This window comes from Rhynchophorus ferrugineus, unplaced genomic scaffold, assembly GCF_030347505.1.
Source record: "Rhynchophorus ferrugineus isolate W39M unplaced genomic scaffold, kcgeb_rfMv2 rfM9, whole genome shotgun sequence".
NCBI lineage: Eukaryota > Metazoa > Arthropoda > Insecta > Coleoptera > Curculionidae > Rhynchophorus > Rhynchophorus ferrugineus.
The window spans coordinates 33,480,727-33,623,529 of NW_027472588.1; the positions used below are offsets into that span (position 1 = coordinate 33,480,727).

General features: G+C 33.3%; 14 protein-coding genes and 1 long non-coding RNA gene across 30 annotated transcripts; 8 read left to right on the forward strand and 7 right to left on the reverse strand.

Annotated features, from left to right (window-relative positions):
• Positions 1-6,050: 6,050 nt before the first annotated feature.
• LOC143202771 (gem-associated protein 5) lies at positions 6,051-15,233 on the reverse strand. Its single transcript, XM_076414563.1, has 17 exons — positions 14,796-15,233; positions 14,577-14,706; positions 14,278-14,512; positions 13,536-14,220; positions 13,292-13,486; positions 12,417-12,659; positions 12,188-12,359; positions 11,076-11,250; positions 10,922-11,014; positions 10,683-10,864; positions 9,472-9,766; positions 9,133-9,420; positions 8,930-9,077; positions 8,612-8,875; positions 8,389-8,561; positions 8,247-8,332; positions 6,051-6,383 (listed from the first exon to the last, which is right to left on the reverse strand). Exons 1-17 carry the CDS (start codon positions 14,966-14,968, stop codon positions 6,261-6,263), a joined length of 3,660 nt encoding a protein of 1,219 aa, XP_076270678.1. The 5' UTR covers positions 14,969-15,233; the 3' UTR covers positions 6,051-6,260.
• On the forward strand, positions 15,231-16,416 carry mRpL15 (mitochondrial ribosomal protein L15). Its single transcript, XM_076414585.1, has 4 exons — positions 15,231-15,419; positions 15,484-15,641; positions 15,691-16,016; positions 16,071-16,416. The coding sequence occupies exons 1-4, from the start codon at positions 15,327-15,329 to the stop codon at positions 16,370-16,372; spliced, it is 879 nt and encodes a 292-aa protein (XP_076270700.1). The 5' UTR covers positions 15,231-15,326; the 3' UTR covers positions 16,373-16,416.
• Positions 16,417-16,489: 73 nt separating this feature from the next.
• Dlish (Dachs ligand with SH3s) lies at positions 16,490-18,435 on the reverse strand. Its single transcript, XM_076414581.1, has 5 exons — positions 18,123-18,435; positions 17,710-17,918; positions 17,463-17,653; positions 17,196-17,401; positions 16,490-17,145 (listed from the first exon to the last, which is right to left on the reverse strand). Exons 1-5 carry the CDS (start codon positions 18,169-18,171, stop codon positions 16,742-16,744), a joined length of 1,059 nt encoding a protein of 352 aa, XP_076270696.1. The 5' UTR covers positions 18,172-18,435; the 3' UTR covers positions 16,490-16,741.
• A 1,392-nt stretch (positions 18,436-19,827) lies between these two features.
• LOC143202789 (uncharacterized) lies at positions 19,828-23,212 on the forward strand. The gene is made up of 3 exons (XR_013007232.1): positions 19,828-20,024; positions 22,344-22,463; positions 22,980-23,212. It is a non-coding gene; the product is annotated as an uncharacterized LOC143202789 (long non-coding RNA).
• A 348-nt stretch (positions 23,213-23,560) lies between these two features.
• LOC143202775 (FMR1-interacting protein NUFIP1) lies at positions 23,561-29,219 on the reverse strand. The gene is made up of 5 exons (XM_076414569.1): positions 28,838-29,219; positions 27,954-28,332; positions 24,731-24,986; positions 24,488-24,673; positions 23,561-24,426 (listed from the first exon to the last, which is right to left on the reverse strand). Exons 1-5 carry the CDS (start codon positions 29,083-29,085, stop codon positions 23,669-23,671), a joined length of 1,827 nt encoding a protein of 608 aa, XP_076270684.1. The 5' UTR covers positions 29,086-29,219; the 3' UTR covers positions 23,561-23,668.
• Positions 29,220-30,086: 867 nt separating this feature from the next.
• On the forward strand, positions 30,087-32,862 carry Urod (Uroporphyrinogen decarboxylase). 2 transcript variants are annotated; one of them, XM_076414578.1, is made up of 5 exons: positions 30,087-30,225; positions 30,281-30,459; positions 30,512-30,667; positions 30,723-31,022; positions 31,076-32,862. In XM_076414578.1, exons 1-5 carry the CDS (start codon positions 30,102-30,104, stop codon positions 31,391-31,393), a joined length of 1,077 nt encoding a protein of 358 aa, XP_076270693.1. In that variant the 5' UTR covers positions 30,087-30,101; the 3' UTR covers positions 31,394-32,862. The 2 variants fall into 2 exon arrangements, with proteins under 2 accessions (XP_076270693.1, XP_076270695.1); XM_076414580.1 differs by lacking the exon at positions 30,512-30,667.
• On the reverse strand, positions 30,104-33,457 carry LOC143202777 (putative GTP-binding protein 6). Of its 2 annotated transcripts, none has more exons than XM_076414573.1 (4): positions 33,167-33,430; positions 32,274-33,117; positions 32,011-32,218; positions 30,104-30,241 (listed from the first exon to the last, which is right to left on the reverse strand). In XM_076414573.1, the coding sequence occupies exons 1-4, from the start codon at positions 33,286-33,288 to the stop codon at positions 30,219-30,221; spliced, it is 1,197 nt and encodes a 398-aa protein (XP_076270688.1). In that variant the 5' UTR covers positions 33,289-33,430; the 3' UTR covers positions 30,104-30,218. The 2 variants fall into 2 exon arrangements, with proteins under 2 accessions (XP_076270688.1, XP_076270689.1); XM_076414574.1 differs by lacking the exon at positions 30,104-30,241 and adding an exon at positions 31,664-31,950 and having other exon boundaries at positions 33,167-33,457.
• A 1,350-nt stretch (positions 33,458-34,807) lies between these two features.
• LOC143202769 (uncharacterized) lies at positions 34,808-48,731 on the reverse strand. 9 transcript variants are annotated; one of them, XM_076414562.1, is made up of 23 exons: positions 48,596-48,731; positions 47,940-48,186; positions 47,635-47,877; positions 47,407-47,574; positions 47,165-47,350; positions 46,944-47,102; positions 46,718-46,892; positions 46,492-46,663; positions 46,137-46,304; positions 45,972-46,084; positions 45,715-45,918; positions 45,400-45,658; positions 44,853-45,025; positions 41,492-42,064; positions 40,598-41,431; positions 40,390-40,492; positions 39,016-39,444; positions 38,252-38,950; positions 36,956-37,192; positions 36,702-36,895; positions 36,521-36,649; positions 36,305-36,459; positions 34,808-35,658 (listed from the first exon to the last, which is right to left on the reverse strand). In XM_076414562.1, the coding sequence occupies exons 2-23, from the start codon at positions 48,123-48,125 to the stop codon at positions 35,482-35,484; spliced, it is 5,736 nt and encodes a 1,911-aa protein (XP_076270677.1). In that variant the 5' UTR covers positions 48,126-48,186; positions 48,596-48,731; the 3' UTR covers positions 34,808-35,481. The 9 variants fall into 9 exon arrangements, with proteins under 9 accessions (XP_076270677.1, XP_076270676.1, XP_076270673.1 ...); XM_076414561.1 differs by having other exon boundaries at positions 39,016-39,453; XM_076414558.1 differs by having other exon boundaries at positions 44,853-45,067.
• Positions 48,695-50,430, forward strand: Spf45 (splicing factor 45). Of its 3 annotated transcripts, none has more exons than XM_076414570.1 (6): positions 48,737-48,827; positions 48,888-48,930; positions 48,988-49,535; positions 49,604-49,784; positions 49,838-50,033; positions 50,089-50,430. In XM_076414570.1, exons 3-6 carry the CDS (start codon positions 48,995-48,997, stop codon positions 50,374-50,376), a joined length of 1,206 nt encoding a protein of 401 aa, XP_076270685.1. In that variant the 5' UTR covers positions 48,737-48,827; positions 48,888-48,930; positions 48,988-48,994; the 3' UTR covers positions 50,377-50,430. The 3 variants fall into 3 exon arrangements, with proteins under 3 accessions (XP_076270686.1, XP_076270685.1, XP_076270687.1); XM_076414572.1 differs by having other exon boundaries at positions 48,888-48,914; XM_076414571.1 differs by lacking the exon at positions 48,888-48,930 and having other exon boundaries at positions 48,695-48,827.
• A 210-nt stretch (positions 50,431-50,640) lies between these two features.
• beta'COP (coatomer subunit beta') lies at positions 50,641-54,420 on the forward strand. Its single transcript, XM_076414564.1, has 15 exons — positions 50,641-50,769; positions 50,826-51,177; positions 51,233-51,394; positions 51,445-51,666; positions 51,721-51,858; positions 51,919-52,041; positions 52,096-52,519; positions 52,573-52,708; positions 52,803-53,015; positions 53,068-53,353; positions 53,409-53,628; positions 53,706-53,827; positions 53,880-54,060; positions 54,110-54,203; positions 54,257-54,420. The coding sequence occupies exons 1-15, from the start codon at positions 50,767-50,769 to the stop codon at positions 54,290-54,292; spliced, it is 2,712 nt and encodes a 903-aa protein (XP_076270679.1). The 5' UTR covers positions 50,641-50,766; the 3' UTR covers positions 54,293-54,420.
• A 394-nt stretch (positions 54,421-54,814) lies between these two features.
• LOC143202773 (uncharacterized) lies at positions 54,815-58,140 on the reverse strand. The gene is made up of 4 exons (XM_076414565.1): positions 57,820-58,140; positions 56,709-57,718; positions 56,470-56,655; positions 54,815-56,141 (listed from the first exon to the last, which is right to left on the reverse strand). The coding sequence occupies exons 1-4, from the start codon at positions 58,012-58,014 to the stop codon at positions 54,881-54,883; spliced, it is 2,652 nt and encodes an 883-aa protein (XP_076270680.1). The 5' UTR covers positions 58,015-58,140; the 3' UTR covers positions 54,815-54,880.
• A 232-nt stretch (positions 58,141-58,372) lies between these two features.
• Positions 58,373-62,666, reverse strand: LOC143202782 (mitochondrial coenzyme A transporter SLC25A42). Of its 3 annotated transcripts, none has more exons than XM_076414582.1 (7): positions 62,502-62,666; positions 60,243-60,445; positions 59,992-60,174; positions 59,634-59,763; positions 59,451-59,583; positions 59,221-59,395; positions 58,373-59,072 (listed from the first exon to the last, which is right to left on the reverse strand). In XM_076414582.1, exons 2-7 carry the CDS (start codon positions 60,395-60,397, stop codon positions 58,919-58,921), a joined length of 930 nt encoding a protein of 309 aa, XP_076270697.1. In that variant the 5' UTR covers positions 60,398-60,445; positions 62,502-62,666; the 3' UTR covers positions 58,373-58,918. The 3 variants fall into 3 exon arrangements, with proteins under 3 accessions (XP_076270697.1, XP_076270699.1, XP_076270698.1); XM_076414584.1 differs by lacking the exon at positions 62,502-62,666 and adding an exon at positions 60,891-60,990; XM_076414583.1 differs by lacking the exon at positions 62,502-62,666 and adding an exon at positions 60,800-60,928.
• On the forward strand, positions 61,232-62,633 carry LOC143202784 (uncharacterized). 2 transcript variants are annotated; one of them, XM_076414586.1, is made up of 4 exons: positions 61,232-61,372; positions 61,435-61,465; positions 61,927-62,057; positions 62,108-62,633. In XM_076414586.1, the coding sequence occupies exons 1-4, from the start codon at positions 61,370-61,372 to the stop codon at positions 62,390-62,392; spliced, it is 450 nt and encodes a 149-aa protein (XP_076270701.1). In that variant the 5' UTR covers positions 61,232-61,369; the 3' UTR covers positions 62,393-62,633. The 2 variants fall into 2 exon arrangements, with proteins under 2 accessions (XP_076270701.1, XP_076270702.1); XM_076414587.1 differs by lacking the exons at positions 61,232-61,372; positions 61,435-61,465 and adding an exon at positions 61,751-61,873.
• A 410-nt stretch (positions 62,667-63,076) lies between the features above and the next one.
• On the forward strand, positions 63,077-63,614 carry SmF (Small ribonucleoprotein particle protein SmF). The gene is made up of 2 exons (XM_076414589.1): positions 63,077-63,355; positions 63,410-63,614. Exons 1-2 carry the CDS (start codon positions 63,181-63,183, stop codon positions 63,499-63,501), a joined length of 267 nt encoding a protein of 88 aa, XP_076270704.1. The 5' UTR covers positions 63,077-63,180; the 3' UTR covers positions 63,502-63,614.
• A 24,268-nt stretch (positions 63,615-87,882) lies between these two features.
• Positions 87,883-89,539, forward strand: tj (Maf family bZIP transcription factor traffic jam). The gene has a single exon (XM_076413311.1). The coding sequence runs from the start codon at positions 87,995-87,997 to the stop codon at positions 88,964-88,966; it is 972 nt and encodes a 323-aa protein (XP_076269426.1). The 5' UTR covers positions 87,883-87,994; the 3' UTR covers positions 88,967-89,539.
• The last annotated feature ends 53,264 nt before the right edge of the window (positions 89,540-142,803 follow it).

The window sequence follows — 142,803 nt, forward strand, 5'->3', positions numbered from 1 at the left end:
TGCTGTGACTGGATCTTCATGGGATGCTAAGATTGCTGTATCGTCTGCATATGTTGCCACAGTAGTTATTTTTGTGGTGGGCAGATCAGCCGTATACAGAAGATACAGTACTGGACCCAGTACACTACCTTGCGAAACTCCTGAATATATGGGATTTAATTCGGTATGTTCATCGCCTTGATTTACAATAAAATGTCTGTCAGTGAGATACGATTTTAGTAGCTGATAGTCCGGATGAGGGAGAAGTTTCTTTAGTTTAACCTGCAAGCCCGTATGCCATACTTTGTCAAAAGCCTGAGATATGTCTAGGAAAGCAGCCGAACAATATCTTTTGGCATTTAGGTCAGCGTTTATTTGGTTTACAAGTCTATGCACTTGTTCTATAGTCCCATGCTTATTGCGAAAGCCAAACTGATGTTCTGGAATAATTTTTCTTTTTTCTATTATATAGTTTAGTTTTTTTATGTATAACTTCTCGAAAACTTTCGAGATTATTGGTAATAAACTTATAGGTCGGTAGAAGGTCACATCTTCTGGTATTTTTCCTGGTTTAAGTATCATTAATATTTTAGCTACTTTCCAGATACTAGGGAAGTAATTAATTCGTAGCATAGCATTAAATATATATGTTAATAGTTTTATAGCCTTTTCTGATAGTTCTTTTAAAATTTTGCCAGTAATTAAGTCATAACCAGGAGCTTTTTAATATTAATCTCTCTCATTATTGTATGTTTAACTTTTTTGACCGTTAATTTCTCGTGCGGTAAATCCATTTGAAATTGCGAATCTAGAAAGCTAGTAATTTTATTTTCGTCATCTTTATGTAGCTGAGACTGGAAAGGTTTAAAAACATTTTTTAAGTGTTTTGAGAAAATGTCGGCCTTCTCTTTATTGCTTCTCGCCCAATTATTTTCGCTTGTTTTAATAGGTGGGTTATGCTGCTGGGATCTCCTAAGCTTTTTTGTTGCTTTCCACAACGAATAGTCTGTAGCCTCAGTTGATGTCAAGTTTTCTAGGTATTCTTGAATGCCTTGGTTCTGTTCGATTTGGATTAGATCTCTCAGCTCTTTTATGGCCCTATTAAATTTTCTTTTATACTCTTCAGTCCTTTGCTGTTGCCAATTTCGTCGTAACTTTCTTTTTTCTGCTATCTTTTTCTGTATTGTACATGATATATGTGTATTTTTTCTTGGAAATATTTCAATGTTGGGAGTCGCGGAATATGCTGCCTCCTGTATATTTTTTGTAAGATTTATTGCTGCTATTTCTATATCCATTTCAGTTTGTAACGGTAAGTTTAGAGAGATATTTTGGTCTAAGTTTTCTCTAAATGAGGGCCAGTTAGTTCTATTATTGCACAGAGAAGGGGGTTTATCTTTGATGGTAATTTTTGAAGAAATTGTTACTATTATTGGTGAATGATCAGAAGACAGGTCGAAACATGATTCTGCCTGACACTTTTTTGGATCAATATTTTTTGTAATACAGAAATCTATCGTATCTGGTTTTTTATTTCTGTCTGAAGGCCAATATGTTGGTTCACCAGTAGAGATATGTTGTAAGTTATCTATCCTTATGGCTTTGAGCAGTTCTCTACCTTTTGAGGTTATTATTCTTGAACCCCACATTAAATGTTTTGCATTATAATCTCCTCCTGCTATAAATCTATTACCTAGCGTACGGAAGAATTCTTGAAATTGTTCTGCCTTGTTGTTATGTTTGGGTGGGCAATAAATCGCAGAAATTGTTAATGGTCCATGGGCTTCCTCTATGGTTATACTGGTGGCTTGCAGGTAGTCTTTGCGGAATTTTTCTTTTTCGAAATGCTTTATATCATCTCGAATTATTATGGCTGTACCTCCATGTGCTTTATCATCAGGGTGATTTGTATGATAAAGCTTATATTTAGGAACTTTCAAATAATTTTTGTCCGTAAAGTGTGTTTCGGAAACCATCATAACGTCAATATTTTGTTCAATTACGAACATTTTTAGTTCCCTGGCATGTTGTTGGAGCCCATTGGCATTCCAGACGGCGATTTTGTAGCTATTGGTTTCAGGCATTAGGCAAGTTTGCTTACGACGGTTGTGAGTAGACCAAGCATCGTACTCATTTGATCCATTAGTTTGGCCATCATATTTTCTAATCTTGAGATGTTGCTAGTTTCAGTAGGTTGAGATATTGTCTCTCGTTTTTGTGCTGAACCATTTTCAACTATTTGGGCATAAGTTATGTCTGGTTGACTTGTTCTGGTGGGTAGTGGTAGATTGGTAGTAGTGGATTGTTTTTGTTGATGCCTTTTTTCCCTTAAGGCAGGATAGAGTTTCTGCTGTAGTTGCTTGTGAACTGCGCAACCCTTGTAGTTCGCTGGATGATTTCCGTTACAGTTGACACATTTCACTTTTTCATCGCGAACTTTACGAGTACAATCTCCTGTCTTATGTTCTCCTGCACATTTTACGCATCTATATGATTTGCGACAGTAAGTCTTTGTGTGCCCGTGCGCTTGACACCTTGTGCATTGTGGTATAATTCTTTTTATATGTGGTGGTTCGCATTTAATAATATTATTTTCCAATTTGGTGATTTCATACACCGCCTTATTGTTTCCATTAGGTTTTATGTCTATATAAAACATAGGCAGAGGTTTTTTTGTCGTGTGATGTCGTATATTGTGAATATTTACGACCTCGTGGCCTTTTTCAGCTAGTGCTACCTTGATGGTGTTAAAGTCCGTCCCGTGATGTAATCCTTTTAATACGAATTTAAATGTTCTCTCGGATTTTGGCCTGAATGTATGGTATTGGGTGTTTCTTTCATCTAATTCTTTTATAAGAACTTTAAAGTGATCCGCTTCGAACAATTGGATTTTAATTGTTTCATAGCTCACTGTTTTAATTGTGTAGTTCGTAGTAATGGTTTTTAATAAATCATGGATGTTTTTTATTATTCCTACCTTATAGACTGTTATTGGTGGTGGTTTGGGAACAACTTTTTCAGGGCTTGGTTGTATGTTCTCTTCAATTTCTTCCGACAGGTTGCTAAAAACTGTTTTTTGTCTCTATCGGTTTCTGCAACCAATAGTCACTGATTCTTGTTTGTTTCCTCGCGATTTCTTCTTCTGGACTTCTCAATCGTTTTTTGTTAACGACTGTAGTCCATTCTGATGGTGGAGTTTGCGTTATTGCTGTTTGTTCTAATCTTATATCAAAGTGTGCAGGTGATTTGGTTGAATCGCTATTGTTTGCCATTTTTTAATTTTTAATATTTTATTTAATTTACTTCCAGAGGATAAAAAAAAATAAAATAAATACATTGTTTATTTCACGCACTTCATTTTTCACTTACGTTATTTTAGCACTAGTTTTTTACTATAAATACTATAAATGAATTTCAAAAGGACTGTTGTAAAATAAGATGAAATTATTTTAAACACTAATAAAAATGAGATGCAGTCCTTTTGTCTGGTCACGTAAACACGTATTCACTACACTTTAGGTCCACTGAGAGACGGATAGCCGCATCTGTTATGCGTTTTTAACACTCAATTAAATAACCGTAATAAAATACTGGGTTTTTTTAAAGAAAGGTATCTTTTTATAGCTTGGACCGTATTGAAAATACGTCTTCACCCTACGAAGGTTGGAACTGAACTAACCATTTCATAAGGCTATTTAAGAGAAAACATCGAGAGGGTTACTTAACGGGGGTTTTCATAAATACACACATCAAAATAATATCAAGGAAGACTATAAGACTACAAGACTACCAGCATACCATCCTCACGGTTTTTAAATTATTCGACTAACCATGAAAAGTACGTATCGGCAGATCAATCAGCTGTAGCATGCAGTTGTTATGATTGCGAAACGTTGACTATCTTAAGTCAATAAACACCCTTCCGAATGGGAAGCCAATAATTCAAATATCCTACCTGTGAGCATCAACAAATTATGTAAGGTACATAATGACATGTACATGAATAATCTTTGTACGCATAGAGAAACATATTGATTTAGTACTAAGAGTAACTACATAATACATATACACATTCAATAAATGTAAACAACTTATAAAACAAAACCACAATGTCATGTTTAAAACTCTTACGTTGAACTATAAAGCACTGCCAGCATACCAATACCTCCGATGATTCGAGAATCATACTTTTTAAAGTATTCAATTCAGTTTTTCAATCTAAAATCATATTTTTTTGTACAGTCAAATAAAGTTTGCAATATTGTTCAGGTGAACTGCTGCAATCACATCAATTGTAATAATCTTCAAATTCTAGGACACAGTTTCCATAATTCAATAAGTCTAAATGAACCACTAAGTAAACAATCCTGCCAAACCGACAGAAAAAGTTGGATCTTACAGGTCTAATGTGTTGCTTCCTGTGATACCAAAATTATTTGAGCAAGGTAAAGCATATTAACCATTTACAGAAATACTAGATTTCCAGTTTGGATTTCTAAATCACCACTCGACAATCGACCAAGTGTGTGACAGTGTAACAGCGGTTGTTGAAAAGGCATTCCAAGAAAGAAAAAGAAGAAATACTGCCCTGCAATATTCCTAAACGTCATACAAGCTTTTGACCGAGTATTGGCATTTGGTATTTTGGACACAAAATAAGCAAATTGTTAAAATTTCTGAAGAAAATTCACATGATGGAGCATACTCAATGCTCAAACCCATTTCGGCTGGAGTTTCACAGGGTACTGCCTTGGGACAACCCCTGTATCTGCTCTATACTGCTGATATCCTAACAACCAAAGAAACTACAAGTGGACTAGAGAATGGAAAATACAGCTTAATAGCTCCAAATCTGTCAATGCTAATTTTGCGTCGTTGCGAAATGGCAAAACCTAATTAACTTATCACTTAACGGATGCCCGATTCCTCAACCAGAATCAGCTAAATACTTCGGCATACATCGCGATGGTGGTTAAATTGGAAGCATGTTAGACAAAAAACAGAGCAGATTAGACTCAAAGTCAAGCAATTGTACTGGTTAGTACACTTACAACTTGATCTAAAATCAAAGAGATTGGTTTATCAATCAATCATAAAACCAATTTCAACCTATGGGGTTGCACTAAAACATCAAACCAACTAGTAACCCAACGCACCCAAAAGTTCTACGATTATCAACGCTTATCGTCAAGTAACCAACGAAGAGCCGCACGAAGACCTCGAAATCAAATGGATATACGAAGTGATCCAAGATTTCGCCTTAAAATATTAAATAAGGTTGCTAAATCGTTGCAACGTCGAAGCGATACAGCTACTAGACAACACGCAAGAAGTCTTTATCTTAAGTAGTTTAGTTTTATTTTAATTTGAGAAATACATACTGATGTATTAAACCCGTACTCGCCTTGCTTGTGTATAAATGCAAGTACAACAGAACAGTAATAATAAATTAATATTGTACTAAGCATACCTAATGTAAGATGTAATTAACAAAAAAAACATTTAAAAGGAATTGCCGACATCCTAACAAAGATTACTGCAAAAACCTTAGAAGTTATTTACTAATTCTTAAAGGTCTAAAAAAATTAATTGAAAAATCAATTTTAAAGAAATTAAGTGGGCATTAATATAAAATAATGTTTAAAATAACCAGTGAGTTGAATAAACACAAATATAAATCAACTATTTTAAGGGCCGGCTTGGTGGTGCAGTGATAGGGCGGTATTACTGTTGCGATAACCACGGATTCGAATCCTGCTGGGGCATGGTCGTACATTTATGTTTGTGATTGTTTAAAATTTGTGAAAATGATCCCAGTCATGCCAGTAACCAGGCTGGGTAAGACCGGATGTGTTCTGGGATGATTTCTAAAGTTGGTCACTCGCCAGTCGGCAGGCTTAATGCTGAGGAGCCCACGTTAAACTGTAGGTCCAGTCCAGATAAACCGTAGTTGGTAAAAGGAGACTTTAAAGTATAAAAAAAACTATTTTAACTACTGAACAAAAGCGTTGATACAAATGGGTTATATCCAAGGGGTATTAGTTTAAAGGGGGCAAAATAAATTAAATAAGTGAACCACTTGTATTTTATTTCACAATATTATCAGTCACGGTAATAGGTACTAGGATATACATTGCAGTAATGTATATTTACAATTTATGCATCTTAATTAACTAAATCTGGTTAATACTCGCAATTAACATAATTAAGGTACATAAAATATAAAATCTTACTCCAATAATTCAACACACTTCAAGTTAAGCTACAGGACCTTCCAGGTTTCATTTTCTTCGGCAAATGGGACATTCGGTTCTTGAAAACTTATCAGCGCATATCTCACATAGTCCATGACGGCACGAAAAAATCATTTGTTTCAGTCCATCTTGGCATATCGAACACATATCCTATTAAAGAATTTTTTAAATTACCAATCAAGCAGAAATATATTATGATTTAAGCATGTAAAATAAAGCCACCATTCTTACATTAAGTAGGCTTATCTGAATATATCTATATAACGTAAATATATTAGTATTTGGATCGTATTTATAGATATTGTTATTACACCATTTTTAATTAATAATGAGAAACGAAAAAACATACATGGCAGTACACAGATTTAGATTCTGATAAATTCAATAAAACACATATATGAAAAAACTATATGTTTTAATAGCAAAAATAATTTCATAAATAAACAAAACAAAAACAAGACAAAAAATAACAATGACATTTAAAAATAATTAATTTAAAATCGGCTATTTAAAAAAATAAATTTTGAAAGTTTAAGTTTATAAATTAAAAAAAAGCTTTTTACAAAAGTATTGACGTGCTCTACCAAATGGAAAAGGATCCAATAAAGCTTTTAGATCTTTATAGTAATTTTTATTTGATTGAATCTAGAAATGATGATGATGAAAGTTCATATCTTCATTAACAGCTTCAAATATTTGGTGTTCTATAATTTCTAATTTTGCACTACAATTTTCTCTATCGACTAATTCCTCATTAGCTGCTTCGTATAAATGCCTCTCAATATCATCTACAAGCACAGTTCGCACTGGCATGTCTTTATCCTCTATTTCTCTGTCTTTATCCTCTATTTCTTTGTCTTTATCCTCTATTTCTTTGTCTTTATGCTCTATTTTTTTGTCTTTATCCTCTATAAAATCTTTGTACTCTGTAATATATTTATCAAGGTCAATTACCTCAAATTGCGATTCATTTATATCTTTACTCTTTTTAGACAATTCATCCTTTTTAACGGTTAAATTAGAGAGATCTTCACCTTCAATATTTTTCAGTTGAAATATGTCCTCTTCGATAGGTAATTTGACAGACTCTCTATTACATGCTTTTCTATAGGTTTCTTCTTTAATACTCTTGATAACAGAATCTACAATATCTAATGTGCGCTGTGTTAACACATCTTTGTTGGCAGACATATCACTTGTTGGCTTATTTAACTCATCTCCTTCACTTTTCAATAAGGTTTGCTCTATACCTTCAACACCTTTATCTTTGAACTGATAACCATGCAACTTTTCTTCGGATGGTTCTTTATCGCCTGTCAATTTTTCATCAAATGGTAATGTATATTTGAAATTATCACTTTTCTCACAATCTTCGTTCAACTCGAAAGCCATACATTTTATTTCTTTTGTAAAATTATCATTAGCTTCATCTAACTTATTTGTATTATCTACATATGTTTTTTCTGTTGAAACAATATCTTTATCGTCAGAAGTAATCGAAATATTAGAAGTAGAATCAGGATCTACATTGATCAAAATATCTGTCTCTTTTTTATCATGTGACTGCTTTCTAACTTCATCAGCCTTTAATCGTTTTTTAGCATCCAAAATATTCAATATACTATCTATTTTTTCCTTAACATTGCTTAAGGGTGGAGTCTTTAGTTCGGCCGATATAGTCATTTCATTCTTGGTAAGATCGGGAGACTCTGATATAACTTCGATAGATTCAGTTGTGCTATCAGCATATTCATGAACATCTTCCACAGATACATCAGATGTACCTTTTTCCCTCTCAGGTGGTAGAAGAGGCATTTGTATTTCGTCCTTTGGACAGTTGAAATTATCTGCAAGGTCACTGATATTTTCCCTTTGCCTGCTTTCAAGTTGAACTGGTTTCTCCTCCTCAATATCCCCTAATTCGTTTTGTTTACTAATTTCAACGTTACTTTCACCAGATACCAACGCTGATATCTCTATACCATCGTTTGTACGTTTAATGACACTACTTACATCTGCCTTAACGTCAGGTAATTCATTGTTCTCAGAATCAGCTGCTAGTTCCTCTTCGATAACTGATACTTTTCGATTTTCAGCCACTTAAATATCAACCAATTATTGACAATAATTAACTAGCATTATTAAAGATACTGACCTTGACGCGCATCTAATTGAGGTTTAAAAGTCTGACATCGGAATTTTACTGATTTCACAAGTTCCTCATTACCAGATACTTCTGCAATTTCCAAAGCAATTTCCAATAGTTTAACATCAGATCTTCTGAATAACACTGACGCTGCATCTTTAAATTTATCCATACTTAGATAGCTATAAGAATAACTAATTAGCTCGGAAAGGAAGAGCAAACAAAGATTTACCATAACGCGGCTAATTCAAAATTTCCATTATGAACTAAACGCGTAGCCCATTTTTGTGAAACAGTTTTGAGCATTGGTGAATTTTCTCCAAAACGTGTCTTTGCTAACACAAAGGCTTCCTTGAACATTTCCTGATCACACAGGTAATAAATTGATTCTTCCACCTGATGGCAAGCCAATAAATAAGTAACTACTTCCAAAGGATTACTGTTAGAATCCTCTTGCAACTGAAGAGCATACGTTGCACATGCTTGTTTCCAAACCCTAAAAGTGCAAATGTTAATATGGTACTTTGTAAAGAATACTGAAAGGAATCACCTATCAGAAACCATAGGGCAAAGTGTAATAATCCATGGAGTAACCCTCTTCTGATCAATAGCCTCCATAATAGTGGCTTGAATATCGCCATTCAAAAGTGATAACATATCGCTATTAGGATATTGTCCGGATTGTTTAAGATTTGAAACTATAGTAAAATGATAATAACAAAAACAAGGTATTAATAGTTTTATAGCACTTACTATTTCTTTCTAAAACTTGTTGAAATCTACTTTGAGCGCCTAACGCATCTAGTAAATCAGCGTTTCCAGAAACATCTGTAGTTAACTCTTCAGCATTATTCATCGTCTTGTAATACAAGAACTTTTTCAAGTCTTCAGCAATTTTATTATGGTTCTTGATATTCAAAAATGGCAGAGAGAGTGCCAGTTTTATATCAGGCTGCCTGATTCTATTGGGTTCGATGTTTCTCGGCTTAGACGATACATTTTGCAACTGTTTTTTAACGTTTTTTTTGTAAGCAGTTACCTCTGAAATATTATTATATATTAACTATGTAGAGCAGAAATATTTACATTTACGTTCATCTGGAACTGGGGGGTGTTCCGATATTTTCCAAATAATGAGTTTTCCTTTCTGAGTACCCACCATTACCAAATCATCATCGACCGGGCTCCAGCAAGCATGTAAGAGCCATTCTAAACCAGAGTTTATATAAGTAGATATTATTGTTCCAGATTCCACATCATATATCTGAGCCACAGCACGTTCATCCAATATGACCAACCGTTTGCCCGTATGAGGATCCCATGATACTGATGTAATTGTCTTGGGGTTCTCATAATGAACCACTGCGCACTCTTGAATATTTCCAAACTAGAAAAAATAGTGTATCTTTATATAGCTATAATAAGCTGGATAAAGTAGTAGGGGGTAACATGGGATTGCATTTATTGAACCTTGAACAGCACACGACGACACTAAGCGTTTACTTTAAATAGGACATTTAATTTCTGATAACTTCTTCCGAAAATGTTATCCTAATGTTATATAGTTATACTAATGTTAAATAGTTAAGAATATGTAAGAAGTTACCTCCTACAAATTATCGGAAAAATATTTATGAAAATTATACAAATGGGACTTGAAAGAACTCGGGAAGAAACAAGGCCAGTAATTTTCCAGCAATGTGTTGCGTTAGGGTTAGTGAGAAAATTTAAAATCAACAAACATTCAAGCTGATGCTGTGTTGAGTTAGCAGATTATGCGTTTTCTAATTGTTTTTACCAAATTGTAACTTGTTATTTGTATATTTGTTTATTAGATGTTATGAGTACACTTAAATTAACTATCATTATACATAATAAACTAATAAAGTTCATTATCCTTTCTAACACGTTTCATTTGAATGCCAAGGAAGTTTTCAGGTCCAAAACTCCAAGAACATAATCAATAGAAGTCAAATGATATTGTTTGGATATAAACGCTAAAGAAAACAAATATATACTTGAAGAGCAATTAGTATTGAAAGTGTACAGTAAAGGTAAAACAATTGGCTATGTATATATAGTTATTACGTTTTAATACTCAAAAATAATGATAAACTCATGTACAATGAAACCTTAAAAATTGTCTTGAAACTAAAAATTTACCAAATATTATTTAAATTCTTGGCCTTTTACTATTCAAAACTCTTGTAACAACATTTAACCACTATATGAATAATGAAAAATAGAAGTGGAACATATAAAATATAACACAAATGGAAAAGGTACTTTTGCTTCATACTCACATTCTTAGTTAGTATATAAATAGTTACATTAACGCCCTTGGAGATGGATACAAACGTTGAAGAGTATTTTGAAGTTGAATCGCCCATTACAGCATAAGGATGCCAATTTATACTCTGTAATTTGGTTGGAAGATAAGAAACATTTATCACCTCCATATCTCGATTATATATAACAACAGCACCTAAAAAAGCAGAGTCACCGACAAGGTCTAAACTCTGGAAGCACTATTAATACTTACCTTCTTTTGTGGCTACCAAAAACCTAGAGAAATCTGGTTTCCAAGACATCGTATATGAACTCATATTATCGGGTACCTTTACAATTAATGGTTCTATATAAAATTGAAAAAATGATCTAATATTGTATAAAAAACGTATGTACAAATAAAATACCTCTATGAATCTCCCTTGGATTATATATAGCAACTTTGCAATCACACTGGACATAGAGACCCAGCTGATCGTCTCCAATAAGGGGTCCCCATTCGATTTTTAAAATGTCCATTGTAAAATAAGGACGCAAAAATTTGGGTGTTTTTGATCTATCAGAATTTAAGAATACCCCTACCTAAATAAATTTTAATATAAGGGGATACTCTATTACAATTAGAAATATTTTCATTATCTTTGTCTAAACGACAGGAAGTTTTTTAAGTAAAAGCTTTAACAAAGCCATACTATATCGTCAGTAAAAGGTAACAGACTAGAGAAACATTCTAAATATCAAGGAATCGTTGTTTACTTGGTAAAAAAATATTACAGTTTAAGAATGAAAATTCTAGATCATTTTTATCATATTTTGCCATTTTAACTCTGAAACGGAAACAATTAAACATATTAACAAGGTAGTCCTACATGTTTCATGTTGCGATATCGCTAAAACAGTTTTAAATATTATTTGGACTGGATACCAAAAGACGCTCAATCGCGATCAAGACGCGATTCCATATGAATTACCATTGAAAAAACCAAGATTCCATTTGGAAACTGAAAGGAAAAGAAACGATGTATTTGAGATAAATGTGCAAAAAAAATTGTGACTGAAACCTGAAGATGCACAAACATCATTTGCAATGTTTACAAAGCTCATATTGACGCTGTGGAAGGTATTTGATGGGACTGATAAAGAACTCTTCAATATGAGTTGCTCAAACCTGGACAACGCAATAATGCAACTATCTACTCTTAACTGATGTATATAACTGACAAAAGGTCATTCGCAATCGCAATTTCTGGAATCTTCATATGAAGTTTGAGGACGGAACATATACTATAGATGCAAACAAGTGTCGGAGAGAAGTTTTATAATGTTAAAATAGTAAAGTGAAGCTTTACACAAGAACACTTTATCTGGAACAAAATTCGACATATTTGCCAAAAAAAAAAAATAAAGAAAATATACCGAAACAATACAATTTTCCATGCCACTTTTTATAAAATATTGCCAATTAATTTCAACACCTAATACACAATGCATATTTACTATTTATAATAAAACATCTTACTCTTCCTTCTGACGTTCCAAAAGCCAATATTTTTTCATCAATAGGACTCCAGGCAGCTGCAGTTACCCCACTTGACGTTTTACTATGTATACACGGTGCATCAACATGTTTTTTACCAAATTTATCAGCTTCTAGTATATGCAGCCCTCCTGACCCAGTACCAATCAATACTCTAAAATATATAAAAATAAATAGAATCTCCAGCAAAATTAAAAAGTTAATTTTTTACCTGTTTGGATCAAGTGAAGACGCAACTAAGCAATTTATACCGCTTCCAAATGTCTGTGTAGAGCTTAGAATATATCCAGTCACCAAGTCTGTATTTAAAATGAGTCTTTCCATACCAGTGGTCCAAACCTTTGTACATATTGGAAATGATTTATCATATACATTACTGTATATCACAGGCGCTTTTATAGTAAATAAAACTTGATTATGTCGCTTAGTAACAACACGATAAGACTTGGAACTACTGTAAATATCCAAAAATTAGTAATAAATAATAAAGGGTTTTTCAAAAAATTTGGGTCGATGTTAAAGTCGAATGAAATAAACTATGTCGTAACGAAATTATTTTTTATTTCAGACTCATATTAGACTCATTCTTTTTTCTACATAACGATATGACAGAGCAGCATCCCTCGTATTAAGTAACTTTCAACATAACATGAAAAAAAGACATATAATGTGATTTGAACACGACAAAATAATTATAAATTCGCAGAAAATGCAGAAAATCAAATTGTATGAACTTGGCGCTCAATTCAAGTCCTCTCTGCGAGAAATAATCAATTGTTTCAGTCATTCGTGTTGAATGTAGTGTGGCATATGTATTTCTACTTCCATATCGTTCAATTTGTGCAAAATCAAATAGATTACCATCGTTCTGTAGCGTTCTCCTCATATTGGCTGGTGTCACTCTATTACAGAGTCGAATTTAAATTTTGTGTTATAAATTAGGCGCAATGTACACAATATTTGTACTAAGGAACACTCATTTTAAGAAATAAAGTCTTATCGATGTACCGTGAGTTATATAGGTAACAGATTACCAACATCGACCTGCACTTAATAAAAAACCCTATACGCCTATTATTTACTTACTCTGTTGGTTTAGGTAATGTCCAAGCTAACAAGTCGGCGGATCTTGATGACGAAAGTAATATGTTTGGCGAAACCCAACAAATTGTGATCCAAAATTTCTCTTGAATGTTACCACCCCTTTGTCCTTGTGATTGTGGGATGGAAAAAAATGTTTCAACTTTACCATCAGTACCAGCTCGCCAAATATAAATATCCCTATAAAATAGAAATTAAAAAAAAATTATAATATTGTAAAATTAATTACCACTCCCTAGCTGCAGATGCTAATAGGAACTCTTTCCCAGATTGTATTCCATTTCTCCAATAACTAGTATTATCTTTTTCATCATTTAAATGTAGTGCTTGTGCATCTAAATTATCTGAGGCTGAACTAATACCTTGTAACTTTGGCTCCAAACTTAAATTCTGTTTACAACTGCTAGTAGAAGAAAACTCAATACTTTGATTACCTGAGGTTGGAGTGCCATAATTGAAACGGTTTCCTTCTTTTGGTGATGAAGAATTTGTAATATTTAACATAGAATTATTTGTATTCGACAATTCCTTAAGAACTTCAGATGCATTGCCAGGTGACCTCAAATAAATCTCTGTTGGCATTCTTTCAACTGAATGAGATATATCCATTGAAGTAATTCTTCTATCAGTAGGAGATTCTATTTCAGAAGTAACATTTTCTGCTAAATCTTTACATGTTGCAATATTAGATGATAAATTTATTGAATCTTTGTTAGAATTTCTTTTCTTTTTATCTTTATTCTTTTTAGAATACCCTTGTTGTTTGTTTCTATTATCATTTGAAGTAACTTCACTGACTGATTCATTTTTATCAGGAACTTTGGCTGGGAAAATATTTACAGACACAGGACACCAAGACAGTGACAGTACAGGTCTTTGATGACCAGTTAATTTATATAAGATTTTACCATCTTCTAAAAAGTAATTGATATAATGTTTACTGAAAGTTAAAGAAACATTTTTTAAGTTACTTCTTAAATCTCCTATAAAAATTTGACCATTTTTTAAACCAAAAGCTACCATCCATCTAGCATGAGGGCATATAGAAAAAACTGTAATCTTACTCCCATGTAAAAACTTTAGAATATGAGTTTCGTTTCTCAATATATTCCATTTAATTACATCACCATTTTCTAGTACACTTACAACTACATCATCTTCAGCAAAAGAAGCACCAACAACTGAACCTGGAGATTTTTCATTAATCTTTAAATTTAAAAAAAAAATCAGATATCAGATAAAAAATAAATAAATGCAGCAAAAAACTTACATGTCTATTATGTTGATTAATTTTTTTCAATGATTCTGCATCCCATAAATTTACTATTTTATCTTCTCCTAATGACACTATATATTTATGTGGACTACCCCAATTTGGATTTATATTAACACATTTAATTCTAAAATAAAAAGTAGAGTTAGTAGTTTTAATATTTTGTTATGTTCATATATGTTTTATATATATATAAAACTATAGATAAAACCTTACTTCAGACAGTGTGCTCTTGTAATTATAACGACATCATTTGATTTGTCTTCTGGAGTCGGTTTAACAATCACTATATCATGTAAAGATGCATAAATTACTGTATTATCTGGGGCACAAGTTAAAATATCAACTTCAAACCAACTGGGGGAAGGTGGTATTACTAATTCGTTCATTTTACACCTTACGATATAAAACTTAGTTTAAATTTGCTTATAAAACACTATAAAACTTCTGTACTATTCAGTTAAAATAAAAGAATAGTCTTAGTTGACCACTGTTATTTTTTAGGCAATAATTCCGCCATAGAATTTCAAAAAACCCATTAAAAATTTAACAAACAGCTCTGCAAATATTCGAATAATTCAAATAAAAGATATTTTAAACCGGCCTATAACAAAAACTACTTGTAAAAATATGAACCCTATTCTTTTAACCTTAAGAAGATTAATCAATACATAACCTATATGTGGCCACGCAAATTAATAATAAGTGATATAATTTGTTATAGTTTACATAAAAATAAATAACATAATGTCTAAAAGTTCAGACAAAGCTTTAAATATATTAAGAGCCTTGCCGCGAGTTTGCCTTGCCAATATTAGGGATAACCCAGGAAGTAAACAAGTATTTTAATGTACAGATGGGTTTTAACACAAAATGTAATCAAACTTTTGTTATTCTTTTTTAGCGATGTCGGAGAGGCAGAGGTCAACACGGTGGTGACAAGCACGGTGATGGTAATAAAGGTTCTGGCCAAAGACAAAATTTTATGCGATTAGGATATGAAACTGGAAATAATCCATTCTACTTAAGATTTCCCCAGGAAAAATACTACAAAGGACATCAGTTAGTATTGTCCCTTCTTTATTATAATATACATAAGGCATAATTTTAGTTTAAGAAGGCAATATCCACCATTATCAATGCTTACTTTGCAAACTTTGATAGACACTAATAGAATTGACACATCTAAACCTATAGATTTAGTGTCTATTTTAAACACAGGATTGTATAAGTTATATCCAGATCAACATCAATTTGGTGTTCATTTAACTGATGAGGGAGCTGACATTTTCAATGCCAAAATTAATTTGGAAGTTCAATGGGCAAATGAACTTGTAATAGCTGCTATTGAAAGGGCTGGTGGTGTTATAACTACCTCTTATTATGATCCTCATAGTTTGCAAGCAATGATTAATACTGTAAAATTCTTCCAAAAAGGTATAGTTGAGGTTTTAATTTATAGGTAATTCCTTTTAAAATTGTATATTTTAGGTGTTCCAATACCAAGAAGAATGATGCCCCCACCTGATGCTATAGAATATTATAGTGATCCATCAAATAGAGGTTATCTAGCAGATCCAGATAAAATTTCTGAGGAAAGATTAGCTTTAGCTCAAAAATATGGCTATAACTTACCTAAAATTGAAGAAGATAATAATTATGATATGCTGATGGAGAGAAAAGATCCAAGACAGATATTTTATGGCTTACATCCAGGCTGGGTTGTAAATTTAAAAGATAAAGTTATATTAAAACCAAAGGAAGAAGAATTGTTACAATATTATGCTTCATAAAGTAAGATATATTAATAGTAAATGAAATATAGGCATATTAATGACCTTTTTGTTTCAATTTACTACATCTAGTGAATTTAAATTACACAAAATTGGTTTAAAAAAAGAGGAAGACAATTATTTCTTTGATTTTTATTTATACATAAATTATAAAATTGAGTATGACATTAAAGTATCTTAAAATACTGCAACTTAATTCTAGGAATGAGATTTTCTTGGGCATGGCAAAGTAAATGCATTTTAAATTATTATACAATTTATATATTGCTTTTTCTCCCAAAATATACATATTTATTTTTTAAGGACCTTAGTCCGAAGAATACCCTGACATTAAAGGAATTTTGATGTAATTTAAATTACATTAATAATTTATAAACTTGTCATAGCGGGCGGCCTAGCATATGCCTTAGGAATAAAGCCGTACTTGCGTGTTTTGGGTGCATAAGCCCACAACCACCCATCAACAGTTTGATTATTTAAATCTGCATATATCCAGTCACCCCGTCTAACTGTTAAGTCATCAGGGGCTTGAGCCTTATAATCATACAACATTACTAATTCTGTGCCATGATACCTTAGATCATCAGCACTGGAAGAAGTTAAAGTGTGTGTATTGTTCTGATTGGGAAAGCTACCAATTCCTTGTTGGTTTTGCCCATTTAAATGGCCTTGTATCACATTATCAGCCGGATAAACAAAACCTGAAGGTATAAAGCCTTCTTGTCCATCACTTCTTACAATCCAGTACCAGTCTGGATCCTCACGATTCAACACTAAATTAGAATAGTCAAAAAACCAGTTAGTAATTCAGTCTATTATTTACCTGTAACAAACTCTCCTCTTTCAACAGACACATCATTTTCATCACGTGCTATAAAAGTATATAGAACTATGTATCTCCCAGATGGATCTTTTGAAAAAGGTATCATGTCTGGTTCTGAATGAATACTAACAGGACTTATTGCTCCAGTGTCTAACTTTGCCTTTCCTAAAGAATCACAATCACTTGTATCTAGGCCAGCCCCATCACTAGAAACAAAATATATGTATATACATACATAATGCAAGTTAGGAAAATCGGTTTAATTACCAGTCATGATTTGTATCAGAACTATCACCTGATTGTAAATGTGCATCTCTAGGCAACTTCTTTTTTATGGCCATTTCTGCTAAGTGATTGTTATATGGAGTGCAATAAGAAAATGGTATAAAACCTTCTTGTCTTGTATCAGGAGCTATCACATAAACCCAGTCATTTTCACGATATAATATATTAACAATCTGTAAACAAATAATGTTTTTATTGATGTAAGGCCAAAAGATAAAATTCAAACAACCTGTCCTCTTTTAACTTCAAGTTCATCATCTACACAAGGTGTAAAATCATGAAGAACTACCATTTTTGAATCAGGTGATAATCCATGTTCTTTTTCAATTCCAACTCTAACTAAGGTCTCAATACTTGCAGAACCTGTAATACGTCCCATTCCGGGCGTAACCCCATTATTGGTTCGCCCTAAATCCTTTTCCAGATCTACACTTGAAGCTACAATGTTATTCACTTTTAAATGACTTTTTATCATGTTAAAACAATCACTTCAAATAAATGTGTCCACAATTTCAGGATATGAATAAAAAATCTCTTTGTTAATTAAATTAAATGCGTAAAAAAGTTGTAAGGGCACTTTAAATTTGGGTCAATTTTTAATGCAGTGTCCAGCTCTGATCAATAACGTTTAAATATACTCACACTTTTTCTTTTTACCACGTCTGATTCGCACAGGGCATAAGAATGCCATGTTTTAAATACTCTTCACATACTTTTCCGTGGTTTTTCGTTAAATTAGATTGCGTTCAATTGTGCATTGACCTCATGTTTAAAATTTTTCACAAATTCGGTACACCGTGCGACCTGCCCCGACGAGTCACCTCTTGTAAATAAAAACTTGACAAAACACGATTGCGACAGGTCTAAGTTAAATCCTTAAAAGAGACAAACATATGTGTGTTCATTGACACAAAAAGGGACAAAAGCAATCTCAACTAAGTTACCGAAGAGCAACAAGTGCTCTTTGAGAAGAGTTCGTTGACAGGTGACATTATTCTTCGGCTCATGTCATTGGATAGAATATATTTATATATTGTCTTTACTTTTTTTATATAAATAAACTATATTTAATTAATACTAAGTAACTGAATATTGATTAGATATATATAACGCATTCATTATTATTTTAAATTTAGATAGATAAATTGTACCCAGATGTTTTAAAAAATACATTTTTATTTTGTGATCTTATTTTCAATGTTTGACTGGCTGCCTGTTAACTTTACCGTGAGTACTAAATATACCCAAGAAAACAGGTAAACAATAAAAGTTGGCAAGTGACTGGCGATAGCGAACTGGATGTTTACTTGCATGTAGACATGTAAATTTCGGAAATTTGTTATTTTTAGATAAAAATGTATACTACTAACATATCATTAAACCTGTAGGCGTAAATTGTAAGGAATTATTTTAACAAACTTATTACATTAAGAAGTATAGTTAATACATATAAAACTACAAGTTATATTATATTTTGAAATATGTTTACACATTCTTTTTACATACATCCATATATTCTTGCAAGAGTTTAAACTAATAAATATTAATCAGGTGAAAGTAATGAAAACAGTTAATTTCATAAAAATATTTGACTCTAGACCGGTTGGGTTTCATTTGTTCAATTTTACTTTTGTTGCATGGCTTGTTTATGTTTCTAAAACAACTTTGACAGATGGACTGTTAATATATTACAGATTTAGTATAAAAACGAAATAAATTGAATATACTGATTTTTGGCCATTAAGTGTCATAGGAGGATAGGAAATGTATATTCTAAATTTTTATAGTGTACTATTTTTGTTTGTGTTAATTAATATAAAAATATAAATATTAATTTAACAATAGGTAACAATGACGACAATATCCTCATTGAGTATTGTTAATTATGACCAACTGCGCTTGGGAAACCAAATACAGAAAATAACTATCTGTTTGCCCCCATGTCTCAACTTTTCCAGCAACTTTCCCCAAGGCTCATAGATAATCTACAAGGTAAGTTGTACGACTAGCTCGATTATTATTAGAAGTTTTATAAATATTTCAATATATAATGCACTTTCATAAATGTCCGAATAAACAAGACATAGGATAACCTGTAAAAAATTAAAATCTAGGTTATATCTAAAGATTTTTATTAGACATAACCTATAAATTATTAACATTAGCTCTTTTCATTTGTTTAAAATTTTAAATATATTAAAAACTGCTTGTGTTATAAATATGTTTTGCTGTTATAAGCCTATGGGAAAATATATTTTTGAACAAAAATAATATATGTCAAACATCAATTTCATATTGAAATAATAATCAAACTAAATCATTTTATTGTGTCAGATATTGACTAGTCCTGTCTAGCGCGGGCAAAAAGCTTCGATCGGTTCTCGCTGTATGATTCTAGAGCATTTTCAAACAAAATGAAAATATCCAGAAACTACGGCAAAAATAGAAACGCGATTCAAACCTGGCGGTTCATATTGTTTGACCCCTCATATTCGATTTAGTCTTTCTAGTGACTAGTTGTGTGATACATACTGATCTTGTAAGGTATGTGATAAAAGATATCTAGAAGAAAATACATTAACAACTTAAGATTCGTTAACCAAAGAGAAAAAAAATCATACTAATTAATTTATTTTAATAATTAACTGAATTTAGAAAACCATTTAACATAAAATATATTATTTAGAAAAAGTGTATAAGACTTCTAAGAATTTATATAGTATAGTATTTCTAGGAATTTATATAATACGGTATTAATAGTTTTATGTTAACAATTACTATTTAAAATTGCCAAATTTTATAATTTAATAGTTAATAATTTGCATTTAATGCAGAAAACAAATTTAATATTGCTATGCGTATTTACTCTTAATATTAATATGTAAAATATAATTTTCATATATTGCTTTAAATAGTCATAAGTTAAAAATAATTCAAATACTATTGTAGCATGAATATCGGCGATCAAAACAAAAAAGGTTATCGTAAATACAATTTAATAGAGGTGGTATTCATAAGTACATTCGTTACCGAAACTACAGCTTAACATGGGTTTGAAATCAGATCTCGATCATCTATTATCACCCTTGAGAGCATTAGGCTGTTCGTGAAGTACATGGACCGATTGTCAAAATGACCAAGGTAGAAAAAGCTATGTAGTAACTGAGGTGATTATTCTTACAAAATACAAAACATTCACAACCAACAAACAACTATGTTACTTATAAAAACAACATTACTAATTAAACTTAACAGCGGAAGCTGTTTTATAAATATTGGCTAAAATATGTTAATGATTTAAGTAATATTATAAGGAAAACTATGTTATGTTTTAGTACCTACAATATAATTGACTTTCTCCAAAGTTCCATGAATGAATTTATCCAGGAAGGAGAATCTTGTAATTAAAAAATGTATTTTTGTTATTTTAGCAGGGAAGAGAAAATGTTTTTCTAAAAATATAATCTACTTATTAGTTAAAATATTTTAAATCCTTTGGCGAAGGTGTTATTATACACCATTAATCTAAAACACAAATGAATTATATTCTATATTAAAACTTTTTCGATATAAATAGGACTAAAACTAGAAACAAATATATATTCTAGGCAACAATTCGACTAATTTAAATTATTGTTTTGATGCCAATTGCCAAAAAAAAAACAGTGCTTTGCCCTATATTTTTTAAGTGTTGATTAATATGTTTAGTGGTGTTATTTATTAACATATAACTTATAATATTTATAAGATCTTATATATTTTAGCAGTGTAATTATTAATAAATAATATTATACATGTTTATATAACAACTGAGGATGAAATGGGTATAGATTAGTCATAATTTACGGTAAATATATTCAATGATCGATTATATAAAACGTTATACATATCGAAATGAAGTAAGACCGGCAAGATGGTTTTAATCCTTTGAAATTCTCCCAGATTCAATTTGTTTTCATATCGAGTAAGATAACGAACGAGCATTTCACGATTCTAAAAATACGACTAACTAGTAAAAAAGCTGTTGATGTTTACTGTTCCTGCCATGTGTTTTGTAAAGACTCAAAAAAATGTACGAAAATAGTCGGTCAATATTGTAGCCTTTCAAGAAGGTACACATTTAGCCTTCTATAAATATTCATAAATGCAACATGAAGTAAGAATTCAGAATAATACTAACTATCCATAGCACAGAAAAGCAAATTTCTGCATTTACATTTTTTCCATCTCGTTCTAGTTTGGATTACTCCCAGGTGTTTGCTGTTTTGCAGGACATTAAAAAAAGAAATTCAGAACGACAATTTTAAGATGGTTAAATATAATTTTCTAAAAATATGCATTACTACCATTGACAAATGGATTCGTGCAGAATTACAGCTATTAAAAATAAGCGCTCCCTATTTTGTTCCCTTGAAACAAATTCTGATGATTCTCTAAAATATTCTTATCATATAACAACATAATGAAAACATCTACTATATATTATACAGTATTATTAAAAATATATTTATCATATAGAATTTAATACAGTATTCAAGATACAATGTTCACGCTGATTGAAGTTAGATATTTAAAACCCGATTCAAAAATGTGTAAATATCAACACAGATATATATTTATCATGTTCTGTATTTTACCTAGAAAGGTCTCTTTAAAATTAATTATATTTCTACTCAGAATTCCTACGGTACCCCAAGTATTTATGGAAAATTTGTGTATAAATAAATCTGACTTCTATTAGAATTAATGGGTTTGAATACGAATGATAATATCGAACAATTTCAGCAGACACATTTGGGTTGCGTCCAAATAAAACAACATAAAAGTCTAATAAATTAATTTGAATTATTTTTTGCTTTACAGGAATAAGTCAGGATGCCTACCAACGCCAGTGAGGGAAAAAGCTTAATTACTACTTACCTTATCCTCATAGCACTGTTACTAGTACTATGGGCTTTATACTCAGGAATGCTGTAAATTAATGTAAGTTATTTTTTAAATAGTCGAAAATGCAAATCCTTCTATTCATAAAATAAATTTTGAGTCATGCTAATAAATATTATATTAAAATGATTTCTGTTGACATAGTGATAGCTATCAAAAGTAATAAAATATAAAGGTAAGAACGTTTTAAATCAGTGGGTCATAAATACATTTTATAGTGTAATCAAATAGTTGAGCATTTGGCACAGGGTTAGACTATATCAATATAAATCTTAGGCATATTACAGCCAGTGGAGTAACACCGCCCCCGAGGAAAACAACAACTCACAAAAAGTACACCGTTGGCAATAGCACCGGCGTTTAAAAATAAAGTCGTCACATCGACAACCGGATCGACTATTTTCACGAATTTTTCAGGTTTATTTATAGGCTTTTTGCCGAATCCAAATGTTGTTTACTGACCGGTCCTGACCCATTTTTCGGTCGATTTTGAAAAATAACTACGTGGTTTTTTCATGCCAGGTCTAATAATTAGCATTTTCTTTTCGTTTGCAGGCCAATTAACACAACAAAAAAACACCCAGATCACACCGACTCCATCTCGTCACGTGCCATCCGTTGACATTAAAAAATGGTTTGCGACGACACACCGTACAGCGATCATCAAATATCTTCATCTTCACATCACAACTATGTAATTTGTACTTTTATAAGTATTAAGACATTTAGTTTAGAATTATGGAATATTATTAAGCCAAAATAAATAGACAAATTTTTCTTTTAATAAACCTGATTTTATTGCCTTCCGTATTCCTTGCAAAACAAATCAAAAACATGGTAATAAAGATTCAATACGTCATGACCAACGTCATCTGCCGACAACAGCTGCCAAAATATTATAACTGTTCGAAATGACGCGCCGAAAAGGGGGTGTGTCTCATTGAGCTTCATTGTTTATGGCGGAAAATGTATTTAATCTATGTAAAATGTTATATAATCCATATAATTATTAGAAACCTCGAAATTTTATGAAATCAAAACAAAATTCCTGTATATTGAAAGTCAATATAAATCTGACCACTTCAGAAAAAACTTCATAGTAACATAAAATAACAGAATTATTAGAAAAAGACTAATTGGTTAATTTAATTTATTGATAAGTTAAAGCATAAGTCAAAAACATGTTTTGATAACTAAAAATAAATCACAGATATAACAATCACGAGATTTACCACATAATTATCTTAGGAACTTTTAAAGAAGTTATTCTGCACGACATACCTAACGCACTGCAATATTAAATTACGCTCGTGTCTGATTTCATTTTCTAACAATTTCTCCAACAATGTCACCTTTCGTTTTTTGAAATTATTATGAGGGAAATTATCTACCTTTCGTTTGATGGAAGCAGGCCGATCATTTTCAGCTGTTACCTTTCGCTTTTTGGTTTTAAAGCCTCTCTGGTGTAAACGCTTTCGCTTTCCTTTACTGGGAACCGCGTTTGACAGTTTGTTAGACTCGTCCGGCCCTTCCTCGACTTCATTTATACACTGCTTAACAATTTTTTGTTCATCGGGCGCTTCGCCATCACTTAAATTTGTAACGGTAGTGCTATTTAATTCGCTCAATACTATATCACTATCCTTAACTTCCTTCTGACATTGAGTATTTCCATTTTTAGTTGGAGAATTCTTCGCCTCACCTGCGTCATCCTCTTCACTATCCGATCCATAAGCGGCCATCAAGGACCCCAGAGAGTTGTTTATTTTAACATTAACAATACCACTATGATCTTGCCACTCGGTATCATCAAAATCACTCACTACTTTTACATCGTCAGCACCAAATAATTCAGAAGTACCTCGGAAGGGAAACATTTTACCGTTCCAGTCGCACTTCTCATCAATCAAAGATACTTTTGGCTGAGGTTTTAGTTTCTTCTTTTTTTTCTTTGTTTCGCGATTTTGTTGAATAGAATGCGAAGGTTTTTCATTCTTAGCCACTAAAAGAAAAAACAATAGATCAATATATAGATAAAACACAACGATGCGATATATCCTTACATCTGTATTTATCCTTTCCAAACCTGTCATTCTTCTTGGGAATCCGTTCTCCGCGTTTGATACGAGCCTCCTGCTCCTTATACCTCTTTTCGATGTTCTCTTTACTTGGATATCTCTTCTTTCTTTCTTCTATCCACTTAGCAATGTCTTGAGGAGTATTTAAATTTTTTATTTTCTCATACAAACCTTTAAATCAATATTATATTAGCGGTATATATAAAAATAAAATAAAATATTGAATACCAGTAGAATGCTGCATCTTGATATGTTTTTCAATGATTTTCTCATGCGCAGTAAACGTGCAACCTTCTAGATTACAGGTTCTATGTTCTGACATATGTACATCGTATTGTTCTTGTGAAGCAAATTCTCGTTCACACGTATCGCAACTGAAATTAGTACTCTGATAGGTGTACTGATCATTATCCAGTTCATCAATGTATTCTTCTTCTAATACGATATCATCTTCCGGATGTACATAATCTTCCAAATCGCAAACCTTACAAGAGAAATATATTTAAGCACGAACTCAGAACAGACATCTGCGCTTTAGATCACAGTTCAAGAGAAACCTTTTTCTTATTGATATGGATATCTTGAATTATGACCTGTTTCACGTACATAAAAACAAAACAAAAAAGAAAATGTGGTCTACCTATTGAAAAGTACAGAATTGGCTAGCTTAGAGAAACTACTTTGAAACTGTTTTTTTTTAGTTAATATATATTTTTCATTAATTGATATGTTCAAAAACAAATAAAAAGGCATAAAAGACAAAGATTTGGATTATCTGTGAAAACAAATAAAAGAAAAATGCAGTATAAATAAAACTGTTACAACTTACGGGCTCACTTTAAACTCCAGCATATCAAGAAAACCTATAGTTTCTTGATAGAGATAATGATCCTTTCATTTGACTGATAGTTGCACCACTCCAAAATTACTATATATGTATAATTTTTTTTTTGGAGTGTGGACTCTCTAAGTGGTAAATTATCTGGATCAGTTATTGTGTTTTTCCTGAGTAGACTTAATTGTAAAAGTTTTAGGTGTTATTCGGAATATCACAAATTAAAATATAAATAAACATTACACAGACCGCATCTGATAAGTGAGATCTTAAAAACAGATTAGCCCGATTTATAAAATCAGATAACTGTCGTTATGAGTACTTGTGAAAAACTTGCAGTGTAGAACTAATCGCCTAGTATGAATTTATTATTAATACTTCGCTCTAATGCCGGAATTTTATATTAAATATTTATTAACAAAATATTAAATATGCAATAATATTCCGTTTGATTAAAATAATATAAAAATTGCTCGGAAAAACTCACAACTACTCACAACACATTACCTCAAAAATAAGTTAAATAAGTCTGCAGAAAGGGCTTTCTTAGAAATAATTCTTCAAACAATATAAAAAGCTACTACTGCAACTCACTCATTCTGTATTTTTACATCTCCGATAAAATTAGATAAACTGATACATTATTTTTAGGATGAATTTATCAATGTGATTCTAAAATGCATATATTGATATATATAAGATATATCCGATTCTAAAACATTGATAAAATCCCTACACATATGCAATTTGCAGTTAACAAAAAAATTAATTCTAACTCAGGAAAATTTAAGAGGACAGAATTCAAAAACTGTCTTTCTTACACAAAGAATGTTAGGGAGTGACAAAAGCTATGAGAAAAAAAAAAGAACAAAGTAAGCTTAGAAAAAAGAAGTGAGATATTTGTTTGTTTTCAAAATACTTTTTTATTAATTAATTTCTCCTATAATTACATTAATATTAAAAGGTACTTATAGTACCAATCAAGGTACGTTACTTACTATATATATAAAATAATTCTGAGATAAAACAACAGAAACCTTGGTTAATTTCCATTTATAATTTAATTATATTACATTATATATTTACTAGCTTGTGAACAAGCAAAATTCTTGTATAAAAATTTGAAATTATTTCTGACTAATTTAACAACTACACATTGGACATACAAAATTCGACAAGTCAATTATTCCTGTTTTTACATCTAATTTAAATCAAGAAATAATAAATGACAATTAGTATTAACAAAATATTGCAAAAAAGAAATAATAAGTGAAATTTTGGTGGGCTCCAAGTCTTATTGACAGCCATATGTAAGAAAAAATTAAGAGAGCCCTTTTAGCTGAGTGACTTCGGAATTTGTTGATTGATAACAAGTCTCAGCCCGAGACTGTTGTGTCATTGTTACTTTCTAAATTTTTGTTCGACTCTGCTTCTGCGGAAACATTTTTGCTTTTGTCCTGTAAAGATACCCAATTGTTTTAGATTTTCTCACAAACAAAAAAAATCAATGAATATCAAAACTGTATTAGATTTATCTTGATTAATGTTATAAACTCATGGAACAGCCCCAAATATCATTAGGTCGTTGATGAGTTTTTGAGGTCACTTTTTTTGCAGGTGGTCTATTAATGAAACAACATATACTCAAAAAAATATGCAAAAGTGACCTGTGATAGCCATTATAATGGATTATTCAAAGCAGTTTAATCCTCCTTTAACAGTTCTTTGTATTGTTTTTTTTTAATATTAAACAACTACAAAAAACAGTTAAAATATGACGGAGTTGTTGTAAGCAGTTGTTTCCTTGCTTGAAGAATGTATTTTATTTGGTTCTCTTCAAGAGAGGAGGTTGACTTTTATAAATTCTAACTAAGACATATCTTTATGAATTTCCTGAAATACTTGTCTTTGTGTCTTATATTTTAAAAAGCTAAAATTTAGATTGCTCTACATACAAATAAACCCAAAGAAGACTATTACGACTAAATATAAGACACACTTTTCATAAGCTTTAATTGAGGTTTTAGGCGAATTTTAAGAAACGTTTGAAAAGGAACAAAATGGTTAAAAATTATATTGGTTTTTGTATCTAAGATATTATAAAGCAAAAAAGGTTGATGTTTTATACTAGGAAAAATAAATCTATCTACCAAATATAGTATTCTTCTTTGGATGATTGGAGGGATAAAAACAAATGAGAAATAACTAAAATACTTTTAACCTTGCCAAAAATCCCGGCAAAATGAAAAACATTAATTTTATTATAGGTATTCCTCATATATATCTAATGATATTATATAAAACATTCATAAAAGGTGGCACTTTTTCTTTTAAAAAAAAATTGATGTACAGAAACAAAAACCAACCAGGACATATTACTAGACAGATAATTATAATTAACATAAAAATTCGCCTAAGTTTGACTATCTGATTGATCATCCCCACTATAGGTCATATATTAGTTAAATTGTTCTGCCCAATAGTGGAAATCGTAAAAGATTTTTAGGACAGAATGTTATTAATGAGAAATACCTATAAGTCGACGTCTGCTGTATAATCAATAGGCGCCGTAGTTCGCTTAAAATTAGTCTCGGGCAATAGCTGCGGGATACGCACCTCCTCCTGCCCCAATTGTCCTTTCTCTCCTTCCTGGTACACCCTGCTGCATTTTTCCCTCTGGTCCCTATAGTTTTTCCAATCTTCCTGACTCTGTGTCTTTTTAGCCTGTGCCAATAGCTCATCCTTTTTTGTAAATTCAGATTTAATCGCCTCTGTTACCCAGGGCAGACTAAGATCGATATTTTTTAAGCTCGGCCGATTTTTCTTAATAATTCTGCCGCCCCGTTTAAAACCTCTCATGTCGGGCGGAAAACGACCTTTACCCCGAGGACCACCTCGAAAACCGCCTCTCATTGGCATCGGCGGGCAAATCATCAGCATAGGTGGCGGTGGTGGTCGCATACCCGGTGGAGGTCGCATACCAGGTGGAGGTGGTCTAAAATAAGAGTTTACACTATTGTATTGACTATCCTCAAAAATCGTCTTTCGATACATCTGTTTCTAAAGGTAAAATTGTTCAAATATATATAATAACATAAGTTATTAGTTAGAACTAGCTATGTAAAACCAGTTTGCATTTGTGATCCATTAATAAAGTGTTAAATATACAATTAAAATATAACATAATATGTGGGTATTTGAAAAATATTGTTTCAAGTATAAATATTATAAATATTAGTAACAATTCATATTTTAATATAAAAAGCATTAATAAAAAGCGTTAATAGTTTTAACACTAAAGTCCAAATAACAAACATGCTCTAATGTAGCTATTCTGGTTATTAAATCTAAAAATGAATGACAAACTGTCAATAATCGTCTGTTTCTTTATTTCCTTGATTCAATTTACTACAGAAAGATAATTAAACAATCTCAGCATGGACTATATATACAAAGACAAGTTACATTTTAAGGTAATTCAGTTTCGTATATAAACTTACCTCATTCCTGGTGGTGGTGGACCCCGAAGTCCTGGCCCCATCATTCTTGGAGGCGGCCCCGGCATCGGTCTTCCCCTCATTCCTGGTGGGCCCATTGGGGGTCGCATACCACCGCGCATAGGTCCCATACCGCCTCTCATCATGCCAAATGATACCGGATTACCGTTAACTGTTCGACCACCTCTTTTATTAATTCCACCGCGTGTGCCACCCCGTTTTGGTTTTCCACGTCCAGCGGGGGCGCCCATAATATTAATAGAAATAATGGTTATTATTCTTATACGGATACTTAAAAAATATAAGTCTTAATAAAATTATCAAACTCTATATACGTTTTTGATGGCAAATGGCGACAGCGTCTCTGTCTTCCGAAAACAGAATGTCCAACCGAAATAGTATAACATCCGGTTCAAAATTGGTGCGAAAATTAAAAATTGTATTACAGTTATTGGCTTATAAATATATATTTGTTTATATACAAAAATAGTTTTACCTACCTTTTATACATGCTTGTTATTTCATATAGTAATTACATAATAGCATTTTTCCTTGATTCAATATCAATATAGAGATGTCATTTTTCAAATTTCCATGTTTATCAGCATATATAACCAATAATCGTACTACATTATATATGATTCATAGGAAAGAATTTTTTTTACAGCATTATAGTTTTAATTTGGAATATATATTGAATTTACAACCATTCAGTATATATTAAATAAATATGAATTACTATAATAAATAATTTATAAATAAACATTATATTGATACTAATTCTTTATTAAAAATTAAAACAAAAAGTGAAAAAATATATACACCTCATTAAATGCTACTACTATTGATTGAATTATTTTCTGGCTAATTCATTTTTAAATCAAATTCTTCATAGTTTTCAAGAAATTTTTCTTCAACTGTATTAATATTGTTTTAATAATGTATTGATTACATTTTGTACTCAAAAGATGAAAATATAAAAACTTATTATAGGCTATTTGTTCAAAACAAGTAGAATTAAGTTATCCCCTTTCTAATCTATACTTTCTTGTTTTCTACCTAATCTATGATTATAGATTATGTGTGATAATTTTTAATGTCTATATAAATTATTAATACTAACTTAATAAAACATTCTATCAAAGGTAACCACACTGTTTTTAGATTTAACATATTGACCTTTAATTCATTTTATGTCGAGTTCATACCACTTATATATTTAGGTTAATTTTGCCCAAAGACTTAAGCAAAAGTTTCATGTAACAACATGTCTAAAATAGATAATAATTTTCCATCCCTTAAAAATGATAGAATTTTAAAAGCTGCTCGTGGGGAAATTCCTGACAAGCTTCCAATATGGATAATGCGACAGGCAGGAAGGCATTTACCAGGTATTCAGCTGATCTACTGTAAAATATAATAAATCAAAACAAATATTAATTGTAGAATTTCGAGAGTTTCGTGAAGGACACAGTTTTTTTGAGATATGTAAAAATGCTGAATATGCCACTGAAGTTACACTTATGCCAATTAGACGTTATGATTTGGATGCTTCAATTATATTTAGTGATATTTTAGTGATACCTGAAGCATTAGGTCTAGAAGTTGAAATGCGAGCAGGAATAGTAATTATATATTATCATATTAAATCAAAACATTCTGATATTTTATCGATAGGGCCCTGTGTTACCACAACCCCTTACTATAGAGACTTTGTCTAATTTAGTGACAGAAAGAGTAGTCGATAAGCTTAAATATGTTGGAGAAGCTATTAATTTAACAAGGCACAAATTAGAAGGCAAAGTTCCTATATTTGGTTTTAGTGGTGCTCCAGTATGTACCAATTAAAATAATTTTAACATTCAATTGCATTGTGTGTCCTTTTTAGTGGACGCTAATGGGATATATGATTGAAGGAGGTGGCTCAAAAACTTATTCCAAAGCAAGGAAATGGCTATATGCATTTCCCAAAGAATCCCATCAACTTTTGAATATTTTAACGAATGTTATTATAGATTATTTAGTGTTGCAAATTGAACATGGGGCTCAAATTGTCCAGGTATTTGATAGCAATGCTGAATATTTAAATAAGGATCTATATAAAGACTTTTGTTTGCCTTATTTGAAAAGAATATCCGAAGAAGTTAGAAGCAAATTAAGAGATAAGAAACTTGATGAGGTCCCTATGGTATACAATTTTGTTTATATCTTAAATGCAAATTTTAATGACTTCATATTTAGGTTCTATTTGCAAAAGGTGGTTGGTATTGTTTAGAGGAACAGGCAGACCTCGGTTATGAAGTTATAGGTGTCGATTGGACTGTAGATCCAAAGTTTGTCCGAAATATATTCAAGAACAAAAACATTACCCTGCAAGGAAATTTGGATCCATGTGCTCTCTATGCCCCTATTGGTCAGCTAAAATCAATGGTTCAGAAAATGCTGGAGGAATTTGGCCATGAAAGATATATAGTTAACTTGGGGCATGGAATATATCCAGATGCTCCTATTGATGCAGTTCATGCAATTATAGATGTAGTGCATAAATATAACTGTTGATTTTTTAAGTCTCTTATAAATTGAGGAAGTCCGTTTTAGAATATTATATCTAGTATAATCTAGCAACATAATGCTAGTTTTGATCTAAGAAACTGTTAGTTAATATGGATCCAAATTGCATTTACCGTATTTCTTTGTTGGTTTTAATATAGGGGTGGTTGATATTTTTATGAATTTACTTAAGATCAAACTATCTAATATTGTAGTGTTTATGGCATTACTCCATTATTATCCTTACTCCACTATTCTAATTGAAATACAATTGCAACATATTTTGACTATTTTTATTATTTTGAATCAAGTGATAATTTGAAAAACATCGTGGTTTTATTTTGAAATAAAATAACTTTTAAACTTTTGAATATTAACTTCTGTAATGATCACTTTGGCAAGAACATACTGGTTATTTTTTATATCAGCTACTTCTTCTAAAATAGTAGCATTCTTATAAAGCCACCTTATCTCATCACCTCCATTAGGAACTCTGATTGTGATTTTTTGTCTTCCTGTCTTATTTAATATAAACTTTTCAAGTTCCTGCACAAGCTTCTGTAGTCCTAGCGGCAAAATTCTTGAGCGTGTATAATAATGTTCAATATAAATATATCAAAACTTACCAATTCCCTTTTCTGCAGAAACATGCATACATTCTATATTTGGGTCCTCGGTATTATCAATTAAATCACATTTATTACCGATCGTAAAAATTTTATCTGAAACGTTAGAGTTTGTTTGATTGCCTAAACTTTTAAGTATGTTCAGTACATGTTTTCTTTTATAATGAAAACTTTTACTAGATAAATCTTCTACATGCAATATAACATCCTAGAAAATACTTATATAGACTGATTTTTAAATTAATGATGACAATTAAAATTACCGCTAATAGTGCGTCTTCTAATGTTGCAATGAAACATTCTATGAGATTTGTTGGTATATCTGTTATAAACCCTACTGTATCTACATAAAGAACGGTCATTCCCGATGGTAAACAGCCCTCATGAACTGTTACATCTAAAGTAGCAAAAAGTTGATTTTTAGGTTTAAGGCTTTTTTCACCGGTAAGTGCCTTTATGATAGAAGTTTTTCCAGCATTAGTATATCCTACAACAGCTACTAATGGGTAATCCATTTTGCTTCTTTTATTTCTTAGTAGGGTTCTTTGTTTTCTCAGATTTTCAATCTCGGCCTTAATTTTTTGCTCTCTCTCTTGAAAGAGCAATTTCAAAGCTTCTGAAGTGTATGTTTTAAAAATAAGATCTTGTTCTGATCGTTTACGTAAATAATTAAGTTCTGCTAGCGATACTTGCAACTTAGAATGTTTACTACTTGCATGCGCCTTTAAAATCTTCATAACAATCTTATACCTATCAAAAATTGGCTTTCTAAAATTCTCTTGTAATATTAAAGTTGTAGATTTTTTTAAAAGACTAGAATTAATGAATATAGCACTTATTCTTGGATTATTATCTACTATTTCTTTTATTCTATCCATTGATCCACTTTTAAACAAGAATTTTCTATCTAGAGTATCTAAAGGTATTGTCATAGTATCTACAATTGCCCACGATGATAGGGTTTTGACCAAGGCAATAGCTTCAGAAAGCTGTTCTTTTGGCTCAATGTCTAGTTTTTTTGGACCCCATTTAACGTAAGGCTGGATTATTAAACATCTATGGGCTTCATTAATACGAAAATAATGATCAGCTAGTTTGTTATACTCACTAAAAACCGGTCTCTAAAAAAAGTTTAACAAATTGGTAATCTACATACCTATCGCTTAAAAAGAGCTCCTTAAGGCTATTTGACATTGATTCTTCGCATTTTAAAGATTTTGAATAATGGATATTTCTGACTAAATAGAAACATTTTGAAAAACTCTTTCTGACTAACATAATAAAATAACGATATTTAATATTTCTAACCTCAATGAAAGTATAGGTTATATTTATATAAATATAGAAATAAAAACACAAAACCCCCTTACGCAAACTTGTTTTTTCGCTCAATAATCGTATGGAAGGTTTCGTAAGTGTGACTCTAACATAGAGTACTCTATGAGCCCTATAGAGTTACTCTTTAGATCCCAATCAGACACAGATTTCATCAGGCTGATGTAACGAACTTGTAACATACGCTAAATCCATCCACGACAGATCGAATTAGCACCTGTGCGACAAGCACTTGACTGGCGTGAGAAGCCTTCTAGATCTGCAGATGAGTAGATTCAGAAGGTTGGATATTCCGTTACCTTGTTGGATTGTCACTTCATCATTCCTGAGATATTCGCCATAAAGTGGTTGAAGAGCTCGGGTGACGGCGAGGAATCTTGAGGCACACACGATTTTATTTATTTCATAAATTCATTAAATAATGTTATTAACACAAGGTCTTCGGTAGATCAAGTCGAGGTCCTCGGGTACCAAGGCCTTTGGTTAGATATAGAAAGACTACATCGGATAATTGGCTAATGCCAGTTAAAGGTGCGTTGAATGTTTGTAACTGATTCAATTTGAACTGCTTGACGGGAATGGTGTTGTTACCTTGACACCAATAATCGTTAGCTCCATGGGTATGTAAAGGATTCCAGAAATACTCTTTGTGTAGATTCACACTGTAGCTATAATTAACGTACTTCAGGCATCTCCAGACTAAAGTTGTTATAAGAGCCAAACACTTTACAGGGTGAGCTCAATAATGCTGATATTAATTGGCAAATCTATTGTTTTGGATTCTTCATTCACACCAAGAGATCTACTTGAAATTCAATAAAATATAATATCATACTGATCAAGCCTTTATTAACTTTTCTCAAGTAATTTTTGTTTAAACCAATTCTGAAAACAGTGATTGAATTGGTCGCGGGAACATAATCACAAATGAGTAGGTTTATCACCAGATTTCGAATATTTTCTTTTGCCTTCGCAATTGTGACCTTTACATTTCACAAAATTACTTCAGATTTATTTTCTTGATTTAACCATCTCACTATCTAAGGACGCCGATCTAACACTACCTCAGGTAATCTCCTTAGTCTGTTGTGTTGGCTGTCCTGTTACTGGTGAATGGTACATCCTTGGATTTTTATAAAAATTGTTTTGCTTTAATATGTAATTTCATTTTGTTGCCCTTTAAGGAAATTTTGAAATTTACTTTATATCAAAAGTAACAGTCATGACCTTTTAGCGACTCAGTTTATAAAACATCTCATTGCCTTATCTTTGAATTGAAACTGAAATTGCCATCTTTGAGTCGAATGTAGAGACGCAGTTTTGCAGGTGAAAGATTTATAAATGCCTTAACTATTTCTTTAGTAAGCCAGCCTACTATTTTCATTTTGAGATGATTATGCTCTGTTGTGGTGATCTAGCACTCAAAATCACTGTTGCAGAATTAAGAGAAAACAAAACTTCATTCAGCACAACTAGAACTTTTATTTACACATATAACAGTTGTTAATAGATTATTACAGTATCCACGTTTAATATAATCACTAGTATTTCATTATGAAATAGAAACAAAAAAATGAAAAAAGAAAAAACTAATAGAAAACGCGTTTTACAGATCAAATATACCATAGCGCCAGTTCAACCGCTAGAAGCGGTAATATTATCAAAAAAGCAAATGCAGTCCAATATCTTATTATCATTATATATAAAACTACTAACATTTAAATTAAAGTAAAACAGCCTCGTATCAATTTACAATAACTTTATCAGAATAATCCATCTAAGTCGTTTGGAAATTAAATAAAGAGTAATAATTACTAAGAATTATTTTACAATTGGTTACCATTAAATCGTAAATCATAAATAATCATAAGAAATTGCAATGGCATTCCTTTTAACATCAACTGATAAAAAGTTCACCTTCAACTACTTAGTTGAAATATATTTGTCATGTATATTTAGAACTATACATACCCTTTTATATTTACAATACTAATAAAAAAGTACGACATTAAAATCAAATAGCGGGCGTGCTAAGGGGCGTCAGAGAATCAAAACGTTCTAATATTTATATTGGCGAAGCACTGGTAATCCAGTCACATCGGGATATCTTTATAACTGATATGCCCGTGCCTCAATCTAAGACAATATTACCAGCTGTCCGGTATTTGTAGCATAGATCAATCCCTGTCCTGAAGTGGGCAACCACCTAATACAGTTTATTCTGCTCTCTCTTTGTTGCTCTAAATCACGCAGCACTGGTAAACTATCACCTGGTACATCTTTTTGCTCAATTTTATATATTCTTGCCATTACCTACAAAAAATCAATGTTATTGTATATAAAAAGGTGCGTATAGTCTATTCAAAATAACAGTGAAAATGAAGTGATCATTATGATGTCAAATGTACTGCCTATCATAATGCTTTCTGATACGTTCGAATATGTAACCGAACCAGCCTACAAAGTTCATGTGGTTGCCAAACGACTGCAAAATTCTTCAAAACCTTAGTGAAAATAATTACAGGTTATCAACCGGCAAATGTTGTTTTGATGCTTTGCTTGTTTTGAATGTTTTCAAACCAAGCAGCAATTATTACGAAGAACGAGATAATACACTATAATTAGATATACTATAACGTTAAAATAAATTATATTTGATATTATTAGGGTTAGTATTTTGTTATGTCAAAGCCAAAGTTAAATAAAATTCAAAGTTTTGACGTCATAAATTTAGATGACCTCAGTTCACTGTTTTATTGAATGGACTATTATTTGATGAATTATTTATAATAGAAAATTTAATTAAATTTCTATTAATATATTCTAACTGTAGTTTATAATATGTTTTCAGTTTTTATTTAGTCTAAAGAAACTGTAATTGTCAGAATACTAAATTAATTTTGTATTTTTCAAAATTTAATAATACTGAATATACGCAATATTTTATCGTAGTACTTACCCAACGGTCACTAGGAATGATTGAAACTCGCCTAGATGCGAAGCCAACTAATAAGTGTCTACTTAATGGTGACAAAGATACAGATACAGCATTTTGCTCAAAACTAGTGGTATAAAGACATTGGCCTAGTGTCTCCCAACGTAAACTGTACACTCCTAAGTTGAAAGAATTTTATAATTACATGACCGGAATCTATGGAATCGCAACCACACTCACCTAAACGATTAGTAACATTTAAATACCCACCAGAGGGTAGAAGTGTTACTAAAATCGTTCCATCTGTAGCTATATCTACACTAGCATCATTGTGTATCTTACATTCATTAACCACTACATTTCTTAAAGCTGAAAAGTAAAATAATGAGTAAACTATGAATACATATTTTTCGAAACTTACAACTGCTGATAGATGGAATGGTCCAATTGGATATATCCCACGCTTGTATCCGGTGGTTGGGTGTTACCGTAGCTATCATGTCGCTGTCGTAGATCTGTTCTCTCTGAGGATCATCCAAATCCGCGTCAAAAGGATTAACATGAGCATACAAGGGATGTAGGAACCTAGGCCTGTATATTCCAGCGCGCGGGTTCCTGTTACAATTCACGATAAACCTTGGCTTTTGAAATATTTATTATATAATGTGTACTAACCGTAGATCGGACATTCTTTGTCGATGGTTCAATAGCCTCTGGGCAACAAACGATGGTTCAGAAACGGGAACATCATTTACTTGCACAGATGGTACATTCCACCTCGTTTGGTAAGCCGGCTCGTTTTGTTGTACCAAATTTACATTGTTAGTACGATACAAATTGCTATTGTTGCTAGAATTGTTACTAGTACGTTGATAATACCATTCGGGTTCTGGATAATCTCCATCTTCATCACTACAATAAAAATAATACTTTATAGAGAATCACAAAAATTATATTCTAATGATCCTATATTAGAAAAGTAGGAAAAATAATCTATTGACGGAACTTAGGGAAGGGACTAGCAAACTTAACATAACTTTATTTACGCTAAGAGAGAACGCGAGACTATGAATAATAGATGGGTATAACGATCAGTAACACATTGGCTGAAAAGTCCCGGATCTAACACATAGATGGTGCTAGTTTTATTGCTATTGTAGCGACCTTGAGGCATGTCGAATTTTACCTCGTGGAATAACGGTCTACAAAATACTCAGAAATATAATCCCAGATGTTGAACACGGGCGGGGTGCCAGCAGCGCCAACTAGAACCCGATAACGAATAGCTGGCGGCAACCCCGAGACGTTTATCTGGGATGTTATTGAAGGGTATTTCGATTCATTCAGTGCTCAACCATCGTTTGGTTTAAACGTGCCTACATCGACTGCCCAAGCCTCCTCTCCAGGTAACACCGCTGCCATCCGTTTTATCTAATTGTATTTTAAACATTTTTTTATATAGCCAATAAATAACGGTCACATAATGTAAACACCACTGTTTCATTTCATTTTACCTCCATTCACCAAGCCATATCATTTAATATTCTGTATTAAATATTCTGTATTATGAGAGTGTATGATTGCTATTTGAAGATTGTATGATTTGTGAAGACTGTCTGAAAACTGTGTTTAATTAGAAGAGGTCAATATACTTCTCGGAAGATATTGGTTTATTTACACCATTGGATGTTTTTGAAGGGAATGAAATGTCAACGTATTCCGTCTGGCTCTTGACACCTGCACTTTCTTTATCTTAAGTGTTATGCGGTTCTAAATATACTTGGTTGCCCACCTAATTTTTCATACTCTTTGTTCCGAACTAATGTATATGTGTTTCGAGTATTTTTTGTTGTCAATAATTTTAACATAAATAAACTTTACATAAATACATGATATAATACATAAATAGATGCCTAAACTAATTTCTACAGAACCTACTTATAATATTAATTTCCAACAAACCCAACTTACCTATTTTCATTTGTACTTGATAATAATGAATCTCTAGTTGGCAATCGTTCTCTAGACGTTGAAGGTTGATTGGATGTATTATTTACCCTATTCTCAGAAAATCTCCTAAAAAAATCGCTAACAGTTGTGTACATTGCTTCGGTACTACTTTCATTGCCGTTGGCATTAACACCGCTGCTATTTCCAACATCAGGTGGACCTTGACTGGTACTCGGTCGAGGATTACTTTCGCCATCGCTATCACTTTCCTGATGAAACCTACTTATATTACTCAGACACCGATTGATTATTCCTAGCAGATTTCTGCGATCCAGGGAGTGAGTCGGCATGATGGCATCCCTTCTAGTTACATATGTTTCGTCTAACGTTCTATGGGCATGCCGCATGGTGAATGTCATTATCCTTAAACTAGCTGTAAACTGCGCAGTTCCTGCATTAGCCCTGTTCTGTCCCATCTCCGAGCATATCTCGTCTATTCGTCGAGTCAATGATTCCCTCTCGGCATCCAAATTAACTTCAGTAGGTGGCGGTATAGAGTCGCGAATTTGATGAAGCAACAATTCGGTAAGAAGAATTGATAAGGTCAGCATACACTGAATTTTTTTCCTTAAAGTGCTGGAAAAGTTGGATCGTCCCAATTCTTCTATATGCCTGCTCATGCCATCTACAATCAGACTTAAGCTGTGCCTTGCCGTATACCTACACAAACAGAACAAGGATATCCCTATTAGTCAAAAGTAATAATTATAGATTTACGATTATACCTTGAAAAACCATCGTGTGAAACCGGTGCTGTATTATTGGACCTCATAGCTCTTAATGCACTGTACTCTAAACGGCTACCCAACACTCGATTCATTCTTAACCAGCAGCCGTGCAAACGCAAAGCCAGTATATGTTCTCCCAAATCAAAGGACACCGTCGATCTAGGTGGACTGGGGCCTTCTTGAGTTCTCGTAAATATCCTCATTTGTTCAGTCAACAAACGTCTGACTCTTGTGATCATCGATGAGACGGTAGACTCGTCGATCGTGGAATAATTCAACGGCTGGCTGGAACTGCTAGGTGTCGAGCTAGAGGTCGGCCTCGTCCCGCAAGATCTGTTTTGACACTGCCTGATTCCCCTTTCGAATCGATTATACCGTCGAGAAAACAAATGAATGATTGAAGGACCCCGATAATGTCTGGCAAATCTGAAATTACTAACATTAATAAAATTCACCGTGTACATTAAAGCGTTTTTTTTTTCATGTATCGAATGCATGTTGAAATATAGAAGGTTAGATTACTGAACTTGACACATGAGCCGGTTTCTGTTGATTTGGCATGAATAGATTGTAGCTTTAAAATCCATGAAGAAATCACGTCGCCTTTGTGTGGCACTTGCTATATTTTATGTGTCGGGTTAAAGCCAATGCGATCGAATTTTTATAAGAAATTATTTTTAACGGTAGAAACTTCCGGAAAAAATCAGCTTTTAAACAATGATGTATGTCTGTATTTGACGGGATTTTGAAGTAAAATTTTAAACTTTCTTGGATTAGTTGAAACTTGTAGGAGTACAAGCCCAAGTATTGACTCAAAAATAGCCAAAAAGTCGACAAAAGACGGTCCGTGCATAAGGGGCAAGGCCAATGCATCTAATTTATAATAGGCACAACATTCGCACTAAGGAACACTAATTTCGAAAACACAATTTGAAAGCTTCAGATTGAAAACCTCTGTAAAAACATATAAGTTACGAAAAAAGTTCTTAAAATTGCGATTTAATTTTCCCAATATGTTTGCTTTCTCATTTCCGAAAATGATTTTCCATGACATACATATACACATCTCACTTCTATTTGGTCCAGTTGCTGCAAAAACTCTATTAGTGGTGTAAGCTGGCTTCAAAAAGGGCTCGTGAAAATTGTTGCTTCACTTTTTCGCTTAGATATTTCCGAAAATTTACATGGGCGGAATTATATCGATCAAATTTATATAAATAAATTCGCTTTGAAAAATCCGAAATTACTTTTTCCTCAACCATTCATCAGTTTACATTTTATGTTACTAAAGAAAAAGTATAGTTTGGTCAATAATAAAAGTACAAGGATTTGGACCTAATAATGGACTAAAAATAACTTAATTGGACAAACCTTGAAGGTGGATAGGTTTTCCTATTTGTACTTCTCCTCTGTTGTGTTGTTCCACTACTTGTACTAGGTTGATCGGTACTTGAAGTTGTCCCTGAACTAGTACCTAGAACATTTTAACTTATTAAAAATAATAATATAACGAAGTAGCACTCATAATGTCTTTTAAGCTTTAATGGTAAAGTGCAGGACACAAAAAGAAACCATTTACCTGGTTGAGGTTGAATCTCATCACCGCCTTGAGTTGAAGATCTACTGGCGGCATTCCCTTCTTCATTCGGGGATTCATACGGCCCGGAATCACTTATTCTCGTGCCAGCCATCATTTGCCTTACATTGGAGACACCGGCCGTACGACTACCTCCACCGCCCCCTCCTGGATTCATGTACTTCGCTAATTCGGCAAGCAACTCCCTAAGTAGCTTTACTTGACCAACTTCTATCATCGCCCTGTCTATCCTCTCGATATTCTCAACCTGGCGCCGCAGAAGACCCGCTTGCCGCTGAATATGAGAAAGGCTGAGATGTAACGACGTCATCACGGGGGACATGTTATCGCTTGCGGAAGGATTATTTGGATTTCTGGGATAGGTGTGATCAGTTGCGATAGCGTGAAGAGAGCCGATCCAATCGTGCAAAGAAGAATCGCCGGCAACGTTGGATTCCGAATTCGACGGAGCGTCACTGCGTAGATCCCTTACATAAAATCCCGGATCGTTAAAATTCCATCTCGGCTCTGTTAGCTGACTTCGTCCTGCTTCGGAGGTATTCGGTAACAGGTCCATTGACGTTCTCAAGTTTCTCAAAATCGCCTCAGATTGACTCATTATGTTTTCCAGTCGTTCGGTGAAACTATTCAACATATCCGACGTTTCTCCAGGTCTACTGGCACCAATATTCCTAGCGTCATCTAATGAGGATTGCACATCTTGTACAATGTTGGAATACATACTACCGATTCCAACACTCTCAGGATTAAACGCGTCCGAGGATGATCCGATGGTAGGAAAATTGGGAGAGATCCATTCATCTGCGCCTCCACGTTCTGTAAAGTTAATAAGTTCGTCAAATTCAAGAGACGGAGATTGGTGAGTTCGCGGAATACCTGCTCGACCGCTACCCCAGGTATAATGAGGGTTCCTCCTGAATCTCGTTCTAGTATAATTCACTCGAGTTGGCATGAAAGCGGATACCCTGTGCGAAAAAAACCGCCTCCGCTGACCCGGGCTTGATGAACTGGACGTATATATTGTTGAATTTGTTGTTCTTGTATCAGTGTTCAAGTAGGAATTGCGCGTGTCGCCATTTGAAGAGGACACGGGGGCGTGTTGGGTCGTAGAGGGAAAATCAGATTGAAATCGGCTGTAAAGATCTGAACGCACTGCTTCGGGGACGGGTTCATAAAGAATATTTTCAAGACTTTCTCCGGGCGGAGGAGTTCTTCTCAATGAATTCTCATTGTTGGGCCACTGAATCCTAGATGGTCGCGTTCTTGCGCTACTAGTCGAAGCAGAATTGTTTTGGGTAGCGGCTTGAGCTGATGCTGTATGCACATCGGAATTAGGATCATCGCTACGCTCAATTTCGGTTAAAAGTGTCGTAACTAGTTGCTCTAATTCAGTGTTAAAATTCCTTTCCGTCGATCCAGATGAAGTCGGAGCGATAGCTGTTGAAGTATCTATATGGGTGTAAGATATAAAAATAAATTAATTTATAGATACAAATTATGTCTATGTCAAAAATAATTAGACTAAATTGAAAATATAAGTCTAAATAAGTGCAGAAAAGTTAATGATGTTATTTCATTTAATAATAAATTTCTCTGATAGAATATGTTTAATATAGGAGTTATTCCTTAAGAAAAACAAGTTAGAAATAATCTACGTTTTTAAATATACTTTATATAATGTATATACTTTATTAATAGGATAGTAATTTAGTTCCTTACCGACAAAATTTAAAATCCAAATATTAAATCTATAAAGTGCATTAATCCTCCTTTAGAAGAAAGAAGAGATAGGGAGCTAACAATGAGCTTGATAATTACTGTGGGTTCCACAAAAGCAACAGAAGCAGTAGAAGCAAGCCCATGGTCCGCATATTGTGAAATCAATACAATGTACAAGTGGATCACAAACCATTAAAAATAAACCAATTTTTTACAACTGCATTAAACCGTAAAATACATTCGATTCAATAACAAGTCAATTAAAAAGGCCTGACACATGGCGCTACTAGAATTAAATCCATGTGTATTTTAGTCAAAAAATTACTCTCAAAAGATACGTGTATAAATTTGGCAGCCGTTGGATCATTAGCTTGTGAATCATAGCATTTTGAGTGAAGCAACTTTTGTTATTGTGAAAAAAATGGATAAAAAGAGATTTCGCGTGTTGATAAAATATTGCTTCTTGAAGGGAAAAAATACAGTTGAGGCAAAAACTTGGCTTGATGACGAGTTTCCGAACACTGCCCCTGGAAAATCAACCATCAAGGATTGGTATGCTAAGTTTAGACGTGGTGAAATAAGCACCCAAGATGGTTAACGCAGTGGACGCCCAAAAGAGGTTGTTACAGACGAAAACATTTAAAAAATCCACAAAATGATTTTGAATGACTGTAAATTGAAATTGAAAACACTCTAAAGATATCAAATGAACGTGTACATCATATCATTTACGAATATTTGGGTATGACAAAGTTCTGTGCAAAGTGGGTGCAGCGCGAGGCCATTTTTGATCAAAAACAACGACGAGTTGATGATTCGGAGCAGTGTTTGAAGATGATCAAGCGTAATAAACCCAAGTTTTTGCGTCGATATGTGACAATGGATGAAACATGGCTCATTTCACTCCGAAGTCCAATCGACAGTCAACCCACTCGGGCTGCACACGATGAACCCGCTTCAAAGCGTGGGAAAACACAACAGTCGGTTGGCAAGGCTATGGCGTCTGTATTTTGGGATGCGCATGGAATAATTTTCATTAACTACCTTGAAAAAGGAAGGACCATCAACAGCGACTATTATATAACGTTACTGGACCGTTTGAATGACGAAATCGCCGAAAAATTACCGCATTTGAAGAAAAAGAAAGTGCTGCTTCACAAGGACAATGCACCCTGTCAAAAATCCATGAATTGGACTTCGAATTGCTTCCTCATCCACCGTATTCTCCAGATCTGGCCCCCAGCGACTATTTTCTATTCTCAGGTCTCAAAAGAATGCTCCCTGGGAAGAAATTTTCGTCGAAAGAGGAATTTTCGACAAATCGTACTACAAAAATGGTATCAAAAAGTTGGAGGGTTGCTATAATCAGTGTATCACCCTTGAAGCGAATTATGTGGAATAAAAAACTAATTTTGCTAAAAAAATGTGTTTTACTATGGTAGACCGGGCACTTTTCAATTGACCTGTTGTGTGTTACTTCGCAAAACAAAAAAAATTAATAGCTTCAAAAGCGACACTTTTATGGCCATGTTATGTTAAAGACAATATAAATGATATAACGTTTTTAAATAGTCGATGGAAAATTTTGTTATATTGGAAAAATTGCGTTAGAGAACATTGAATCTTAATTGTCTTTCTTTATGATACCACAATTTGACTGTTTTGACTTGTGACCCTCACAAGCGCAGGTGTCGGTTAACATTTGGTTTAATTTTTCGTTTTCTTTTTTTACTATATAGAGTCCTAGATTTAGATGTTAGGATTATGGCCTATATTTATAGTCACCTTTAGAAAATTGAGTATACATAGCATATTGTTTCCTATCATTTCAGTGCCTAGTGCACACATGTTGTTTATGAGAAAATTGGTTAAGTGGTATATTTTTGTTAATTTTATGTTTACATTATTCCTGGATTAGTTTATATAATTATTTATTACTTAACAGAGAAAATTATCGGTAGACAATACCAAAATACACATGTATAAGTAGTTATCATTTAGTTTATTTATGTTAAATTATATGAAGACACTGAGCAATATCACGTAGTTTAGGTAAGTGCGATATGCAAAAAGGACTGCCGACTAGGGTACTGCTACAAATGAAAAATGTTTAAATTTATGTAACTGCCAGGACCCTGAAAATAGTATTAAAGGTATATTGTGTAAACATATTCATGTTGTCCGTTGTTTTTATGAGAGAAGCCGCTTTACCACATCTGTAACAGCAAACATGTGAGGGGAATTTGTGTATATGCTAGAAATGCTTCATATACTAGAAAATTGTAAAAGTGTGTGACTTAATTGTGAAGTTAGTGTAAAAGTTTAAAACAATCTCTATTGTAGAAATTAAATATTGTCTACTGAATCACAAAATTATATGGATTGAATCTAACTTGCATGAATAAAGATCTGTTCTAGCGAAAAAGTTATAAAAACTAATTTCTGGACTTAATATGTATATATACAATTACAGAATATTATTCACTCAATATATGTTACTAAAATTGAATATTACTACCTGGAGAAATTGTGTTCTGTAGTAAATTTAGATCGGAGGCTACCCTTGGAGGTAACATAGATGGTGCAGCAGAACTTTGGTCCTGTTCATTCTCTGAGCTACTGCTGTCTGTAGAGCTGTCTATTCGAAGCGTTCGTCGACAATGACGCCTAAGGAACACCGGATACATTTGCCTAAAACGCATCCTGACATGTTCACGACTATTTTCAAAAAGCCTACAACAAGGATTTCTTTTTACATCACTAACTGGTCTGAACAAGGTTCATTGACAACCTATTTACGTAGAGGGTTTTATGACCAATTTTAATTTTTGAACCCAAATATTCTGGACAAAAACTTTTGATAAATGAATAGTAAATAGAACTTGCCAATTTATCTTGAACAAAATTTTTGTGATATAAAAATAATACACTATGTGACATTGGTGTGTTTAAATTTTCAAACAATAATAAGGTACATTCAACAAACACCTCATCTTTTACTGGGTAACATAGGCTTTTTACATGAATTTATTTCATAAAACTTATTGTGTAATTAAATAACTTACCTAATAAGCTCTGGTCTATCAGGTGGTGGTACTGATCTAATGATGGGCAGTATTCTATTCCTGACTTCCTCCTCTGCTGTCCTTCTTATATTAGATAGTAACTCTTCGACATTACTTTGTTGATTTGACCCGGAAACTTCATTAGGTCTCTCTTGGTTGCTTGTCCCAGGTACTGAATGATCATTATTAATTGTAGGTGCCGGTGGAGACACATTACCATCTCCTTCAGTTGTTTCATGAGATGTGACATCTGAACTACCTTAAGTAATCATATTGAATAATTAAAGATACAATGTACTAATTTATGTCTATTACCTTCCGTACTTAAAACATTTCGAGTCCTTCTCCGAAATTCAGCGATTTTTTCTCTAGTCTGCCTGATGTACTGATTAAATCTTTCACTGTATCTATTAGTTGATGTGGGTGGTGTATCAGATGAGGAATTTACACTTGCCCTACTCCTATCTTCACTAGTGCTAGGTCTGGTATCGGTATTATTAGTTCGAGAAGTTGGTAAACCTGAAATGTATTTTTGGAATGTTTGCGTTCGTTATAAGGACATTTTACAATACCATTACGATGATTATTAATCAAATTGTATACTCTCCTCTTGTATCTAGCTCTACATCTTGGATAGTTAAAATCTTCATCATTGGTAGGTTCTGCTGTTGAAGCTGTCGGCAACCTAATGATAGAAAGTAATATTAAAACGTCAAGTTAAAATGTTTATTTTGTACCTATCAGGGTTAATCCTATCCAACGTAATAACCAAAACACGATCTGATGTCGTTCCGCTATTTGTTTCCCCCGCTGGCACCTCTGGAGCATTATGTTCATTTCTTGGTGAGGAGTCTCTGGACGATGAACTATTCTCTGACTGGCTGCCGCCTCTTTTTCTTTTTAATCTAATAAGGACAATCAATCATTCATAATACAGGGTTTTTCACTTAGGACAAGACAATATTGGGAAGTTGTGGTAACCATGTTATTTTGGCGGCGTCAGTTTATCTTATTATTTATTACTCAGCCAGTCATACAAAATCACAAAGTTAAACGATTAACATATTTTCAATAATATAGTTTTATATATACCTTTTTTCCCCGCTAGTTGATGGCTCCTCATCGTTTTTATGCTTTCTGGAATCTTGAGTCTGAGTACCTCTTATTGAACTTGGGGGTTTTCTACCAACAGAAAATATCCTACTGGGTGTGATCAGGTTTTGTGAATGGGACGTTGAAGGTTGAGGGTTGGTGTCAATCAAAGCTAAAACAATCGATAATTATTTAAACAATACAAATTAGTTGAATAACTACAAACCAGAAGGTTGACTATTGGAAATGTTGCTTTCTGTTGTGCTTGTTTCATTTCTACTTGAACTCTGATTTCCAAGACCACTAGGTCCTGGAATAGCATTATCATTGCTTGAGCTTTCTGCCGTTTGCGTGCCGCTAGTATAATGGTTTGGTTCCATTGGATCAGTACCTCTGTCAATCTTTAAATATAAAAGTGAAATCATAACAAAAAATAATAATATACTTATTACCATTGTTGGTGGCCTGTATAGCTGCAAATATCTATGCACTAATAGTTCATATTCTCTCACTAAATCTCTATAACATAAAGCTATTCTCCTCTCTCTTTCAGGCATTCCTGCAGATGGTTCTCGCTCTTGAACATTTGAATCATTTGTTGAGTTTGGCTGCTGCAATATTTTGAGGACATATTTAAATAACATATTTAAAAACATTATTTGCAGTAACTTACCGTATTGGAAGTTATGTTACTAGCTGATACTAATCTCTGTGTAATTCTTCTTCTATATGGACTAGCACACCTCTCTTGTCTGGGTACTGGTACTGGTGCTCTGGCTCTTTCCCACCTTGTCTGAGGACTATTAGCTATGCCAGTAATTAATTTATGACCTAATTTATCAAAGGCTACATAACGAACCTAAAAGAGTTATATATACATAATATATAAAGCAATAATGATTTCTACATGCAAACCTTCTCTCTAGGATTATTTGTGGCAGTTTGAAGGAATGGTTGACGATGACTCCAATCCCAAAAATATACCTCATTAGTAGTTGCTATAACTAATACTCTGTCATTTGGATGAAAGGCTATAGAAGCTATAACTGACTGATTTGCAGTTGTCCACATTTCACTACCACCCTGAAGTTATTATTTTTAGTTAACCTTAGATTTTAAATTGTTATCTAATATTGTACTTACACTTAAATCCCAAATTCGCACTTGGCCACCAAGACATCCTGAAGCTACAATTTGATCTGAAGTTGGATGAAATGCTATGCACCATGGAGTTCTTGGATGACCCACTAATGTTTTTATATTTTTGCCACTTCTCAAATCTGTCACATAAATATTATGATTTCCATGTGTGGAAGCTGCTCTCTGTCCATCAGGACTAAATACCATTAAAAATGTAGATCTGGGCATACCTGGCATTTCACAGCGCTAAAAATAAATAAGAATCCAAATAAACTAATTTAAACGATCTAAGTTATCAATTATTTTACCATCTCAGTATACTCTGCCTTTCTAACCAATTGTTCTTCTGCAAAAAGTTGTACATTTTCTTTTGTCTTAGGATTTGACTTTAATCCAATTTTTCTATCATTTAAACCTTTTATCAAATCTAACCCACTACTGATCTTTGGTGTTTTGTCCAAATGTCGAAATATATCTAAATCGTCCTTATTCATTTTATATATCTGTGTTAAAATTTACAAAACATCTTTTAGGTTATTGTTAAAAAGTGAATATCTAAAATAATATAAAACCTTTATTATTATTATTATTATTATGAATAAGCGACCTCTTTAAGTAAATAACAGTGTTATTTATTCATCGATGCATTTTATAGATAAATAGAGCAAGAGATTAAATGTAATATCTGCAAGTTTGTGACATTAATATAAAAGTTTATATAACTTACACAAATTACATTCAGACGCATTATGTCTTTGATCTATAATATAGAAGGATATAGCTATTAAAATATATAAAGAATTTAAAAAGTATATTAATTTATCACGATATAGTTTGGTCCAATTTTAGTACAAAGAGTTGGTAGAAATTATCAAGGGGATGGGCACAGAGGTCATTGCAGACACAAATAAAATAGTTTTAATAATGCACCGGAGAATTATATAATATTAATAGCTTTCATTACCTTCTTAGACATTAAATCTAAACTGCGAATAGCCTAATAGCTGATAATTGAAGGTATTTTTTACAAATAAACAAGTTGTGTACACTCTGACACTGACGTAACACGTTCACTCTCTTATGAGTTTCAAAAAAGTGACAGAAGACTTATGGTAAATGACAGAAGGATTTACAGAGAAATACCAATAAATGTCAATAAACTACCAGTTTGAGGTTATGTTTAGTCCATATATTTGGTAAGTTTTTATAGTTTAACGCTAATATGGTATATATAATTTAAAACAATTCATTTACAGCAAATTATCTGAAACAATACTTTAGCGGTAATACAAAAATTTTGTTAGTTTATAGTATGGGCATACCTGGCGTAAGTGAACTGTTTTGTTTATTTTTCAGATTTACTATGTCGTTATATGACGATTATGATGTTAAAACTACAGCACAGGAAAAGGTTCAAGGGTGGTCTTCTAGTATTAAATTACTGCAATCTCAACTTCAACTTAAAAAGGCTACTGTTACACAACCAAAACGGGAGGCTGCACGTAGAGCTAGTTTAGCGCCCGTAATTGATTTAAAAAGTAAACGTGAAGAAGAAGTCGGCCCTTCATTTACTAGACCTGATAACAGGTTACCAATACTAAGTGGAGGCGTTTATGGTAGTGAATTTGACTGGAAAGTAATTGATGAATATGACCCATTGTGGCCAAATGAATATGAAAAAGTTGTAAAAGAGTTGAGAGATTCTAGAGATAAAGATAGAGACAGGGACAGAGACAGGGATGGTGAAAGAGATAGAGATCGAGACAGAGATAGAGAAAGTGAGAAAAGAAAAGATAGGAAAAGAAAGAGTAGATTTAGTGATCAAGGTGAAAGTCCACCTTATGTACCACCTTCGCCTCCAGTTTCACAAATGACTCAGCCACCTGTTGGAAGTGGATTTGCAGGTATTGTAGTAAAACTATTTTTTCATCAACTATAAGTATTTTTTTATTATACTCACCTGATTTCTTAGGTAGATGGGCAGATGAAGAAGAGGAAGAACGCCCTAAGGTTCAAAGACCTGCCGGTGGAGTTGCCATAGCTCCTCCTCCTAGTTTACAAGAGCCATCTCCTGATGCGGTCCCTGTTATTCCTAATAAACCACAGCCAAGCACTTATGGTGGTGGCTCTGTTGCGGCTAAAATCATGGCAAGGTATGAGACCAGTAGGTATATAATAGCCTTTTTTATTTATATTCAATTTCTAGATATGGATTTAAAGAAGGTCAAGGTTTGGGTAGAATGGAGCAAGGCATGGCTAGTGCCCTTCAAGTTGAAAAAACATCAAAAAGAGGAGGAAGAATTGTTCATGAAAAAGATATTATGCCTCCTCCCCCACCTCCTATTGAAGCAGGAGGGCAAAAAGAACTACCTATAACAGAAATTATGAAAAATCCAAGCAAGGTCCAGTACTGACCCATGCTATTGAATATATTTTTATTTTATTATTATTTTTTAGGTAGTATTGTTAAAGAATATGGTAGGTCCTGGTGAAGTTGATGATGACCTTGAACCTGAGGTAAAAGATGAATGTAACACTAAATATGGTCCAGTTACAAGTGTTATAATTCATGAAGTTGTAACTGATAATGCTGAAGAAGCAGTAAGGATATTTGTAGAGTTTCAAAGGATTGAGAGTGCTATAAAAGCTGTTGTTGATCTCAATGGAAGATTTTTTGGAGGTCGACAAGTAAAAGCAAATTTTTATGATACTGAGAAATTTGACAATTTGCAGCTTATTGAATAGTTTTGTGTTCTGTAATTCTTTTATATAATATACATCATTTTCACATGAAACTTAGTTCATTGCAATTTTATTTATTTGTTAATTTTTGTATTCAAAGTTAGTTGTGTTCAATAGTTAGACTGTTTTGGTGTAATAGAAACGAGCACTTTATGTTTTTCAAAAATAAAAAATCTATAAACACTAACGTTCGTTTATTTGAAGATGATTTACAAATTTTGTATTTTTAGTTGCATAATATACTAATTTAAATTCCACGTCACAAAATTTGATGATTAAGGTTATGAATACGTTTTGACAATTTGCTGATGTGTTTATAATTTTGTGTAATTTCTATATTAAAATCGTTTAAATAATATATATTGGAGGTGATAAAACGCTAAACAAGTCATAATGGTAAATAACTCTATATATAATGTTTTTTATATTAGTTACCTAAATTTACATTTTAGCCCTTAAGATTGGATATAAAAAGAAAATTAACATCCCGCTCGGATCGAGTGAAATGTGTTGATTTACATCCAACAGAACCGTGGATGTTGTGCTCTTTATATAGCGGCATTATAAATGTTTTCAATCATGAAAATCAACAAATACTTAAAACTTTTGAGGTCTGCGATTTACCTGTGAGGGCTGCAAAATTTGTTCCGAGAAAGAATTGGATTGTAAGTGGTTCAGATGACATGCAAATAAGAGTTTTTAATTACAACACATTAGAAAGAGTTCATAAATTTGATGCTCATTCAGATTATGTTAGATGCATTGTTATTCATCCTACACAACCTTATATTTTATCTTCTAGTGGTAAGTAGAACAGTAAAGTATTATTGTGATAATTAGTGATAATAACTAATTGCAGATGATATGTTGATTAAACTGTGGAATTGGGAGAAGAGCTGGACCTGCCAACAAGTGTTTGAGGGTCATTCTCATTATATAATGCAAATTGCTATAAATCCGAAGGACAACAATACCTTTGCTAGTGCTTCTTTGGATAGAACTATAAAAGTTTGGCAATTAGGTATGGAATATTCATTGTGTTTGCCACTCACATAACCATTGTATTATTAGGCTCACCTACTGCCAATTTTACTCTGGAAGGACATGAAAAAGGTGTCAATTGTGTGGATTATTATCATGGTGGAGATAAACCTTACTTAATTTCTGGTGCTGATGATAGATTAGTAAAAATTTGGGACTACCAGAATAAAACTTGTGTTCAAACTTTAGAAGGGCATGCCCAAAATGTATCAGCTGTATGTTTTCATCCAGAATTACCTGTAGTTCTTACAGGTATTAAAAGTAAATGAGCTAAAATCACTTTAATAACATGTTCTTTTTTAATAGGAAGTGAAGATGGCACTGTTCGGGTATGGCATGCCAATACTCATCGTTTAGAAAATAGCCTTAATTATGGATTTGAAAGAGTATGGTCGATAGCTTGCTTGAAAGGTTCCAATAATGTTGCTTTAGGATATGATGAAGGTACATTCATTGATTTTGAGCTATTTTTTTACTGGCATTTAAATATACATATTTTTATAGGAAGTATTATGGTTAAAGTTGGTAGGGAAGAACCAGCAGTCAGTATGGATGCTAGTGGTGGAAAGATTATTTGGGCTAAACATTGTGAATTACAGCAAGCAAATCTGAAAGCATTACCAGAGGGTAGGTAGCATTTATAATTACATATGAGACAGGAAGACATTCATATTTATTTAGGTGCTGAATTGCGGGATGGTGAACGCCTTCCAGTTGCTACTAAGGATATGGGAGCCTGTGAAATTTACCCACAAACTATTCAGCATAATCCTAATGGAAGATTTGTTGTGGTTTGTGGAGATGGAGAATACATTATATACACAGCCATGGCTCTTAGAAACAAGGCTTTTGGCAGTGCACAAGAATTTGTTTGGGCACAAGATTCTAGCGAATATGCTATAAGAGAAACAGGGTCTTCCATTAAAATTTTCAAAAACTTTAAAGAAAAGAAACAGTTCAAATCTGATTCTACAGCTGATGGAATATTTGGAGGGTACTTGCTTGGGGTTAAATCAGCGGCAGGTCTAAGTTTTTATGATTGGGAAACATTGGAACTAGTTAGAAGAATTGAAATTCAACCAAGAGCTGTATATTGGTCAGATAGGTAAAATGAATATCAAGTTTTAATGTTTCCATTTAAGTAATTTCAAATTTTAGTGGAAAATTGGTTTGTTTAGCAGCAGATGATAGTTACTATATTTTATCCTATGATTCAGATCAAGTTCAAAAAGGTAGGGAAAATAATGAGGTTGCTGAAGATGGAGTTGAAGCAGCATTTGATGTGCTTGGCGAGGTAAGTAGTGAAAACTAAGCCAATAATTGTTAAACTAAAATGCGACTGAATTAAAGCATAACAATATATTACAATATATTTGATGTCTTATTAGGTGAGCGAGAGTGTCCGCACAGGTTTATGGGTTGGAGATTGCTTTATTTATACTAACGCTGTAAACCGTATAAATTATTTTGTGGGTGGGGAATTAGTAACTATTGCACATCTGGATAGACCTCTGTATGTCCTTGGGTATGTTCCAAAGGATGACCGTTTATACTTGGCTGATAAAGAACTAGGAGTCGTTAGCTATCAGCTGTTACTATCTGTAAGTAATAAGCTATAGGTTTTGTCTTTGATTAATAATGCTGGATTTGCAGGTTTTGGAATATCAAACTGCGGTAATGCGTAGCGATTTTGCAACCGCTGATAGGGTCCTGCCTTCTATTCCAAAAGAACATCGCACAAGAGTTGCTCATTTTCTAGAAAAGCAAGGTTTCAAACAACAAGCTCTCGCTGTTTCGACTGATCCTGAACATAAATTCGAATTGGCCATTGCTCTTGAAGATTTAAATGTTGCTAGGACTCTTGCGGTAGAATCTAATAATCCGCAGAAATGGAGTCAATTGGCTGAATTGGCGGCTAGTACAAATAATTTGAAATTGGGTAAGTTGCATTATTGTGTTATTTTGGGGAATGTTAATAAATATCCATTTTTTAGCTAAGGAATGTATGCAAAAAGCGCAAGATTTTGGAGGGTTATTACTTCTTGCTACTAGTTCAGGTGATGAGAACTTAGTAAGAACTTTGGCAGAGACTACCCAACAGGAAGAGAAGTATAATCTATCATTTCTGTCATATCTTTTGGTGGGAGATCTTCAAAAATGCCTTGATATTTTAATTAACACAGGCAGACTACCTGAAGCTGCATTCTTTGCAAGGTACTAATGTTTAGCTCAAAAAGTTTCAATTAAAAGAAACATTTTGGTGGTAACATATTTTATTTATATGTTCTTAGATCCTACCTGCCTGATAAGGTCTCAGATGTTGTACAGTTGTGGAAGGAAAAGCTGTCTGCAACAAATGAAAAGGCAGGTCAAAGCTTAGCTGATCCTAAAACCTATGAAAACCTGTTTCCAGGTATGTTAATATGTAATTTTTAGTATAATTTATCAATAATTTTTTTTACCAGGATTATCTGAGGCAATTATAGCTCAAAAGTACATGGAAATGAGAAATAATTTAGTATCAGCATATCAAGCTTGCCAGATAATTCCAAATCACGAAAGAAACATAATTGATGAAAGCCAAAGTTCAACACAACCAGCTAGTTCTGGAGTTTTGGCGCGAAGTACATCAGCTGAACAGAATAAGTAAATCATCTTATAGGATTTAGAACTTTTATTTTATAAATACTTTTAGAACACCTCAAATCAGCCAAAGTGCTTTACAAGATGATGATGATTTAGATTTAGACCTAGAAGGCGTAAATTTGGATGATAACATTGACACCACTGTAAGTAGAAATACAATTTAATTTAGAATATGTTGCTGGATATTTCTTTGTAGGATATCAATTTGGATGATGATCTGTTGAGCGACTAATACCAACCATCTAAAATTTCTCTTAAATAGAAACAAATTAATTAGTATTAATTTAAATGTATATTCATTCCTGTTTTTAATCAAAAGTCTCTTGTATATTATTACAATAAAATATTATTTTAGTTTTATTTAAGTGGGTCTATTTTAGTTAAATAAATCATGTTTTGTATTAATATGTACATAGACTGGGGTGGACGACACCTTTTTTATTTCAACAATCATCATCTCATCTGCTGTGTTCAGTTCAGGTTTAGTTTGTTTTTCTGATAGGAACTGGTCACCTGAGTTCATATAGTCAAGGGAGGCTATGAGTAATTGTATTTTAGTTCTTGTATAGGATTGGTTGGTTAACTTCAGTTTCTCCCAGCCCTAGTTTCCAAAATACTGGTAGCCATTTTGTTTGAGCTTCTTAGGATGTTTTCAATAAAATATTTATGTTAACTTATAAAATTCTAATATTCCTAAATTAGCTAATATTATTAATAAAATTCACCAGCACATTTGATAAATATTTTATTAAAAATGAAACAAAATTAATATCACATTTCAATTAATTAATAGTTTTAAAATAATGACTAGTTTTGGGGTTTATTCCGATATAGGAATGATTAGGATGCCTTTCTTTTCATCCAAAACAGCCATATCACAATGAGATAATTGGTTTAGAGCGGCTTGATGAACAAATATGTTTTTTTGCAAGTTAAATATAGTATCTTCGGCAGCGATTTCACCATATTGTGTAAAAGTAATTGGTTTATTTTCTATAATTTTCATATTTTCGTCATCATTTTCCAACTCAGTTTTGTTATTTATATCAATTTTATGAACATTCGTAAATTGGACTAAAGTCTCGCTATTATCCAGTATTAAGGATTCATCAGAATTCATATTTTTCCAGGATGATAGATTTATTGCATCTTTAATTTCAGTAGTATTATATTTATGTTGTTTACATTGTAAATCAGCCGAATGCCCTTGTTGCAAAGCCAAATCCTTCGTTTTATTAATAATAGCTAGAGGAGGCAGTTTTTCGTTATCCCCTTTATAAGGAAATCCGGCATATAACCCTTTCAGCAACAGAGGTACTGATGTAGAATATTTTTTTACGTTATTTAAATGTGCGTTTATGGCGGGAGCAAATTTGGCAGGATCCTTTTCCAGATGTTGTAGAACTTCGTTACAGTATGATATCCATTTATTTTTTGCGTTGTCAAAATCAGGGAAACTTTCAGAATGATCAGATTCACAATTCAATGTGTCGAGTAACGTGCCGGTTTCAGGATTTGTACCAGTTTCCGAACTGCAACATATGATGCTGTATTCCTTGCACAAATCCTGTTGATCCGGAAGAAACGAGTTTTTGTGCTTTAACAGTCCGGTGACTACAAAATAGTAAGCAGCCTTTTGTTCTACGGATAATATCGGAGAAAACACGTTACATCGGAAAATTATTTCTGAAATATGCTCGCAACGCTTCCCGGTTATTCCCGTAGCACACGTACAAAGATTGGTGATCATATCTACTTGATAATAGGCTTCTGGTGCATGTTTTCGGATAGTTTTAAAGAGATACTGATGATGACCGATGTCCTCCATTTGTAAATCATCAGTAGACAGCTTAGCGGAGTAACGTTCTTTCAATATATCGCTCTGCTTGTAAAATACCATTTCCACGATCCGATTTTTGTAGAATTTCTCAAATGCCGAACACATAAAGTCGGTTATTTGTGTTGTGTTAAAGAGTTTGGTCCTTTCCAACGGAATTTCAGATAACAATCGAAACAATCTGAAGGAAATTTCGGCCTGATTATAATCGAAAGTTTCAACGCCGCGTAGGATAATACATTGTCTGAAAGAAAAAATTATTATCATGTATTTGTTTTGTTAATAAACCTAAAAAAGGGATCAGCATTGATTAAACGCCCTGTTGATTGTCTCAAGGCAATATTTTTTTTGATAATGTTAATGCCATCCTGTTTTATCACCTATAATTTGAAAGTTTATTAGCTAAATGATTATATTGGTTCTTATTGAAGAAATAATTATATACGTCATTGTTATTATACGTAGAAGCACTACTTAAAAAGATAGTACGGTTAAATAAACACTTGATGTTACCTGAGCTTAATATTACGACGCAATATAATTAATTTAATTTAAATGCTGTTAATTATTACCTGTATAATAAACACCAAAGATTAATTGATTCATACATAGTATCAACATAGTTCAAGAATTTCTGTTGCGCACATTCTACCGCTAAGACCTGCCGTGAAACTACAAGAGCCTCTTCATTATCAGAAAATACCACATCCCTAAATAATTGGTAATAAGACTCTTTTTTTCCTTTTGCTATTTCATGCCTACAAGAACTCATTCAATTAAAACAGATCTAAAGAAGTAACATTAACGTTACCTGGCATCGTACAGAAATTTACAACAGGATTTTAAAGTATGATAGAAGCTTAAGATTATTTTTGAAGAAGGAAACAATTTTTGTAATAATAATTCCTGCATTATTTCCGAACTGGTAAGGATAACCGTGGGTTGTATATTTATCATTTCGAAAAATAGCTTCATTCCTATGGTGAGCATGTTTATTGAGTGGTTATTACTGATGATGCAGCTAATGGGAAGAGCCCCAACTGACGATTGGGTCAAAATGAAATACAGTTTGTACTCTTTCATTTCGTAACTGTTCGAAGAATCGATAAAGAACACCTCGGATATTTGTTGAACTGCCCGTTGCATCAATGGGGTGCAGATGCAGACCACGTAGTTGTCGTTCTCTATTGATATTCTATACAGGGTACCGTTCATTTTGTGATAAGAGTTCAACAAGTTTTCTAGGTTTTTTAAAACATCGTCGCGATTTCGATTCTCCGATTTTTCTTTGAAGTTGTGTGTCTTCCATAGGGTCGAGATATCGTTCCTTTTAGGAAAATAATGCCTGTCAGACATCTTCGACTTATTATCGACCCCGAATTCCTCCTCCTTTAAAACGTAGTAAGTATGATATGCTGAAGCGCAAGTGTGTCCTTTATTGAGCAGCTTCAAAATAGCTTCTTTAGTCTCATCCCCAAGTGGCCGGGTTTTTAGTACATCCACAGCGTCCACCGGATGGTTGTGATTGTGTCTGAACTCGAACGAGCATGGATAGTTCTCGTCGAGAAGTGGCTCGCGATATTTCGATTTAGTATGGGTGGTATATTTTCGGACGGTGACGATCAACTGAGCGGGGCAATCTATGTTTCTCGACTTCTTTTGTTTCATATTTTTTGTTTTGGTTCGTCGGCGAGTAGCCATATGACATCCGTACAGACGTTTAAACAAGGTAAGCGATCTTGTAGATTGAGCTTCAAACTTTCTGGTCTGCTTAACCGACCAAGTTACTTTAGTGGCTTTCTGTATATTTACTATTACTTTCTAGAAAACACGAAAGACAATATCAAGATAACTCAGTAAAAATCATAATCATAAATTGTACAACATTAATTATTTTTTAATCTCTAAACGTTTAATGTTACCTCAATTTCTTCTTTAGTTTTTACCGCAACTAAGTAGAAATTATTTTTGATCTTTCTGAACGGAAACTGGATTTTCTCCATAGTATCATCCATATCAAACCGATACGCAACATTACGTTGATTGGATTCATCTCCTGGACAATTTAAGTTATCCTGTGGATATTCCGTTCCGTTACGGTCCGTTTCCGAATGCATCCTGCTTAATTTTTATTTTCCCGCTTTCTATGTAAACGCGTAAACACCGTCCGACATAGATCGAACCGAAGCTGCCGATCCCAACATCGTTCCGCTGGAATACAGCTGATAATTTGATCGATACTTGTATGTAACAAGCACGTCCAGCCCACCGGCTGTGTTGCCAGATTTCGTAAATCTACTTGAAAAAATCAAATGCAAAGAATAAATAATTTGAAACAAACAATCTTTTAAAGGTATGCGTACGTAAAATTCAATTTTAATATAATCAATTACCGGAAATTATGTTATAAATATATGTTGGTTGAAAATTAAAATTTCCATTGGACGAAGGATGAGAAAAAAAACTAAAAACAATCCGAAAACAACAGTTTTAAATATGTACAACATTCAACAATTAAATAAAATTTTCATAAACAACCATTGGCTCGAAAAATAAAACAATATGTTTTTCATAAATAAAAAACACATTCAATTTAGTATTCACAATATTATTGACTACTTACACTTCTTACAGTGATCTCGAAATTATTAATATCCTAAGGTATGTTTTTTTCCTCAACTAAACATGAACAGTAAAAACAGGAACAATTCTGTCATAATAAAAAGTTTAAAAACCATATCTCTTTAATATCCAATTAACATTAATAACTAAAACAATTAAAAAAAAGTTAATAAAGTCTTGGATATTTTCGGCATATTTGAAATATATGCTTCATGTACATCTTTATTATGACTTCCACATAGGGTCTTTCAAAATTAGAGATGTTTCTTTGATACTAATAACAATAATAAATTATGGTGAAGCATTCAAATTCATATAAAAATTCTCTTTCAAAAGAACCTGCGTGATCACAACATTACAAAATCAACAAATGCTAATTTACTACGAAGAAACTGGGTATTACGTTAAAGATTCATTCTTCAGTTTTATTACAAATTTCCTGAGTAAATCCCTAATATTGTCATATGTTGAATAACTTATACCCACAGCTATTGGGCCTTTTATCCAATTCATGGATAACCCTTTGTAAAAGCCCTTTTTAATACCCTCAGTCCTGAAACAATTGTTATTGTATATATATTTTTCCTGACAACACTTTTATCATTTTCTTCTCTTTAGATGTTGTTATGTAAACCATTATAATTTCGTTAATTAAACTACTGATAGGTGCTGATTTATTGGTGAATAAGAAAACCACTTACTTGTAAACATAAAGTACTGTTTTGTACATGTTTGGATACCTTCCAGTAGTATCGGTTTGCATTCTTCTTCTAATAATATCAAATGGATAACTGCTTGTTTGACCTAAAACACCTGCAATTGCACCAAATATTAAAGAAGCCAGTGGATGTATAACATAAGAATTATTTATGTGATCTAAAAAATAAAACAAGTTTAATATAATATCATTATAACATATTAATAAGCTTACCTCTATAATGTTTTTTTAATGAGTCATAAGTAAAAAATGAGACTCCAGCATAAGGTATAACTCCTACAATAGTAGGAATAAATCCTTTATAAAATGCATTCATTCCTTCAAAGGAGTATATTTTTGAAAACACCTTAAAATTAGAACTTAAAACATACCTATCATACATAATCTTAAACTTACATGTCGCAGCGTTGAATATTCTAATTTATGTGTAACGGCCATTCGAGCTCTTGCTAAATCTAATGGATAGGTTAAAGCTTGCGATGTTACTCCTGCTAGGGAACCGGCCAGAAATAAACGTTCTGGTGTCCTATGGCGTTAAATATAAAAAATATAGTACACAAAATTATTTTATTACTTTACAGCATGTTAAAGATGATTCTGAAGAACTGAATTGTATAGGCATAGTGTGTGAGAAGGAAGTTATAACTAACATAAGAGCCATAGAAATATATAAATATTAGTCTTAAGAATTATTAAGGATCAGTCCAGAGTACTGGTTAAAAAATTACAGAATGAATAAAAATGAGATTTTTACCCATTTTGTTGGTCAACTTTTAATACTCTTTTCCATTGTTCGTGAGCAGTGAACTGTATAGCACAATATGGTACAATTCTCGCCATAGTAGCACTGTTGCCCCTCCATAATGCAAAGAATCCCTGCTTCTTAAATGTTTCAACCAAAAACTTTAAAGCTTTTCTTGTAGAATATGGTTTATGGCTGCAAAGTCCAAACAAAGAAATAAATAACATTAAGTACATTATTTGAAATATACCTACACACTTTACCTAATTTGAAAATTTATTTTCGTTCGGTCTAATGGAGCTATTGTAGTTTTGGCCAAAGCTCCAGCAATCGCACCTGCTGTTAAGCTAGTCAATACTATTTCACTGTTACTCAAATGTTTTAATTTTGGATCATCATCATGTGTGGATTTACCCATAATGCCTTTGAAAGCTCTCAGGCATTATTTAAGCATCAAATTAGATATCTAGAACAGAATAAAAATCATACTAATTGGCTTTTAACAATATATAAGTATGGTAAACCTCAATTTAGCCACCGAATCGAACAACTTATTTTGAATATCGCAATCAAAGTTCAGAGTACGATAAAATTCGATTCCGAGATTTCTGAAGTGAATATCGCTATTGCCAAAAAGATTTTTTCACAGGTTTGTTTTGATAAATACAAACTGCGTTTTCAATATTACTCTGTTAAATTATTGTTTTGATCAGTTTTCAACACAAACGTGAGCCGCAAATGATTAAAGTTATTTTGTAGTTTTTTACTTTTATCAAAGATAAATATTTACTACTATTACAATTAAAAATATAAACCTAACCTTATCATAAAACCGTGAAACGCACTTGCCCTTTACATAACATTATTCACAAAATTCAAGCAATTCAACAATTTCGGTCTCAAAAACTAACCTCTTATTGAGTTTATACCCAATTTATGTAATTTATACTCTATATAGTACATATACTTAAGTCATAAACAATAATAAATACATGGAGCCTTCATTATAGTGAGGGTTTTAAAAATAATGTACCTAAGCATTATTATTGAAATTATGCATAATAAATATCCATATGAATACCTTGATTACTTAAATGTGGTGATATAAAGTATATCTATTAACGTAAAACTAAGTATGATTCAAACTTATCAAGGCATAATGAACAATAAATTTTTAAATTTGTTTAGCCGGATAAGTAACATTGACTCCCGGACTATACTATACGATACCAGTTTTATGTAAAACTGTACATGTACCTCCAGTACAACCTGTTGATGACAGGTACGGATAAAACAGCTAATCTCGGATCAATTCATTTGATTTTACCTTTGTCTATTGGGAACGTGTCGAGTTTTTTCTATTTTATTAACTTCCAAATATCTTTAGAAAATGGTAATTATATTGTTTACATATTTTCGTGTAAAAGAGTACATTAACTGGGTTTTTATATTTAGGCCAGATACTTCAAAGAACAGGATATAGACGGTAGGTGCACATAATCAATGTTAAATTAATGTAACTGTACTTCTAGATAAAATAACATATCTGTTAACAAGTAAAGCCCTTTATTTACAAATATATTAAAACAAATTCAAAAATACATATTATTTGGCAAAACTTCTCCCAAGTAACTGTTATCTATTATTAATCTGATAAGTAAACATATTAAATTAAGTCCTTTGTTACCACTAATACTACCTAATACATTTAAATATATAAATATCTAAAAAATACTGTTTCATATAAAAATCTTAATATAGTCACAATTTTAGTATATATACCTCTTTATACTAGATTTGTATATCTTTAAAACGCTTAATATAAATATTACTCATTTACAGGAGATATTATTTTCATTATTTTTTGTACTACAATAAAAAATGCCTAACGAACGTAATATTATTTATATCAAAGTAAAAAGTCAAATACCTATTTAACTTTTCCAGAATTCAGGGAATGTTTCTATCTATATGCCCGTTCTGATCACATAAAGACTTTGGATGAACTTACAGTAATAATGAGAAGTCTGGACTTGTCTCCGACTATATCTGAGTTAGCAGGATATTTTAAACATAAGGTATAAAGGTATAAAGCTCATAATGACTTACAATGCAAAGTTTTTTGTAGGGAGGAAAAATGTCATTTCCTGATTTTTTGGAAGTTATGCATATTCACTCAAGAGTTGAAAATTTACCAAAAGAAATAATAGATGCATTTAGAGCAGCTGACCCTGAAGGTAGAGGTACAGTACCGGCAAAACAATTAAGACATCTTTTACAAAACTGGGGTGAAAGGCTGTCTTCAAAAGAAGTTGATAGAATCTTCCGAGAAGCAAATGTAAATAATAATAGCATGGTTAACTATGAAGATTTCATCAAAATAGCTTGTGCCCCAGTTCCTGATTATTACTAACAGCTCTAATATTGTATAAAAAGTTAGAGCATAATTTATTTATTTAAAAAAAGTCAATTTTAGTGAAAGGTATATGTAAACATTTATTACATAAAAAAATCAAACTTACTCTTAAGGTAAAAATTATATTATTTTTCTTGCCGTTGAATATTCACTAAAATTTAACATATGTTTATCACAAGTATTTGTCAGAATTATAATTGTAATTAAATAAACATTTTCGTTACAAAAACTCAAAAACGTTTTATTTCCTCGTTAGGGATATTTCGGACTTAGAGCGCAGAAACTTTGAACTTTTGACGTTGTCGTTTTTGTGGTCCCTACTTTACAATGGCCTTGACTTGAAATTCCAAATTTCCTAAATATAATTTAAAGTATTTTTAGTGAAGATAGTAGAATTTTAGTTCAATATGTATATCTACACATGTATATATTGTGCATTACAATGATAGCATAAATAAAAATGAAAAGAGTTATTTATCCGAGTTTAGGTGACTTAATATACACATATTTCGAATTAAACCTTTATAATAAGTTTTATTAGGTCTTTAGATATCAAATAAAAATATATAAGTTTCACACAAAATATGTATGTTAAAAATATAATAGTAGATTGATTTGATATAAATATATTATTATTTGCAGGAGCACCAACATAACCATTATAAAAATAAAAATATACCTAGAAACCCAAACTAACCTTACATTCGAAGCGTTATCGGCATTTTAAAAGTTGTGGTTCTCAAGATATTTTTATAATTGTACAAATATAAAAACATTCATTAAAAATGTCGACTGCTATGCCTATAAACCCTAAACCGTTCTTAAACAGTCTTACTGGAAAAGCGGTTATGGTGAAATTGAAATGGGGCCACGAATATAAAGGTTATTTAGTTTCTGTTGATGGCTATATGAACTTACAGTTAGCAAATTGCGAAGAATTCATTGATGGGAGTGTTACAGGTAATTATTACTATATTCCTGGCACTATTTTTGCTTTATTTTATTTTTTTATAGGAAATTTGGGTGAGGTTCTAATTAGATGTAACAATGTTTTATTTATAAGAGGAGCAGAAGAGGAAGACGAAGAAGGAGAAACAAGGGATTAGGTTTAATTTTGTACAAAATTAAATATTAAATTATGATGAATGAGTGTGGTTATAAGACTATGTTGATGTATGTATGACCGTATGTAAAATTTAATAAATTTTGCTATAAAAAAATGAATGTCTTTTATTTCTTCTGTACATTACTTTAGTACATTTTCCAGTTATATTTTAGCCTTATTTAGACAATTTCATAAAACATCTTACTGAAGGTATTGTCGATTTTCTATCATAGCTATAGGTTTTCTTCACCTTTTGGACAGCCTATGGATTTTTTGCAAAAGTGCTGGCTGGTCAGGCCATGAATCAATGGAATAAATTATAGTTTCAAAAGAGCAATGTCTGGGTAATAATACAGGTAGGGTGGGATATTTTACTGAAGGGCATGCATAAATGTTTCAACTTCTAGCTGTGCTAAAAAAATATTTTTGTATAGTTTTGTTGTTGGTAATGCTCTATAGTGATAGTTCATTGGCTTTCAGTAACATGACAGTAGAACACTGTGAGCTGACTTTATGAGAAAATGATGACATTAACATGAAATAGTAACAAAATAACCAGCTACAATTGAGTATTATTAGTTATGCTGCTTTTGTGAAACCCTCAAAACATATATAGTCCAAATATACTCTAATACTAATGTATACATTGTTTGCACAATTTAATAAAAATTAATTATCATAATAAATATTATCATTTAGCATAATAGGTCTAGTTATTACTGATAAATACTTGGTAGATATTTCATACTGGCTATACTTTGGCTATGCTTTCTATTTCTATTTTTTATAACTGATTAATACCATCAATATTTCAGTAAAAATAATGCAATTTAGAAAATTATCGAAAGTTTATTAACTTAACTACAACGATAAACTGTCCAGATGGGACCCTATGGTCGTTTTTTCAGGACGGAGATATTAAATAGTGCGATTGAAATGGATATAGATGTTCGAAACATATTGTGTTGCATACCTACAAAATATGTTTGAACCATTAATAAATTTAGAATTATTTGGAAGACAAATAAAAGAGTTTTTTCTGATTTAAAATAAAAAAAACATACTTATCAAAGCTGTGTTTTTTACCGTTTTTGCAAGCTCATTTTAAGTATTATCATATTACTTAGGGTAGGATAACGTTTCTTATCTATATAATAATCTGTCATCCGGTTGTAGAGCGAAATAAAAACTATATATGGATTTTTCTTAAAACATTCTAGTTAAAAGGAACAATGAATGATACTTTTCTGCTTAAAATAAGCTTAAACTTTAATTGTACATTTATTTGTGCTTTAGAATGGATATATTGTGGGCAATGACACCTCCTGATAAAATTTTTAAGGTTTTCTGCAATTTTTAAATTAAGTTTATTCTATTTTCTTTTGTGTTCGCAAATTTGGTAGCCAGTTAGTCGTTAAAATTGTCTATTCTGGAGATAACTTAGAGAGTTTTTCAATAGATAGCAATGGAAATCAATCTTTTCAATGGAATGAGCTGATGAGCATGATGACCTTTAGTGTTGAAAACACCTTTCGGCCTCTGATGTTGTCATGGGAGTTATCAACCACCATTTCTAATAATTGTCTAGTCTTCCTCAACTTTTAAAAAGTATAGAAGAGGCAGTGCAGTATTAAGGTGATACACTGATTATAGCGACCCTCCAACTTTTCGATACCATTTTTGTAGTACGATTTGTCCTCTGCTTCAAAATAGGCCTCAGTTTGGTGCATCGTGCAAGCCTTTTTATTGAAAAAAAATTGTGAAGTCTCCACTTAAATAGCGGCCTTGTTTTGCTCGCAGAGCACGATCGTGTGGCCCAGATAAATAGTGATAGAGATGATAGAAGATAAGAATTCGCGAATGTTTAGCGGGATTTGGTTTTTGGTAAGTAATAGAAAATGTTTTAGTATTTTAGTGAGATTACATCATTACTTTTGAGAGTTTCTTTAGTTTTTTCAAGCACTGAAGCGTTTATGCACCAGCCGCCACTGATTGTACGCGTTCTTCGTTGCGAAATAAATTAATTTAGGGATTTGACCAATTAACCGTCGCCTCCGCTCTGTTGCTACCCCTCGGTCCGCGGACGAAACCGCTCGTTTGCAGTCGATTGTTCGACGGGGGATGAAGTCAATCCGTCCGTTCCCGCCCCTCGCCTCGCCCGGCCGTAGTCTAATCGAGTCTCAGCGATCGAACGCGAACAATACCTTTATTAGAGATGGGCCAAATGACATGGTCCGAATGACGTGCCACTGTTGACTTATTGGCTAATCTGAACCGAATGACAACGATTATTATTGCGAGGGTGGATGGCGAACGTTTAAATGACAATTTCATTTCGTAATGTCGGGATGGAACCGGCCCACTTGACTTTTATTCGTTGTCGGGGGACGTACTTATGTTTATCGTTCTGTTGCTTGAATTTTTAATTGACGTATAACTAAGGGTGTTGCAGTTTAACGAGAACGTTTGACATAGTATATAGTGATATAGTAATTTAATGAAGATTTGATAACCGTCAATGAATCAGTCAATGTCATTAAATAAAATATTAAACACTATTGGACGTTTATGTTTACCATCCTTTTGTTTGAATTTTTAATTGAAATATAACTAAATGGGTACGGAATGTTGGAGTTTAACGAGAATATTTGACATAGTATATAGTGATAAAATAAGTTAATGGAGATTTGTTAACTGTGAGTGAATTTATCAATGTCGTTAAATAAAATATTAAAAACTATTTCACGTTTATATTTACCATTCTTTTGTTTGAATATTTCATTGAAATCTAACTAAAGGTGTACGGCATTTTGCAGTTTAACGATAACATTTGATATAGTATATAGTGATAGAGTAATTTAATGGAAATTTGTTAACTGTCAATGAATTTGTAAATATCATTAAATAAAATATTAAAAACTATTTGACGTTTATGTTCACCATTCTATTTTTGAATATTTAATTGAAATATAACTAAAGGTGCACGGCATGTTGCAGTGTAATCAGAACGTTTGATACAGTATATAGTGATAAAGTAATTTAATGGAGATTTGGTAACTGTCAATGAATTTGTAAATATCATTAAATAAAATATTAAAAACTATTTGAAGTTTATGTTCACCATTCTATTGTTTGAATATTTAATTGAAATATAACTAAAGGTGCACGGCATGATGCAGTGTAATCAGAACATTTGACAGAGTATATAGTGATAAAGTAATTTAATGGAGATTTGGTAACTGTCAATGAATTTGTAAATATCATTAAATAAAATATTAAAAACTATTTGAAGTTTATGTTCACCATTCTATTGTTTGAATATTTAATTGAAATATAACTAAAGGTGCACGGCATGTTGCAGTGTAATCAGAACATTTGACAGAGTATATAGTGATAAAGTAATTTAATGGAGATTTGGTAACTGTCAATGAATTTGTAAATATCATTAAATAAAATATTAAAAACTATTTGACGTTTATGTTCACCATTCTATTGTTTGAATATTTAATTGAAATATAACTAAAGGTGCACGGCATGTTGCAGTGTAATCAGAACATTTGACACAGTATATAGTGATAAAGTAATTTAATGGAGATTTGGTAACTGTCAATGAATTTGTAAATATCATTAAATAAAATATTAAAAACTATTTGACGTTTATGTTCACCATTCTATTGTTTGAATATTTAATTGAAATATAACTAAAGGTGCACGGCATGTTGCAGTGTAACCAGAACATTTGACAGAGTATATAGTGATAAAGTAATTTAATGGAGATTTGGTAACTGTCAATGAATTTGTAAATATCATTAAATAAAATATTAAAAACTATTTGACGTTTATGTTCACCATTCTATTGTTTGAATATTTAATTGAAATATAACTAAAGGCGCACGGCATGTTGCAGTGTAATCAGAACATTTGACAGAGTATATAGTGATAAAGTAATTTAATGGAGATTTGGTAACTGTCAATGAATTTGTAAATATCATTAAATAAAATATTAAAAACTATTTGACGTTTATGTTCACCATTTTATTGTTTGAATAATTAATTGAAATATAACTAAAGGTGCACGGCATGTTGCAGTGTAATCAGAACATTTGACACAGTATATAGTGATAAAGTAATTTAATGGAGATTTGGTAACTGTCAATGAATTTGTAAATATCATTAAATAAAATATTAAAAACTATTTGACGTTTATGTTCACCATTCTATTGTTTGAATATTTAATTGAAATATAACTAAAGGTGCACGGCATGTTGCAGTGTAATCAGAACATTTGACAGAGTATATAGTGATAAAGTAATTTAATGGAGATTTGGTAACTGTCAATGAATTTGTAAATATCATTAAATAAAATATTAAAAACTATTTGAAGTTTATGTTCACCATTCTATTGTTTGAATATTTAATTGAAATATAACTAAAGGTGCACGGCATGTTGCAGTGTAACCAGAACATTTGACACAGTATATAGTGATAACGTAATTTAATGGAGATTTGGTAACTGTCAATAAATTTGTCAAAGTCATTAAACAATATATTTAAAACTAGTTAGTTATTTAAAAAACGTGCTTGATTTTATTTTGTTTATAAAATATGTGAACAATAAAAGAACAAAAGGTATTCGTTCGTATTATAAAATTAACTTTGTCATTATTTTGTTTTATTAACAGTTCATTGATTATTTCTTAAATCAGTATATCCTGATTTTAATCTCTTTAAATATTCATCATTATTTGTTTAAGAAATTCATGAAAGCATCATTTCTTTTCCAATGTTCATTGATATATCCGGACCAGGTGATTTATTCCATATATTAGAAAAGAGCGGCGCGTATATTCAACCAAGAGGAACAACAAATGAAGAACACCAGTTGCACTGTGAAAACGCGCGGTCAGCACGGGTTGGGGCGCTTTTCGGACGTCGTTCGAACTTTTCGGTTTTTCCTGGCGCAGGCCTCTCGCCAAGAACTTTATTGCACGATCAGGACCGATGAGGATAGGGTGATGGGTGTATATACACATTTCGCCGTAGCTGGAAGTTACTTGTAATTAAGCTTGAGGATGTTTTATTTGCACAGTGAAATTTGACTTAATTAGGTTCCTAACCTAGTTAATCCATAGTATTATGATGTTTACATTGTGATGTTTTTGTTATGTCAAACATATAATTAAAATAGAACTATAATGAAAGTTCCTATGAATATCAGATGAAATTAAAGGGACAATTAACTGACTGCAGGTTTTTCTGGTTTAATGTTTATTTTTCTCTCTCATAGTGCTAAAAATTCGTTATCCCAATTATCATCTTAAAACCCTTCTGACTGATTTTCCAGAAAGTGAAGAAAAATATTTTGCTGATACTCTAAAGAGCATTTATTGAAGGCCTTGGTACAATGTATTATATTTAAAGTGTTGTTTATCAGTAACTACGACTTTCCTAACTGATGACGTTTCAATGAATTTATGACTTGCACGATTAATATTTTTGTGCCAATATTGACATTAATCAATAAATGAAACTACTAAGGGTACTGAAACGATGACATTCAAAGTGACGCTTTATTAGTCCAGTAACGTAAAAATTACGTATTAATAAAATATTTAAAAAAAAATTGAGCCGGCTTCAAAAAATAAATAAAGAACTCACTAAAACAATACAAAGATAATAATTAAATTTTGTGACATATACACGAAATTAAATTACAAACAGCCGGCTTGGTGGCGCAGTGGTAAAGGCGATGGGACGGTCCTCCTACTGTTGCGATAGCCGCGGGTTCGGATCCCGTTGGGGCATGGTCGTAAATTTATGTTTTTGATTGTATAAAATTAAAACTAGACATTTTAACGTACAAATGGTGGCGGCCGAGAAACTCGCTCAGTGTCCAACGGAGATGTTCGACGTTGTACTTGACGAGAACCAGCTGGAAGAGGCATGTGAAGATATAGCTGAATATTATTTATTTCATTCCATTTGAACATCGATTCAGCTAATTAACAAAATTACTTATTTATTTCAAATATAATGGATATAGATTAACTATATTAGAGGTATCGTATAATATTCGAAATGCTGTCAACAAAATGAAGTTTCTTGGCATGATATTCTGCTTCGAAAGGCTAAAACATGATGATCAAACCAAAGAGATTAAATCTGATTTTTAGTTAACAAAATACGGTGGAAAATTAACGTGTAGTAGATTCGAATCCTGCTGGGGCATGGTGGTCGTAAATTTAAGTTTGTGATTGTTTAAAATTTATGATTGTTCTGGGCAAGAGTGTAAAATCCGTTGGTCACTCGCCAGTCGGTAGGCTTAATGCTGAGGACCGGAGTTCGGAGCCCACGTTAAACTTTAGGCCCAGTCCAGATAAACCCATAGTTGGTAAAAGGAGACTTTAATATATATATATATATATATATATATATATATATATATATAAAGAAAAATTACGAACAAGACAAATCTAGTTTATTGCTTGACACCGACTTCAAACTGATCTGTTGGCAGTAGTTAAAGTAATATTGTAAATAGATAAATAGGTTTAGGTAGGTATTAAGCTAAATTGTGTGTATATAGTAGAATATAAAATATGTGTAGAAGTTAGGTTATATGTTTTTTATTTATTTTTATTTAGTTATTACAACTATTATTATGTACACATTTATTTTAAATCGGGTTTTTTATGTTAAAAATCTAAGTTTGATTATTTTAAAATTTTTAGTGACTTCCTTACTTATTTTTTGAAGTCGGTTCAATTTTGTTGTTAAAAATATTTCATTTTTCTCTTTTTAGTGTTAGATATTTACTCAATAAATTATGCAGTTATTTTATTAAATATTGCAATGGGTAGCCCAACTAAAAGTGCAACCCGTATGAGGAAAAATAGGAATTAAGAAACAATTATTGAAAATAAGGAACGCTTTAGGCCCCGGGGTCCGTTACCTAGTCTAGGTGATTTGACAAATTTTCCAACCAAACTAGAACAAAAACAGTTATGTAGCTTAATGTTCTAATCGTTACACCATAAAAACATTCGCCTGTAATGTTTTACGAAGTCCCATATGATGTGGTTAGTGCTTAAGAAGCAAACTGAATCACATTTACACTGAACTGCTTCCGATTTTTCGTCACATCAGTTCAGTAATAACGTTATAGCCAAATATCTCATTGTTTTAGATAAAAAAATATGTAAAAATTTTGTACGTGTCTTTTAAATTTCCCCCATCAGATCCCGACTTTGTTACAATGGGACCATGCCGGAAGTGCACACTTTCGAATAAAAAAAGTTTTGAAAATGGGTCCATAATTGACTTTGATATTATTGGCATACAAAGTTATTAAATATTGAAGGTTATGTTTTTGACAGATGTTTAATCTACTGTGGTTTTTTAAGTAACACAATTTTTATTATAAAAAGTGTTTATAATTATTGAAATATTATATAATAATCCATATTTAAAAATAAATTCTGTAATATTTTTCTTAAACAAATTATTCTTTTTTAACTCTTTGTGATTCCACAATCTGCCCTATAGGCAATAAGTATATCTTATGTACATGGCATGCAGAAAATCACTTCATTAAGCGATCTTCTGTATAAAATATTATCTTAATTAATTAATTAGTCTTATTCTAAAGTATTTATGTATGTCCAGTAATAAGATCAGGTGGTGTTAAACGTTTTAGTCTACGCACTTCACTATCACGTCGCATATTTAGCTGATTAGCGAGTACATTGGGATGCACCGACACTCTTTCGAAGTACTTCACACAAACACGTTGAATTACACTTGTTATTGGTTCTAGAGGAATATCGCGTTGTATCACTTTATTTGAAATATAGTACGGAGCATTAACAATGGCGCGCAACACCTTATTTTGGAACCGTTGAATGATGGATATATTAAATTTGCTAGCGGTGCCCCATAGTTGGATTCCATATGACCAAATAGGCTTGAGTATAGACTCATACAGCAACACCTTGTTATCTAATGATAACTTAGATTTGCGCCCGATGAGCCAATACATTTGATATAATTTCAGTCGAAGTTGTTTATAGAGTATGTGCTTCTTCCAGGTTAGGCGTCGATTTAAGTACAAACCAAGATATTTAACTTGCTCTGCTTGGGGGAGTTGACGATGATTGATATTCACTGGTGGACATGTTCTTCTACGCAGGGTAAACGTTACATGGGTGGATTTTATTTCATTGACTTTAATGCGCCATGTCTTCAACCATAATTATATTTGATCCAGGTGGGTTTGTAGGTTTATTGATGCTGTGACTGGATCTTCATGGGATGCCAATATTGCTGTGTCGTTTGCGTATGTTGCCACAGTAGTTATTTTTGTGGTGGGAAGATCGGCCGTATACAGAAGATTTTTGGTACTGGACCCAGTACACTACCTTGCGGAAATCCTGAATATATGGGATTTAATTCGGTATGTTCATCGCCTTGATTTACAATAAAATGTCTATCAGTGAATTACGATTTTAGTAACTGAGTATGCGGATGAGGGAGAAATTTCTTTAGTTTAACCTGCAAGCCCGTTTTCCATACTTTGTCAAAAGCCTCAGATATATCTAGAAAAGCAACCGAACAATATCTTTTGGCAGTTAGGTCAGTGTTTATTTTGTTTACAAGTCTGTGCACTTGTTCTATAGTCCCATGCTTATTGCGAAACCCAAACTGATGTTATGGAATAATTTTTCTTTTTTCTATTATATAGTTTAGCTTCTTGATGTACAGCTTCTCGAAAACTTTCGAGATTATCGGTAATAGACTTACAGGCCGGTAGGAGGTCACATCTTCAAACAAATGACAAATATTATAAATTGTCAGAACTTGAAGTCGTCAAGTCTTCGAATATTTTTAATTTAAAATCGCTGAGGATTCATGAAAGTTGTCTACCTCTATTACATCACTCAATAAGTCCCGACTCTGACGCATAGATGACGCCACTTCTTAATAATATTAACTTAACCTAGCAATCCTAACCTTCGAGTGACATGTGTCACAATTTCTCGTTTGTTTTAAATGTTAGAGGGGCTTTAGTGAAACATTATTATCGAAACATTTGTGCCGAATTCTTTTGCCATCCACTGCATAGCCCAAATCTGATCCCTAGTGTCCCAGGTAAAAAGGTTTAACTTTTAAGCAATTGATTCTATGAAATAGGTACTGTTTTATCAAATTTGAATTTGATTAAAATAAAAACAGTGTCTTATTGGTCGATTTCATAAAGCGAGATAACGAAAAGAAGACCATGTCATAGCTGACAATTCAGATTTTTTAAAAATAGAGGGATAGATGAAAGAAAAACGCTTTTTTCTTGTTGAGTAGCATTACATCCTGGCAGCTACAGTGTGCAATGTCAATTTTATTGTCAATTACCTACTGATATATTCATCATAGAGTATATATAGAGGTTTTACTTAAATAGGCGAAACCGAGGAAATGTTTTGCGTGGTCCATTCAATGGCGGCTCTGAGACCACTTTTTTGATTGGTTCATTTGAATTGGCCTACAAGGGCATTTGATTGGTCTAATTTTTATGTGTCTGACAAAATACAATTAACATTTTTGTGTCTTAAATATAATCATAACTATATGATTATAATGTTGCTTCATCCTCAAAAGTGTTGTGTATCCAGTGTATGTGCGGAAATAAAAAGCTAGACGTAGTTTTCCTTGGAAGAAGCAACCCAAGTTAGTTAGATTAAGGATGTGAGTATGACTTGAGTGAGCATTGTTTTTACCTTGTAGGTATACAATTATTTATATAAAGCATTTGTGTTCATATATATTATTATTTACAAGAATACAACAGAAGAAATCATGAAAATATTATCCACAGTTTAAACATAAAATGTGCCTAAATGGGGCGATAGCAAAATGACATTGAAGGTAAATTTGATTATACTACATGAAAAGATTTTGTTATCCTTTAAAAGGTTGCTTGTGTCAACAATTATACACTAATTATTTTGAAGGGGTTCATTTACTTGACACACACGTATATTGGCCAAGATATTTATAATTAATATTTTGGCTTAAGGCTTCTTAACCGAGATAACTTCTCAACAAGGATGTTAATAAAATACATTAATACAAAATAATATAATATAATTTGTAGACCAAGTAAGTATTGCTTTTTGGTATGTTTTCTCCATTCTGGCGTTTATTGATTGAACTGTTAATAAATGGTTTTAAAAAATTACATTTTGGTTTTATTTGAAATTTAATTGGGCATATATGCGTGAAATTGTCGACCAATGAAATGATCTCCTAATAAAATATTTTCATTACAGGTGCCTGTAATGGTAATTTAAACTAATCAATGAAAAGTAGCAAAATGACGTTCTCAGCGTCTTCCTGCTGCCACACAAAACAATTCTGAAATTATTTGTATATATTACTCTATATATATTCACCAAATAATTAAATTTTATGACAGATGTAACATTTAGTTATTTGAAAAATTAAGGAATCCTATTTTTTAAACTTTTTAAATTTCTTCTTTTAATACTTTATTTTTAACGAGTTCTATTCATAGTAGCCAGAGCCTGGCTTTCCTGGACTAACCCTTGACTTGATGTGCTTGTTTATATGGGCTATGTCACTCCATATAAACGCCTGGAAACTGTTTAATCAGCAGCAGCTAAGCTGTCTGAAACTTTTTAAAATAATTTGATCTGGATTTTCTCCTAATAAGTTTTGCAATTTGTTGTTATTGGATGTTTCTTTTTGTCATCCAGGCTGTTCTTTGTCAATAACACCAAAATCCCCAATTTTAAATTGGTTGAAAACAAAAATAATAATTATTAATAATGCAGTTCAGTTCCAACCTTCGTAGGGTGAAGACGTATTTTCAATACGGTCCAAGCTATAAAAAGATACCTTTCTTTAAAAAAACCCAGTATTTTATTACGGTTATTTAATTGAGTGTTAAAAACGCATAACAGATGCGGCTATCCGTCTCTCAGTGGACCTAAAGTGTAGTGAATACGTGTTTACGTGACCAGACAAAAGGACTGCATCTCATTTTTATTAGTGTTTAAAATAATTTCATCTTATTTTACAACAGTCCTTTTGAAATTCATTTATTGTATTTATAGTAAAAAACTAGTGCTAAAATAACGTAAGTGAAAAATGAAGTGCGTGAAATAAACAATGTATTTATTTTATTTTTTTTATCCTCTGGAAGTAAATTAAATAAAATATTAAAAATTAAAAAATGGCAAACAATAGCGATTCAACCAAATCACCTGCACACTTTGATATAAGATTAGAACAAACAGCAATAACGCAAACTCCACCATCAGAATGGACTACAGTCGTTAACAAAAAACGATTGAGAAGTCCAGAAGAAGAAATCGCGAGGAAACAAACAAGAATCAGTGACTATTGGTTGCAGAAACCGATAGAGACAAAAAACAGTTTTAGCAACCTGTCGGAAGAAATTGAAGAGAACATACAACCAAGCCCTGAAAAAGTTGTTCCCAAACCACCACCAATAACAGTCTATAAGGTAGGAATAATAAAAAACATCCATGATTTATTAAAAACCATTACTACGAACTACACAATTAAAACAGTGAGCTATGAAACAATTAAAATCCAATTGTTCGAAGCGGATCACTTTAAAGTTCTTATAAAAGAATTAGATGAAAGAAACACCCAATACCATACATTCAGGCCAAAATCCGAGAGAACATTTAAATTCGTATTAAAAGGATTACATCACGGGACGGACTTTAACACCATCAAGGTAGCACTAGCTGAAAAAGGCCACGAGGTCGTAAATATTCACAATATACGACATCACACGACAAAAAAACCTCTGCCTATGTTTTATATAGACATAAAACCTAATGGAAACAATAAGGCGGTGTATGAAATCACCAAATTGGAAAATAATATTATTAAATGCGAACCACCACATATAAAAAGAATTATACCACAATGCACAAGGTGTCAAGCGCACGGGCACACAAAGACTTACTGTCGCAAATCATATAGATGCGTAAAATGTGCAGGAGAACATAAGACAGGAGATTGTACTCGTAAAGTTCGCGATGAAAAAGTGAAATGTGTCAACTGTAACGGAAATCATCCAGCGAACTACAAGGGTTGCGCAGTTCACAAGCAACTACAGCAGAAACTCTATCCTGCCTTAAGGGAAAAAAGGCATCAACAAAAACAATCCACTACTACCAATCTACCACTACCCACCAGAACAAGTCAACCAGACATAACTTATGCCCAAATAGTTGAAAATGGTTCAGCACAAAAACGAGAGACAATATCTCAACCTACTGAAACTAGCAACATCTCAAGATTAGAAAATATGATGGCCAAACTAATGGATCAAATGAGTACGATGCTTGGTCTACTCACAACCGTCGTAAGCAAACTTGCCTAATGCCTGAAACCAATAGCTACAAAATCGCCGTCTGGAATGCCAATGGGCTCCAACAACATGCCAGGGAACTAAAAATGTTCGTAATTGAACAAAATATTGACGTTATGATGGTTTCCGAAACACACTTTACGGACAAAAATTATTTGAAAGTTCCTAAATATAAGCTTTATCATACAAATCACCCTGATGATAAAGCACATGGAGGTACAGCCATAATAATTCGGGATGATATAAAGCATTTCGAAAAAGAAAAATTCCGCAAAGACTACCTGCAAGCCACCAGTATAACCATAGAGGAAGCCCATGGACCATTAACAATTTCTGCGATTTATTGCCCACCCAAACATAACAACAAGGCAGAACAATTTCAAGAATTCTTCCGTACGCTAGGTAATAGATTTATAGCAGGAGGAGATTATAATGCAAAACATTTAATGTGGGGTTCAAGAATAATAACCTCAAAAGGTAGAGAACTGCTCAAAGCCATAAGGATAGATAACTTACAACATATCTCTACTGGTGAACCAACATATTGGCCTTCAGACAGAAATAAAAAACCAGATACAATAGATTTCTGTATTACAAAAAATATTGATCCAAAAAAGTGTCAGGCAGAATCATGTTTCGACCTGTCTTCTGATCATTCACCAATAATAGTAACAATTTCTTCAAAAATTACCATCAAAGATAAACCCCCTTCTCTGTGCAATAATAGAACTAACTGGCCCTCATTTAGAGAAAACTTAGACCAAAATATCTCTCTAAACTTACCGTTACAAACTGAAATGGATATAGAAATAGCAGCAATAAATCTTACAAAAAATATACAGGAGGCAGCATATTCCGCGACTCCCAACATTGAAACATTTCCAAGAAAAAATACACATATATCATGTACAATACAGAAAAAGATAGCAGAAAAAAGAAGGTTACGACGAAATTGGCAACAGCAAAGGACTGAAGAGAATAAAAGAAAATTTAATAGGGCCATAAAAGAGCTGAGAGATCTAATCCAAATCGAACAGAACCAAGGCATTCAAGAATACCTAGAAAACTTGACATCAACTGAGGCTATAGACTATTCGTTGTGGAAAGCAACAAAAAAGCTTAGGAGATCCCAGCAGCATAACCCACCTATTAAAACAAGCGAAAATAATTGGGCGAGAAGCAATAAAGAGAAGGCCGACATTTTCTCAAAACACTTAAAAAATGTTTTTAAACCTTTCCAGTCTCAGCTACATAAAGATGACGAAAATAAAATTACTAGCTTTCTAGATTCGCCATTTCAAATGGATTTACCGCACGAGAAATTAACGGTCAAAAAAGTTAAACATACAATAATGAGAGAGATTAATATTAAAAAAGCTCCTGGTTATGACTTAATTACTGGCAAAATTTTAAAAGAACTATCAGAAAAGGCTATAAAACTATTAACATATATATTTAATGCTATGCTACGAATTAATTACTTCCCTAGTATCTGGAAAGTAGCTAAAATATTAATGATACTTAAACCAGGAAAAATACCAGAAGATGTGACCTCCTACCGACCTATAAGTTTATTACCAATAATCTCGAAAGTTTTCGAGAAGTTATACATAAAAAAACTAAACTATATAATAGAAAAAAGAAAAATTATTCCAGAACATCAGTTTGGCTTTCGCAATAAGCATGGGACTATAGAACAAGTGCATAGACTTGTAAACCAAATAAACGCTGACCTAAATGCCAAAAGATATTGTTCGGCTGCTTTCCTAGACATATCTCAGGCTTTTGACAAAGTATGGCATACGGGCTTGCAGGTTAAACTAAAGAAACTTCTCCCTCATCCGGACTATCAGCTACTAAAATCGTATCTCACTGACAGACATTTTATTGTAAATCAAGGCGATGAACATACCGAATTAAATCCCATATATTCATGAGTTCCGCAAGGTAGTGTACTGGGTCCAGTACTGTATCTTCTGTATACGGCTGATCTGCCCACCACAAAAATAACTACTGTGGCAACATATGCAGACGATACAGCAATCTTAGCATCCCATGAAGATCCAGTCACAGCATCAATAAACCTACAGACCCACCTGGAGCAAATACAATTATGGTTGAGGACCTGGCGCATTAAAGCCAATGAATCAAAATCCACGCATATAACGTTTACCCTGCGTAGAAGAACATGTCCACCAGTAAATATCAATCATCGTCAACTCCCCCAAGCAGAGCATGTTAAATATCTTGGTATGCATTTAGATCGACGCCTAACCTGGAAGAAGCACATACTCTCTAAACGGAAACAACTAGGACTAAAATTATATCAAATGTATTGGCTCATTGGGCGCAAATCCAAGTTATCATTAGATAACAAGGTATTGCTGTATGAGTCTATACTCAAGCCCATTTGGACATATGGAATTCAACTATGGGGTACCGCTAGCAAATCCAATATATCCATCATTCAACGGTTCCAAAATAAGGTGTTGCGTGCCATTGTTGATGCTCCGTACTATATTTCAAATAAAGTGATACAACGCGATATTCCTCTAGAACCTATAACGAGTGTAATCCAACGTGTTTGTGTGAAGTACTTCGAAAGAGTGTCAGTGCATCCCAATGTACTCGCTAATCAGCTAAATATGCGACGTGATAGTGAAGTGCGTAGACTAAAACGTTTAACACCATCTGATCTGATTACTGGACATATGTAGAGTTTAGAATAAGCATTAGAATAAGACTAATTAATTAAGATAATATTTTATACAGAAGATTGCTTAATGAAGTGATTTTCTACATGCCATGTATATATAATATAAACAGAAGAAATACTTATTGCCAATAGGGCAGATTGTGGACTCACGAAGAGTAATAATAAAAAAAAAAAAAAAAAATTAATAATGCAGTAATATTAGCAGTAAGAAAATATTAATAAAAAAAATGAAGAAATTATAGATAGACAAATAACAGAAGACTATACACAACAATAGTTATTTGTAGTAAAAAAATCCTTAAATGAATTGATATGAATTAATAGATATTAATCCAGAATTCAGAAATTGTTTAAATAAGTATTCTACCACATTTTGAAAGCTACATTATTTATATTTCCACGCGTTTAGGTAATTAAAATAATCTCGTTACCTTTACGTTCATAATCGACCGCGAAATTTAAAAAAAAAGAGAGACGAACAATGAAAACTACAATTCAACCTTTCGGGCAATTAAGGGCCTCGGCAAACTGGAATATTCTCTTGATAATCAAACACGAACTTTCAACGGTTAAAGGGTTAATATGCCTGAAATTTTAATTGTGAACAAATAATCAGAACAGCAGTTTCTGTTTACGTTTCGGGGGGCATACAATAACGCGAAGCGCGCCCACAATGGCAGCTCGGATTTTTTTTAAATTGTATTTTTTTCCGGTTGGTAGTCCTTTTTTCCGCCTAAATTTTAGTGTTCGCTGTAGTGGATACGAGTTATTGTAGCTCTTTGATATTTATTTATTTTTTAAATGTATTTATTACATTTCGCTATACCTGCGATATCAAAATTATTTGAGAATCTGGTTTTAAAACATATTAAACCATTTATAGAAATACCAAATTTCCAGTTTGGATTTCGAAATCACTACTGGGCAATCGACCAAGTGCACAGAGTAACGGCGATTGCTGAAAAGGCATTCGAAGAAAAGAAATATTGCCTTGCAATGTTTCTATATGTCTCACAAGGTTTTGACCGGGCATGGCATCTGGGATTAATGTAAAACTCAACCAATATACCCAAATTACTACCGCGGAATTACTGTCGACTGCTGAAATCATATCTTTTTGAAAGAAAATTTAGTCTCGTATGAAGGGGCATTCTCAACACTTAAATCTATTTCTATTTCCCCCCGTTAGAGTCCTGAGACCACTCCTGTATCTGCTCTATACTGCTGGTATCTCAACAACAAAAGGAACAGTACTTGGAACATTTGCCGGCGACACAGTTATCATGACAAAATATGTATCTCTGTCTAAGGCTGTAGGAAAAGTACAAGTAGCGGCCAACAAGATCTACAAATGGACTAGAGACTGGAAAATACAGCTTAATAGATCCAAATCTGTCTTTTTTAATTTTGTATTTCGGCGAAATGACAAAAGTCTAGTTATATTAATTGATGGATAATCGATTCCTCAAGCAAAATCAGCTAAATACCTCGACATACATCTCGATGGTAGGTTAAATTAGAAACATCATGTTAGGCAAAAAGCAGAGCAAGTCAAGCAACTGTACTGGTTAGTCTGAAGATACTATCAACTTGACCTAAAATAAAACAGATTGGTTTATCACTAAAGTATAAAGCCAATTTGAACAATAAAACATCAAATCTAGCAATCCAAGGCATCCAAAATAATGTTCTACGATTTTTACCAATTACCAATGGATATTGCTGCGTAATTCATATAAGTGATCCAAGATTTTGCCCTAAAACATGAAATAAGGTTGCTAAATCATAGCAACGTGGAAGTAATACAGCTACTGGACAACACGCAGTAAATCAGAAGATCGAAGCAAACCAAACCACACGAACTTTTAGAACGTTTAGTGTTTAGTATTCTTAACTTTAGCTTAAGTAGTTTAGTTTTATTTTAATTTTGAAAATATATGCTGATGTACTAATCCTGTTCTCTCCTTACTAGTATATAATGCGAATACAACAGAACAGTAGTAATACATTAATTTGTAGTATGTTATATCTAATGTAAGATATTCGTCTGGTCGGTCGGTCGAAATATGTGGCTGTCGATGCGATTGTTTGTCCGAACACTCACTATTATTTTTGGAAGGAATTTGCATGAGAACTAAAACCACTGGTTGAAGAAATACTTGTTTACTTCGATTTACATTAGAATGGGAGAATGGACAGGATATTAGGTTAGGTAGAGGAAGTACGGTAGTGCTGTGGAAGTAGTACTGTTACAAGGGCGTAGAGAAAAGAAAAATGAGAGCGAGACGTCGTCGTGGTGGTTTTTTATAACCGGGAACCGCGTGGTACCAATCCACCGGCGTTGTCAACCTTTGAACTTGCTGTAGTTGAATGCGTGGTGGCCTAAAAGGTCGTGGCGGTCGCTACAGATGTGATTAATAAAAAAGTATTACATTGTTATTGGTTATTGTCGATTAACCTAAAACTTTACAATAACTTAAATCTAGATATATATGTTATATAGTATACTAGTACTAGCTACGGACTGCACTATAATCTGAGGCGCCATCTATCAAGTATGGTGTTTCGAATGAGACATACAAATAGATGTTGGGATGATTTCTATCTGTTGTTACCCTCAACCGCTTTGTATCGCCGTTCAACCAGTAGCCTCTTCTTTCCTATAAATAGATGAGTTCTTCAGGTAAATTAATGGTTTCCGTGTATTAAACCCTTTCTCATTTTATAACTTATATTTAGGAGGACCCATCGGCCATAATTTAGTGTAATATATAATGTATTTATGTATTAACACTGCTGTTTTTCTATAAATGTACCTCACTACACTACACAAGATCAAATGGTATGATTCTTTTGAGTCTGTGTCCTATTCTGTTGTTTTCCAAGAATTGTACTTCGATACTGATATGAGAATGGAGTCTCTTCTCATGTCTCCTTGCCATTCTCTTGATTTCCTGATTGACGGTCGGCATCTGAAGGTCTCGGTGTAAATAATAAGTCCTGTAGTATCTGGGTACACCGATAATATTTCTCAGGACTCAGCATCCCCATAATTGAATTCCATAATGTCCATATAGGTTTCAACACTTACCTGTGTACTAGCAGTTTATTATGCACATATAATTGTGAGTTTCTTCCAATTAACCAATACATTTTCCTATATTCTAACTACAATTCTCTTCTTTTCTTTTTTGCATAAACCTTTTAGCGAAGTTTTAGTCTGACTCTATGTTGTTGCTATATGGAATTATATTATTATTTATTGTTTTGGTGCTTGTGCGGTCTAATATCCCAGAAGATGATCTTACTAGATACAACAGGTCAATTGAAGTCCCCGGCTTACCATAGTTAAACACATTTATTTGGCAAAATTAGTTTTTTCATTCAACATAATTCCCTTCAAGGGTGATAACTTTTCGATGCCATTTTTGTAGTACGATTTGTCCTTTGGTTCAAAATAGGCCTCATTTTCGGCGATCACCTCTTCATTCGACGAAAATTTCTTCCCCCGAGCATTCTTTTGAGATCTGAGAACAGGAAATAGTTGTTGGGGGCAGATATGGAGAATATGGTGGATTTCGTCCTTCAAACGGGCCAATAACGCTATGTAATAATCGCTGTTGATGGTCCTTCATTTTTCAAGGTAGTCAATGAAAATTATTCCAAGCGCATCCCCCAATTACAGACGCCATAACCTTGCCAGCCGACTGTTGCGTTTTCCCACGCGTTGGAGCGGGTTCATCGTGTGCAGTCCACTCGGATGACTGTCGATTGGACTTCGGAGTGAAATGATGGAGCCATGTTTCATCCATTGTCACATATCGATGCAAAAACTCGGGATTATTACGCTTGATCATCTTCAAACACTGCTCCGAATCATCAACTCGTCGTTGTTTTTGGTCAAAAGTGGGCTCGCGCGGCACCCACTTTGCAGAGAGCTTTCTCATGTCCAAATATTCGTGAATGATATGATGTACACGTTCAGTTGATATCTCTAGAGTATTAGCTATTTCATTCAATTTCAATTTACGGTCATTCAAAATCATTTTGTTGATTTTTTAAATGTTTTCATCAGTAAGAACCTCTTTTGGGCGTCCACTGCGTTCACCGTCTTCGGTGATAATTTCACCACATCTAAACTTAGCATACCAATCCTTGATGGTTGATTTTCCTGGGGCAGAGACCGGAAACTCGGCATCAAGCCACACATACATCAACTGTATTTTTCCCTTCAAAAAGCAATATTTTATCAACACCCGAAATTCCATTTTATCTATTTTTTTCACAATAACAAAAGTTGCTTCACTCAAAATGCTATAATTCAGAAACTAATGATCCGACAGCTGTTAAATTTAGACACGCATCTTTTGAGAGTTAGGGCTAACTAAAAAATATGGATTTAATTCTAGTAGCGCCATCTGTGTGTCAGGCCGGGGAAGTCTAGAAGATAATACAAAAATCAACTGGTCATAGTCTTCGGATTATAAAGTTATTTTGTGTAACATTAGAACCGGGCACATTTAAGAGATGGCGAAATAAATGACGCAAAAAAGACACGTGGCTTCTCGAACGGTCCCCTGTCCCCCTCGAACCGTCGCCAAAACGGAAAAACGAATCGGACCGGACGGTTTTTTCTTTCCAGAACCGTGGAAATATCCACGGCCGGGAAAGCGTCGTCTACCGGCTCCTGGCAATATCGAGTTTATCGTTGCCCCAGTCAGATTTATGACTTTTCAGATGCGGCCGGTTGTCGGGAAAAACCGGGAATGTCCTGATTTATGACGGCCGGTTTCTTCTTCTTTTAATACGGATGCTGCGAATATTCCAGTTACTTGAGCCGGGGCGGCGGGGGAGGTTGGCGGCGGGGGAGGCGGCGGCGGCGGTCGCTCTATATTAATTAGTTTTTTGCCGTTTGTTGTTGTTTTTTGAAGACCTTTGCGCCGAGCCACGGTGATTTATCGCTTATTTTTGTTGTGAAAAGTTTCCTTCCTCTGCGTCGACTTTGATTTACGTTCACTGTTCAGAGCCGATCATCGATATATCTATAATTAATTTCGAGCGAATTATAATGGGGTTTTTCAGTAAGGACGGGTCGCTTATCTTGCTTCAAAATTATTCTAGCACTCCCTCAGATTTTATTCAAACTTGGATTTTTTAAAAATATATTTTAGAGTCGTCTTTTTACCAACTAGGATGGACTTATCTGGACTGGTCCTACTATTTAACGTGGGCTCCGAACCACGGTCTGGTGACCGGTGAGTGACCAACTTTGGAGATCATCCCAGAAGACATCTCATCTTACCCAGCCTGGTTACTGGCGTCACTGGATTATACCTTGTCGGATTTTACACTGTTGCCTATAAAGACATTTACAATAACAATTACAAACATGAAGTTTTTTTTTGTTCTGGCCTAAAAACCAGGCGGCGGAATGCATGACGCAAACCTGGTCGCGGAGACTTGCCCTGGACTGCCTCTGGGCTTACCAATACACTAAACCGAAACCGCCTCACAGTTGATCCCTGTGGGTCGCTACTGCTACTGCATTAAATTTGGGGATATGGCACCCGCTGGTCGGGCAGCCATTATTGGGCACGATGATTCTATTGATTCGCGAGCCTGAGTTAACACACAACTGGATACTGTTGTATGGGGGCAAAAGTTATGACTGTAGCGACGGATGAGGTCGTTTCAGCCTGGAAAAGGGGGGGAGCTTGGCGGTGACGCGGTGCTAAGCTCCCAATATGTCGACCAGCTCGCGAACAAGCTCGTTTTCAGAAGAACTTGAGCTGAGTTGTTGTTTGTGGAATGATTGAGACATGAAGTGCTTGATTTCTGGAGTGTCAGTTTTCCTATGAATTTGATTATTATCCGTAGAGGAGTACGGGCCGAATTAACATCTTATAAAATAAGCATTTAATGGAGATGGGAAGTCTGCTAGAAGGGCAGATCAGAGAAGATAGCAGGTTTGCTATCCCCGAACCTTTTTGGATACAAACATAAAGTACATCCAAGGCCCAGTAGGATTCGAACCCCTGACTATCGCAACAACCAGAGGACCGTCCTGTCGCCTTTACCACTACGCCATCAATCCGGCCTGGCTTTTTTAAAATTAAATCAGTGTTTCTGTATATCTATTAACGTATATCACTGTAAACTACTTATTTTTTTATTACTTTAGATATGCTTAGAACAACCTTAATTTACAAATTAATCTATTACTATTGTTCTGTCGTACTTGCATGAATACACCAACAAGGCGAGTACGGGATTAGTAATTCATTAGCGTTATTTCCCGAATTAACAGAAAACTAAAGTACTTAAGATTACATTTATACACTAAACAAGTTCGTGTGGTCTGATTATTTGATTTACGTTTACTGTTCAGAGCCGATCATCTATATGTCTATATTTAATTTCGAACGAATTAATATCGGATTTTTCAGTAAAGACGGGTCGATCTCCTAGATAACTTATAACGAGTTTACACTGCTTCAAAATTATTCAAGCATCCCTTCAGATTAAAATTAAAAAATCACTGTTTTTTATATTTTTTAACGTATTATTTTGCAATACTAGGAAGAATATCGGTATTTTACAGTGGTCAACAAAACACCATCGATGATGGTGTGCTAATTTTTTTAAAAAATAGCGATATTTTTAATAAATGTTTAAAATTAAGTACCAATTTAAAAGATTTATTGAAAATGATTAAAATGTTTTTATAATGTTTAAGATATATGGATATATTGGTGAAAATAATATCGGCTAAAAAATCAGCTTTTTGGAAAAATATCGATATATTTGTGGCATATCTAATATGTTTTTTTATTGTATGTTTTGAGCAGTTAAACATATCGATGCACACAAATGTTACACATTCTACTTTAGAACTATAATCGCCCATTTAATATGACCTACATTGTATGTGCCACCTTAAGACTTTATTTCATATTTGCTGGATGCTATGAGCAAATAATATACTCATCATTAGTTGTTTCAGCTTTCTAATGTTGTAGTGTAATAGTCAACCTGTCTTAGTAAATGTCCGCAAATCCTGACACTTGCCGTTTTAATTCATTAATTTTTAATAAGTTAGGGTTCACTATCCATGTTTGTGCTACCTATACTATTGATATTTACTATTTAGTGAAATTAACCCTTTTGAGGTAAGTTTCATGCAACAGTTTTGCTAAATATAGAAACTACTGCAGCTGTATTTTATAAGAAAAACCAAGATACTTGGACAATATGTCTCAATGTGGAACTAGAAGTGTTTGGAAGTAGAGCAAGAGAGAAGAGGTTTTGGATTTACTGATAGCACAAAGATTTCTTAGCATTAGTCAAGATATAAAATTGTGCCATGAGTTATCTGTACCAATTTTCATAAAATTAAGTATGTTTGGGATTGTCATAGTGAATCCACTTTTCGTCTCCAGTAACTATCTGATGCAAGAACTATTCCTTTTTACCTTTAAAGTGTGTAAATGTGTATAAGTGTGTTTATTTAGATGGCAGTTGATAATCTTCTTTTTGAACCATTCCCAAGGCTTTTAATCGATGGAGAATGTCTTGTTGAGTAATCTCTAAAGAGTGAGCAATTTTTTGACTGTTCAGATTTGAACTTTAGGAATCATTTCTACTTGTTTGGCACTGATAAATTGTACAGACAATGACAATGCTAGGCAATAATAATGACGGAATAACCATGATAGTTTATAACAATCTTGGGAAGTATTAGACTATATTGATGATATAATAACCATAACAGACAATAGTGAAAATTGATAACAATCAATTATGCCTAGATGAAGCATGGCATGTACGCATGGTACGAAGGGCGGACTTCGACTCTAATACTAATAATAATGCACATGCAATGAGATCAAGGGAAGCAGACGCTTGAGACCTTGCCATTAGGATGAACGTGCAATGCGCTTAAGGAAATAAGCCAAAGGGAATAATAAGCCTACCAAGAACAACTTGGTAAGTCGCGTTTTATGCTGACGACACTGCTTTCTTCACGGCCGCCATGTTCAAAGTTACAATTATAGCAAACCTGATATCTTCTGAGATCTGCCCTTCAGCAGACTTCCCATCTCCATCAAATGCTTATTTTACACGATGTTAATTAGGTCCGTACTCCTCTACGGATCTAATGTCTAGTTCAAGTTTTTTAAACCCAACCAGGTGAAACGGCTTCAAGTTTTCCAAAATAAGCTTCTCAGGAGAATCTTCAACTCTCCATGGTTTGTCAGAAATGTCAGTCGTGTGTTAACTCAAGTTCGCAAATCAATAGCATTGCCGGGTACTCGTGCCCCATAACGGCTGGCCGATCAGCGGGTGCCATATCTCCAAATTTAATGCAGTAGCAGTAGCGATCCACAGGGGTCAAGTGTGAGGCGGTTTCGGTTTAGTGTATTGGTAAGTCCAGAAGCAGTCCCACATAACCCGGTCCAACTTGTCACTCCAGGGCAAGTCTCAGCGACCAGGCATGCGTCATGTATTCCACCGCCTGGTTTTAGGTCAGAACAAAAAAAAACAGTTTGGAACGGACAGGAATCAGTTTCGGTAACGGTTATGTATGTTTCACAATTATCAATAAGTTATATCAGATAGATTATATAATAATTTATAAGTACACATCAAGTACTTCGACCACTGGCATATGATAAATATAAATGCCTCCGCAGGATTCGAATTGGCTCTCAACCGCCCTCTTAAAACCATCCTGTCGCCTTGACCACTCCGCTAACCAAACGGGCTCATATGTGTTTTACGTTCGTCTAGTACAAAACAATTTTGAAAACAGTACGCTAAAATAATTCCCGTTTACATCGGTTAGTAAAATATCCTGGATAGGAAGACCTGGAGGTAACGAACTGTCAGTTTCCGAGTTTAAAACGAGAGTGAAAGGGCGAGGAAGCGGACAAGGCCGAACGTAAAAAAACGGCCATTATTTTTATAATGGCGGAGATCATATAAAGCTTTAAACATGATAATAGGGACGTCGTCCTTTCAGTTTTTACTGCCCATCTGCCGGGAGCTCGGACGCCGTCCACGACGTCTTACGGCCGTCCCGACACACCATAAAATCCGAAAACAGCCCGGTTTCCACTGGCCATCGAGGTATAAACAAATTTCCGGAACGGTCTCTGTCGCACCTATCCACAGACGCGACGCGGAGGCGGTCTCGCGCTGGCCCCGCCCTCCTCCTGGACGGTCCGGGAAGCGCGCCGCCGCCGCCGCCAGAAAGCCGACCGCCACCGTCGCGATCGAACAATCTCTCGAAAGTTTCCCGCCGGCCGCGTCTTCCCACCGCTGTGGATGAGTTGAGGTGCGAATGTGCCAACTATGGAGGAGGACCAGAACCGTCTACTAGCCAACGAATACCTCCAGGACTTTGTTCTGGACCACTTGGAGGACATAACGGTGAAGCGCGAGGATAAGAGACACCCCGCCGAGAACGGCACCTGGTTCCCACACGAGGAGGACTCGTCCACCCGTTTCTGCGGCCGCCACCAGATGTGGGAGGAAAGGAGGGAGATGTCGCCGTCCGATCCGGGCGTCTATCAGCAGCCGGTGCTGGTGAACATGGCCGTGCACGATCCCGGAACACCCCCCGAGACTCCCCCAGGTCAGTCTCCGATGTCCTATCGACCGTCCGGCTTCGCCGACGAGATGGTCTGGTTCCCACAAGGTCTCCGGGCCGAACCGCAACCGCTGGACCTGAGGCCGCTTCATTGCATGGGCGGAGATCCGGACTGGGAACGACGCGAATATATACCGTCGGGTATGATCTTGGAAGGTCAGAATCAACATCCCGTCATCATGCATCATACACGCCCCCAATCCGTCAGTTCTGGAGCCAGTGCTTTGTCGCCGCGGGTCGGCAATCGAACCGGAGGCAGTTACCACAATAGCGGATTTTCCTCGTGCTCCGACGACCTTGGCCTCAGCGATAACCTCCTCGTCACTCTCTCCGTGAGGGAACTGAACAAACGCCTGCACGGATGCCCTCGGGAAGAAGTCGCCCGCCTGAAACAAAAACGAAGAACCCTAAAAAACCGAGGCTACGCTCAAAATTGCCGTTCCAAGCGCATCCAACAACGCCAAGACCTGGAGCAGACCAACAGAAGCCTCCAGCACGAGGTGCAGAAACTGAAAACGGAACTATCGAAGGTAGCACAAGAACGAGACTTCCTGAGACAACGCCTCCAGATGTGCAACAGATCCCAGAATCACCAGGTACCCCACAGTCTGAATTCGTCACTGAACTCGTTGAACTCCGACGGTGGTGAGAGCTCCCCGGAATTCTACCTATGACATCCTTTTCCGGGTCGTAGACTATAGTTTCCTCGACCCATCAGCAGAGCCAGCAGGAAGAAGCCGGCAATGCTCGATCGAAACAGGGACACCGCTTAGAGACTGAAGAATAACGTGTCTTGGTGATGTTAAGTGCGTGCCAAAGGTGATGTGAACATGACACTATAAAGTGCGGACGTTAGAAAGGATCCCGAGGTACCCTGTCTCATTTGTTTTCTTCATTTAATTCCATTATCAATATAATTTCACGGACTATATTTAGGTTTTAAGTATTTTTATTAATTTGTTACCTACGTTAGGTTGTTACTTATATATATCTTAAGTTTTTTCATTTTTCTCTAGTATTATAATTTTTAAGCGTTACATATACTAAGATTTGTGAAAACGAACAAACTTTGCATATCTCTTATACGATCGTTTTTATTTTGTTTATAACCATTATGTTTGTATAATCATCTCAAAATATTTTTATATCTACTCAGGTTCGTTTCAAGACCTGAATGTTGTGTTTTACGAATATAATATATTTAAAATATGTTATATTAATTATTGTACATAATTATTAGAGTCCAATAAAATATTGGTTTTAAATAAAAACCCTTTTTTTTTCTTTGTGTCCTATTTACCTTATTCAAGTTCTAATGTCTCCATGAGATTTAAGGGATGACTCGCATAGCACTAAGATTGTTATATTTGATTATCAGCTAAATATTTGACGCTAGAAACATAATGTCTCGAGGATTTATAATGTCTCGAGGATTTTAATATATTTTTTTTAATCGTTAATATCCTATTAATAGTAACCCCACGTAATCTAGGTTAGTGTATCAAACTTATTTATTTACACCTATTTATTGAGTTTATTTTCTTTTTGGTTATGATCACAAACTATTAAATAAGTTTAGGTTTGGATTGTTTTTATTTAATTCTATTTTTTGTTTATATTTGGAATTATATCGGATTCATTTGATGATATTGTGGTAATTTGTAAGCAGTTTTCGATAATTAAATTGCGTGGACAATTTTGTTAAATTGATGTATTTGAAACGGAATTTTGATTTTTTAGTAGTTTAGAATATCTGAATGCATTAGTTAGAATCTTTAAATTTAAAAATTATAGTGAGTTTTTGTAATTATTTATCAGTATATGTAATTATCTTACATGATTGAATATATCTCTAGCCCTAAATTAAAAGTACAAAATTAGAAGTTTTCTACAATCCTGATGAGACCACAAATAATCATGAATGTATTTTATAACAGGCGATTGGATTAGAAATCATTGTCCAGCTTCAAACAAGTCATTTAATTGAATTCTGAAATGTCATTTAATTGAATTCTGAAATGTCTTCATCATTATGTACTCATCAAAATTTGCCTGTTATCCAAAATAGTCTTCACCATTTTCCTACCATCTGCTCTTCCTTCATTCTTTTTACTGTGATGTGAGCTCATCCATAGATCAACATTTATGACAATCATAGACGTTTGCAGCATTATCTCCAGCAAACATCAATTAATTTCGTTTTTGTTCCTTTGTTATTTGTATGAACGGCATCAATTGATGTTCAAGTTTTTTGATCTCATAAACACAAAAGGTTTGAATATAGTATATGGTTTATAGTAGTGACCTTCTGTAAATTAGCAAGATATCTTGGATAAACGGTTTTAATATTTGAGTTTAAAACATATCCATACAATTTAATTCGATTTAGCTTTCCATTAAAAGTTTTCTAATTTTCTTATGTATTTATTTTTCTTTTTACCTATTTGCATTCTTATTTCATGTTAGTTTTTTATTTATGTATAAAAATTCTTTAATGCTTATGGTCTCTTCGAATTATTTAGTTTAGGACGATAATTATATCGCATAAGAAAAACGTGGAGAAAGACCGGAAAATGGTATTATTGCGAGGAATTATGTGTTCCACTCATATTAAAGCATCTAGGGAATATTTGTATACATTGTAAGCCATGGATTTTAGTCAAGAATTGGTTGTTATAGAAGCAGAATCGCATTTAAGCGAACATACCACTGATATTGCTTTTTTTGATTGCCACTTAGCATTGGCAATCTTAATGACAAGGATTATAATTCGGAACCCACGTAAAATATTTTTGAGGTCCATAAAATATTATTGAGGTCCATGGTCATTGATGGTGGAGCTACATTTAAACATTTGGTTTGAAAAGATTGATGAAAAATTTTTCTAAAACACTTACCTGGACGGAATTACTTATTAAGAAAAGTTGACCTTGGTTTACCATTTGTCCCGTAGTATTTCCAAATATACCTTAACATAGTTTATTGGCAAAATTATCGTAGTTTATGCTGTAAAGTCACCAAAGATGTTCAGAATTCCCTAGCCATAAACTATTAGAATTAGGAATTCCTGTCTAGCCCAGAAATTGATTTAAAAAGTAAAAAAAGTAAACAATGATAAACCTATCCATAAACCTATCCTACTAATACAGGGTTGTTTGTTCATTGCATTTACTGTACATACTGGATGATTATAGATCCATGTGCTTCACCAAGACGCTATTCCTATTTATAATTTAAAAACTAAGTCTTTCATTATGCTTGATGTATATAACTGAATTGAATTACATAACAAGTGTTTATTCGCAGATCCTTTACCTTAACCTATCAAGATGGAAAATAGGCCATAGAATATCCAAAAAGAATTAGAAAAAGATATGTTTCAAATAAAGTAAATTTAAAATTTTAACATCTGAAAATTTAAACACGTGGTCCACAGATTCTTTTGAGCTAGACGAATATATGCCTTCAGCTTCAGATAGATAAGAGCTAGTAATGTCTTACGAAATAAAAATTTTGGTATATTTTAAATTTATATTATTAGTCTAATGAAGATATTTTTATATTTGTTAAAAATCAGAATTGTCAGATGGCTTAGTGTTTTTTGAGTGAATTTAGTATTCAAACGTTAAATAGTTTAAAAGCGAATTATATTTGTTTATATTTTCTCGAGATTTTTTCACCGAAAACACAGACAGAGACATTCAAGGAAATCATAAATCGTTCCCAATGTCTATGATACTTAGAATTCCATCTCCTAGTTCGATATTTTAAACTTTTTAATTTTCGGGTTGTTCAAGTGTTTAAAAAAAAGGCTTGAACGATAATTTTCTTTTTTTTTAAATTGTCAGATTTGTCACTATTGCGAATACTTATATAACAGATATAACAGAATTACCACGAATGATAACATTGTTGATTTCTCTAAGGGGGTTGTATTTAGCAGATGTGATCACGTCCTAGGAATGTTAGAACTTTATAAAACTACTACATGTCATTATGTTCTTCGTACTCAGTTTATTTTACTATGTTTTGTGCCGTCCAAGCTGAGTTTCATCAAATGATGAGATGAGTTCGTTCACAGAGTATTCCAGTCTTCTCTTTTTATTTATCATTTATTATTTATTAATTTTCAATTTATTATGTTCTAATTATAATTTTATAATTATTAGCATTCATTTCTCATATTCTATTTATTAATTTCCATTTGTTATTCTTCATTTATAATTATCTATTTATTATATTATACTTATTAATCTCTATTCATTATGCCCTACTTATTTATTTATCCATCCATCGTTATATATTTTATTCTACTCTACTATATTATTTCTTCGAATCGTCGTATATTCTCCATAATTCTTAGATTATAGTAAATATAAATTATAACTATTTTATACTGCAGAAACTAACGTCAAAGTGGCTAAAGTTACTGATGCGTAGTTATAATCTATGGATAACTTGAAACATATATAAAAGCCACCAAAAGTCGTTTCTGCTGGCTCTTGGTGGCAGCGTATCTAGCATGTGGCTTTTAGTTTTCTCCCTTGTACGCATTGCAATTATTTTCCGAATTTAGCTTAATCTTAGCGAAGCCTACTGACTTTAGTGACAGTAGATCTCGTGCGTTATTTTGTTGTCCGTCATTGACTACTATGGACTAAGATTATTGCTTACCATCCTGGTTAATCTATCATTTTATTGCCTACCAATGCCATCGTCTTCTATTTAGATTATCAATACCAATCGTTACCAGTATTTGTCGATATATTAATTTTTTGTTACTAGTATAGCTGCCAGTATTTTGGCTGGCAATGCCATTATATTTTGATTACCTGACAATAGAAGCATCTATCTACGTAATATTTCAATTATATTATAATTTCACTCATGTCCCTGACAACTGGTTCCTCAGGTTCGTTTTCATTATGTTTGCAGAATTATCACCCGACCACCTCGACTTTAAATTATTATAAATACATTTTATGAATCAAAATATTTTTTTTCTTAAGCCCCCTGGTATTTCTGAGTTCAAAGCTTGGTCTCTTTATTTTATAATTCGGATTAAACGTTACAAATGAAGACAGACCATAGTGGTATTACACAAAAACTTTTTTGATATGTAGGGTGTTGTCATATTTCATATTTCTTCCCGTTTTTATTTTAAAAATCAATATGCATTCGGCACCAGAATAAAATCGGGCGGTTAAAGAGAACGGTTCAAGTTTCTGTCGAATATTTTTACAGTGACAAAATTTTCATTCTTACCGTCATATCGATTACACACATAGGTCTATGCGGGCATTATTTGACGCTTTGTTTGTTTTCTCCGCGGAAATGCGAGCGTATATATCACGGCGAATGAATGGGCCTCGTTTTATTTTCTTTTTCGTTAATATTGTTTTGTTTTCGGCGATGTGGTACCAGGTCAGATTTGGTTCTCGGGAATTTAAAATGTCGGCTAGCTCAAAGGGTAATTGATCCTGGTGATATTGGTGCTATATCGAATTGAAAACATTCCGTTTGGGTGGCATAGATGTTTTTAAACTTTACAGTCGTAAATTATTTTCGAATTTTAACGAATTTCATTGCTTGGTATAGATTTTTGGAATGCTCTCGATTTTCTGATTTCAAATTGATTGAAACCAAATGGTTATATCTGCGACTGGTGTATCGGCCAGGACTGTAAATTCGAGGAAATAGGTCCATGTGTTAAGACTGAATGGTTTAACTAATCAGTCTTCTAAAAATAGATGTCGAGATAGTGGTTAGGTTTGTTTTGTAATAGATTAAAACTAGTATTGGGAACTGTCGACTGAAATCGATTATCGACTGTTTAGTAATTGATTACTTTTTACTATTGACTCTTTCAGTCGCTATTTTTGGTTCGACTGATTTTACTACTTTTTACCAGTGACTGTTTCAGTCGCTATTTTCGGTCCGACTAATTTTGTTACTATTCATTATCGACTGTTTCAGTCGTGTACGTTTAGTTACTATTTTTAGTGCAACTAGTTTCATTCGACTGATTTTTAATGTTCTGGCTCTGTCGTCCTAGCCGCGGCCTTGATAAAAATGTACTCAATTTATGCTTATATAGATTTATATGTAATATATATAGTTTTATGATATTTAGGTAGTTTGCTTGTAAATAACAATATATTACATATTAATATAGCAGCATTTTGGAACGATATTTTTCAAAATTGCTAATGTAATAGGGTAAAAAGATTAAAATTGTGAATGATAAATAGTAAAATACTTCTGACTGTTTTTATGGCAATAATAGGTAATATTTCGATTACTCTCTTGATTCTTATTAAACAAATTTCGTTCAATAATAAATAAAGTATTTACTTTGTTTAAAGAAGCTCTACTAGTTATTGTGTTATCATTTTTAATTATGTCATTAATTAGTTTTTTTCTATGATTAGGTGTATGTTTATTTATTATTTAGTATTTATGGTTATTGTACATCTTTAGTTTTTAGGTTTTGTTTAAGATCTATTGTATTGGTTATTGCATGTGTATTATTTGAAAATAGCAATTAACATATTAAAATACGATAAAACATTTGTGGGTTATTATTCCATTCTATAGAAAAATTCCATCCCTTTTTACAGATTCACAGAACATTCAAATAAATATGTAATTCTACTTCGTTTAAAATTAATTTATTAATTGCATGTTAATAGTATTCAGTAATTAGTTCTTTCCTTTTCTTTTTTAAAGTTAGTACCTGAAGGAATATGTACATCTCCGTCACGCTTATACTACCGTTGGGAAATATAAGCACATATACATTGGAGTAGTTACCAAGCAGTTATTTCCATCCTTTCCTCTCTCACAATTTATACAGGAAAGGGTTCGTACATCTTTGTCTCACATCACGAATTGAATAAAATAGTCGAACCGTGCATTTGAATGAAAATAGTAATTATAATTATGAGTCGCTAGCTTTTTGACTATTGGCTGTTTCGATTGTTCTGCAACTATCGACTGTTTCGACTGTTTTCAGTCAATAGTTCCCAACGCTAATAAAAACCTTCAGTGTCGTTTTGTGTCGAAGTTCTTCTTCTTTCTAAAAAAATAAAAAAATCTTTTTAAAATAGAATAGTATTTTAAGGCAAATTAAAAGTATTTATCTTTTAAATCCTTTTAAAGAAAAGAAGACAGGTTGACGTTGGATTGGTTTGCAGTTACTTGAAACATTAAGACTAACAAAAGGTTTATCAAGGTTTTGTTCATAAACTACAGAAAATGCTACCAAAACATCACACCGAACTATTAAAATCGTACATTACAACCAGAATGTTTAGAGTCAAACAAGAAGAAACTTACTCTACAATAAAAGAAGCTAAAGCAGGTGTACCATAATGAAGTGTATTGGGACCAATTTGCTGATGATACTGAGATTATAGCTGTCGGAGACAATAGCGAAGAAGCCTCACGAAAATTACAACAGCCAAGTGACAATATAGATAATTGAACACAAGCTTGGAAAATAAGAATTAATGAAAGTAAATCTGTACATGTGCAGTTCACCTATAAACAGGCCGTACAAGCACCAATAACATTAAAAATACTATAATTTCATATAGCAACAACGCTAAATATCTCGGAATGAATCTTGATGCAAAACTTCGCTGGAAGGAACATATATTGAAGAAAAGAAAAGAACTGGAATTGAAATATAGGAAAATGTACTGGCTAATTGGAAGAAAATCACAATTATCAGTACATAATAAATTGTTATTATATAAGCAAATACTGAAACCTATATGGACATACGAAGTTTAACTATGGGTATGTTCGGCAAAGAATAACATAAATAAAATAAAAATTTCTCAGAAAAAGTCCTGAGAGGTATTATGGGTACACCCACATACTATAGGAGTGATTACCTACATTGAGACCGTCAGATACCCACGGTCAATCAAGAAATCAAAAGAATTGCAGGGAGGCATGAGGAAAGACTCCGTTATAATGAGAATATTGAAATATTACAACTTTAGGGTAAAATGATGTGGCTCGGTGAATGGAGGTAAAACGAAATGAAACAGTGGTGTTTACATTTTGTGACCGTTATTTATTGACAATATAAAAAAAAAATGGGAAAAGTACAAATAAATAAAACGGATGGCAGCGGAGTTACCTGAAGACGAGGCTTGGGCAGTCGATGGTGGCACGTTTTAACCAAACGAGGGTTGAGCACTGAAATGACCGAAATACCCTTCAATAATATCCCAGATAAACGTCTCGGGGTTGCCGCCAGCTATTCGTTGTCGGGTTCCAGTTGGCACCCCGCCCGTGTTCAACATCTGGGATTATATTTGTGGGTATTTTGTAGACCGTTATTCCACGATGTAAAATTCGACATGCTCAAGGTCGCTACACAACTTTTGGATACCACCAGAACAGGACACAGACTCAAAAGAATCAAACCATCTGATCTTGTGTAGTGACATATGACATAATGAACATTATTTCACCAGAGACTGAGATAAGGCCGATGGGTCCTCCTAGTTATATACCTAGATTTAAGTTATCATAAAGACAAATTGTAGGTTAGAGGGAAACGATTAGTAATAATGTATTAATTAAATATTTAAAAAATCCATTTGTTATGTAGCATTTTGATTTACGTTTTTATTTATTTAATTTGGTAATGGTGTTTTATTTTAAATACTATTTTTATTTTACGGTTATTATAAAAATCTCGAACTGAAAATTTTATTGAATGTTGATAATGTTAGTGATATAAAAATATATATAAATTGTTATATTATCTAACCAGCCTAATTTTAATGTAAAGGAGACCGTATATTCTGTTTGTCAACTTTTACTATCGATTGTTCATATTCCCGGCCTGATTCCGTTCTTAGACGTCAGCAATGCCGCAATTCTGCTGGCGGTGCAGCATCCAGAGAAGGCTGATGCCGTTTCCCAAATACTGAATGAAGGATATCGACTGGTTTTTACTATAACGCCGATTGTAGTAAACATTTAACAACATATTTATATCGACGTCGTCGTTTTTGGGTATTTTCTTGCACGTTCATTCATAACGAGGGAAAAAGTAGTGACCTTTATTTTTCTATTATCTCGGTGTGTAGATTAAAACAAAGCTAATTTCATTAGTGTATATTCAAACGTAGTCGATTCGACAAAACTGTCGTGTATGCAAATTTTACGAGATGCAGCGCGTTCTACAGAGACCGACTAAGAAGTAATCGTTGAAAAATTATCGGTATTAAATTGAATATTGGGCAGACTCAGCATAAAGCCTTGAGATCAGTCATCTAACCACTTATATAAGCTTGCAATCATGATAATTAAACTGCAGAAGTATAAACTAATGTTTTTGCATTATATATTCGGTTATGGATAATAATAATGAAAAATTTAATACAAAATAAAATCAATCTGATAACAGGTCAATTGAAAAGTCCCCGGCTTGACACACAGATGGCGCTACTAGAATTAAATCCATGTTTTTTGTTTACCCTAATCCTCAAAAGATGCGTGTAAAAATTTGACAGCTATCGGATCATTTGTTTGTGAATTACAACATTTTGAGTGAAGCGACTTTTGGTATTGCGAAAAAATGGATAGAAAGGAATTTCGCGTGTTGAAAAAATATTGCTTTTTGAAGGGAAAAAATACAGTTGAAGCCAAAACTTGGCTTGATGCCGTGTTTCCGGACACTGCCCTAGGAAAATCAACCATCAAGGTATGTTAAGTTTAGACGTGGTGAAATGAGCACCGAAGACGGTGAACGCGGTGGACGCTCAAAAGAGGTTGTTACTGAAGAAAACATTAACAAATCCACAAAATGATTTTGAATGATCGTAAATTGAAATTAGCAGCCACTCTAAAGATATCAACTGAACGTGTACATCAACGAAAAGTAAAGAAATAAAATAAAATTTATGTCAAGCACGTCTTGTTTTTCTCTCTCCACTTGACTTACAATCAAAGAGATAGATTTATCGGTCATCATATATCGAATTTAGTCCTATGGGGTTGCACCAGAACATCAGACGAACTAGTAATCTAACGCTGCCAAAACAAAGTTCTACGATTAATTACCAACGTTTATCGCTACGTAAACAACTAAAAGCTGCAGGATGACCTTGAATCATGTTGATTCATCAAGTAAGGTCACTAAATTGCAGCAACGTGTAAGCAAGACAACAATTTGACAACACGCAGGATATCAAAAGATTGAAGCGAACCTAACCGCAAGGACTTGTATAGTGTACAAGTGTCACACTTAACTTTGGGCGGTTGAATTTTATTTTAATTTAGGAAATAAATACTTGCCTTGCTGCTGTATTAATGATGGTATAAAAGAACAGTAATAAATTTAATTGTAAATGAAGATTGTACTAAGCATATTTGATACAAAAATATATTTCATATATTGTACATTGCCGGTCGCACATACCTATATAATAATCGAACACTAATATCAACCCAGACAATCTTGATCATGACGGTTAAAATTTTTTTAACGAAATAACTTAACTGGTACTGTAAAAACTTCTTCAAATCGTTTAGAATCGATCCAATTTCTGGAACCTTCCGAATCTAAATAGAGTTTTCAAGATTTTAGGAAAGAAGTTTTGACAATCAAAAGACTTGAACAAAAATCGGGTGAGTTAGATTGAAACGAAAAAGTCGATCAAAAAAATATTACCTATTATTGTCATAAAAACAGTTAAAAGTACTTTACTATTTGTCATTCATAATTTTAATCTTTTTGTCTTATTACATTAATATTCTTGCACTATTCTTTAAAAATAGTGTTTGAAAATGCTGCTATATTAATATACAATATTTACAAGCAAACTACCAAAAATCATAAAACTATATATATTACATATAAATCTATGTAAGAATAAATTGGGTACATTTTTGTCGAGGTCTAGGACGACAGAGCCAGAATGTTCAAAATCAGTTGAATGGAACTAGTAGAACCGAAAATATTAACTAAAAGTACACGACTGAAATAGTCGATACTAAATAATACTAAAATCAGTCCGACCGAAAATAGCGACTGAAAGTAGTTGACTGAAACAGTCACTAGTAAAAAGTAGTAAAATTAGTCGAACCATTCGGTTCCATAAGAACCATCAATCAATCATTTTCTAAACGGTCGATAGTTAATTTCAGTCGAAAGTACATTGTTGGCGTACTTGTAATTTTTGAATTTAATGTTGGCAACTCTCTTATAAAATATTTTTTTGTTCTGGCCTAAAAACCAGGCGGTGGAATGCATGACGCATACCTGGTCGCGGAGACTTGCCCTGGAGTGACAAGTTGGACGGGGTTATGCGGGACTGCCTCTGGGCTTACCAATACACTAAACCGAAACCGCCTCACAGTTGACCTCCGTGGATCGCTACTGCTACTGCATTAAATTTGGGGATATGGCACCCGCTGATCGGGCAGCCGTTATTGGGTACGAGGGCCCGGCGATTCTATTGATTCGCGAACCTGAGTTAACACACAACTAGGTACTGTTGTATGGGGGCAAAAGTTATGACTGTAGCGACGGATGAGGTCGTTTCAGCCTGGAAAAGGGGGAGAGTTTAGCGGTGACGCGGTGCTAAGCTCCCAGCATGTCGACCAGCTCGCGAACAAGCGCGTTTTCAGAAGAACTTGAGCTGAGTTGTTGTTTGTGGAATGATTGAGATATGAAGTGCTTGATTTCTGGAGTGTCAGTTTCCCTATGAATTTGATTATTTCTGACAAACCATGGAGCGTTTAATATTCTCCTGAGTAGCTTATTTTGGAAAACTTGAAGCCGTTTGACCTGGTTGGGTGTAACAAACTTGAAGTAGACATTAGATCCGTAGAGGAGTACGGACCGAATTAACATTTTGTAAAATAAGCATTTGATGGAGATGGGAAGTCTGCTAGAAGGGTAGATCAGAGAAGATAGCAGGTTTGCTATCCCCGAACCTTTTTGGATTGCTTTCTGGATTTGGGAATTCCAACCGAACCGCCGATCGAAGTGAAGACCTAGGTACGTGACATTATCCAGCCATGGAATTATTGCGGTGTCGATCTTAAGTTGCGAGACGCGCAGTGCGTAACGCTTCTTGTGGAAAATGATGGCCTGGTTTTTCAGAGGGTTGATTTGCAACCTCCAGAATTTGAATCACTTGACCGCATGATCGAGCTGCTTCTGTAAACGTTCATGAATTGTAACTTCGAACCTGGCGGCCGTGAAGAAAGCAGTGTCGTCAGCGTAAAAGGCGACGTCAATATGCTCTTTTCTCGGCATATCTGAAATAAAGGGGTTAAATAAGGCTGGGGCCAGCGGGGAACCTTGAGATACGCCAGCATCGATTTGTTTACGACTGGAAAGTGATGCCCTGATCTTGACCTGGAAAGATCTGTCCGAGAGATAGGACTTGATGAGAGCGGTTAGGTCTTCTGGGAGGCCTAACCGCACACACTTTGCGAACAATCCGTCGTGCCAGACCTTGTCGAAGGCTTTGGTTAGGTCCAGAAGAACTGCTCCAAGCTTTTTACATTGGTCAAGAGCATGATGGATGTGTGCGGCCAGACGGGAAGCTTGATGGACGGATGAGTGGTGAGCGCGAAAGCCGAATTGTTCATCTGGAATGATGTTGTTTTCTTATAAAAGATTAAATAGTGTTTAGGTGGTAGAACAGATGCTTCATAAACTTATTGAACATCCTAGTAATTTCATATGCGCTATTAATATTTTTAGCCATCACATTAATTACTCCTAATTATAATTAAATTTTTTCATGACTAAGAAATAGAACAAAATTTGAGGATATATTGTAATATATGATGCTATATAGGTTCTACAAAGAATTACTACTTCTGTTATTATTACTATTCAATTACATTTTTAATGATATACCTATATGCACTGCGTCAGCTAATGAAGAGATGTATTAGATGACTGACGTATTTCGACTGTATACATTGGACCTTACTTGGGTGATTTTGGATGCTGAACATGTTTTTCTAAAATTTCCCTGAACTTTTTCTGTTATAGTCTGAGATTTATAAGCTTCAGTTTTATCAAATGCGATATTTAAGGCAAATTCTACATGTTTCTATAGATGCAGCAAACAGCTCCGAAAAGAAATTGACCAAGATCATAGAAAGATAGCAGATATCTTGAGAAAATAGTATAAAATATATAAACAATTATTTATATATTTTTATATATAAGAAAATATATATATAAAATAGAAAAAAAAGATATATCTGAAAAAGTCCTGCGGCACCGACAGTGTATTGCTTGAGAAATAGACACCGCCTACGAGTGCCTAGCTATGGATTGATGATGATGAAACAGTTCTATTTGCATCATTCATCTTTCTGATTAAAGTCTGATTCCTTTGATTTGTTCATTATAAAGTCCTTTTGTTCATTTTTCACTGTTTTTATTTTATGTCTTTGATTTTATTTACATATCACTGGAATATCGTGGCACCAATAAAATATCATATTATCATAGTTGGCCTTTTTGCAAGCAACATATAATAGACCTAACAAAAACCAATGAAGGGAGTACCAGAGACTTGTGTCGTTGTTAAAAGAAAGGTCGACTGTGATTCAATCTCAATTCAGATCAATTACTAAAACAAATAAAACAATCTTAAATAAATTATCCGTATAGCAGACCATTTACGTCATAAGTATTTGGAAAAAAATGTAAATATTCAATTGTTGAAGAAAAATTCTCCACGAGAATCGTTACAGACTATACCAAATAATCCGATGTCGTCAATAACACACATGTCGAGATTTTTATACCATCATCGTACGAGTCTGGCTGAATGAGATAATGACGCTCCGGGGTTACAATGTCAGTAATTTGAAATGTGCATTTTTTCTTGACATAGTTGATAGAATGTTTTCAAAACAATCGATAAATATACCTAAAATTTGATACATTGTTGTTCTTAGTGGCGATCCGTTTATTCGTATAACTTTTAATATCATATACGAGGATTATCTAATTGTTTTGTCATTAAATATAGTATCAACATGGCTGTATGTATCAGAGGCGAGTCACGTGTTATTATTTTTCCATTTTATTTTTAGTTTTGTTGGTACTTCTTTTAACCGACTTCAAAAAAAGGAGGAGGTTCTATGTCCGACTGCATATATGTTTTTTAAGTATCTTCACAGTTTTTTCCTTCAATTGTGGACCGATTTTCAAGATTCTTGCTTTATTCGAAAGGGTGCACTTCCGAGGTAGTCTCATTGGAACCAAGTCGGTATTTGATGGTGGAATCTGGGTAAATCGAGGAAAATATTCAAATTTCAAAGGCACATACAAAGTTTTCACATATTTTTTTTAATCTGAAATAATCAGGTTATTGCTGAGTTGATGTGATGAAAGACACAAATCCTTAACGGTTAGGAGTTAGAAGTTATTTCTTCTAATATTATGGGGAGGTACAGACAACTAATTGTTTACTTTGAAGTTATTTAGGTAAGCTGATATGAAAGCAAGGACCGGGCCGCTGTAGCCATTGAGGAGATTTTGAGGAGTTTTTAGTAAAGATTTGCTTAGCAAAGCCGTTCAATTTGCTTTTTAATCATAAACCATATCATATGGAAAGCCCTAGAAACATTGCAGGCAACTGCCTTTATGGTATAGAAGTTAGAGCGTTCAGAAAACACGCGGAGGTAGCAGTTTCGGTTCGCGGCGGGGACAACGGCTTTTTGCTGTTGTTCTAGTAGTAATACAAGCTTCTAACTCTCGAAAGGAGGCCAGAACCTCTCGTTTCGAAGGAAGAATTTCGGAAAAGTGTTTTATTTTAAGTAGATGAAGGTATGAAGAAGGAATCGCAGATTAAAAAAATGTAACTATAAATTATCATTGTGAGATTTAGATCGCGCGTAACATTTTCTGAAAGTTTAAACCCATTTTCCATGAAATTATTGTTTTCGAAACGATCGACATGATATCTCAAGTTCTACTGAACCGATGAATTTGTTTTTAACTATTTTTTGTGCCTCTTTTAAGTGCCTTTTTTTCGAATAGCCATAATTTGGTGAAACACATTTGTCAGACTTTGTACGATAGCAGCACTTGGCTAGATAAACATTTTCTCTTTTATTTACGATTATTAGGAAATTTGCAAACGTGACAACTAGGCGTGTTGGCCACCGAGAAAAATAGCAATATTTCGATATATAAAGTAAAACTATAAAATTAAATACCAATTTTAAAGACTTATTGAAAATAATTAAATGGTTTTAGTATAATTTTTAAGAAATATATTTCATTTTTTTTTAATATCGAAAAATATCGACTGAAATAAATATCGATATTCTTTCGGCTTTCCAAGTGTCAACAAAGGCGCATTCCAATCTTGAAACATTAAGAAATATCTAGTAAAAAATCCATAGTAAAAATATTTTTGTTTCTTATTCTTTCACACGTCACTCACTTGAAAAAATATCAAAAATTCATGCCTCTAGAGTGGAACATACCGTTTAAATAATTTGCTACAGAATTTTCAATAATATACAGGTTATTTAATGGTTTGCTTAAGTATAGAGCTTCCAGTAATAATTATTGAGCAATTATAGTTTATTCAAAATTTTTTTGTGCATACGTCATCAAGATGTTTAATGTATTGCCAGCCGCAATTTGTAAATTAGTTTCAGAGTCAGACTATGTTTTCCTTCTCATTTTATTCTAGTTAAAAAGATACACAATGCTGCCTGATTAGTTCGAACGCGTAAACGAATGAGCCTGTCAAAGTCGTTCGGTTGCTAGACGTATGCAAAATTCTTGAAAACTATGGTGATAAAAGGTTATAACTCTAATTTATAAACTATCAAATTATGTTTGATTACATTTTTGGTCAATTATTTAGATTACAATTTTGTTGTACGTCAAAGCCAAACTGAACTAAAATACAGAGTTGATACAACATTGCGATGTTTTGACGTCACAAATTTAGATGGCGTATGTACAAAATAACTTTGAATAGACTATATATAATAGCTTGTTTTGATTTTGGACCATGGGGTAGGTCTCAGTAATCAAAGATGAACAAATTCTCTTAAATCCTTCTCTAAATTGATATGTTTGATAATTAATTTTTTTGGGTGATGATATAATATAATAAGTTTGATAATTTATTGCTAAATCTGTTGAACGTTTGTTGGAAGCGTTTCACAGGTGTTCGCTATAGTCCATTCAGTAAAACAGTGAACTCACGTAATCATTTATAACGTCGTAATGTTGATGCATCAACTTTCCGTTGTGGTTTATTTTGGCTTTGATCTATAATAAAGTTTTAATGTAAATAAAATAATTAGATGAAAATAACCTTATTAAATATGATTTATTTTAACATTATAGCACATCTAATGCATATATTATCGGAGGGCCTACACTACATTTAATTATACAGCCGCAACAATTTGTAGGTTAGAGTTGTTTTATTACATTTATATGGAACTCTTTTCCACACTAACCATAAGGTAGAGTTTTTCGAGGAGTTTTTCATGTTTAACATTTAGTTCTTTTTTTCGTCGCCGTTGTGTTTCTTTTTTAAGTCATATTGATATCTCTGTATGTCTCTTTAGTTTCTTCTGTTACTACTGTATATTTTCTGGATAAAAACCATTAATAAGGAGGCCGTTAATTTAAATTTCTAATGGCAACAGCTAACGTGATTGATACAGGCAATAAAAAATGAATTAGAATTAATTAATAGGAAAAGCGTTGTCTTCCATCACGATCACGTTAGGTGACGCACATATTTACTGACTGGGCAGAAACTGAGGGAGATGAGAATGCTAGGAAGTTTTGATGTAATCACCGTATAGTCCGGAACTTGCTCCGTTCGACTGTCTTTTCTGTGGGTTTCTGTGCAACTTTCTTAATACTGCAAAACTATTTTCAAAAGAATGCTTGTTACTAACACTTACTTCAGTTCTTCGCCCAAAATTCTCAGATATTTTATAGTAACGGAATTATGGTTTTAACACGAAAGCTACAAAAGGTCATCGATCAAAACGTTCTTAAATTTATATGAGTATGACTTATAAAAAATCCTTATTACTTTTTACTAAGCACATTATTTGATGGAAGATTGCTAGATCTTTGTTTATGACCGATTTCAACACATTATACCTTATATAAATACATATTATTCATAGTTTGTTTGTATGTGGTAAATATATTTTATTGACATTAATCACAAGCGATTGGTCTTGCGAAACATTCGGAACAGTGGCTATCTCTATTCAAATGCAACAATGTATCGAAATGTTATACACGTTTTTATTTTTATATAATCGATTCGAATGTTGATTCATTGAACCCGTTCTAAATTAAAACATGTTCAACATCCAAAACAGATGATAGATCCGAAATAACTGATCACTATTGACTGTATCCGACCCCAACTGTTGTTTACATCCGTGCACTTTGTTTTAGAAAAAATATTGATATCATTTAATTCTAACATTAGAAGACTTATGTTGAATTTTATTTTACATTGACATCTTTGTTTTTTTTTAACTATTCTACATTACAATTTTCCTAATGGACAATACGTATCTGTAATATATAATTTGCGTTAGATAATGACACGTAGTTCATTAACTGATCTCTTGTCAATTTATGATCTAGAACTCAATTTAATGACTATTTTATTTTATTTCAAACGCTTGCTATATTTTTTAGATTAAAGTTATTTACTGAGCTTCGCACACATTTAACTGTTAGACGAATGTAGGGGTACGCTGACACTATTTCAGAGATATCAGAGAGTTAGTTTGTTACAGTTTGCTCGCAACACTTTATTTTGGGAACTTTAAAGGATAGTTATTTTGGATTTGCTAGTGGTAATCCACGGTTCGATATCATTTATGCTATTACGATTTATGCCTTATACGCCAATTCATTAAGTCACAAGTTAAGTCAAGTCAAGCTTTGTTAACATTTGTTTCCTCCAAGGTAAGTGATCGATCCAAATGCAGTCACGGATATTTAACATTCGCTGCTTACTTAAGATCACTATTATTAATATTTACTGGTGGACAGATCCTTCTACGTAAGACGTTAGTACATTATTACATGCTACAATTCGTTAGTTTGTCTTGATAAGCCATGTTTTCAGTAACAATCAAAAAAATCCACAAAATCGTTTTGAATGATCGAAAAGTGAAGTTGCATGAGTTAGCTAACATCGTAACGATATCAAATTGGTTTGTCAAGTTGGTTTTATATTTCCTAAGAATTTGACTATGATAAAATTTCTGTTCAAAGTGGGTGCCGCGTTTGCTCACTATTGACCAAAAACAAGAACGTGTTGATGATTCTGAGCAGTGTTTGGTCATATTTGAACGTAACAGACCGGAATTTTTGTATTGACATGTGACAATGGATGAATCATGGATCCACAATTTCCTTCCGGAATCAAAATGATTGTCATCTGAGTGGACAGCAACTGGAGAACCTCATCCAAGATGCTCGAAAGCACAACAATCAGCTGAAAAGATGATGGCCTAGATATTTTGGGATGTGCATGGTGTAATATTCATCGACTATCTTAAGAAGGGAAATACCGTCAACAGTGAATATTATATAGCGATATATATATATTATATATGATATATTATATAGGAGCGTTTGAAGGACGAAATTGTAAATAAATGACCGCCTATAGCAAAGAAAAAAAATTGTTTCATCAAGACAACGCACTGTGTCATAAGTCAATCAAAACAATGGCAAAACTACATGAATTAAACTTTAAATTGATCTCATATCCACCGTATTCGCCAGATGTGGCTCCCAGCGACTACTGGCTGTTCGCAGACTTCAAAAAATACTCACCGGTAAGAAAATTCGCTCGAATGAGGAGATTATCGCTGAAACTGGGAAATATTTTGAGGCAAAAGATAAGTCGTTCTTCAAAAGTGGTATTTAAATGTTTGAGCGGCGCTGGAATGATTGTGTGGATCTTGATGAAGATTACGTTGATGAATAAGGCCAATTTTGAACAAAAAAAACGCGTTCTCTTTGTTACGCCCGGGACTTTACAGGCCGTCTGTTATGTTGCCAAAGTACTGATCTACAGAACAACTGAATAAACTCTGTCTGTGAGGCAAATTTTTTTTGTTTAAGTTTTTTAGTTTAAATTCAGCAGTCTATTATACCACCACTCCTTATCAAAAGCTTGAGATATATCAAAAAATGCATGCGAGCATTATTTTTTATCATTTAAGTTTCTCTTTAAATGCTTCTCTGGAGTAATATTACTTTTTCTGTTATTTTGAGCCCTAAATATATAGCTTCTTAAAATCTTTGCAGATTTTAAAATAATAACCTATAAGCTAGTATGAAATGCTAGTATATATGCTTTTATATTTATAACAACACATTCATAACGCAATATTTGTACAACAAATTATATAAGACAGGAACAATTAAAACAAAGCATTGTTTTTTAATAACTAAACTTCATCGAGCTCAAGAGATTTTTATATACAATTCTAGAAAGCTCTAAAAACTTTTCTCATTGGAGGGAGAAGTAAACTGTAATTTTATCTACTTTACTGGAAAAACTTTCGGTAATATTGTTTTATTATATTTTAGTATCAATCAATAATAATTCAAAATCATTCATCATTCAAATCATTTGAAACTTCTCACATATAAATTGATATATAGAGTTCTTACATTTTCACTAAATACAAAAATTGAAATAAAAAATTTTAATTTACTTTAAAACTATTTTATTTTAAGGACATATTTCCTTCTGATATTTTTTATAACATCTTTATTAGATACGCTTAATACAATCTTAATTTACAATTAATTTATTACTACTTTTCCTATGTATTTGGATTAATTAACAACAAGCAAGACGAGTGCAAGAAAATACATCAGTATGTATTCCTCAATTATAAAATTATAATTACTTATTAATTATTAACTTATAGCTATAGTTTACACTAATAATACACACTAAATGTTCACACAAGTTCGTATGGTTCTGTTCGTTTCAATCTCCTGACATCCTGCGCGCTGTCCAGCAGTTGTATTGCTTCCACGTTAGTATGATTTAGTAATCTTCTTTCGTGTTTCAAGGCGAAATCCTGCACAACTTCGCAAATCCATTTGATTTCCAGGTCATCGTGCAGTTCTTCATTGGTTACATAGCGATAGGCATTGGTAATCAATCGAAGAACCTTGTTTTGACAGCGCTGTATGACTAACTGATTTGAATTTTTAGTGCAACCCCATATTTGCACCCCATAGGTCCAAATTGGCTTTATAATTGTATTGTAGATCAACCGCTGTGATTTTAGATCAAGTTGAGAGTATCTTCCGACTAACAAGTATAGTTGTTTTATTTTGATTCTAATGTGTTTTGCTTTTTGTCTAACATGATGCTTCCAATCCTTCTGATATGAGTGCGAAATATTTTTGAGTTTTTTTTTTGTAAATTCAAGGAATGTTTTTATCGATGGAACATATTAATGATCGATGAACATATTTTAATTTTTAGAGACCAAACTTTTGAAAGATTCGAATATAGCACTTGATTACCTTGATGCCTTTTCCTTTTTATTTATATGTAATAGTGAAAGTAAAATTACAGCGAACAATAAAATATATATAAAAACTTTATCCTAATGACATATCTCTGATATTAACACAGAAATATTCTATATGATATAATCATTAAGTTATACCACTTATTGTAAAACTTTTAATACTAATTCACAACTATAGTGAATTCTAATAATGAAATTTATATTATTAAAAATAGAATCGATGTGCTTCTATTTTATTATTACTATGATATTACTGTGTTATTAATTGTAAACAATGAACTCTGGCGATTTCGCGAAAGAAATATAAAATTCTCCCATAAAGTATATCTTCAACTATTGTTTTCTAAATTATATTGTTATTTCAGATGTTAAATAGTTCTATTTATTATGTGTTGTAATCATTTAAAAATGTTATTAACAATTTAATAATCTATAATAGTTTTTTTCGACATATTTTGGATACTCTATTTTTTTATATGCATATTATTTTTATTATCTAATATAGAACATTAATCATTCTTGATAATAACTAACAATTTAGTTTGGACTGTGGTAAGATAATGAGTGTTATTATGAACTAAATTATAATTTAGAATATGTTAAGAAGTGTAATAAATAAAGATAAGTAGTTATTGTGTTTTTTTCTTTTCTCCTATAGTGTGCGCTTGGCTGTTAGATGTAATACTATAAAGTTTTATAAATATTTTCTTAGATACATTATTGGGTAATTTTTGTAACTATGTAAGGCACCGAGTGCGATGATACAACTACGTCATACGCATATTTGCAGCATAGTTAGTTCTTAAGGGGAGTTCCTATAACTCGAAAATAGCAGTATAATTAATAAAATCAGCTTATATGTAATGGAATTAACAGGTTGATTCGTAAGTGATTATATTAATGTAAAACTTTTGTTAATTAACTAAATCAAAATATTATCTATCGATTTGCCTAATATTTCAGGAGGAGACTTTCGTTTATATTATTTCTCAAATTTTACAGATTCTGCCAATAATAAATTACTTTTTTTTGGGATGGAAACTGTTGAAAAAATAGTAAATGATTTTACAAGTGATTTTGAGATTGACTCGAAATCAGTTTTCTGTATTTTATTCTTCATTTATTATTTATTAAATCTCCATTTATTATGTGCTAATTATTATTTAATATTTATTTAATATTCTATTCGTCATTTAATATATTCAGTAAATATAAATTCCAACTATTTTATGAACTAGAGACTAACGCCAAAGTGGCCAGAGTTACTGATGTGTAGTTATGATCTCTGAATAACTTGGAGTATACATAAATGCTACCGAACGTGGTTTCTGCTGGCTCTTGGTGGGACCGTATCTAGCGTATGGCTTTTAGCTTTCTCCCTTGTACCCATTGCCCATTTATCATAGCTGGAGCTGGAGAAGTGAGTGCACTAGTAACAGTACTATTCATTTATTTATTTGAGAATTTAGTTTAATCCTAGTGAGGCCTACTAACCTTAGTGGCAGGATCTCATGCGTCACTTCCCTTGATCTCGTTGCATGCCATTATTGTTAGTGTTAGGACATAAGCTGGTACGTCGTGCTTCACTTTCCCTTCGTACCGTGTGCACATGCCATACTTCATCCGAGCACAGTTTATCATTGCTATCAATAATCGCTATTATCACTATTATCCATTAAATGTTATTTGTTGGTTATATAACAGATTAATTGAAAAGTCCCCGACCTGACACATAGATGGCGCTACTAGAATTAAATACATGTGTTTTTTAGTTAGCCCCAACCCTCAAAATATGCGTGTATAAATTTGACAGCTCTCGGATCATTAGTTTGTGAATTATTGCATTTTGAGTGAAGCAACTCTTGTTATTGTGAAAAAAATGGATAAAAAGGAATTTCGCGTGTTGATAAAATATTGCTTTTTGAAGAGAAAAAATACGGTTAAAGCAAAAACATAGCTTGATGCCGAGTTTCCGCACACTGCCCCAGGAAAATCAACCATCAAGGATTGGTATGCTAAGTTTAGACGTGGTGAAATGAGCACCGCAAGTGGGTGAACGCAGTGGACACTCAAAAGAGGTTGTTACTGACGAAAACATTTAAAAAATTCACAAAATGATTTTGAATGACTGTAAATTGAAATTAAATGAAATAGCAGATACTCTAAAGATATCAACTGAACGTGTACATTATATCATTCAGGAATATTTGGGTATGAGAAAGCTCTGTGCAAAGTGGATGCCACGGGAGCTCACTTTTGACCAAAAACAACGACGAGTTGATGATTCGGAGCGGTGTTTGAAGATGATCAAGTGTAATAAACCCGAGTTTTTGCATCGATATGTGACAATGGATGAAACATGGCTTCATCATTTCACTTCGAAGTCCAATCGACAGTTATCCGATCTAAAGCCTGGGAAAACGCAACAGTCGGCTGGCAAGGTTATGGCGTCTGTATTTTGGGATGCGCATGGAATAATTTTCATTGACTACCTTGAAAAAGGAAGGATCATCAACAACGACTATTACATAGCGTTATTGGACCGTTTGAAGGACGAAATCGCCGAAAACCGGCCGCATTTGAAGAAAAAGAAAGTGCTCTTCATCAACACAATGCATCGTGTCACAAGTCAGTGCAAACGATGGCAAAAATCTATGAAATGGGCTTCAAATTTCTTCCTCATCCACCGTATTCCCCATATCTGGCCCCCAGCGACTATTTCCTGTTCTCAGATCTCAAAAGAATGCTTGCTTGGGAAGAAATTTTCGTCGAATGAAGAGGTGATCGCCGAATCTGAGGCCTATTTTGAAGCAAAGGACAAATCGTACTACAAAAATGGTATCGAAAAGTTGGGGGATCGCTATAATCAGTGTATAAGCCTTAAAGGGAATTATGTTGAATAAAAAAACTAATTTTACCAAAAAAAATGTGTTTTACTATGGTAGGCCGGGGACTTTTCAGTTGACCTGTTATATGGATCTATTATATGTGGATTATTGACTACCTGAAACATACATAAACGCTACCAAATGTGGTTCTCTGTGGTGGACGTCTTTTGGTGACAGCGTATTTAGCGTGTTTGCTTCTGGCATTTTCCCTTGTACGCATTGCACGTTCATCACAGTCAGAGTTAGGACAAGTGAGTCCACATAATTATTTATTGATTTACACATTTACATATTTACTTATTTATATATTGAACATTTTAACTTTACTCTAGCGAGTACTACTAACCACAGTGACAGGATCTCGTGCGTTTGCTTCCCATGATCTCATTGCACGTTCATTATTGCTGGTGTTAGGGTATAAGCGTCATGCATTATTTTTCCTTCGTACCGTGTGATTATCATTGTTATCAGTTACCGTTATTGTCTGTTTTGTAATGATTGTCCGTTAGCCAGTGTTTTAACTCTCAGTATCATTATATTTTAAAATTATCTTCTGTATTAAGTATCTATCTAAGTAATATTTCAATTATATTTTAATTTCACACTTGTCATTGAAAATTGGTTGCTCAGGTACATTTTTTATTATGTTTTCCGATCTATCATCCAACCACCTCGACATCAAGATCTCGCACGCTTATTTGCTGTCTTTATTTTGCCATTTATTGAGTAAGTAGGTGTTATATCATTTATTTTGATCTGTGCTTTTACTTATTTAAGATGATGGATTATTTTATATTGTTTTATCAAATGTAGTTTATATTTTACACCATAGATTTAAAAATAACCCTACAAATGTTATGAATTAATGCCGATACCTAAGTTAACCGACGACCGCACGTACTGATGATAACTTATGGAAAATTTAAGACTGTGGGCCAAGGTTATCATCATCAACTTGAAATTCTGCAACCTCTCGGCCTCCCTCCCCCCACATTCAATCCCCGGTCTGAAACGACGTCGCCGACGCGAATACTAACCCCATCTTTCCCACCTTTCCAGGTAGCACGCTAACCCGCACCGGCTGTCCCGCATTCTCGCGCCGCCTCCCTGATCCTCCAATGAAAACTGCTGACGCGGCGCAATTGGCCGCCACCGACGCCGCCGACGCTGACGACGCCCGCCCGAGCCCGTCGTGACGTCACTCATTAGCGGCTCGAACGTCCGCGATTTAACGATTTTTTTCCTCTCGCTCTACGGCTTTAGCCGCGTCTCTCGTTCTCTAACCCTCCACCCCCCCCGTGTAGTTAGTGGTCGGTGTTTATGGAGATTTCTCATAATATTCTTTAAATCGGGAATTGGGAAACCAATGGTCTTACTTCTGTACTTAAATTGATGTTGGATACGTTTTTATGGATGCTTTTTGTAATGTCTGTTTGTTGTATTTGCATTTTTAACCGACTTCAAAAAAGGAGGAGGTTCTATGTGCGACGGTATATTTTATTTTAATGTATATTCGCCGATTTCTCCGTCAATTATGGACCGATTTTCAAATTTTTTTTATTCGAAATAGTGTACTTCCAAGGTGGTCCCATTGGAATCAACTTAGGATCTGTTGGGAGGAAGGAAAACCTCAAGTTTCAAAGGAATTTATGTAAAACCGGAGTTTCATTTGTTTATATTTTATCGAAATTTTGTTTCCTAAAATACAAACATAGACATGCAGCATTCAAGGAAATCACAAATCGTTCCGAATGTCTATGATATTTAGAGTTCCATCTCGTAGTTCGATATATTAGATATTTTAATTTTTGGGTCGTTCAAGTATCTTTTAGAAAAAGGTTTCAACCATAATGTAAAGGAACTACCTTACTTACCACGAATGGCAATATTGTTGATCTTTATTCGGGGGTTGTATTTGCCAGATTGATCACGCCTTAGGGATGTTAGAACTTCATAAATGTTGATTTCTAAAGACGTGACGGTCGGAGTCACTACGTTCTCATCGCCCAGTTTATTTTATTGTATTTTGTGTCGTCCCAGCCGAGTTTCATCAATTGCTGAGTTTGCTCACAGAGTATTCCAGTTTTCTCTTTTCATTTATGATTTATTATTTATTAAATCGCGATTTATTATGTTCTAATTATTATTTTATATTTATTAGCGTTGAATTCTTATATTCTGTTTATTATTTTCCATTTGTTATTTTTAATTTATAATTCTCCATTTATTATTTTTAATTTATAATTTCCCATTTATTATTTTATACTTATTATTCTCTATTGATTATGCTGTACTTAAACCGTACTTATTGGATTCTTTGGCTCGTCGTATATTCTCCATAATTCCTAGATTATGACAAAAAAGATAATAGTTTTATGGTTGTGACTGTAAATATAAATTATAACTATTTTATAATCCAAAAACATAAACGCCACCGAAATGTTGGCTCTTGGTGGCAGCGTATCTAGCGTGTGGTTTTTAGCTTTATCCCTTTTACGCATTGCATGTCCATCATAGCTGGAGCTGGAGAAGTGAGTGCATTTTAGCTTAATCCTAGCGAAACTTACTAACCTTGGTGACAGCAGATTTCGCGTGTTACCTGCATGTCATTATTGTTAGTGTTAGAACATAAGCTGGTACGTCGCGCTTTCCCTTCGTACACACACTTCATACTTCATCACAGTTTATCATTGCTATCAATTATCACTATTATCGTTATTATCCATTATATGTTGTTTCTTGAGTATATAGATCTATTATATATCCAGAGTAAAGCTGAAATATATATATATATATATATATATATATATATATATATATATATATATGTGTATATATTAAACATTTCAGCTTTACTCTGCCGAGTACTACTAACGCTAATGGCAGAATCTTGTGCGTCTACCTCCCTTGATCTCATTGCACGTCCATTATTGTTGGTGTTAGTATATACGCTGGTACGTTGTGCGCTATTTGCCACCAAAACGATTTAGTCTTGTAGTCGATCGGCCGGCTTCCCCAGGAGATAACCATATAAGTCAGAAAATCTTCTCGATAAAATAAAATGCTTTTTGAGTAAAGTAAAAGACTAAGACTGATCTAAACCCTAAACGCTTAATAACTTGTTACCCTCAAAAGTATCAACTATAAACAAAAATTGTGTAACGCGCTACTGAATCATTATGTAACGAACACTAAAATTGTTGATTTTATAAAAATTATTATTTTATAAAATGTAATAAAATATCTACAGTAAGATAAACTTGTAAAATAGTAAATAAAGCGAATTAATAAGAAATGCTGGCGATAAAAGTCAAGAACTAATTAAGTCTAATAATAGTTTCTGATGAATAATTCGGTTATAACGGTTATTAATATTCGGTTATAATATAGTAAAAGTGACAATATAAAAAAAAAGTAAAAGTAAAAGTAGACATTGTTTCGCTAATTAATTGAAAATAGAGAACGGTTAAAGAGGTAAAGACAATATGTGGCAATTAAAGGGACATAAACAATGAAATAAACTCCAGTTGGATATTTTTCGAGCAGACAGGAGACTTGGTACAATACGCGATATGTGAGAATTGACGTTACACCATACGTGCCTTTTGATAAACTGTAATAATGTAACCTGTGGTTGGCAGCAACAATGTGCTGATCTGTTTCCTATGGTCGGTCTTGGGTTACGGCGGCCATGCTGAAGTCAAACGTTGAGCCGACGCGGCAAATTTGACCCGCTTGTTGTCACTGTGGAGCCCTGCCATGGCGTCGACGAATAAACCGGCGATTTTTCCACGGGAAGCGCGAATCTTATCGGTTGAGTATCAAAATGTCGTTACAGGGTGAGTTAATGTTACAGTATCTGATTCCAATTCATTTAAAATATGATTTAAACATAGCTTTAAAAATACAAATGGAATTTACTTATTGTAAGACATAATATATTTCTACATAATGCGTACTCTGGCTGTAATACTTATAGGCAGGGAATTACATCTATTAATATATATATACAACAATTTTTTGTGAAATAAATTTATTGATCAATGGTATACACGAACTAAACATTTAACATTTTTCACTACATTGAAATAGCCTCCGTGCCCTATACACTTTTGCCGCCGATTTGGAAACTTGAATATTCCTTCTTCATAAAAAGATTGAGGGGGAGTTGTCAGCCAATTGAGTACATATTCCTCTACTTGTGCCTCCAAGTGATTCTTCCAAGGCAAATAAAAAGTTGATTAGTGTTGATGGATTGAACACTTCCATAGCTTCCGTGCTAAGCTAAATACTAAAATTACCGTTTATGTAACATCCTTCATAATCGGTCTAGACATTTGTCAATAGTAACAGGTCAATTGAAAAGTCCCCGGCCTACCATAATAAAACACATATATTTGGAATTTTTTTTTACCCAATATAATTCCCTTTAAGGGTGATACATTGATTATAGTAACCCTCCAACTTTTTGATGCCATTTTTATAGTACGATTTGTCCTTTGCTTCAAAATAGGCCTCAGTTTCGGCGATCACCTCTTCACTCGACGAAAATCTCTTCCCAGCGAGCATTCTTTCGAGATCTGAGAACAGGAAATAGGCGCTGAGGGCCAGATTTGGAGAATACGGTGGATGAGGAAGCAATTCGAATTCCCAAACCAGATTTTTGACAGGGTGCATTTGCTTGGTGAAGCAGCACTTTCTTTTTCTTCAAATGCGGCCGTTTTTCGAAGATTTCGTCCGTCAAACGGTCCAATATAATAGTCGCTGTTGATGATCGTTCCTTTTTCAAGGTAGTCAATGAAAATTATTCCATGCGCATCCCAAAATATACACGCCATAACCTTGCCAGCCGACTGTTGCGTTTTCCCACGCTTTGGAGCGGGTTCATCGTGTGCAGTCCAGTCGGATGACTGTCGATTAGACTTCGGAGTGAAATGATGGCGCCATGTTTCATCCATTGTCACATATCGACGCAAAACTCGCGTTTATTACGCTTGTCTTCAAGCACTGCTCCGAATCATCAACTCGTCGTTGTTTTTGGTCAAAAGTGAGCTCGCGCGGCATCTAGTTTGCACAATGCTTTCTCAAATCCAAATATTCGTTAATATTATGATGTACACATTTAGTTGATATCTTTAGAGTGTCCGCTATTTCATTCAATTTCAATTTACGGTCATTCAAAATCAATTTGTGGATTTTTGAAATGTTTCCGTCGATAACAACCTCTTTTGGGCGTCCAGTGCATTCACCGTCTTCGGTGCTCGGTGTTAATAAACCCTTAGGGTTTAATACGAAAGCTTTCAATACACTCTAAAACAATTTTTTTCAATCTTTTTTTCAAAGGAAAGAAGCTGCCACTTGTTGAATTGACAGTAGAGACAACACTGCCATTCTGCAATCTGCTGGATAGTCTTTTAATCCAGCGGTAATAATAACAAAAATCTTAATTTTAAACACTTTCTATCTCGCAGCCAGACAACACATCATTCTTTTTTGAACAACCAGGGCTAAATAATACCTCTCTCCTGATAAAACAACCAAAGGAACTTGCATGGTCGTTATCCCGTCTGGACATCATACAACAGTAAATCAGCTGTATCTTCGTCCGTCAGTTTGTTTTTGAAATACATTGAATTGGATAGTACAATTTTATATTCACAGGGGCTATTTAAAATAATATTCAACATCCCTTACTTTTTCGGTTTGACTTGGAAGATATACTATTCTGAGGCCAACAAATAATTCTAGAGTCTTCTCGTGATGTTAGATAATCGGTTTCCAGCTTCGAATTTGGTGTTAACATATTTTGTCATCACGTTTTCACTTTTAAAAAGGCCTTTATTTAGAAAAATGTTATATTAAGTTGTCTGGTTAGTTCATAGCAACTTCAGTCCCCCTTTTGGTATCATTACTATTTTTCCTAATTCTAATTGCTTTGAATGAAAATGCTACTTCGAGCCATTTCAGCATCGCCTTTCTTGCTGACCAAAAGGAAAGTTTTCTGTGGCGTGTTGTTATTTTCTCAACAAATACCTTTTCAAAGTGAAAAAATATTAGAATACATGCAAGTACCTAGTAATAGTAGCATAGCTTTCCAGCTGCGTAAGCACTTTTACTATTTTTACTTATTTTATATTATACATTATTTTTTATTAGACAATGTTATATCTGAAAGGGAGATAGCAAATTTACAGACCGACTACAGAAACGTGAAGATGAGGAATTGCAAATATTACTAATTCATTGAAGACCCATGCTACAGGTAACAAGAAAGCTCGCAGAATTGTTAAATGTTAATCAATAAACCATTTTAAGATGTTTGAGAACTATTTGAATGTCTCAAATGTTATATATTTGAATGATAGACAGTGGTTTTGATAAATTTCAAACCAAAGAGGAATGAAGTTGAAGATAATGTTTTGGTGGTTTAAGAAAATCATATTGTTTATCGAATGAAAGCATTGATGGAAGATACTACCGATAACAATTTTGGTAGGATTTACAGGATAGGAGCCCAGACCTAAGCCTATTAAGACCTAAATAAGCTGAAATAAGCTAAAAACTGGTTGATATTTATATAAAAACCTGAACAATACCTATAACTTGACCATATTTTCAACAAAATAATAGATTTAGAATACATCCACTGTATATCATAAATGTTAACAGTTATCTCTTAGTTATCTCTTAGTTAATCACAATTATGCCCTAGTACCAAGAAAAGTCATAATTTCCATTAATAATTTTGAGGTTAATTAATCCATAAAAATGGACTGAAATTGATATCCCTTTACACACTCTATATGATGTTATAATAAACAAAGTATAAAGCTGGATGAGTGCATTGATTGTTCGTTGCTGGCGTTTAATTTTTATGACCGCCATTTTTACCGCTGTGAAAATATACCAGTCAAGATATCCATACAGATAAAATATAGCGATATGGTATACATAAGTTAGGCAGCCTTCGTGTTGATTTTGCTGACTGTTAGAAAAATGTTTAGAACAACAACTTTTTCAGATTTGGGTGCAATTACTATAGGAGATGGTTTATTTAGACTAGGATAATTTAAAAATGGGAAAAATAATATCGAAATTGTTACTTTATGTTAGAGTTGGACACAGTTGATTTAATCGAAGCTAATTTATGTTATCGAAATACATTGAATTGGATAGTACAATTTTATATTCACAGGGGCTATTTAAAATAATATTCAACATCCCTTACTTTTTCGGTTTGACTTGGAAGATATACTATTCTGAGGCCAACAAATAATTCTAGAGTCTTCTCGTGATGTTAGATAATCGGTTTCCAGCTTCGAATTTGGTGTTAACATATTTTGTCATCACGTTTTCACTTTTAAAAAGGCCTTTATTTAGAAAAATTGGTACAATGAATCAAAATATTTTGATCACTTTCTGCAAATTTTTCCCATTCCTTTGACAGCAAGATGGTTTTGCAGCGATCCGTGCTGTATCGACTAAACAACCGGTAATCAGAAGATGCTATGTCTGGTGATTACGCTGGGTGCGGCAGAACTTCATTCAATTGGTTTTAGCAACTTGTGATGTACTACATCTCGCTAATTCCATCTGACCTATCCATAAATTAACTATCACTTTTTTCGCTCGGGATTGTCGTTGAAAACCTTTTCTTTTTTGTCTTGCAAGCAGTGAAATCACCATGTTGTAACGGATTGAAATGACATTTTTAGTCAGTTTGTCGACCAGTCACCATTTTTAGTCCGTTTTTTCTCTTACTGTGTTTATCTCATCGCATCCAAATGCTGATAAACAATTGATTCTTCAACTGCTAAGACGCGCTTCTTTGAGAGTTTAAGCTGGCTCCTCGTCCAGTAAATCTTGCAATTCGTTATTTTCGAACTACTTTGATCCTCCAGATTGTTCTTTGTTCTTTAGTACTTAATAATAGTGGATGAAAAGCTATTATTTTAGGTAGAGCAGATGTTCTTTGAGAGTTTAAGCTGGCTCGTCGTCCAGTAAATCTTGCTCTTCATTATTTTCGAACTACTTTGACCCTCCAGGTTGTTCTTTGTTCTTTAGTACTTAATAATAGTGGATGAAAAGCTATTATTTTAGGTAGAGCAATGCTAAAACTGTGGAATTTAACCAATGTCTATGGATAACGCTTATCAAAATATATGTATTATTCAGTAACATGTAATAGTCAGTGATTAGCACTGAAATATTGACTCGTTAATCAAGTTGGAGTAGCTACAGCTGCAGACTCATTTGGTTAGAGACTTCAACGAAAAGTAGCGTACCAGACACTAATTTGCTGTTTGTGTCAGCTTAACAATTCGAATGAAATGTTGTTTATGAAAAAGGTACTAGAGTTTTGAAAACTAAACTATTATAATTAAAATGGGAAGTCGTGAAGTACTCACTACATTGCTCATCTTTTGATTAACAATTTATCATATCGATCCAGCATGATAGGAGTAACAGAAAAGTACTTGATTATGTGACTGGAAATTTATTTAGTCAAGAAAAGAAGACAGGTTGACGTTGCATTGCCAATTGTTCCGCAGTTAATGGAAGAATTATTGGACATAGTTTAGTGGAGTTTGAGCAAAACTTCACCGTTTAGGCAGTAAAGTCATCAAAGATGGACTGAAGTTGTTCAATGTCTTCTAGTCATGATCTATTGTAATGAAGAAACATTTTGCTTTGAAAAGCAAGCATCGTAATTCGGGTGTAAGGCTACCAAAGGCTACCTGGGGTTTTTGAGAACAACCCTAGCGTAGTGGGATTTGCATAGAGGCTTATCGATTTTTTCAATTTTTATCATAATTATAAGCTGTCTAGATGGAGCAACAGCGGCAAGCAAGGAACGTACATATTCCTTGATAGTTTTTGGTGGTTTTTGAGTTGGATATACTACTGTTGATGCTTATTAACTGGTGACAAAATAGTCTGGTATGCTGAAATAGCTATATTAGAATTGTAAAATTATCAAAATGTATCTAAAATTCCGTAAAATATAACTTATTTCGAAGAAAAAATCAAGTTTTACTTGTGGAAAGTGATATTTAGGGTACGTAATTATTAATTATGTAATAATATAAATAATACTATACGTTACATAAATCACGCTTATTTTATAACCAGTGGCTTCTTTAAAGTTCATCAACTGCCTATGTTTATTTATTCTATTATTTATTATTAGATAATAACTATAAATACGACATTAATTCAGTACAGTTGCTACTAATTATATTTTGTATTAACAGCTGCTGTGAAATACATAGGTATTAAACTAAATATATATGATTGTCTAAAGATGGAGTAAAAAATAATAATGTAATTCTGACTAATTTTACTAAATAGGAATAAAAGGGCTATAATTTTTTCAGTTTAAAAATATATCGTTTATATAATTTTAGGTTATAATTTCCCTCAGATTCAATAGGTTTCTTCCAACTTTCACAAATGGATAGATCCCAATACTATAAAGGTTTTCTGAAGTGTCAGCAAATTAGCCTCCTACATTACAGAATTGAGCGTTTTTTTCTAATTTTTTTCAAATTTTAAAGTCACTATAATTTAAGTAAGATCTTGAGTATAATCGTGTTCGATTCAAACAGTTTTTACAGACTTTGAGTTCCTATGATTAATAAAGTGTGGAGGATATTACTTCAAGTAAGTACTTCATTTTGACATACAAATATTAGTAATTAGAGCATTTAAATGTGTATTTTATGATTAAAGCACACACTATAGTTAACGTGTTGAAGAACATGTGAAATAATATTTAAATATGAACTTGAGGTCAAGTAGTATTTCCAATGTCTAATCTTTTATGAAAATGTAGCTAAAGATTTAACGTCTTTTATGACACAACAATTTTCTCCCTTTCTTCGTTGTTGGCATTTTCTTCTTCTGATAATATCAGCCCAGATGTTCAAACTTGAATATATTCATACTATTATTTCTGTATGTTTATTAACGGATACCTAATTAAAATTTTCATTAATTAAATCGTTAATTTTTGGTCCCACAGGGCTACCGGACAATTGCCCGGTGCATCTGTGGTTTACACCCCTTTACAACTTTTCAATGTTGCTCAACATTGTCTAAAGAATTTTCCATTGATGGGTGTTGTATTATCATTTGATTTTGAAAGTAACTGACTTTTGGCCAGAAATTAAGAAATCACTAATAAACACCATGCAAGTTTCTATTCTAAAAGACAACTAAAATATGTAAAAGCCAGTTTTATTTGATTATTTTTGAATGAAAATTGGTTGCTCAGGTACGTTTTTATTATGTTTGAAGAATTATCACCCGACCACCTCAACATCAAGATTCTTGCACGCTTATTTGCATTATTTATTTTACCATTTCTTGAGTAAGTACTTGTTATTTCATTTATTTTGATATCTGTTTTTATTTATTTAATTGATTTTTTTTTAATTAAATATAATAGTTATTTTACGCGCTAGGTTTAAAAACAATCCTATAAATGTTCTATGTATTGTTGCCCTTCGGACGTACTACAGCAAGCTTTCATAGAGTAATTTTTAAGGAGTATGCATCTCTATAACATGAAGTACAGAAAGGATACACTAGGGATGTTGGCCACCGAAAAAAATATTGATATTTCGATATTTTTTGCAATAAGTATAAAAAATATCGATATTTTTAAGAAAAAATAAAATAGTGGAATATTAGTTTAAACAAATATATATTTTATATGAATAACTTAGAAAGTATTTATATTTTATATTTAATGATGGACCGTTAAAGTACCGTAATTCAATTTTAAAGTTTTATTAATAAAAAAATTATCGAAAAATATCGGCTAAAAAGTATGGATATATCGGCCAAAAATATCGATTTTTTTCAGAAAATATCGATATATCCATATTTTTGCTGCATCCCTCGGATATACCGAAATTACTTTCTCCCCAAACTTATATAGAGAAACGATTTACATTCACATGCATTCGACGACGACGACTCCAATTCGTTTATCTAAGACAGTATCGGATTTCAGTTTTATTTACACCAGCAGAAATGCATTCGCCCCATTCATATAAAATTATATGAATCGACCTGGCGTTTTATCATACTGGATAATTTCTTTCGTGATAAAGACCCGGCGTGAAATTGGCGTCGAAAAATTTCCTCGGTACACGCGTGCACATATTTTTTTCATCGCCGTCGCTTGTCGTTATCAACAAACAATCGTCTCTTGCAAAACGTCGTCGTTCGATTGGTGGTGGCGCGTCGGTTGTTATTGTTTTGCGTTCGACAAAAGTAGAAACAACAATTTTCACAATTAGTTCTTTCTAAATAAACTATCGGCGGTATTGGTTAGCTAACCGAAAGGTGAACCACCTGTCTGGCACAAATTCGCTTTCAGATCGGAAATTGCCGGACTGGCAAAATGACGTCGTGTAGGCCGACGAAAATTTTATTAAAAATGCTTAGGTCGGTTTTGGACGGTGATGTTGTGTGATTTTATTTTGAGACTGGTCAATGACCAGCTATTGAAAACAAACATTTATTAAGGGAAATTAATTAGGCGAAAGTCCCAAGGGCGAAGGGTTGTTTTAAAAAATCTTAAATATATAAAAACAGAGATCAAAATAAATGATATAACAACTACTTACTCAATAAATGGCAAAATAAAAAATGCAAATAAGCGTGCGAGATCTTGATGTTCGAGGTGGTCGGGTGATAATTCTGCGAACCTCATAAAAACGTACCTGAGCAACCAATTTTCAGTAACAAGGGTGAAATTAAAACAGAAGTGAAATATTACGTAGGTAGATACTTATATTGACAGAGAATTGAAATATAATGGAACTTACAGTTAAAATACTGGCAGATATAATAGTTTCGATAAATGAATGTATCAATAAACAAATACTGGTAATGGATGGTATTGATAATCTCAAATAAAGACGAAGACACACCAGTTTGGGTTTATTAACAAGCATTCGACAATTGACCAGGTCCACAGAATAACAGATGTTATTGAAAAAGCCTTCGATAAGGTTTGGCATGAAGGCCCTATTCATAAACTACAGAAAATGTTACCAAAACAACACACCGAACTATTAAAATCGTATATTACAACCAGAATGTTTAGAGTCAAACAAGAAGAAGCTTACTCTATAATAAAAGAAGTTAAAGCAGGTGCACTACAAGGAAGTGTATCAATGCTTTATCTACTCTACACTTGTAATATACCACAAATGGAGAATATCATGTTGGCTAAATTCGTTGATGATACTGCGATTATAGCTGTCGGAGACAATAGTGAAGAACTCTCTTGAAAATTACAACACGCAAGTGCCAATATAATTAATTGGACACAAGCTTGGAAAATAAACATTAATGAAAGTAAATCTATGCATGTGCAGTTCACCTATAAACAGACCGTACAAGTACCAATAACATTAAATAATATTATCATTCCATATAGCAACAACTATTAATATCTCGGAATGAATCTTGATGCAAAACTTCGCTGGAAGGAACATATAAAAAAGAAAAGAAATGAACTGGAATTGAAATATAGGAAAATATACTGGCTAATTGGAAGAAAATCAAAATTATCAGTACATAATAAATTTCTATTATATAAGGAAATACTGAAACCTATACGGACATAGGGAGTTCAATTATGGGGATGGTCTGCAAAGAGTAACATAAATAAAATACAAATTTTTCAGAACAAAGTCCTGAGAGGTATTGTGGGCGCACCCAAATACTATAAAACTTTTTACCTACATCGAGACCTTAGATACCCACAGGCAGTCAAGAAATCAAGAGAATTTCAAGGGGACACGAGGAAAGACTCCATTCTCATGAGAATATTGAAATATTGCAACTTTTGGATACCATCAGAACAGGACACAAACTCAAAAGAATCAAACCATCTGATCTTGTGTAGTGAGGTGCATATAAATAAAAGTACAACAGTGACATGTATAAACATTACTTCACCAGAGAGTGAGATAGGGCCGACGGGTCCTCCTAGTTATATACCTAGATTTAAGTCATTATAAAGATAAATTGTAGGTTAGACAGAAACGACTAGTGACAATGTAATAATTAAATAATAAAGAAAAGTGATGTATTAATTTAAACTTATTAATACTTTGTTGATGATTAAAACTTAATGAAAATTGGATTTAATTAAGTTCAATTAAAAAATGATTAGTGAGTGTTAGTTCTTGAGATAGTTTGCTGGCATTTTAATGTACAGACATTTGTTACTGTAATTAATTTTATATATCAAATATATTTCTGATCTGATATTGAAAATATTGTCTAAATAAGTTTTAGTAATATTACCATATCTTAGTGTATTATGAGTGAAACATGATTAACTTTATAAATTGTGGTGTAATTTCGAACACAGGGCGATCACTAGTATTGTTAATTCCTTGTGGCTTCAAGTTAAATAAGCTGCTCATTAAAAAAATATTTAAAGTTATTGTTTATTTAATTGCTACTTTACACACTATTTATTTAAATAATCAACATATCTGATGAGGCTAGAACCTCGTGGAGATGTAGGTAACCCCAGTAGAGGGCGGGTTCAATTAGCCCCGATTGCAGAAAGAATAAGAAACGAGGGGTCAGTCAACGATCGATGTCACCGACGGAACGGGGTCGTTAGCGAGACTCGGACGTCTCCAGGTCCCCCTCTCGAAAGAATTTGGGGGTGTGAACGGGACAATATTTGATCGTGCTCTGTTTGCTTTCGGGGTTTCCGGGTGATTCCGGATGATCGGGCCGGTCGTCGTCTTTTGCTGATGAAATTTACACCTACCGATTTTTTTATAACTTCTTTTTTTTTATCCGAGCTCGGTTTAAAAACGCCTTGGTTGATATAATGGTTAGTAATAGAAATTAACGGCGTGTAATACTTTGTTAAATATTTTCTTACTAGAGACCCGCCCCGGCTTCGCACGGGTGCAATGCTGATACTAAATTAAATACACTACAGAAAAAATATGAACGTTGTATATAAAAACATAGCGGCCCGCTCCGACTTTGCACGGGCATAAAATATATATGCCTATGTCACTCAATGAAAACATGATTAAAATCGATCCAGTATTTTTGGTTCATTCATTACTGCCCTTGGCCAGCACGCATTAAATTTGGAGTAAAACAATTCCTCTTCCCCTATACTTACTATGAAGATTTCCTGTTATCTTTGGAATATCTAAATTCATACAATTTTTATTACATTACACATTTTTAAACGCAAATTTTAAATTTGTAATATCTCCGAAAATATTCGTTTAATTTACATGCTGTAAGGAACCATATTGATCTATATTAATTGCACACTGTATTTAAGGTACTTAATTCGATAAGGATTAATGCCGTATTGCTTAAAATAGCTTCGTAAATAAGCCATTTTCTCACGTAAAAAGTAAACAATAAAAATGGTTAATGTGGGTTATCCCTAAAAGATAAACATATACCATCGCGGACTTTTTTGTAGACCTTTTTATGGTGTACAATACTGTAGTACATTAATTTGATCTAACTCGTAGGGTTAGGCAGCGTTTTTGCTAATTGCTAAATAAGCCTAAAAAAATAGGTTAATTTACGACATCACGTTAGAAACCTCTAAAATTAGCAATGTTGCCTTAGTATATTATGCATGTATTATACATATAAACCTTCCTCTTGAATCACTCTATCTATTGAAAAAAACCGCATCAAAAGCCTTTGCGTAGTTTTAAAGATTTAAGCGCACATAGGGATATAGGGACAGAAAATGCGACTTTGTTTTATACTATGTAGTGATAAAGGCTGTGAATTAATTTTAAATAACTTCTCTTGTGAATTTGTATAGTAATGGTGAATTTGTATCGCTGACCGTTTTCAGTCACGGTATTGAAGACATATAAAGCCTAAGCAACTGCGAGAAACTATCATGGTGGTTTGGTATCATATATCAGTATCATGACAATTACCATCATGTATTTACGTGACTATAGTAGACCTTTATTTTTTATTTTTGTCTCTTATACGCCAAGATATTTACGATGCGTTAATTAATACCAATATTTGTTGCATATCATGGCGCATTCACCATGTTATTTAAATGCTAATGTTTGTAATCGCCAACCAATGTAGTTCGAAACTATTGAACGTTATGTGGTAAAAATACCAGGTGTACCGGAAAGTCTTTACCTTTTTTTTACGAAAAGAAACTACATGATTTTCAAGAAAATTAAAAAAATTATTGATTAGCAATTTAATTCTATACATCTTGCGTAACTTTCGGGCAATTTATGGATGTGTGGCGATCGCCACTACAACTGGGCCAATTGTAGGAATGTTCGTCGGGTCGGTCGGTCGGTCGAAATGTGTGGCTGCCGCTGCGATTATTTGTCAGAACACTCACTACTATTTTTGGAAGGAATTTGCACGGGAACTAAAAACACTGGTTGAATCAAAGTTGTTTATTTTAACTTACGATTAATACATGTGGTGGACGGGAGAATTGACAGGATATTAGGTTAGGTCGAGGAAGTACGGTAGCGCTGTGGAAGTGGTACTGTTACAAGGGGACGGAGAAAAGAAAAGAGAGCGAGACGTCGTCGTGATGGTCTTTTATACCCCGGAACCGCATGGTACCAATCCACCGGCGTTGCCAACCTTTGTAGTTGTTGATGGTGAATTAGTGGTGGCCTAAAGAGTCGTGGCGATCGCCACAGATGCCATCCCAAAAAAAAAACAGTCTCTTGAGAAAAACTATTAAATGAGTCTTTTTTAAAATTCTTCAAAATTTGCGAAGTGCTGCTCTGCAAGCGCGTGTTCCATTAATGGCCCGACGAGGCAAAGTGTGGACAGTACGGCGGATATTTTTCAGTCTCTAGTTCATTTGTAGATCTTGTTGACCGCTACTTATACTTTTCCTACAGCGTTAGACTTAGTAAATGTTCCAAGTACTAATTATTTTGTTGTTGGGATATCAGCAGTAGAGAGCAGATATAAGAGTTGTTCCAAGACACTACCCGATGAAACTCCAGCCGAAATGTTCGATGGGATAATAATTTAGGATGAAGAATAACTATTAATGGTGGTTAGGAATTCTATGCTTGAATTGCTTGATCCGTAATTTTACATAAAAACCCAGAGTTTAAGAATATTTTTCGTCTGATATTCACTAACAAGATACTAAATTATGAACAATAACAGAAGAAGGGCTAGTCGCAAACATACCGATTCAAGATATTTCTAATTAAGTAGCTTCCTTCGCATCCGATCCATTTCCCGTCCTCCGCCGCCCATTCAGGACGGTGTTAAATAATAAAAAACTCGTCGGAGGTACATAAACAAAATATCAGGCGGGTCGTTGTCGTCTGTCGATTGTGTCTGGCCCATTCCGACTGATAAGAAGGAACTGTTTGTATCTGGTGTGCGTCGTTATGGCCTCGGTCCGTAGTTTTTTCTTCGGCGTGATCGCTTCCGGACCCCCGAAGCGATATATTTTATGGCCGATGTCCACTTGCAGTTAATAAATAGTCCAGGGACGTTGCCGGAGTCCGAGGCGGCGGTAGTTTACGGGCGGACATCACCAAGGGTGGAATACGGAATTGGTTTGTAGTCTGGGGTTTCGTACTGTTCTTTTAGGCCTAGAAAATTACTCTGAAGCCGTAGTTATTGTTCTATTTAACAATATTACTTAGTATACGAGGTTGTGTTATAAGAAAAATACGATTTCATCATCTGAAATACAGTTTGAATTTCAATATAATTTTGATTATTTGGTTAATCTAGGTATTCAATATTTGAAGTGAGAAAATACTTTATTTTTCTTCAAAGAATAAAAAGTTCTGACAAGTTGTTCGTATTTCAAATTAAACGAAAGTTTAATTTACTTAAAATGCAATCGGACGAAATAACGAAATATAAATATTTATCACTACTTGAAACGGAATGTAATATGTCGCATGATATAATACATCCTGAAAAAATTGAACAATGATAAAATGAGATGATTGACGTTGATACAGATGTTGAGAGCATTCTTCATCGTGTAGGTCGCACTGCAGTGTCATATAAATTGAGATTTAATGGAGGAATTATCAAAGTATTGACGACCAATGGATCGCTTGCTATTTTAAATCTCAACGAGATTCAGTTAGAGTAAGTGCAGGAGTCCAAGTACTTGGAATCACTAATACTGGAGACGAAAGTGGCCTATACTGTTGAAGTAATAAGCCGTATCGGCCAAGCTGCTGTAGTTTTTGCATCTCTAAGATGATTTGACGGCTTATACCGAGTTTCCTGACACTGTCCAGGAAAATCAACCATCAAGGATTGGTACGCTAAGTTTAGACGTGGTGAAATGAGCATCGAAGACGGTGAACATAGTGGACGTCCAAAAGAGGTTTTAACTGATGAAAACATTTTAAAAAATCCGCAAAATGGTTTTGAATGACCGTAAATTGAAACTGAATGAAATAGCAGACACTCTGAACTTATTATCTGAATGTGTACATCATATCATTCACGAATATTTGGGTATGAGAAAGCTCTATGTAAAGTGGGCGCGAGTAACGAGTTGATGATTCGGAGCAGTGTTTGAAAATGATCAAGACTAGTACACTCAAGTTTTTGCCTCGATATGTGACAATGGATGAAATATGGCTTCATCATTTCACTCCGAAGTCCAATCGACGGTCATCCCAGTGGACTGCACACGATGAAGCCGCTCCAAAGTATGGGAAAACGCAACAGTCGGTTGGCAAGGTTATGACGTCTATATTTTGGGATGCGCATGGAATATTTTTCATTGACTACTTTGAAAAAGGAAGGACCATCAACAGCGACTACTATATAGTGTTACTGGACCGTTTGTAGGACGAAATCGTCGCATTTGAAGAAAAAGAAAGGGCTGCTTCACCAAGACAATGCACCATGTTAAAAATCCATGAATTGGGCTTCGAATTGCTTCCTCATCCACCGTATTCTCCAGATCTAGCCCTCAGCGATTATTTCCTGCTCAAAGAATGCTTGCTGGGAAATTAGAGGTGATCGCCGAAACTGAGGCCTATTTTGAAGTAATGGACAAATCGTACTACAAAAATGGTATTGAAAAGTTGGAGGGTCGCTATAATCAGTGTATCACCCTTGAAGGGAATTATGTTAAATAAAAAAAAACGAATTTTGTCAAAAAAGTTAGAATTAAAGTTAGAATGTTTAAAATGTTTTGGTATTCTCAAAATTCCAATACATTACCGATTTTGGTGGGTGGTGAGGTCGGTCTCAAGTTACCAATGAATCTAGGGTTTGCCTCTTCAAAATTTGAGTACCAAATATTATTAAGAAACAAAAAATATATTAAATGAAAAATGTCAAAAAGATTTAGAAGAGAATTATTACTACAAAAAAGGGATTTTCGCGATTTAGGATAATTTAACGTGTTTAGAAATGTTCATTGAAATAAAAGTTCAGTTACTATAGCAATAGTTGTGTTTTATTTCTGCCATTAACATTAAACAGTGGTTTATGCTAATAAATAATTCATTCATAATAATATATTACTTTTCCAAATTTAATAGAATCCGAATATATTTCTTTTCATATATTATAGTTATGACATCAACATTTTTATTTACACTCTAGTTATTGTCAGCTTCACTGAAGTAATCTTTTTGAAGTCTGTTATATGTTGTATAGTTGTTTTTTGTGCATAAAACTTTTGATGATGAACATTTCAACTTTTTGAAACTATTTGATGGCAGGTTCCTTTTGCCCCTTGCGAGGCAAAACAATAATGGGATTGTAGTGATTTAACTTATTCTTCCATTATTAAAGCTACAGACTGTAGCTTTCACTAAGCCCGTATTTTCATCGCGTCTAAGGTGAATATGGCTTGCATCATCATTCTTATAAGATGCCTGGTGGATCTAAAATAAAGAATAAATTAATATGCCATAAACCAGCTTCTCTTATGTTAGGTTTTTGTATTGATTCAAACCATTTTTTCACTTTCATAAAGCATTTGTTGGAGAGAAATGGCAAAATATATATTAACCAAAATTTGCAATTATTTTCTGCAAAAGGTTTTGCGTGGTAAGGATCCAATAGGCTCTCGGTAATCGGTAAGGATCCCACTCGACTTTGCAAGGGTACAATAGCCGGAAAGGATATATCTATCCATCTTATTTTTTCGTCAAAGTAATTAAATCGCGAAATGGCATTTGCTTTGCTTCCAATAAGTCTTGCTAGTCATTGTCTTCGAATGGTAATAAAATACTCTACATCGACGCCGTTCTTTGTCAGTGACATCGCAATTGTTACTTTTTAATCGCCTAAATCAAAAGCGACAAAAGGGATGCTATGGAGAAGCATCACCATAAGTTTCTAAACGTGTTTGAAGGGTTTCGGGAGTAGATCTTTTAAGTAATAAAAGTAATGAATGTTCAAAATCCAATTTTGAGCATTTCATGATTAGATGATATATCTAGATAGGAAACATTTACTTCATGCAGAGAAATGCCATAACCAACGAATTTAACATTGAGGTTATGGTGTTTAAGAGTTGTTTACATACATGTTAACGAAAACAATATTTATATAATACATAATGTAATTAATCTATGAATATATTCAGATTGCATGTTAAATTACGATTTCTTCAAATATTTTTTTAGAAGTTTATATTTATAAATTCTGCTCAACTACCCCTTGGACACATTTATTTCATGCAGAGAAATGCCATAACCAACGAATTTAACATTGAGGTTAGGGTGTTTAAGAGTTGTTTACATACACGTTAACGAAAACAATATTTATATAATACATAATGTAATTAATCTATGAATATATTCAGATTGCATGTTAAATTACAATTTCTTAAAATATTTTTTTAGAAGTTTATATTTATAAATTCTGCTCAACTAGGCCTTAGACAATTAGGAATTAAAATGCTGGGAAATTGGTAAATTAGAGCTGTTTGTCGTGGTAAAGTCACGGGTAGCTTTCCTTTCAAGAACGGGAAAATTAAATAATTGATATTTAAACTCCATGAAAAATTCTAAAAAGATGGATAAAATCGAATAAGAAATTAAAGATATTATCGATTTATTAGAAGCAGTTTAATGTCGGATTGCTTTATTTCCTAGCTTTATTTTAGCGATCTTCTAACTATCTTTTAGCACCCCTAAATATGAAAGTGAATATAGAATTATATATCAGTCACTTCTATTTCATTAGATAAATAAAATATTTTTGTTATTGTTTATTACTGTTATCATGCCTATTGCCGAATAGAATTTCAAAAGATGTCTGGAGCGTGTTCCTTCTTTTCTCTTAGATCTAACCCCTGACTAAACCGATAGTCGCCTAAATGGGCCTTAATCAAAAGAATATCCTAATTAGATGGCCGGGAACTCCCCAAGCTCCCTCGGAGGCGGTGTATCGCCTCGATAAAAAAGATATCGCAGCCAAGATACATGCCTCCGGACCTCGGATGCAGGCCGTAAAAGTTCCCTGTCTCTGCGATGTTTCGCAGTTTGATTTTATTGACTTCGATTTTTCCCGATTCCCAGACGCATCTCAATTTTGTTCGGATACTTTTATCGGTACGTACTTTGTCTTGTTCCTTTTTATGTTTATTTTTGTCGCGCTTCGGCCGTCCCCATCGTCGTCGTTCGGATGGGGGATAATTTTTTTATGTCCAGCAATTAAAATATTTTATTATGCTATATTAATCATGTTATGTGTTTATATGTTATGTTTATCTAATCGTTTTTTCTAACTTCAAAAAGACATTTATTGAGGAAAACTGGCAATAACTTCCGATCTTCTTGTAACAGTTATATCGTGTCGAAAGAGCGATGTTGGTTTGGTAGATATATAATCATCTCTAGCGACCTTGTCGAATTTTACATCTTAGAATAGTGGCTTACAAAATACCCAAAAAAATGTTATTCCAGGTGTTGAACACGTGCGGGGTCCCAGCAGCGCCCACTATTAAACGATTACCAGGATCTGGCAGCCCCGAGCCGTTTATCTGGAATAATATTGAAGGGTACTTTAGATCATTCAGTCACTGAATATCTTTCAGTTCAAACCTGTCCCCATGGATTGTCCAAACTTCGTCTTTAGGTAAAACCAGCGCTGCTTCCTTTTATCCACTGTATTCTATAATTTTTTATCATCAACAAATAACGGTCACATCATCTAACCATCACTGTTTAATTTCGTCTTACCTCCACTCACCGAGAAATATAATTCCTAAACAGCTGCAAAAGATGCCTTATAATGAGTACGGTGGGTGCCGTAGAACTTCATTTGCGAAGTATTGTAGAGCGTTGTCGTCATTTCATGTTTATTGCTGGTTATTTTTGTAACAATATGTCGTCCATTTTGTTAAATTGATGTCGGCAGACATTTGCAGTAACAGTTTTATTCAGTTTTTGATTTGTTCAGCATCTAATACACTACAACTTGTTGATTCCTCTATATGCCCAGAAATAATCTATGACCAATAATATTTCGCTTCGGCGTCGATGCGTATGGTCAATTGAATTAACCCATCATTTTTCGTAATTCGCCATAGAAAGATCTTCAACCACGATGTTGAAAGGCCTCGAAGTGGTATTTTTAGTAAATTCGTGTGGTAGGCACTTCATCCATCCTTATTCTATTTAAAGCTTAACATATTTTGATTATATTTTGGCTAAAGGAGCTGTTTTAGTATCTTTGGTGTCAGCAAGTTCGCAGATCAGAGTATCAATTCAAGCTTCATTGCGTTTGACTTTTTAAAATTAGTAGTAGAGTAATATGATAACCACTATATAATTAGCAGTTTTATTTGTCCGTTTCCGAGCATGAATATAACATCTAGAAAAGTCTTCTTTTATTTAAATAATCTGTATAATTATTTGCTCTTGTTTTAGGTTTCTATTGTATTTGTTGATTGTTAAATGTCAGATGCTTTCTTGTTGTTGAATGTGTTTAATTATATGTTAAAAATGTATATTTTTTGTGTGAATAGATATGTCTGGTCTAATTTATTATTTCAATTAATATTTTCAATTCAATTATTAATCAATTAATTAATAAGCTACATCATGTTAGACAAAAAGCAGAGCAGATCAAAATTAAGCAACTGTACTGGTTAGTTGGAAGATACTCTACTTGATATAAAAATCCAAGAGATTGGTTTATTATAAAGCCGATTTAGACCTACAGGACGCGTGCAGGTGGTTGCGTTAAAACGTCAAATCAACTGATAATCCATCGCTACCACAACAATTAGTTAAACCAACGTTTAAATATTAATACTTGTTGCTACGTAATTTACGAACAATTTTTGAAGTCACACGGTTTAAGAAGTCATCTAAGATTTTAACCTTAAATCATGGAATAAGGTTACTAAATCACAGTAACGTGGAAGCAATACAGTTACTGGACACCACGCAGGAAATCCGAAGATTGAGGTGTTAACCAAATTACACAAATTTGTATGGTATTATTCTTAACTTTAGCTCAAATACTTTAATTTTTTATATAACATCTTTATTAGATGCGCTTAGTACAATCTTAATTATAAATTAATTTATTACTACATTTCATTTGTGCTTGGATTAATTCACAAGCAAGACACAAGTGAGAAAATACATCAATATATATTCCTCAATTATAAAATTATAATAACTTATAGATATAGTTTACACTAAAGGTATACACTTTATATAAATTCGTATGGTTTGGTTCGGTTCAATCTTCTGACATCCTGCACGTTGTAGTGTTTCCACGTTAGTATGATTTAGTAATCTTATTTCGTGTTTTAAGGCGAAATCTTGAATATCTTCGTATCCATTTGGTTTCTAGGTCATCGTGCAGTTCTTCGTTGGTTACGTAACGATATGCATTGGTAATCAATCGAAGAACCTTGTTTTGACAGCGTTGAATGACTAATTGATTTTAATTTTTAGTGCAACCCCATGTTTGCCCATAGGTCCAAATTGGCTTTATGATTGTCTTATAAATAAACCTCTTTTATTTTAGATCAAGTTGAGAGTATCTTGCGACTAACCAGTATAGTTGTTTTATTTTGGTTCTAATGTGTTTTGCTTTTTGTCCAACGGTATGTTTCCAATTTAATCTACCGTCAAGATGGATTCCAAGGTGTGTAGCTGATTGTTCTTGAGGAATCGGGCAATGGATGCCCGATTCCGATAATTAAGTTTTTATTATTTCGTCTCAATGCCAAATAAACGTGAACAGATTTGGATCTATTAAGTTGAATTTTGCGATTGTAGATTTTGTTGACTGCCACTTGTACTTTTTCTACCGCCCTAGGCAGGGATATGTCATATGTCGTTCGCCATAATAATTGCGTTGTCACCAAAGGTTCCAAGTAGTGTTTCTTTTGTTGTTGGAATGTCAGCAGTGTAGAGCAGATATAGGAGAGGTCCTAAGACGCTACCTTGTCGAGTACGCCATTTCGTGTGATAATCTAAATTTTCTTCCGAAAATATATAACTCCATCAATTGATAATAGTTACGCGGTAGCAATATGCAAAGAAAAGGAGGAAGTATTCCTGTTTTTGACAATAAAATGACTAAGATCGAGAACCTCATTGGTCTTGAAAGGCTTGAGAGTATGAATATCTCGGAATTTTCTCCGACAAGACAAGAATTCATACTTCTATAACATCATGAGAAACACGAAGGAGCATTAGGGATAAAACTCGTATCATGGCCATGCCATCATCATCACTCATGCCAAACAAGTACCCAGCAACGCGTGAAAAGATAGCTGTCATCAAGGTTTACAAGAAAGCGTTCACTTTACACCACGAATAAGCGTGCGCTTGTACCAAAGAATAATCTCTGTAAAAATACAAATCTCATCATAAATTATTCATATGCCTAATCTTCACTATTTTGTTCATAGTCCAAAACAGTTACAGTTCATTCATAATCGTTCAAATTTTTATCAGTAATCTAACTAAAACTGCATAACATAATTCTTCCTCATTTTATACCACTTTGTATCATTTTACAACTATTTTAATCTTATATTACATTGCTTCATTATAATAATAATCATTATACATTGTTCGTTGATAAATCACTTAAAACAAATGACGTCTTTCTGCCTTAATTTACGTAAAGAAGAGATAATATACTTGCATTTTTGTATGCACTCTTTCCTACATTTCAATATATAGAGTTGTGTTTGGAAAGTATATATGTCATCTAAGTATATGCTTCACAGTACACGTGACAGTATAGGCAGTATATCAAAACTCGAATAGTAATATAAAAACACGTATTGGTTATTAGGAAGTACATTTAGATTATCCGTACATAATAAATCACTGCTGTATAAGCAGATACTAAAACTTATATGGACTTATGGAATTTAGTTATGTGGATGTTTTGTGAGTAGTAATATCTTTATAATACAAGTATTTTAGAATAAAGTCCTGAGAAGTATTATGGATACACTATAGGACAGATACTATAGGAACAATATATACAGTGAGACCGGATTCCAACTGTCCTAGAGAAAATGAGGAGATAAGAGCAACATCTCATTCACATGTAAACACCAAGTGCTGTAATTTTTCAACAACACTGAACTAGGACGCACTGTAAAATACTAATTTTTATTTTATCAGAAATTAAGTAAGGACCAGTGACCAGTGAGTATTCTTAGATAACTCCCAAGGATCAGTATATTAATAAATTTTAAAAAATATATGATAGATGTAGAAGTATCTCTGCCGCTAATTGTGCGATCGAATGGTTTAGTTGCCAATTTGCAAAAGTTAGTTTAGTATAAAATATATTGTATCAATTTTTTTAATATAGTTTTAAATAAATTCAACAGAGTTAAAACATATATTTAAATCATATTAGGAGTTAAATCCAATGAGTATCTTCTAAACAGTAATAACACTCAGGGCAATAATATCGCCACCGAACATGAATAATTATTAACGGGAACGCTGGCATTAATTTGATTATAACGGCGGTTACTTTGTACCGTCCCCGTACATTCCCTTTTTTATTCGCCCGAAAACGTGCAGTAATTTATGACGTTTTTTCGGCGCCCGATTCGCGAAGGGCTTAGACGTCCCTTTATCTCCTTTGCCATGCCGAACGTTGTAACGAAATTAAAATCTCAAACGGGCCGCAATTAAAGATTGGGCGGGGTCGAGCTCCGTGACATAATCCTCCGAAATCATATTCTTAATTTGGCCCCGTGACGTAGAGGCGGGCAAATCGCACAGTTTTGTCGCCTGACTTGTGACTTTCTTAAGGTCCCTTCTCCAAAAATTTTTTGAAGACATTTTCTTCAAAATTTAGTCATCTTGGATATACAAATTAGTTCGGTACGCTTATTTGAGATCAAATGTACTTAGTTCACAACAAGTCAGTCAGAAATAATGTTATAAAATATAATTTATTTTAACCATCATATATCATTATGATTAAGGAACTTAAACTACACTTAATTATACAGACACAATAGTTTGTAGGCTAGAGGTGTTTTGTTACATTTACATGAAACTCTTTTCCATTTCACCTACGACGTATTGGTCTAGTAGGTGTGTTTTTTATGTGGTGGTATCTCTTGGAGATCTAATCCATCGAATTAACAATTGTATATCCAGTTAATGAATGTATTTTACTTTCATTAGAGTTGCTATGTTTCCTTGTCAAGTCCTTTTGACATATATGTATTTCTCCTTAGTTTCTTCAGTTACTATCTATGTAAATTTTCTTAATAAATTTATACTAAATCACTGCATTATCCTTAACACATTTGCTGTATTTTACTTTCATTAAATATCATATTGACCTTTTCACGTTTGGTTCTGGTGAAGTCATTTTGACATTCTTGTATTTCTCCTTAGTTTCTTCTGTTACTACCTGTGTACATTTTTCTTGATAAAATTAGATTTAGTAACTACATTCTACCTAATGCATTTGCCATATCTGCAAAACAGTTAGTATTCATTGTCTCCTCATACATTATAACTAAATGTTCATGTATATTTTGATTGCATATATATCTATGCACACACCTTTTACACTCTACAATGCGATTTGTATTGGTAAATTAGAGATTTCAAAACGAATTTGCAAATTGCAGTAGACAATACATTTGAGATCGTGATGATGTTAATTCATTCTAGGTCCACGTGTATATTCTGGAGTTACTAGCCCTCAACTAATTTTTATCAATTTAATGATGAACTGACTGGCCAATACAAGGGTGTTGGCGCTTCAGTTTTTGAGTATTTCACATCCAAAACGAATAAATTACATGAATTGTAATCAAAGACGAAACCGTATATTGGTTACTAACAACAAAAAGTTAAAAAACAGTTACTAAACAAAATCCTGAGAGGTATTATGGGTGCATCCAAATACAATAGGACTGATTACCTACACCGAGACCTTCAGATACCCACAGTCAGTGAAGAAATCAAGAGAATTCCAAGGGGGCATGAGGTAAGACTGCATTTTCATGTGAATATTGAAAATAAACATTATTTGAACAAAGACTGAGATAGGACCGATGGGTCGTCCTAGTTTATAGATACAGATAGATATTTAGATTTAAGTTATCATAAAGATAAATTATAGGTTAGACGGAAACGATTAGTAACAATATATTAATTAAATAATAATAATAAAATATATAGGAAATAGTTTAGTGTAAGATAAGAATTCAAAAGCTGAAAGTGCGGATGAGGGTGAATCTTTTTTTAGTTTATCCTGCAGCCCTATGACACACGATTTATCAAAAAACCTTCTATAAATGCAGCCGAGTAATATCTTTTAGCCTTTAAGTCTGTATTTGTTAGAGTTTCAAATTTAAATTGATGTTCTAGAAACATATTCTTTTAAGAAAAAATGTTCAGTGACAAAATTAAATCAGAGCTATAATTAAACTATATCTATGTTGGACATTGAAGTCTCCTTTTCGCAGAGAAACGCCCAGACAGTTCATCGCTAGTAAAAGACCCTTCCTGCTGGCAAGGAGGTATGATAGACTGCCACAGGGGAGTCCATATCGCGATTGCTAATACTTTATAAGTGAAACCAACCGGCACTTATATATGGATTTTATCAATTTTAAACTCAAAGGCCTTGATTTATTCGAATGGGATTTTTTTGGGCTGTGTCTCAGTCTTTTTTTCTCTCTAAACGACTCACCCTTGCTGCTTAATTTACTGCGTGAAGGGTTGACTATTCTCGGCCTTTTTCTAGTTTGGTAGTTTTAAGATACAAAACGGAATGATCCAACAATAATCTATGATTTGGTCAGACATTCTATTGAGTTTAAGTTAAATCTAGTTAACATCTAATATTGATTCATTAGTAACACAGGAGATAGACAAAATAACATGAACACTTGACATATACATAATATTTACTTATTAATTGAATCACCGTTTGCTTTTAAAACAGCTGAAATTCTTTATTGAATAGATTTATAGAGTACCTGAATAGTGTTCAATAGAGCGTACTCTTGTATCATTCTTGTACTTAAACATTACCTCAAAGTGTTAGGGTGCATTATCATCTTGGAATATGACAGTGTTACACTATGCTAGTCATAGTAAGAACTTCCTTTATTGATGATGTCGAGTTATTCATTCACAATAATCCCGCCGGTGGTGTGAATTATAGGAAGCATAGAGAAATAGAGATTTAACTTCATAGGAAATTTTGAGGAAATGTTTAGCGGCGTCCAACATGTAGATGTTGCTACTTTTAACGTATTACTTGTTTTATTCGCTATGCTAAGAGCCGCGACGGGATCTGATTGGCTTATTTCGTTTTATGGTTTGATTATTTATTTTATACGCCATTCTCAATGTGTTCTATGTAGAGGCTAGTGTAGTTAGCTTTTTATAACGTTTATACATTAAATTATTATTTTGTTTTATTAGTATATACAAGTCGATAGTTGAAATGCATTCTCGTTCTAGGAAGTGTTGTGTACCCAGATGCACAGATAGTGAGGAAGTGCATCATCGTTTTCCATTAAAAAAGTACCCGGCGATCTTTAAGAAATGAGTAAAAATTAAAAATCCTAAACTGGTTGGGTTAAACATGAAACAGATTTATGATCGACCATGTCATAGACATTTTTGTGATACATTTAAACCTTCCTTTAAGTACTTATGAACAATTTAGTGATGGTGAAAATAATACCACGAGCCCAGAATACGTACAAATGGAAGTGAATCAAAATCAAAATGATATAGAAGGTAAATTGGAGTAGTCTGTCACATTTCTGTTCATAATTGGTACCATAAATTTCTAAACTGTCTTACTAAATTTGTGGTGTCTTCATTCCATCATGCCCACAACCAGGGTGTTCGAAGCAAGTATCATCAACATTTGAGAAAACTCCAGAAAGTAATGGTAAAGTTTGTATTCATTCAGCCAGTATCCCCCTTTCTGTCCATTCTTACCGTTAACTAGTTGACTCCATAACTTCAGTCCAGATATTCCTATAAGAGCAAGCAAGTTTTACGTCGTACCGTAGTGTACGTCTTAGGTTATTTAGTAAAACTTTTGAAAAAGAAATTAAGTGTGATTTTTGTTTATATACAATTATGAATAAATCAGTAGACCCACAAATTGAGACTGATTCTATAGAGGAAAGATAATATACGTGTGCCAGATTGCAACAAAGTTGTTTTATTATACTGTGAGTAGGTCTTTGAGCTATGTCCTTTATTTTATTCAGTGATCTTTCCACGTCGATAATATAACAAAATATTTGTCAAATGTTTAAAAAAAAGTAAATTTCAATTGTACATTCCATAATGATCTTTCGGATAAAATATTAAAAGAAAAAAAGGGTTGTGTTATATACTTTTGAGTAAAACAGTTGAACAGAATATTGAGAGGGAAAGAGTCAAAGTTTGCTTTCAGTATAAGAAAAAAAAAGACAGAACTCTGATAGATCCTATTAAATTGATGGCACTAAACAAATATGAAGAAGAAAAAAGACGGAAGAGATTATTTTGGTTTGCAATGCACCAAAATTTTTACACCTTATGGTTTTATATATATATATATATATATATATATATATATATATATATATATATATATATATATATATATATATATATATATATTTATATAATATTTATATTTTGTAGATATATTTATTTTTATATTATATTTATAATTTGTAAATTTACATTAAGTATTTATATTTGTTATAGATTATACTTATATTTATTTATTTTTAAATATTATATTTATATTTAATTGAATTTTATTTAATAAATATATTTCAGAAATTTTTTTTTAACTTAAATTGACCAATAAAATTACTTGAATGGCCCATTATGGCACCCTCAATGCAAGATGTTGGGCAAAACAAAACTGCGCTAGAGTCCCCTATTGAGTTGCATCTCTATTACTCTATGGCAGGAGGCAAGCAGTCAGGATCGTAGGCCTCTTTTGGGGTTTTTCATTCATAAGTCATTTGTAAGAAACAACGTAAATGATGATTAATTGGACTATGTTGGATTTCGCCCTCTATTCTTCTTAGCCGATGTTGCTGTCCTTTTACGAAGCCTTAGAGATCATACATTTCACCGTTGGAGCAATTGATTCATCATGATCTGCTCAAAGCTAGTCAAACCATTAATTAGACTTTCAACACTCAATAACTCATGTGGCTGAAGTAAACAAAATTGGGAGAAATTGGGAGTTTTCCTCATACGGCTATTATAACAGTTGTTACCACTATTTATATATATTAGATTGACCAATACTGCCCGTTTACTCATGGAAAATATTACAAATTTTTACCATGAGTTGGGCTAATTTTCTATAAATATTTTAAATGTAAGAAGAAAGAAATATATTCAAAGCTATTTACAGACGGTGATAAACTCTTGACTGTAAGAGGAAGTCCAAGAATCAAAAGACATCTATAATGTTTTAACTGAAATATTTTTTACTTTTATTTTTGTTGTTGCATGAGACTTTTCGAATACCTGGTTTGTCTCAAGGTTAACATATTAAAGGATTCTTTGTTTCGGCTTCATTGATGGTCTCATGTAGCTTTCCGTTTCTGATGTACAAAGGCGCTTTGTTCTATTATCTCTATATGATTCTATTATCACTACTGTTTGCGTAATATTATTTTGTTATATGCGGACAATGCATTTTAATATCAACGAAGTTTAAGGTGATGCTTAGGCGTTTTACTGATTTATTATTTTGTTCTAATTGTTTACTTGGCGTTGTCTGTTCTTTATAGATTATTTGTAGCCCATGTAAGCGTTCCGTTATTGATTTAACTAGCTAAATTAAACTAAATCTAGGTAACAGCAGACATTCCAATTTGTAAAATAAAAATTAAATTTAAATAGATCAATATTATATTTTTTTAAGTTATGTTTTTAACAAAGAATCGAACCGACTTCAAAAAATAAATAAGGAACTCATTAAAATTTAAAAAAGTAATCAAACTTAGAACAAAAAGTATTTGAAAATAGAATAAATACATAATAATCTTTGTAATAACTAAATAAAAATAAACAAAAACATTATTTAACCTATCTGCTACCCGTATTTTGCATTCTACTATATACATGCAATTTAGCTTAATACCTACCTGACCCTATTTATCTATTTACATTATTTTAACTACTACCTGTATTTAAAGATACTGGTGATATGATCACCGTAATATATGTGGTTATAGGATCTAAACTGTGGATTTCTAGCTTGAGTTTTTTGTGTTGGTTGAAAATTGATATATGATTTCATAAAATATTTCATGAATTTCAGAGCTTTATAATTAAAAAACAATTTCCCGGTTTGGTGGCGCAGTGGTAAAGACGATAGGACGGTCCTCATCGAATCCTGCTGGGGAATGGTCGTAAATTTATGTTTGTGATTGTTTAACATTTGTGAATGTTTTAGGCAAGAGTGTAAAATCCGACAAGGAAAGTGATCCCAATCCCGCCAGTAACCAGGCCTGGTAAGACCGGATGTCT

Excerpts from the sequence above, each read along its gene's own strand:
- LOC143202771 (XM_076414563.1), bottom strand. The coding sequence starts at position 14,968 with ATGAACGAATTAGTAATACCACCTTCCCCCAGTTGGTTTGAAGTTGAT. Across the intron at positions 9,767-10,682 it reads TTTATATACTAACTAAGAAT|TTTGGAAATATTCAAGAGTG; the intron begins GTGAGTATGAAG and ends TATTTTTTCTAG. Across the intron at positions 9,421-9,471 it reads CCCCCCAGTTCCAGATGAAC|AGGTAACTGCTTACAAAAAA; the intron begins GTAAATGTAAAT and ends ATAATATTTCAG.
- mRpL15 (XM_076414585.1), top strand. The coding sequence starts at position 15,327 with ATGTCTAAAAGTTCAGACAAAGCTTTAAATATATTAAGAGCCTTGCCG. Across the intron at positions 15,642-15,690 it reads AAATACTACAAAGGACATCA|TTTAAGAAGGCAATATCCAC; the intron begins GTTAGTATTGTC and ends GCATAATTTTAG. Across the intron at positions 16,017-16,070 it reads TGTAAAATTCTTCCAAAAAG|GTGTTCCAATACCAAGAAGA; the intron begins GTATAGTTGAGG and ends TGTATATTTTAG.
- Dlish (XM_076414581.1), bottom strand. The coding sequence starts at position 18,171 with ATGGCATTCTTATGCCCTGTGCGAATCAGACGTGGTAAAAAGAAAAAG. Across the intron at positions 17,402-17,462 it reads TCTGATACAAATCATGACTG|TGATGGGGCTGGCCTAGATA; the intron begins GTAATTAAACCG and ends TTTTGTTTCTAG. Across the intron at positions 17,146-17,195 it reads AAGAGGAGAGTTTGTTACAG|TGTTGAATCGTGAGGATCCA; the intron begins GTAAATAATAGA and ends ATTCTAATTTAG.
- LOC143202775 (XM_076414569.1), bottom strand. The coding sequence starts at position 29,085 with ATGGGCGCCCCCGCTGGACGTGGAAAACCAAAACGGGGTGGCACACGC. Across the intron at positions 24,674-24,730 it reads CAAGATGCAGCATTCTACTG|GTTTGTATGAGAAAATAAAA; the intron begins GTATTCAATATT and ends ATTGATTTAAAG. Across the intron at positions 24,427-24,487 it reads TGGAAAGGATAAATACAGAT|TGGCTAAGAATGAAAAACCT; the intron begins GTAAGGATATAT and ends TTTTTCTTTTAG.
- Urod (XM_076414578.1), top strand. The coding sequence starts at position 30,102 with ATGTCTAAAATAGATAATAATTTTCCATCCCTTAAAAATGATAGAATT. Across the intron at positions 30,460-30,511 it reads TTGAAATGCGAGCAGGAATA|GGCCCTGTGTTACCACAACC; the intron begins GTAATTATATAT and ends TTTTATCGATAG. Across the intron at positions 30,668-30,722 it reads TTGGTTTTAGTGGTGCTCCA|TGGACGCTAATGGGATATAT; the intron begins GTATGTACCAAT and ends TGTCCTTTTTAG.
- LOC143202777 (XM_076414574.1), bottom strand. The coding sequence starts at position 33,288 with ATGTTAGTCAGAAAGAGTTTTTCAAAATGTTTCTATTTAGTCAGAAAT. Across the intron at positions 32,219-32,273 it reads TAGAAGACGCACTATTAGCG|GATGTTATATTGCATGTAGA; the intron begins GTAATTTTAATT and ends AGTATTTTCTAG. Across the intron at positions 31,951-32,010 it reads TTCTGCAGAAAAGGGAATTG|GACTACAGAAGCTTGTGCAG; the intron begins GTAAGTTTTGAT and ends TTTTGCCGCTAG.
- LOC143202769 (XM_076414554.1), bottom strand. Across the intron at positions 45,919-45,971 it reads GATTAATAATCATCGTAATG|GTTTACCAACTTCTCGAACT; the intron begins GTATTGTAAAAT and ends AATACATTTCAG. Across the intron at positions 45,068-45,399 it reads GATAGACCAGAGCTTATTAG|GCTTTTTGAAAATAGTCGTG; the intron begins GTAAGTTATTTA and ends TCCTTGTTGTAG.
- Spf45 (XM_076414571.1), top strand. The coding sequence starts at position 48,995 with ATGTCGTTATATGACGATTATGATGTTAAAACTACAGCACAGGAAAAG. Across the intron at positions 49,785-49,837 it reads GCGGCTAAAATCATGGCAAG|ATATGGATTTAAAGAAGGTC; the intron begins GTATGAGACCAG and ends TTCAATTTCTAG. Across the intron at positions 50,034-50,088 it reads TTATGAAAAATCCAAGCAAG|GTAGTATTGTTAAAGAATAT; the intron begins GTCCAGTACTGA and ends ATTATTTTTTAG.
- beta'COP (XM_076414564.1), top strand. Across the intron at positions 51,859-51,918 it reads TGCTTTAGGATATGATGAAG|GAAGTATTATGGTTAAAGTT; the intron begins GTACATTCATTG and ends ATATTTTTATAG. Across the intron at positions 53,016-53,067 it reads GCTATCAGCTGTTACTATCT|GTTTTGGAATATCAAACTGC; the intron begins GTAAGTAATAAG and ends CTGGATTTGCAG.
- LOC143202773 (XM_076414565.1), bottom strand. The coding sequence starts at position 58,014 with ATGCATTCGGAAACGGACCGTAACGGAACGGAATATCCACAGGATAAC. Across the intron at positions 57,719-57,819 it reads AAACTAAAGAAGAAATTGAG|AAAGTAATAGTAAATATACA; the intron begins GTAACATTAAAC and ends CGTGTTTTCTAG. Across the intron at positions 56,656-56,708 it reads AAATTTCTGTACGATGCCAG|GCATGAAATAGCAAAAGGAA; the intron begins GTAACGTTAATG and ends GAGTTCTTGTAG.
- LOC143202782 (XM_076414582.1), bottom strand. The coding sequence starts at position 60,397 with ATGGGTAAATCCACACATGATGATGATCCAAAATTAAAACATTTGAGT. Across the intron at positions 59,584-59,633 it reads AATATTCAACGCTGCGACAT|GTGTTTTCAAAAATATACTC; the intron begins GTAAGTTTAAGA and ends TCTAATTTTAAG. Across the intron at positions 59,073-59,220 it reads ACAGTACTTTATGTTTACAA|GACTGAGGGTATTAAAAAGG; the intron begins GTAAGTGGTTTT and ends CAATTGTTTCAG.
- LOC143202784 (XM_076414586.1), top strand. Across the intron at positions 61,466-61,926 it reads CAAAGAACAGGATATAGACG|AATTCAGGGAATGTTTCTAT; the intron begins GTAGGTGCACAT and ends TAACTTTTCCAG. Across the intron at positions 62,058-62,107 it reads CAGGATATTTTAAACATAAG|GGAGGAAAAATGTCATTTCC; the intron begins GTATAAAGGTAT and ends AGTTTTTTGTAG.
- SmF (XM_076414589.1), top strand. The coding sequence starts at position 63,181 with ATGTCGACTGCTATGCCTATAAACCCTAAACCGTTCTTAAACAGTCTT. Across the intron at positions 63,356-63,409 it reads CATTGATGGGAGTGTTACAG|GAAATTTGGGTGAGGTTCTA; the intron begins GTAATTATTACT and ends ATTTTTTTATAG.
- tj (XM_076413311.1), top strand. The coding sequence starts at position 87,995 with ATGGAGGAGGACCAGAACCGTCTACTAGCCAACGAATACCTCCAGGAC.